This window comes from Megalops cyprinoides, chromosome 13 (genome assembly GCF_013368585.1).
Source record: "Megalops cyprinoides isolate fMegCyp1 chromosome 13, fMegCyp1.pri, whole genome shotgun sequence".
NCBI classification, from domain to species: domain Eukaryota; kingdom Metazoa; phylum Chordata; class Actinopteri; order Elopiformes; family Megalopidae; genus Megalops; species Megalops cyprinoides.
The window spans coordinates 19,228,774-19,372,952 of record NC_050595.1 but is presented as its reverse complement, the minus strand read 5'-3'; the positions used below and the strand labels follow the sequence as shown (position 1 = coordinate 19,372,952).

The following is a 144,179-nucleotide window of genomic DNA, read 5'->3' as shown; positions in this document are numbered from 1 at the left end:
GTAAACAGAAACTGCCTCTGGTTGTTTGTGCTGTCACAGGGCTGCACCATCAAAGCCCATCAAAAACAGGAACACAGAGTTCTCGAGAGGACAAAATGTGTAAAGCAATACAGCCAGATGGCCGTCCCGCGCGCCACATCGCCTCCTTCTCGCTGAATACCAGGAACTTATTCAGAGAGGGCTTTTGTGCCCGGAACTAAAGACTGAACCCGCGCTCCCTTGAGGAGGTCGCATATCATTATATTTGGAGAGGTCCGGCGCAACAATTCAACATATGTCTGACTTTCACGTCTCAAAGAATTCATATGGGTGGCGTAAAACTGAATGGTACTAACAGGTGTGTTTTTGGTCATGCAACGATTCTCTCCCTGAAAGATAAAAACATGACTTTGAGCACTGTAGGCGTCATAAGACAAACAAGGCAAAAAAAAAAAAAAACTGGACAATTCAATCCCTGTTGATATGAGAGCTATTTTCTCTTGGACATTTTTCTTGCCCTTTTCCTTATGGAAGGCATGCCAGGTGTAGATTCACAGGGGTGGGGTCGGGGCAGTACCACGAATTGGCTGTCACTGCCGTGACAAGGGCGTCTTTGTCATTTACACAGGTCTGTGTCAGTGCTGACTTCTTCCTCGGCTCTGGCGTCACTTGGCTCGAGCCGGACTGTACGCCTACTGCCCAGCGCGCACATGGATGGCTGGCACGGGGCCAGCTGGCAGAGGCACCTCCAAAGCCTCAGAGAGAGGAAGGATTTAGAGATGTTCTGTCTGTCCTGTCCAATGCATGAGACTGCATCCTCGTGTCAAGGGTACCACAGCTACAATGCACGTACTCTGCAAGATGCACAGCTTTGCATTCAGTCAGGGGGCGTTGCCGTATATGTTTACCAGCTCAGATCCCCGCATCCAGCTCTAGTTTAGTTTTCCCTCATTATTTTCTTCTACATTGCATTCTACTGTTTCCATCTTATTACACTCACTGACCCAAATTCTTCAGTATCCTATAAAATTATTCTCTCTAAGCCTACTTCAGATGACCAGCTGGTCATAAACAAGTATTTAAGTCATGTTTTCCCCTTGCATCAAAAGTACATTTAATAGTATATTTAGCATCGCAACAAGCATCAGTGAAACATTGCTCTTATGTAAATGTTTTCGAGTTAGTTCATGACAAACTCGACACAGTTGAGCTGCGTATCGGGTTTACTGACACTGTGGCATTTTTGCATCCATCTTTCTTTGTGTACAGATGAACAATTAGGCCACACACGCACGCCGCTTAAGTAATTATGAAAAATGTACATTGGCCTCAAATTATCAAGCCTTAACAGATATTGGACCATTATAAAATTAAATTGATATATATTCAATACGTTTACGTTTGCGCAAGTGACAGACGCGCTTGCGCGAGTAATCAGGTTTTCAGTAGTTTCGCTGTTTTCTTTGCGCATTATATTCCTTGGACGCCCCTCAACTTCCCATCTCAGGTTCTATGAGGGGTAGGTAACTTCAGGACACGGCAGTGTCCAATGAACATGCGGCTCCAATGACGACACCGCGAAGTGCTCCAGACCGACACGCCCCCAGCGTGGATAGAAACGGCACTAATAAGAGAACAGTATACTGTCACAATGCAGGGGAGAGGATAGAAGCAACTATGGGAGTTTTAACTTTAAATCCAGTTAACTTTTTAAGCGTTGCATTATCAAGAGAATTCCGGTAGTGAAGGCGAACGACTCATCCGATGCATTCACGTTTTAACGTTCACGCCTGAACACGTCCCGACCAGGATGTTAATTTCGCCGAAAAGCCGGTTCAGATCTTAGAAAAGTGAGTTTTCTAAAGAGAGACGTAGCTACCTCCTTATCAGCATCATACAAAGGGATCCACCGAGCGCAGACCGTTTTCAAAAGCAGTTACTTTTTGAATGTCACAAAGAAACGTTGGGGGCTTTTTCTCCTAAACGAAATGGATCACTTTGCAGCCGAGTGCCTTGTGTCAATGTCCAGTCGTGCCATTGTCCACGGTCATAAAGGGAACAGGGAGACCAAACCAGAAACCGCGTCTGTCCCGAGGAATGAAGAAACGGTGAAAGACAATTCGTCTCTTTTTGTGGTGGCGAGGATTTTAGCAGATTTCAACCAGCAGACCCCCACCGGTCTTGCCGACCAGGCAAAGATAAAGGAGGAGAACAGACAGCAAAGCCCCCCAAGAGACGACGGAAATGCTGCCACACCTACCGCCATCAACAGCGACCCCGGTTACAAACAAAGAGGCAAACGAATGAGAGGTCGAATCGAACACGAATCTCCCCAGAAAAAGCACAAATGCCACTATTCAGGTTGTGAAAAAGTTTATGGCAAATCGTCCCATCTCAAAGCCCACTTACGGACACATACAGGTCAGTTCCGTTTCGAGCAAGTGTTTGCTGTTCCAGTGCATAAAGTGCATTTGAAATTGATTTTCGAGGGTAAAAATGATTGGAATACATGTTTGGATTATTACTGTGGGTGACAGAAAGACGCGATTAAATCAAAGAAAACACCGCTGTACGCATGTACGTTTTGATACTCGGAGCTCCACCCACATACAGTAGCTTACATACCTTGGTTTCTGATAGTAGTGGAACAAAGACATGGTACGCACCGTTTGCTTTTAAACGAATGAAATTTAGATGGGGATGTTTCTCTAATTCTACATAGTTTGATTTTGCGCAATGTTTTATTATGGCTTTTTTTAACCAGGGAGATAACATCACTGGCGAGTTGCAAGTACTGTAACGCCCACAAGCCTCGGTCGATTCTCTCGCAGTTTTCCCCTTGCGATTCCCCTACACCTCACGAATCATCCCAGCTTTCCGCTGGATTTATGGCCCCGCAGCCAGCTTCCAGAGAAACGCAGTGCAAAATCTATAGACTCGCGTTTGCGCCTAACCTCTCTTAAACAAGCACAAAGTGCGATCCCGAGCGCTGGTGCGAAATTAGCGCATGCTATTACCGGATACAACGAACGAATCCACTAGAGCGCATAAAACTAACAGGAAACTACGCAGAGATGTGAAAACTTCTCGGAACTAGCTAGCTTACTAGAAATGTTGCCCCTGACGAAAAACGGCGACTTTAGAATTCTTGACTGAATCCGCCAGTATCGATCGAAAAAGTGTGTACAATTTAATCTTCTTGCATCGTAAAAATAGCGGTTAAAGATGTCTAAAATGTATCAAGAGGAGGAAAAAAGAAGTAAAGAGGGGGTTGGTGAGAGTTCTGCAGTTGCATGTCTGTCTCGTAAGGTCTTTGTTGCGATGCACCACACCCCCACCAGACAGAGTGCCAGCTGATCTGGCCAGCAACAGACGCAGCTAGCAGAACTCAGAGAGGGAGAGAGTGGAAAGGGGCGGGGAGGAGGAGGAGTGAGAGCGTGCGTGGGGGTGAAAATCTTTATACCACTTTAAAAAAGCCCCCTTTCAACCGTTATAACCAGGTTTCAAAAGACACCATTGTGCGTTCTGAATGAAATGAATGCAGCAGCGGCGCTATGTGAAAATGCCTTCGGTGTCACCTCCCACTTGCACGCACGCATCCCCCATAGAGGGCAGTTTGCCAGTTTGCACTCACGCGCACCCCCCCCCCCCCCCCCCCCAAATGTGCTATAGGATGCACGATTGTCTGTTTGATTTCCATATCTTCACAACTTTTGCTGAACCATATATTTTTTTCTGTAATATGATATTGTGCAGTGGTATCATGCCATAGATCGGATGCAGGTGATTTATCAAAATGGAGGCCAGTCAGGTCCAAACACGAGAAACTACCGTTCAGATAAGTCACGTTCGACAGATGGCACCAGTAATATGCACAGTATATATGACGGCACGCTTAATGAAACTGTAACTGCCCGTGAACATATTATGAAACCTCTTAATCATGCACGTGTGAAGAGTTCCCTATACAAATGGTGCTTTACCAGAGGTGACACATCCAGTCTACTTAAAGCAAGAGCAAGATGTCACTCCTGAAGGTTTTGAATCATGTTGCAAATTCTAGTATCGTTGATATAAAGAGCAGATATATAATTTGGGAAACTGAATGAACCAGGGACCCCCCCCCCCCCCCCCCAGTGTCTAGTTTCAAGCATACTGATCCCATTAATTGGCTGGAGTCGTGGAATTGCATGTCTGCATTGGTCTGGATGCACTGAAACAGGGAGAGGTGGGTATGTTGAAGCTGCACTGTTCGGCAATAAAAGCAGCAGGGGGTTATTTACAGCATGAAGTTTCAGGCCTGACTTTTGCTGATTGCAGTTCCCTTTGTTTTGCATATGAAAGCACCTGCCTGCCTGTCTTTCTGGAGGCTCTCCCTAAAGTGCTGGAGGGAATTCAAATTCAATAATTCAGACAGTTAAAAGACCAAAAGCCGGTGAATTCTATGTGGTCTTCTTTTTTGTGTTCACACCTTGAGCTGTAAATGTATGAGATCTTACTGTGTTTCAAAGGTGGGATCACAGAATGACAGCATTAAACATCAGGCATGCAAGTATCCATTACTAGAATCACAGCATGGATATGGCAGCCTCTCTTTTGTCTCTGAGGGGTTTTGTTCTTCCAAATGTTCCAACAAGGGTTTTTTTATGTATGTGACTGAAAAGATTACACCCACTTAGGGCAACTTACCGTAACAAGTGCCGGCGGCCAGCAGGAATGCATATGTTATTCTTAGATTTGTCACGGTCAAAATTGCATTGCTTCAGATTTTATCCTGTGCAGTTTCTGCCAGCAGAAAAATGTGACTTCTTTTCTGAGTAGTGAGGCTTTTCCTGCCAGCTCTAAGAGAAACATCCTGTTCCCTTTAATCCATTAACTGTAAAGACAACAAAGACTGTATCATTTATCAACGTCAGTGACAATAAATAACACATTATTAGCTGAGAATGCATTCAGAAGTGATTTGAGGCAGCTGAAGCAGTGATCCTGGGCTTTGATTCAAGTGGCCTGCGTCTCAGGCTGGAATTCCCATCGACTACAAAAATATCCTCGGCAGACAAGAAATAAGATTATATAATGTAGTCTGACTGCTCTTTTGTCAATAAAAAGATTTTTTTTAAAAATCTTTGGTGTGTGATGTGTCTTCTACACTGACCATGTGGCTTATAGGACATTGGACTCTGTTACCAGGTGATGACTGGAGGAAGAAGCTCTAGAAACAGTAGAGTCCCTCACTCACTGACTGTCTTGGCAACTGAGTGAGCGGCTCATACAGTAACAACATTTTGCCACTAGACGGCAAACAGCTAGCAAAGTCACATCCATCGAACAGTGCCTGTTTGGTTTTTGAGTGATAGTCCACATTTAGGGACCCCTTCATTTAATTACATCCACTGTGTTTCAGTGAACCGCTTTTATTGTGTCTTTGTTAATTAATGGGTTCAGCCATTCCCTCTCCTAAGCAATTCTCAGGATGGCTACAGAAGTAGGTATTTGTGTGTATAAATACATTAACTTATGCCATTGGTGTCAGTTTGTGTACTCCCCTTTCTAGCAAATACCATATAAGGAGATTATGCAGACATTTTGTCTAGACTCCAATAATTTTTTTTTTCAATTGTGGAGGGGACACTTTGTAACTACTAGATTTTGGTTACCCAAAATTTGTTGCTTGTTTCAAAATAATGCTAAACATCTTTTGAGAGTTCTGTTATAGTTTGATCTATTATTGGATACAGCTGGCTTTTCAGTGCTGCAGATATATTAGCTGTAAAGAAACAGCACTGTGACCCATGGCAAAGCTGGATTTGTTATTTGTGGCAGGTTCAGGGCATTGGTATGTGAGTATGCCCTTTCGGGGTTAAACCTGGATCCATGTGCTGAGCATAATAAATATTGTGAAAGTTATATTTCCCTGACAGAACAGATGGTTACCAAACCCCCTTCAATTATTAATGTATTTGTGTGGATGATTTTATCCCGTTGTAAGCCCTGCTGCTACATTTTTCTGTTTGCTTGTACAGCGTATCCCACTGCAGTGTATGTCCTGACAGGCATTCACAAACCTCTCAATGTGTGAGCGAGACCTTTTTCCCCATAGAGCAGGTGTGTGATGGCTTTAATACCACGCTGTCAGTTCCAAAATGAGCTTGATCTGTACCGTGCCTTCTCTGAAAGATTTTGAAGAATGAACGCTTAGATCTGTTCTGCGGCATCCTCTGCATAGCGATACTGATGCAGTGCACATTGGAGTATCGTGGTTTGGCTTTCAAACAGCGACTGTTAGTAGTAGGAGAGCACCTGAGGAGCTGTCTCTCGACAAGGTGAAAAACGGCGGGAGTCCTGTGCTTTGCCTGTGTCTCGTTCTCCCTCCCTGTGCAATCCCGGTTCGTGATTGGACCACGCTCCCACTGAATAATGAGCCTTTCCGTCTCGTTTTGTTTGGGTAATCAGAGAGTGGGGGGTCATTTGAGTTCAGCGCTGGCCCAGCCAAACTGCACCGCCCCTAGACTCGCTCCCCTGGGCGCGCGGCAGATTCACTCCCAGTCTCTACCAATAGAGCGAAGAGAAGAGCAGCAGTGCAGCATTGTGGTGGGGGGAAACGGGCTTGCAATCAGAGGCAAGGGGTTTTTTCCCAGGTAGAGAAATGCTGCTGTTCGCTTCAGTGAGGAACTTAACCTGAAATGCTTCAGTGAATATATCCAGCTGTATAAATGGATAATATGCAAAAATGTAAGCTGACTAATTCACCCTGAATAAGGGCGTCTGCTGAGTGTATAAATTATAATAATAATAACTGGGATTCTTATCCCCGCTGAATGGCACTGCCCGAAGTGGAGGGGGAGCGGAGCGTCTTAAAAACAATCTCTAGATCCAACGGAGGCGGTGTCCTTACTCGACCCCCACAACACCCACCCACGCCCCCCTCCCCAAACACTCAAGTCTCTCTCTTTTCAGCTGCTCCTACTGAGCGTGATTTGTCTGTGCACAGCGCCATGTGCTGAATCACAGTCAGTTTAGCGTTGGTGTAGCCTAAGCACACAGCATCCGACCTAATTCTCATGCAGTGCTTCTGGACAGAGCAATTTCACCTTAATCCAGAAAAAAAAAAGAATAGCATTCAGGGCAGTGTGTAATAACCTGTTTTGACTCTAGGAGTGTTTCGGAGAGCATCGTGCTGATAAACTGTAATCTCTTTCTCATGCTGCAGGGCTCGGTGGTGCCGTAACTAGGAGCACGCATGCTATAAATTTGACGGGCTGTTCAGAATTTTATCTGGGGTTAGAACAGAGCTGTAAATTTGAATACCGTAGAAAAGGACTGCCCTCAAAATTCATAACCGCCTTCTCAACAGGCTCAGCAGGCTTGGTTGTTGCAGTATCAGTCTGGTCGTAGTTCATTTTTTCCAAGGTAACATGCAGCTGGTGCTGTATTGCTTGCAGATTCTATGAATTTACTAAAAAGCTGCCTGTGCTGTTGTAGAAGAGGTCAGACTCCCCTTTGACTGGGTCAGAAGGGGAATAAGTAACATTTTTCCAAATAAGAAAAATAAGCACGTCTTTCAATTTTTCTGGTGTGTTTAATGTCAAAATAGGTTACAGGGCAGCTGTAATCAGGTCTAGCATTTCTGAAATCACAAGCACACTGGAGCCCACAGGGAGAAATTAGAAGCTGTAAAAATAAACGTACTTCATTTTCAAACCTCTCATTCTAACCACTACAGCCATTGAAACGAAAGTTGAAAAATCTTAGAAAATGGTCAGGAAGAGTTTTGGAAGTCCTCCTAAAAATGTCTCTTCACACATAAGATGAACTGGACCTTCATAAGGGATCAATTAAAGACACATAATGCATTTGTGAAAATGATATTGCTGTTTTTTAAGAACCTATGAAGGCTTTATAAAGGCTTCAGTAAGGTGTAATGTCATGCTTATGAAGCCTTATGTGTGCTTCATGAATGTCAAAGCTTCACTGCTGCTTAACTCACAAGAGAGCCTGTGTAGGTTTCATTGAGGGGGAACAAAGGCAGAATCACACCAGCTTTTCATAACCAGTCAGCGACTTCTCTGGGATTTATTTGTTCTGATCAGTAAAGTGGAAAACGGAAAGGAAACCTCCAGCTCAATTCCTGAAGCTCGAGCTAGAGGTTTTTCACACCCCGGCGTGCTGCTCTACCCTCTTGGTAATTCACTATGGTGATTCACTCAAGACCCACAAGGGCGGGAGAGCTCCTGGAGGCTCAGGCGTGTCGTGTAATAGGTTGCAAATGTTTCTTTTGTTTCTTGGCATAAAGCCCCCTTGCCGAGGTGGTACCAGTTAATCACGAGCCTGGATTATTATTTTTGGATATTGTAGGTAATGGCATCGTTCATTTTGAAGCGTCTCTTTCTTTCTTTCCGCTTAGGTTCTCTTTCTTTGTTCTTCTTTCTTTTTCCCCTTTTCTGTGTTTTTCATATGGAGAAAGCCAAGCTTGCTATAAATGATATAGTAACAGTTAAAAACAGATGGTTGTTTCATAAATTGACCTTTTTGTCCTGTGTTTTTTATGGTGGACTAATTCTTTCATAGTTTGCTGGTAAAAGAGTTAACTTCAATGTCCTGTTAACAGTGTTAAGGTTTTCCAGGACTTTGAAAGGAACATTCCCCTCAAATGTCCTTTAATTATGACTGTGAGGCAGTACAGACACACAGTCAACCAAGAACCAAGCGGTTCACTGTTGAATTTAGTGGTTGTTTGTAGTTCTGATTGATGAGCCATGCTTGTTAAAGTCGGCTCTTAGTAAACTCATCAGGTTCATAAATAAGGGTTGATTGGCTGCTTGTGGTGCCACCTTGCGTTTTTTATTTCAGCATTATTTCTGCGGTAACCCTGTGGTTGGGATAGAGCTGCCTCTGTAATCTAATCTCTTTCTGTCTCTGAACAGCTTCATTATATGATCTGTGTTGAATTATCCAACAGATGCATGACATCTTCAGAGCTATCCTCCGTCTATGCCCCATGTCCCTTTTTCTACAAGTTCCTCTTTTAGAGGATTAGAGTTACATAAAGTTACACAATAGTTATCTCGTCTGTTGTTTGGTTGGTGTGTGCGACGGAGGCAGAAAGCTAGAGGATGGGGAGGAGAGTTAGCACCCGACAGCCATGAGACCTTCGTTCCTGCTGAATACAAATTGCTCATTATGCTGAGTTCGGTTTCAGCGCTGTGAGACTGCAGCAGGTTTGGGTCTAAGGTTACCAGACAGCTTTGTCTGATCTCCAGGAATGAGGAGGGGTTTGGGGGGTGGGGTGAGATCCCCTAGACCCAAATCGTTTGCCCTAAGCCACGGAAAATGGGATTCTAGTGCCGCAAATTGATGTGAGGTACTGGATAAGCAGATTGTAGTCAATTGGAACAAGGAAGTGTGTCAGACGACTGGACAAGCTTTTTGCAAACTAGATATTTGAAAATTCAAGCAGAAGACAACCATTTAAAAGACATGTGGACTAGCTGTTTTGATTTTCTTCAGCAAGATCTGGGTGGCTGTTTTAAAGAATTACCTGGGCACATATTTTGTTGATGCCCTATTGTTGTAGGTTTTTATTTGAAGCAGAGCTTATGCAACTACTCTCATGCATTTGTCTGGACAGGTCAGGACAGCTGAACAAAGTATGATTTAGATGATGAGTGCTGGGATCATTGTCTTTGAGACAAGAAAGAAATGATTCAGTTGTAAGGCGTGAACATATTATAAGAGGTATTTCAAAACAGGCAGTCTAATCTGATGAGAGAAGGATGGGTCCTTTCATTTCAGACAGGCGTTTAACAAGGCCACCTAACAAGGGGTTTTATGTCTGTAACAAGGTAACTGTTACGGGTGGTGGAAGTATGTACTTCATCAAGTGACAGTCTTTTTTTTTTAATCACTGTAAATTCCCCCACTGAGTAATGTAAACAGACTGTCTCCTTCCACAACGGTTTTGCATTTTTTTTTTCTTGTTGAAGATTGAAATAAGCAGTGTAGTAGAGAGCTGCAGCTGATGAGTGGCTCGTAGCAGACCGCGGCCCCGATAATGTAAACTGGCACCTCACACCGTGAGAGTGCCCTTAACAGTCTCATTAAGTCATTTTTTTCCACAGAGAACACTAAGACCCCTCACAGCTTCTCAGTGCTGCTTCGACACAAAGGGGAGCTCTGCACCACCCCCCCCCCCCCCACACACACACACACATACACACACCCACCCCTCCACCCCCCACACCCCAAAAAAAAAACCTAGGGATAGAACCCTTCCTCTAATCACTACCAGGACCTGCTACAGGGCTACACAAAGACAAAGGCCGTAATAACATATTTTACAGTCTGTTTGCTTTTTTGTCAGAGCTGGCACCCTTTGTGCTCCATATCGTATGATGGATTCCCATGACCCTCCCCTCAGCTGCGGCGCCCCTCTGCACTTTGGAACAGAGCAGGGTCCAGATATGTGCCCCTCCGCACGTTCACGCCCATCATAGCATGACAAGTACTGCACAGATTCACCAAATTCACATTCGCTAATGGTGTCCATTTTCTTTTGTTCAGCGTGTTTCTGTATTTACTGTAATTTCCCGGAATGGATTTGGGGGGGGCGGGGTAGTTGCCAGACGTTATTTATTAATACCTGGTGTCTGCTTCCTGCTGCACTGCCCTGCGTGTATGTGTCTTCCACTCCTGTTTCGACTTCCTGACCCGTGCCTGGTAGAGAGGGAGGGAGGTGCTGTGTAACTTTCCTTCTGGACTGGCTTCTCATTGACCCCACCGTTACAGAACAGCCGAGCAGCGAGGGTCAGCCCATCCAGTTCCCATTTGGCAGGACACGCAGTCCTCTGAGTGAAATCCACTTTGTTCCCGGGATGGAAATAAAACCGAACGGATCCTCCTTTTTTCCCCCCTCGTCCACGTGACTGCAACCGCCGGGGCCAGATTGTTACGCTCCGCGAGCTCCTGGCTCACAGGGTCAGCCCTCCAAGCCCTCTTCCTGCACACACGACCCCCCAACCCTGGCCCCCTATGTGCGGTGCAGCTTTAGCCGAGATTCCAACCCAAATCCGTCGGTTTCAGCTCAATGCCCTGCTCGTGGGTTTTATAACGCTCACAGGTGCTTTGTTTTTAATGCACAGCACTGTCCCTGTGCTGGAAGATATAGCCAGTAGCTCGTATAGACATAAATGTAATGGATACACTTCACAGGAGAAATGGTAGTGTGGAAGGGTCCCACCCTGCAGATATACAGCACTGAAGAATTAGCCTGGAACCAAATTCATGCGTTGCTGAGTTCTGCACACATGAGACTTGGATTTGAACGTCTGCCTTTCAGCGAGGCGCAATGAAAGCAGCTCTTATGTCCTTCCCTGCATCTAATGGCTTGCTTCCACTCGCTTGTGTCTGTGTGCGCTTCAACATGGCTACACTTAGAAGGCTGTTTCCCCTTATGGCCGGCTCTAGGGGATGTGAGGGCGAACGCTCCGGCGGCTGGCTGCCTCGTACTCACTGCGACCAGGGCGTGGTCACATTATATTTGGCAGAAGCAGGCATGCTAATGGAAGCTTGGAAGGAAAAAGTAGCCTGGCAAAAGGCCACATTAATGGTGATTATCAAACTGATCCGTCACAATAATGAAAAGGGCAGAAGACAAGGATTAAATGTTCGCCTTGGTCAGGAAACAGACAAGTTGTGCGAGTGTGGTCTGCGTGTGAGTGTTGTGAGTATAGTCTGTGGCTGTTTGTGTGTGAGGTCTGTACGTGTGTGTGCTCTCAAGCGTGTTTATTTGTGTGCACCGTGTGTTTTTGTGTGTGCGTGTGTGGTACATCTGCGTGTTTGCGTGTATGGTACGTGCGTGGTGTCTGCGTTTTGTGTATTTATATGTGTGTGTGGTATCTGTGTTTATGTGTGTGGTATCTGTGTGTTTGTTTGTATGTGTGTTTTCTACTCATGAACTGAGTCAGACAGTCTGGTTCCTAAGTCACAATTCACTGGAACATAAGGTTAGGGGTGGGGGGTGTGGGGGGTTCTTGCAAGCTAGAAACTTGTAGCAGAACAGGGGAGAGGGGGTAGGGAGGAGCGGGGAGGCACCAGTGTTTCACAATAACACATTAAAAAGCTCCATCACAGAATTTGGCCTTTCACTCAGCCACCTTTCAGGTGTGTTTGTGTTTCCTTGATGTGTTTAGAGACAGACATTTGCATGAAATTTTTATTATCACATATCATTATGTAACAGTACTTGTTTCAACAGCTTAAGTATTTAGCCTGCCAAGTGGCTGCCTAGTTGTGTTTAGCTGCATGTCTGTGTTTTGCCTGTAAACTGCACTTGCCGCAGCCTGTGCCTAATTACATCAGTTATGGTCCTATTTTTAAGAGCATAGAAGACCTGTGCTACCATTTGCAAAACCAGCATTCTTGATCCACTGCTATCAGCTGAGCATGTTGTGATACCTGAATCAATATGCTTTTGCCTTCAGGCTTGGACTAAGAGGGGAATCAATTGATCCAGTCTCTGTTGTTTTGCAGGACCGAAAACCCCCTATCAGCGCTAATGTTTGCAGGAGGTTTCCATTACCTTAGTTAGCTAACCTAGGTCAATTAATAAAATGACCCACCTACCCTACAGCAAAATGGAACTTGGGCTGTGTTGGCTGATTGCTAAGGCCATGGAAACGACCTGCCTAAGTCATCTTAATGACACCTTTTCTTCCATGAGGAGGCAGAAGACAGAAGTACAGAAGTGCTGGGTGTTTTCAGCATGAGTGCTGCCACCCTGGTGTAGCGTGTGGCTAAGGCTGTGCAGTGGAGCACGGAGGTCAGCTGCTGGTGTGACTGAACCGTTTTTATTGGCTCTCTGAATGAGGACGGCAACATTTTGGAGCACAAGGAAGCTAAGATCACGCCCTCTTGTTCGAAGGCCCGGAGGTTCTGCCACCGTAGTATAAAGATGCGAGCAAAGTGTGACACCCAGTAGAGTGGCAAACCTCGAGAAGTCACATCCCTGTCTGGGTGAGCAATCGTGACCCCTGTGGTGTACCCAGCCAGAGCCCGGAGGAAGGCTTGTTTGTGAAGAAGATGTGCTCACACTCTTTCGCGAAACGCCGCCCACGCGCAGATGAAAGGACGCTCTGCGCTTGGGGCTCGTGTTGACGCTCTGGCCCTCTCTCTCTCTCTCTCTCTCTCTCTCTCTCTCTCTCCGCAGTGCCATCCATCTCCGGCGCAGTCCCTCACTGTGCACACAAATAACACCGCACGCCCAGGGGCCCTTTGTCCGTAACCTTTAGGAACTCGTTTGAGCGAGGGTTAGGTTTTTTACCTTACACAGCACACTTTATTCATCTCAGTGATCTGCAGACCCAAAAGTGTCCCATAGGGATCTAGCCTGGAGTCCAGAGGTTTGCTTTGAGAAGTAAATCACTGAGGCACCTTTTAACTTTTAAACTTTAACCCCTGACCTTTGGTTTGAGCATTGTGCATTTAGCAAGTTTGTATGGGTGTTGAGACTGCTGAAATCCATGGGATTGCACAATTTGCAATTTGGAGTCTAGTCCTTCTGGATAATACATTTACATTTCACACACACACACATACACACACACACACACACACACACACACACACACACACATCCCTGTGTGAAGCTACAAGACTAGGGGCATGGATGTGCTCAATCTGTTTAAAAATGTCTGATCTTGTTGCTAGGAAGAATCTTAGCTGGGATTCTGTCCTTAACTTTCAATTAAACGCAAGTGATATTTTATGTCACATTTTTTAGTGATTCATTTTGGTGATTGCTTTACTGAGATTTCTGAACAAACATGTATTTGCGAATGAAAGTTCAGGTGAAACACTAACTGATTCCATGTTATTGTTACTGCTGTGTCTGTGGATACAGTCAGCCAATCTTCCTGACCAAATGCATAACCAAATGCATCCACATGCCTGGAAAAACAGAAGGAACTTCTATAAAGGGGTGGTTTTCCCTTTTTGAGGAAAATTTTTATGATCGAGTTTTGGGCTCTTTCCAATCGGGGCTCCCCTGTGATCCACGATCAGTTTCCTGAGTGTACAGTCTGGACATGCCTGCTGATCTGTTGCCACTGGCAAGAGGAAATACATATCTGTGTATGTTAGTTATGCAGTATTATCACAACACAGTAATATTAGATCCTCTTCAGCCGCCCACCTCCCTGACCTGCCAAACGATGAGTGCGTTCTGTCTGAAGTGAAGCCAGCTCAGTACAGTGCCTTTCTGTAGAGCAGCGCATGAGGGAAAGTTTTATTGTGACAGGTCATGTAGGAGTGCAGCGATGGCTATCGGCCTTGTCAACTCTTACAGCCACTTCAAAGTCACATAGCGTTTGTCAGGAAGATTAGTCATGCCCTATAAATTGCACTGCCTTTTTCACAGATGAACTCTTAAACATGCATTCTTTAATACAATGCATGTATGCATATATACAATGCACGCATTTTTAGTATTTTGTGACATTTATTGGAAGTTCCTTCATTTGGAATTTTATATTTTAAAGTATGTTCCTTTCCCCCTCTCCCTCTCCTTTTATCCTCTTTCAGCTTTGCTCTGTGCTGCCTTTCCAGGAAGCAGAGTCCTGGTTTCTGAGAAAACAGAGTAAACACCACTGAAATATCTCAAGGACTGCCAACGTAGAGACCCTCACAACCAGAGCCATACTACTTAGCCATAAGATGTCAGTTAAAGCCCTCTGCTGAATCACCAGCCCCACCCCCCCACCTCAATCTCCCAACATATCCATGGTGCCATTTTCATCTCATATTTCCAGCGTCTGTCGCTGATGTACAGATGGCCATAAATTAAGTGGAGTCCCGCGTATGCTGAGTTGCACCTTCTGGTTATGAGAGCCTCCATTCCAAAAGACAAAACTTACATTTCAATCTTCAGAACTGATAAATTAAGGCTGCATGCATGATACGCTGTTGTTGCACGCCTCCATTTTGAGGGAATCAGCAACGCTATCTGAATATGGGAGAAACGCAGTGGCAAAAAAGTCTTTTTTTTCCCCCCTTTTTTACCAAAGTTGGAATGCCCATCTGAGCATTAACCCTACTTCTGGTCCTATAGTGCACTGCAGGAGAGTGAACTCTGACATCCCATAGTGCACTAGGGTAGACTGAACACTCATATCCTGTAATGGACTACAGGAGAGCGAATGCTGACTGGAGGATCGGGGAATCTCTCACTGACAACAACCTGTAGGCATCGGTAGGAGTCACTAGGAGGCGCTGATGACGCTGTGAGACAAGGAACCCTGGCTGATGTAAACCCAGCAGCGCTATCGTGCCCTGCTGTTTTGACGTCTGGGTGTCATCAGCTGATGATATAGCCCAGCTGCCAACTGGGACTGGGCTGTAGGGCTCGTCCATTTTGGAGAGCGGTTTTAAAGGATGACTGGAGGAAGGTGCTCTTTAACTGCTCCGGCCCTTTGGTCCTGCAGCATGAGCTGGGGAGTCTCCCTCTCTTCTGAGTTTAAGGAGACATTGTTCCGAATGCCTGTTCTTTTTGAGCCCCGCAGGGTCCTGTTGTGGTATATGCATGTGATCGGCTTGCAGAGTGATTGTTTCTCCTGGCTGGACTCACGGGAGGAGTGCTGTCTGACATGAAGTGGATGCAGGGGAATCGAATTGACTATGTGATGGAAACATCCTTGTGGCAAACTTGGGACAAACACTCAAATGCTAAAAATATTCAGAAATATGTAGAGGAGATGAGTCCTCAGAGATATTCAAAGGTTTAGAAAAAAAAAGATGAAAGACCTGCTCTGAGTTGGCAGTTTGAGAGGATGCAAACAAAGTGAAGACAGAGAAAATGTCACTGTGGAATGCGTCCTTTATTGCATTTTCTAGACTTTGGTGTGACTGACACCTGACCGGCCTAAAGACTCAGATATAGGGCATCAAGGCAAGCCGTACTCCAAAAGCTGCCTCTGTCATTGCGTGGCATGTCAGGTGAATTCAGGTGCAGTTATCTCTGTTATCTCAAACTAACTGTATCTAACTGTGCAATTTGACATTTTGAAGGCAACGCTTTTTTTTTCATGTATTTACTGACCCACTGGCACTGAGTGGGAACATTTATATAACTCTGCTACCTGTGACATAATCGTGTCGCCTCAGAGGGGGAGATGCTGGCGTTGGGCTGGCAGGCAGGCGAAGAACTGAGGACACGCCTGATGTAACTGGCTCTCAGGGTAACTAGGTCACTGTGTTCGCTGGAAGAAAAGCAGCCAGCCAAAGCTTCCCTAATTACTCCTCCCATTCTAGGAAAGGCAGGTCGAACAGCGTGCCTCTGGCCGTGTTCCAGAAAGCCGCTCGCTCATCAGCAGGTTGTGACATCACAGTGAACGCTGTGACCTGACAGGGGGGGGGGGGGGGTGGAGGGGTGGTCTGGGGCAGGCTCAAAGCAGCTCGGGTTCTGCTGTGTGACACAAATACCCCTCTCGACCAGGACTTCCCCATTGTTCTCTCACCGGAACAAAGCGAGCTATTCTCAGAGCTTCTCCAAAGTTCTGTTTGTACCATCCTCGTCGAGAGAAAAACGCAGCCCCCTACACCCCCCCCCCACCACCACCACCACCGCCAGATCTCCGATGTTATGAAACGCAACCAATTCAGGGCGCATGAAAAGTGCTTATGTAATTGTATTCCTGGCCTGTGATTACAACAGGAAGGCAGAAATGTGGATCTTGTGCGATTGTTTGATCTCTGTGATTTGCGTCTGTTGGTGGGAGCAGGAGAGACGTCGGGGTGCATGGCCACATGCGCGCATGGCCCTGCCACAGCCCTTAGGGCGCGCTTTTCAGCGGCCACTCTCCTGTGTGTTCTCCCCCTGTTTAATGATGTGCTCTTTGTGTGGGTGTGTCTGGCGCCTGAACACATGAACAGAGCGGCCCCACCACCCACCCACCCGTTCCTGGCTTTATGAAGCCGCTCGATAATCACATTGTGCGGTGCGGAGAACAGGATCATGGGAGGTGGTGGTGTGGGGGTCTATCTGAGAACAGGCCAGCGGGGGGTGGCATTAGCTCCACACCCACCCAGCTGTTCATGCTCTCTCTTGGAGACAGGAAAGTAGAACCTGGCCCCTCTGGCGCTGCCAGCTCAGCACTTCTAATTTAGGAACTTTTCAGACCCCATCATTGCCTCTAATTCTGCGTGTGCCTAGCAGCAAATTTAATGCTTTGTGAGATCAATTTGTGGACTACATAAACTGACTTCACTGTGGTTTGCGCTGCTTGCCAAACCAAGCGTCATTACACGCTCCTCTGGGGCCAGATGCTGCCCCCACTGATTACATCAGATGGGAGACTGAAAAGTGCGGAGACTGGCAATGGCGTGTACGTCATTCATGATGTCATGATGCCCCTTTAATGACGTCATGGAGTACGTCTGGCATTTTCTGTAGCGAGATCTATTGGGAAAATGACTGGCCTCTTCCTTGTAGTCATCGTTGCTTTTGGCCTGCCAGGCTCAGGCCTCACGCCTTACCAGGAGGCTCTTCTCTCTGCCGGCCACCTCTGGCTGTTTTCATATACCTGTGCTGCCGTTGTGTTTCAGACAGGCTTCCACACCCCTGCCGTGTTGATATCCAGTGAAATATTGATGCGGCTGCATCTGATGCCACGGTTGCCATGATGCTTGCAGTTGTCCTTAATCTCTGTCCATATCTGTCAGAGAACGACCTCACCACGGCAGGTACTGTAGCTCACACTGAAAATAGATTCATTCAAATGGATCCAAAACATCCCAGACTGAAGTCTCTATCCTTCCTCAAAATAATCCCACGCTGTCCAGGTTTCATGCTCATGTTCTGAGGCGATTAAGGGATTAAGTTCCATGTTTCAGAAGTATCTGATTTTTTTCCATAGTTTGTGAATATGCAGTGTTGTGGATATGTGTCTGAGCGTTCTTCTGTATGTGTACTTGTGTGTCTGTGTGTATATACTTTTTTGTGTGTATGTGTGTGTGTGTGTGTGTGTGTGTGTGTGTGTGTGTGTATGCATGCCTGCACCTGTGCATGTGCATGTGTGTTTCTCCTTGCCACCCACTGAGATGAGGCACGGTGCTGTGTTTGGTTGGGGGTGCAGGCTGTGGGAGTCTGGATCTGCAGTTTACTGGGTTGTGCAGGTGTATGTGTGTGCATGTCTCTGTGAGTGTTTACACATCTCTACCAAGCTGCCAACACACAGAGGTGTTCTAGGGGAAGGAGAGTTCAAGTGTTGTAGAAATGGTAATATCCTGTGTTGTGTTCACAAGAAAGAATTTGCGTACTCTAAACACATAAGAACTGAAAAATGTTTTGTAATTACTTTATGTTTTTGTAATTCATACTCAGAACATTTTTGTTGTGGTGAATGAATGTAATATGAAACTTTAAAAATTCCCAAGATGCAATATTTAAATCGTAAAATATCATTGAATAACATTTTAACTGTATGTGCATGAACTGTACTGTGCATGAATGGGTAAAAACTGGGGGACATACTTAATCTGATAAGCACATAAGGCAGCGTCACTCTGTCGTCAGGCAGAATATCTCTGACAGTGGGGGAAAAAAAAACAGGGCCATTTGAAGTTTTCGCCCCGGCGCACAAAACGTTTGGCGGATTTAGACCTTTCCCACACTTTCCACATGAGAGGGAACATTGAGAAAGCCACACCAAGATGCACTGTAACATCTGGCCCTGCTGGATTTGTGTTCAAGCCCATTTTTATGGCCAGCGTGGTGGGTGGGTATAATGCCTCCCAAGCCGTGTCATTGATGATTACATGTTGGAACAGGGGGTTGCATGCTATTTTAAAGATCATTATCCTCTGGAAAGCAGCTAATTAAACTGCCTGTCTCTGTGGTGAGGGTGTGGGGGTGTGTGTTAGAGTGGACTTATTTTTGCAAACTTTACATTTTTTGTGAATGTTAAATGAATTACTGTTTGTTCCTATTGTCTGTAGGTATGTTGTTAACTCAGACTTCTAGCCAAGCCTCAGAGCCTTTAATATGTTTGTTTCAGTCACTGAAGTACAGATTTTCTATACATTTGTGCAGGAGCTGAATATCTAGCCAAAATACAGACAGTGGGTGAAAATCGTGCCTGACCTCTGATTTCCTTGTCCCACCCCGTCCTCCAGGAGAGCGCCCCTTCCCGTGCACCTGGCCCGACTGCAGCAAGAAGTTCGCCCGCTCGGACGAGCTGGCCCGCCACTACCGCACCCACACCGGGGAGAAGAAGTTCGGCTGCCCGCTGTGCGACAAGCGCTTCATGCGCAGCGACCACCTGACCAAGCACGCCCGCCGCCACTCCGACTTCCAGCCCGGCATGCTGAAGAGGGCCCACGGCGCCGGCGCGCGCACCGGCTCGCTCAGCGACTACAGCCGCTCCGACGCCTCCAGCCCTGCCCTCAGCCCCGCCAGCTCGCCTTAAACTCCCCCCTCCCCCCCGCACCGTCCGCCGAAAAGCCAGAACGACACACACCCCGACCCGTGAATCTCCAGTCTTTTTTTAACCCCCTCCTTCGACACCTGTGTTGCACAGTCGTTGGCGTCCCTGTGCTAACTCTCCGCTTGCTGTACTGTGTTGTACTGTGCATAACTGCCTATTGTAGTGCAATCTCTCGTGCAACTCAAAAAAAAAAAAGACAAGAAAAAAAAAACGCCTTTCCCAGATGGCAATATTTACATAGTATATGATATGTATGTACTGTTTTTTAGCCTCTGGCGAGCGCCAGTTTATCCCTAGTGTTTTTAATTTAAATTTATATTTCTTTCATTTAAACAGCTCAGTTTCAAAACAACAACAGCAACACCAACAAAACAGCAAATTGATGGATATATTAAATATTCTTCACGTTTATTTAACATGGGGAGGGAAGGGGAACTCATCAGCACCTCAGGATTTAAAACAGTTGTTTTTCTTAACTACTTAACTTGACTGCACAATACAAGCATCACTTTACTCTGAAATTCAACGCGCTTGACATTTGCGCCGCGCTCAGGGATGGCCTCCTTAGCTTGAAAGAATGAACGCGATGAAGAGAAAAACACACGTTAAAAAACAGCCTTACACTCAATGGGATTTGCACTCTTTTTTTCATTCGTGTTTTTTTTCTGATTTTTATTTGTTAGTTTTCACACTGGGTGGGGGGAATAGCACTGGATTAACAGTCATTTAAACGCAAGGTTTTTTTTGTTGGTTTGGTTTTTTTTTTTTTTTCCTCAGTCTGTACCAGGATTTAACTCAGACTCTGTAGTGGGGAGGGAGGGGGCCTCCAGTGAAAGACCACTCATTGGTTCGTTTTTTGAGCCCGGGAATAACATACAGAAACTTTGCTTTCGTTCATTTTACTTGTGTTCGAACAACAAACCCATCTCTGACCTCAGTTTGTACCACAGTCTGTTGCTGACCACAACCGCAGAGACATGGCCGTTTTTTTTTTTCCGCTTAAATGGGACCCTTCTCACTGCTGTCTGAGAGCGTAGATGAGCACACAGCAGTTCATGCCGTGTCCCGTCATCACTGATCTTTGACCTGCCAGGTGGGAGTAACAAACTGAATAGAACATAGAAATGCAGACACAGAGGAGATAGACACAAAACACTGTTTTTTTTTTTCTTTTTTTGGCGGGAACTACACAGCCATCCATCAATAACACAGGGTACCTTGCAGTAGGAGGAAAAGACAGATATGCATTGCAATGGTTTATCTCTCTCTCAAAGGAAGGAAAGCACAGACCAGGCTACCTATGACTATTTGGCTGTAGAATCAGTGAGGCACAAGGTAGACCATACTGCTTCAAAGGGGACGTCTCAGAAAAGTGTCACATGACGTGGGTTGGACAAGTAGTGTGCTTGCAGACTTACTCCACAAATTCCATAGATGGACTTCATCTCCCATGAGCACTGCTGAGCATGGTGCTTTGTCTCTGAATATGTGGTGCTTTGAACTCACTACTAGTGAGCAGAGAACAGCTAAAGACCCAGGTCCTTGGCTAAGGGAACCAGTTGTCCTTTTGTTCTGCCTCTAGTGGATGTAATGTCACCTTCTGTAGTGGGCGCACATGGTTGTCTTAACTCCACTGCAATTGCACAACAGAGACCAGGGCATTACAGAACAGAGAGGCCAGGTGCTTGAAGAAAAGAGACCAGGTTGCTGCCGAAAGTGGGTTAAGAAATTGACTGCTGGCTAACTGCACATGGATCAGACCATGAACGTGGCAGTCTTAGCAAACAATGAATCTGATATGCAGAGACCCACACAAAGAGCTAAGGTCTGCTCTCAACTGGAAAACTATATCCAGTCAGCTCACACCGCATTGCAGTTCACACCCATTTTTTGTAACAGAAAAAAACGTGGCATCTCTGAGTTTCAAATCCACAACCTTAGTTGTCACTGGAAACCAAGTAACCACTGATAGATTAATACTCTCGCTCGTGAACTTCTTGGAAGCTGAGTCGTACTTCACAGGATATAAGGAGAAAAAAGATGGAAAAAATAGAAAAGCCATGAGCCTGACATTACTACATTGAGAGAGTCATGCCCAAAATGTATGTGCTCCAATTGGCTGAATGGAAAAAATATAATCAATATTCCATTTTGAGACACACTCTGTAATGTACTGTTGCTCCTGGTGACATGAAATGAGCTTTATTGCTTTGCTGGGAACAGCATCTTGCATGGGTAGTGAATTGTCTGGAAAATGATTCACTGTTGACAGGAATGATGTGAAGGATTGTTTTGGAACCAGGCGTTAGACGTTATTGAAAAACCTGTCTGGGCAACTTCAGAAAGTGCCGTTATCCTCTGATTGTGTATGGAGATGGGGTTAGTTGCTTTCAGTAATATTACAGTGTAAGTTTCAGACCAGATCACTCACCCCAGAATGAAGAGACTAGAGAGTGGCTTTGGGCAAAAACAGTTGACACCCACAGAGCAGCTGAAGGACTTCAGGGGATAGCCGAACACTTAACCCCCCTGTGCCATCAAACAGCAGGTTTCAGACCCTTCCTCACTTCAAAGAGCCTGTATACCCTTCTAAAAACATTTGCCACCAAATTAAGTTAAGCATATCAGCTGGCGAAAAAGGGAAAGCATGCTGAATTTCCTCTTGTGTATCCTGTGAGCATGCAGTGTCCTCTCTGTGAAAGAAATCTGATTATTGTTTGCACAGATGTACCATATTCACACAGGGCAGAGACCCAGCATACCTTTCAGGAAAAAAAGTGTGGTATGGATTTTAGGCATGGATTTCAATGTATTATAGTATTTGCGTCCATCGTTATTTCAGACACAAATAGATATATTCAGTATACATCATTAATAATCTGGAAATGTCTTCAAATGCTTCTGTCCTCAAATCTAGCTGGCTTTTAAGAAGACCGGAGCCTGCCATATGATAGATTACTAGCAGTTATCATAACTTGTATGTCTGCTTGGAGCATGAAATGAATTTGAAATTTTGTGAAAAAAGTAAAAACAAAAATTGAAAAAAAAAAAAAAATACTAAACAAAAGTTATTTCAAAAGGAGCCTCTTGAGCACACACCAAGGCAAACAGCCCTTGCGAGGCTGATAGGAAGGCTTGGAACGTCCAACCACACACTTTTCCTTGAGTTTCCTTTGGACGTAGAACCACTCCAGGTGCTCCCAGGGTGTCACAGGATGGGTTTGCCGGACTCTTGGCCCGGGACGTGTGTTCCCTGCTCCGCTGCCTGGTCAGACGTCCCCACACCCTCTCCCCCCACCCCTTGCCCCCTGATTCTAGGAAAGGAGAGCTCCAGGCCAGCTGGAGAGGGAGGAAGGAGCAGGTGTAGGCTCATGAATGGTTGGCCTTGTCCCCCTCAAGCCCCCAGCCCTCCCCCTACACACACACACACACATTCCCGCAGGCTTCTTTTCCTGGCCACCAAAAAAGGCCCATAATCAGCCCACCCCCCATAAAGAAAACACCCATTATAAAAATATTCTGCATCCCTGCAGCAGCATTCCTGGAATAGAGCGCGCATGAGGCAGCCCCACTGTTAGATCACCCCTCTGCTGCTAAAGAGATTCCAGACTGCAACATGATGCTTGAAAACCCCTCTGTGTTATTCGCCAGGGCTCGAATAAGATGGTAAAAAAAGAGGAACCCACAATGGTGCTTTCTCTCCTTCTTTTGAGCCTCATTCTGAAAGCCATTGGACATGAATGGATGGCACCCGCCCATAAAGCCCAGCTTGTGTGAGCTCCCCCGACTGTTCAGACCAGCTCGTCAGCTTCCTTGAACCCTGGGCTTGTCTGTAGTCCCTGCAGCGCTTTCGCTTTTGCAGAACAAGGTGTGATTACACTGTTTTCGCTGGCGTTTTATTGATCATTACGGAAGTGGTGCGTGGGGTAGTTTGCTTTAAAGATGAAATACTTGAAAGATGATAGAATTAAAGAGGGCAGTTCACATTGGCTTTTTTTGGAGTGTGTGTGCGTGTGTGTGTGTGTGTGTGTGTGTGCGTACGTACGGTCATCGTGCTACTCGTGCCGCCTCATCTCTGTTCAGGGTCATTGCTTCTTAAATCCATAAACGACACGTTACCTCAGGGCTGACAGCAGCAGAATTCGTCTGGACTGTTACACCACTCTTTGCTTTTTTTGTTCTGATCTCTACATACAGTTCTACAAGGTTCTACACAGGCTTCTTACAGTTCATTCGCTGTCTTCAGGACACTGCCGGACAGTGCGGACAGCCACACACAGGGAACTCTTCTCCACATAACCTCGCCAAAAACCTCCTCCCTCACCCAGCTCCCTCTCCCTGCAGTATCGCACCCCTGTTTCAGTGACGCAGCACGTGACAGCCGCTCAAAACGCTCGCCGCAATGTTTCTCCTGATAAACCCACGGTCCTGTTGTTTGGGTGGATGCAAAATGGATAACAGGCAGCCACTTCAGTGGTGGTTTAGATCGTCCTCAAAAGGCTTTATAGTTACAGCCATGCTTAGGATCGGCAATAGTAAATGGTTGTTAATGTGCCGGTTAGACAGTCAGTGATACTGCATAGTTACTTCACACTTTCTCAGAATATTCAAATATTTCTCAGAATCATTTAGGTTTATCTGGAGTATGTTGATTTTATTTTATTTTTCATTTTTATTTACACAGGTTATCTTTTTATCACAGTACCAAATCTACCTGAATCGTGAAACATGAGAAAAACCATTAATAACTGTCAGAGAGATGTTCAGTTCAGCAGTATTTATTCTCCGCTTGGCAAACAAATTAACATTGTTCATTAACATGAACTTTATGGAATCATGGGTAAATTATTATTTTTTCATTTGTAATGTATATTCCTGTATTTGGCTGATTTTCAGATACTTTTGCTATTTTCAGGTCACATGTAATTATCATCATCATTTCTATTATTATGATTATGTTATTTGTTATGTCTTTATTTTCAATAACTTTTGCAGCATCTAGTGCCAAGCTAGTGGCACCATTATACTGAGTTCTTACTTTAGACGTAGATTATCTTGTATATACTCTACTGAGTGTATACTGTGCTGAGAAATGGACACCCAGACATTTTCTTTCTCCATTTATAGACACCAAATGATGTTTATTCTTTCCAGAATCTAAAAATACCGTCTCTGTTTCCCTGCTACTCTGGGATATGCAATGGTGAACGTACAGAACAACGTGTAATTACAAAGGGAATCTGACCTCGTAACTTACAAACATGTAATCAACAGCTTTGCAATGTTTTCTTCACTCGCTGAATGTCTCATATAGAGGCCATCGCATTGTGATGTTATTGAGTTTTCTTTTCAGTTTATGTATTTTTGCTAGACAGCCCATATGTATGATCTCTTTTTCCCTCCAAAACTTCAGGTGTTTTCTTTGTCATATCCATTTACCGATAACAGAAGGTTTCAGTGAAGGGGGGTGTCATAACTCATATTTTCATGGTGAATTTGAGTAATTTGCAGACACATTACATAATTATTCCTGAAGGTTGTTCTAAACAGACAATCAAAAGAAATAACATTTAATGGTTCAAGGTGCTCACCCGCTAGGTCTCCCTCTTCTTCACAGCCACAGTGAGAGTGTATACAAGAGTAAGAGACTTCATATAAAAAGGACTCATTTTTTTAAAAGCATGTTTGTATGACTGTGTATAAAGATGAATTCTCTTTTTTTGAAAACTCTTTTTAGCCCCAGATTTTAGCCTCATCTACTGAATGATTTTTTTTTCTTGTATTGTTTTATATTATTAACCTTGTTGACAAAGTCTTATGAATGACTGTTTTAATAAGATTATAATTTGGGATTTAATTCAGAGGATGTACATGTGATCACAAGAATGAGTCGAATGAAATGATAATTTGAATTTGTGTGCCAAAGGCCTAAAAAATAATCATTCCATTATCATTAAAGTTAATAAAAAAGACAAACGACAAATTCCACAATTCATATTCAGACATTGCCCAACATACTTGTACAGTTTTGTATGTGTGACATATTGGTTTGTATGTGTATGTACAGGATAGAATGAAGATGTGTGTGTATTAAATACACAGGTATTTTTTATGCTTATAATCTGCTATTGGCTAGGTGTTGATTTACTTTCATTTACTTTACTATGAGTAACAAAAGAAGAGTTGGTTTCTCTTTCTAAACCTTTCTGAAGCTATGTATGACTTTTGTTAATTTTTCATTTTGAAATATCTTCATTGTACAGTACAAATGTGATGCAGTCAGTTGTAGCAAATCTCTGACATACAGTAAATATGCTTTTCAGTACCAGTGAATATCTACTCATTCCAAAGGACTGCAGTTGCATTTAGTCTCCATATGCTGCTTTGCATCAAGCCAATGTATCTGACTTGCATTTTGAGTTTTATGTATTTATTTTTTACTTGTACCTGTCCTTTGACTGTGATTCATTTATAATAAGACTATGTGAGTTGTAGATTTGGTACCTTTTTCTTCAGAGTTTGCTTTTTTTCTTTAGTTGTATTGCTTGGCTTTATTCTTAATTTGTCTTGTGTTTTTCCTTAAGAAGATTCCCCTTCCTGTTTAGTAGGCTGGGCCTTTGATTAAACAAAAAAACCAAAAAAAGAGAAAAATGTCACATGTCACATTCTGACAAATCTCACCCTAACACTGCCATAAAAGGGAATTAGGCATAATGCTTCCTGCTTTGATGGTTAGATGGTTAAACATTTTAGCTCTTCTTTCTAGTTCAGAAGTTTACCGCAATAGTTGCTTAACGTGAAAGTGACGTATGCTAAAGCTGGCAAATGTGCTCGTTGTAAAAACAGGACTTGACCTGTAAAGCGTGTTTGGTTGTTTTGTTTGTTTTTTTTTGAAGAGCTGCATGTGGTTTTACAGTGTGATGTAACAATGGCCACCAAGGCGCCACATACGAGTAGTGGACTTAAACTGTGAGTTAGACCACATTAGTCTAATTAAAGGGGACAGTGCTGGCTCACAGGACCTCTGCCCGGTATTTTTCGTGCAGACAGCGTTCAGAAAGGATTACCAAAGGCTTCAGGAATGGATGAATGTTCATGCATGGTTTGCTGCAACTGTCCCCTAAACACTGGCAGTAAAGTTTGCACAGTAGTAAGCTGGTGTTCCCCCCCACCTCTTTGTTCCCCAAACTGAGGCTTATACCCTGATCCAACTCTGGTCCACAGCGCTCCATACTGCCCCCTACAGTCTCAGGCTGTGATGCGCACCTCACTTCAGAGATTTAGGAAGAATGCATGACGGTCCAGTATTACCACAGATACTGTTTCTGACCAGATATTTAGCTGTTCTCTCTGAAAATCCCTCCTCAGAAATGAAGATTGGGATGTTTGTCTCATTGTGAGCAGTCATGAAGGGGTATGACTGAAGACAGAATATACATAGTTAACATGGCAAAGTGGACAGCACTGGAAACTTAGACACAGAAATATGGAAGATAGAAGGCATGCAGCGCTGAATATCTGGTCAGTCAATACAATATCTGTGCTATTGCTTGAAACTGGGTAGATTTCACGTTTGGGAAACGGCACTTTTCTTGCGGCATTACATTTTCTTCCAAAGGCCTAAGAGTAGAAATGTAAAAGCGTTCTTGTGATTGTCTTATTGTAACGGTATCCTCCAGCATTTTAACTTATTCACAACCACAGCAGCACAGTGTCTGTGACTTGTACTGTGAACACAGACTTGTTCGCAGTGTACGTTTCAGATTGCGTACGCCAAATTATTGCTGTCTGAGAAAGTCAGAACAAACAAACAGAGGCATGGGCCACAAATTAAGTCCGCTGTTGTGAGGTCCAGTGTTCACAATGAAGGCACAGATCATTATAGGTCACTGTTTGCATTCTTACATTTATAAAGGAAAATATTTGGAGATGTGTGGTCTTCTGTCTCTGTGCTCAGAGCGATCGCGCTCGTGCACACATACGCAGATGTATAAATACTCACAGGAGCCAGAAAAAACAGCAGGCCTGCAGTCTGCCTCAGCAGAAATGAAACATCTCTTTGACTTTCGGAACGCCAGGCTGCATCGCTAACTAAGGCCTCGCAGCTGCAGCTCGGAAACCCGCTGCAGCCCGGGACTCCGTGTCCTCATTCATCTTTTAAAACTGCAAACGTCCAGGTTCCCTCTCCCCACACCGAGGGCGCGTATCTTGTTAATACTGTGCGAGCGATAACCTGCTGTCGTCATGTAGAATTAAGTGTTGCAAAGAGAATTTAGCTTGGCTGTAGAGCTTTCTCCCGTGTCCGTCCTTTTAGAGTTCCTTCTCATGGACGAAACTTTGCCTTCATAATGCATTTGTCGTTATGCTATTCCCTGCCCCACGCTGCCTGTCTCAGTGATGCATTGGTGCTACTCTTCTTTATACGGCACCTGTGTTACTTGCTTCATAGGAGAAAAAAAAAAACAAAATGTTTTCTAAACTTTGGCCAGTTCCTTTTTATCATGACGACATCTTAAAGCTGCCGTGTATCATACTTCTGTCTCAATCAACCAGATCACTACATACGATTGAAGTATTACAGTTGTACAGTTCCATAAATTGTACAGATATTAATGTGCTGGTCCTATTGTTGCTCTGCTGTATCTTTTGATGACATTATTTTTTACTCATTTAGACAATATATTGTGACCATGTCCTATGCAAATACAAAAATTAACAGAATTGTAAAATATTGTATGTTGTCTTAACCTGTATGCATGAATTAGTGAAGTTTACATTTGGAAATAAATTCATAAATAAGCAGTTAATTCTTTCTTCTGTGTTTTTTTCTTGACTGCTTTGACTGTTTTACTTCCTGTATTTCCATCACCATTTATTTTAAGGAGAGATAATGCCATGTACCATGTACTTTATTGCTTCCATAGTAATTATGTACCCTATATCCTCCATAGTAATTACACACAATACGTACAAGAATTACTACAGTTTTAGTTCAGGGGAGTTTCCACAGGCTGTATGGATCAGATGGCAGCCAACAGAAAAAGACTTGCCTCCATATCCAAACTTATGTCTTTACTGCCTGCGCCTCTCCATAGTAAATTTAGAAATTACTATCACTGCTGCAAATCCAGCAGCTTTTGAAGTATGATCTTATCTTAGGTAGCTCTTAGCTCTGCTAGGTGATGCAGTTTGTGTAAGGATTTCTTGCTTGATTTGCCGCTGCAATTCAGAGTAGACTATACCAGGTGAACTGTACTGTTTGTCATTGGTAAGATAATAAATCTCAGTTTACACACAAATATAAACTACCATTGCATCTTAAACAGGGATACATATTTAGTCAGTAATTACAACTTGCATTAATACATCTCCAGAATGAATATTCAAGAAGAAAACAGCTGGGCAGATTGCCACGTGTTAACACCACAATAGTGTGTAAAAGTGTAAAATTCATGCAGTGGGACTAGTGCAGTTTCATTGGGGGATGCAAGTTACCTAATGGCTACACTTTTTTAACACCCAGATGAGACAGAATACATGATTTCAGGCGAATGTTTGAGATTGTGTGATTTCCTCCTCTCTAATAATTTGTTTCTTTGTCTTACTTGTTGCCGTGGAAACCCATTGGCTAGCACTGGGGTTGGTTTTCGAGAGGAACAGCAGCATGGAGACACGTTTTCTCTGAACAGAAATGGCAAGCAGGTAGGAAGGGCCTGACACAGACGCCACAACACGATATTCAACAGGTCGACATGTTCTGGGAATCGGCCGCAGGGAAAGCGCATACCTCAGGGTGTCTGAAAGGACAGTGCGTGTCTGGACTGCCTTGTAGTCCTCTCCGGGTGCCGTTACACTACATCATTTATTTGCCTGACACCCATATCCAGGGCAAATTACATTCCTTACATTCTAGAGTTTACCCTGCTGGATATTTACTGAAGCCGTTCAGGTCAACTGCATTTGCTCAAGGGTACGACAGCAAAGCCCTGCCTGGGAATCCAAATCTCTGGTTACAAGCCAAGCTCTGAGCAAGGATATGGATACTCAGAGATTCCTCTTGGACACATCCTCTGTTCCAGATGAGCGCCTACCCTGGCTGCAGTCTGTCCATCAGAGCAGGAATCCTCAGAATCTCCTGCTGGGTCCAGACGGGGAAAGCTCCCCTCTCTTTGCTCTGCCCTTTACAACAAACACACAGTGGGTTTCCCTATTGGCCTACCTCCTGCTGCCAGCACCACCAACAGCCTTGGATGAGGTGAATCACACCAGTGCCATAACAGATGACATACTTCCCCTGCTACCCAGAAAAAGGTAATGTATTTTAAAATACAGGTTTAGTGAAGACAAGTCACATTAGTTTAGCTATCCCACAAGGTGTTACTGACTAACACGTTTTATGATAGTATCACTCAGGTAGTCCACATGTTTCATCTCATGCAAACACCTCTAGGGGGGGCTGGACTGTGTCAAATCAAGGGATGACACTTCTGTGGCCAGCCAAAGAGTTTGCAACCTGGAGGGTGCTATAAGAAAGCAACTGACCAATCAGAGCCTACCATCCATTTACATGGGATCCAACCAGTAGACTTGTGTGTGGAGGAAGATTGTTACATGAAAAAAAACATTCTTTAAATGCTAATGTTAACAGGTGCCGCATGTCTCTCTGGTCCATTTCTTTCCACATAAATAGAGGAAGTGTTCTGAATGATCACAGCTAATTGTACCTTTGTCCTTCCCTACAGGAAATCAGGTACAGATGTCTCTAGAAGTTTCTATTTTTTCCATGTGGTTTGTGACCCGTTGCATCATAACGACAGTGACACCTGTTTACTAGCAGTTCGGCAGCATGTGTGCATGATGATGCTCGGCTGCCTTTTCTGACAGCGAAGGTTTGTTTGGGAATGACAGCATGTGGGCCTTAAACACTGAATGCTCATGAAGGTGTTCCTTCATTACGTGTCCCCCTCTTTGCATATTCTATTTAGTGCTATGTATCCACTCAGCATTGTAAAGACAAACGATTATGGTTTGCATTTTGTCAGTGTGACATTTGAAGGTTTAAATCTGCAGTCAGACCTAAAGCAGCACTGAGATAAAGCTCTCTTATATTGATGTACTTCTTCGATTTAACTTGTGTATGAAGGAAGCAGAAAATCCTTCTACCTTTAATATTTTGAATAGGTTTGGCCTTGTCAGGAAGGACACGGGTGGATAACCAGCTGAGTTCTTGTTTCTGTCAAGACATTTTGGGCTGGTAACTTCTCTGGATTCTTTCTTTTTTCCTTCTTTTTGCAAATTGTTTTGGAATTGCCAATTGTATATTAGGCTCATCTCACCATGACAACCTTTCCACTTGCTCAGCAGTGCTGACACAAGATGAATACAATCCTCCGATACACTTGCACGTAGCCAATGGCTATTTTTCAGACTACAAGTCAGACAGCGAGTGACAGCGGAGTGGGAACCCGTCGGAGGATGGGTGCTACTCCACTGACGTCATCCGATTAACTTGCAGGCGCCTGACAAATTGCAGGGTGTGTCAAGGGGGACGCCGGACACCCTACCCACCTCTATCCCCGGAGGAACGAAACCAATTTGTTCCGCCACTGTGGGCTCCACAGTCACTGAACCTGGGCTGGAATGGTAACTCTAAACACATTTACAATAAGAGGTACTCCCTCGCTGGGTGTGGCATCATGCAGGATTAGTAGACACACAAAAGTGCTGTCTGTAACCGACCTGGTTCTGTCATTATATGATACAATAAGAAAAGGGATTTAAAATAAATACTGAGACGCTAACATTGCAGCAGGAAATCCAGTTCAGGTAAATCCATAGTATATATTAGAGGCAAAATTCTTGAGCTGGAATTAAAGGCTCAAAGTAAATCCATTTCCCTACACAGAGGTAAACGACAACAAAACATTTAATATTACATAACACTACATGTGTTTACAGTATACTGAACTTATCCATTCTCTCGTGACCTTGTGATGTTTCTGGGAATCATACGCTGAGGAGGTGTGTGCATAAAAATAAAAAAAGGCTTGTCTCGAAAGGAAGGACCAAAATATATTTGAGGTACCTGCTTTTTGAAAAAACACATCCCTTTCCCCTATAATTAGCAATAAATGGTCCTCTGTGTTCACTCACTATATACAGGTTTGTCCTCCTTGAATTTGAATCATTCACTCCTGAGTGAACAGGAAGGAACAAAGTACTAAAAATAATCGCTGAGAAGCACGACTCTGTACTCTGCCCACCAGCTCTCTCCCTGTCTCTGTGCCAGTCCAAGCCTCCCACACGCTGGACAACCGTGTCAGCCAGACGCCCAGTACAAGCACTGCCAAGGGCACGTGGCACCACTGGTGCACTCACTGCGACCTCCCTGGTCCTGCATCACCTCCACGATTGGCTCACTGTAACCTCCTAGCCCTGCATCGTCTTCACGATTGGCTTACTGTGACTCCTTGGTCCTTGCATCTCCTCTACAACTGGCTAACTGTGACCACTTAGTCCTGCATGTCCTCCACAATTGGCTCATTGTGACTCCCTGGTCCCGTGTCTGCTCCAGGATTGGAACTGTTCAAGGGAAAGCCTGCGGATTAACCAAACCTCAGGGCTATTCCTGTTTGCCTAATCATAAACAGGGATGGAATCAGCACTTCCAATGTATGTACATATACCCCAAAATGGAGATTTTTCCATGAGAACTTTGTAAGACTGTGGCTACATAATTTTCTTTACCATATCCCTCTTCCCCTGCTGTTGTCTAAGCCCCTGTGGTTTGCTCTGTTGAGCCACACCCTTTAAACTTGTGTACTACACTGGCCCCTTGCTACCCTAAAAGCGACAATAAAACAGCAATAAAGAGACCAAAGAAAAAAGTGGAAAAAGGACAAATAAATGTTCCATAGATAGAGAGACATTGAAATGACATAGAGAAATGGCTGAACAGATGAAATGTAGATTTGAGTTTAGTTGCAAACAGCGGTGAACTAGCTTTGAGATGTATATATCATAGTCTCTTGCTACATTAGACTAGCTTTAACCTGTAGGACTCTGTGTGTCAGCAGGAGCTGTTCCACGGTCTCTTTCTCACCTTTTTAAATCTCTGCATCTTGTAAAAACATGTTATTTTGACTCAGTACAGCTGGCCTTTGATGTTTAATTTGTCCACTGGTAACAATGCCAGCTGGTACTAGTGCCTGTTCCTTTCAACTCTGGGCCTTCTAGTTGGGGTGAGTGAGTGTGTGTGGGTGTGTGTCTGAGTATGAAATGTTTTTGAATGTGTGTATGAATGTGTTTGTGTAAGATGGATACAAACAGCGTGGGTGTATGTCCTAGAGAGTATTACAAGTGTGTGTGAGTGTGTTAGAGACAGAGAGAGATAGACTGTGTATGAGTGAAAGTGTGTATTAATGTTTATTTGTTAAAGTGAGAGAGCGTGTGCCTCCATTAGTCTATGTGTCAGAGTGTGTAACTGCAATGGACAGCGACATGTATCTTTGTATGCCTATTGTGTGCAATATTCTTTTTTCTTTCTTTGTAGGCATCTAAAGTGTGAAGAGTGTGAGATGAACTAGAAGGACTTCTCACATACCTAATGCATTCTGGGTAGTCAAAGTGCAGTTCAGCGAAATGGTCCTCCTTCATCCTACATTAGAATTTATAATAGTTCATCTTGTTTTGACTGGAATGTTTTAATGAGCTGGTTTTTTTTCTCCAACACTGAACATCAATATTTATCAAAGGCATTAACATTTTGCTTCCACTCCAAATAAAGGTCGACCACGCAGGAGCAGTGACAGCTGTTGCTTAAAATGACATGAAAGTGAAGGTTTTAATTAGCGTTCCTGATAAGGCCTCGTGTTTGGGGAAACCACTCATATGGGCGTGGAAACGTGGACGCCAGAGGACACCTCATTCGGGGCAATGCCAACACAAAACACGTGCCACAAACACCACTGTGTGTGTCAGTGTGTCCGTTTGTGTGTATGCTTGGCTGTTTGTGTTTCTGTATGTGTCTGTATGCGATTGTCTGTGAATGTGTCTCTGTATGTGTGTATATGCTTGTCCGTGTGTTGTCTGTATATACTTATCTTTGTACATGACTCTGTATCTATGTGTATATAGCTTGTCTACAAGTGTATCTCTGTATCTATTTTTGTGCATGACCGATGGGGTGGGATGGAGTCCTTCCTGTTTCACTTAGCGAATGCTGTTGCAGTTCAGAAGTGCTAGTATAGAGTTCTCTTGTGTTTGTCTGCACTGTGAGAGAAATTTACAAAATTCACAGGAACGAACAACAATTATATCATTTTATTTTAAAGGCTAGTGGATATGTTCAATATTCCTCCATATGAAGGTCTGAAGGATGACGTTTTGGCCAAATGCCTGTTTCCCCACCCCTGGCCTATAGCCTTGTAAATCTTGCTGTATACAGGCCTCTACGTGGAAGGTGCGGATGGTCAGGAAACACAAAATATCTTAATTACTGTACTTCCTCAAGCTTAGACCACATCTTCTGTGCTATATACCACAAACCACATCAAGGGAGAGTCAAGAACTTGCCATTGCATTGTTTGATAGGCAGTTCTATTGTGTGTTGCCATCTGAATATAAGCAGTAATTACCATTGTGGTTGACAGCTTTGCAGAATGCCTTCAATTAAAGGTCTTAAATCAACTTTCGTTGAAGCGCCCACTAAGAGCCGCTTCAGCGGAGTCGATTTTGGTGCATTCCTTCTCGTTTCATTTTCTACAAAAGATGCATGGAACATAATATCTGCTGTAGTTTATTTAAGCGAACAGATGACAGAGAATTTCCAATTGACCGGTCATCAGTAGCTATTTAGCCAATTAACCGTCATAGACAAAGACTCTTTTAACACTATTTTAACACATTTTCGGCTGCATACACATTTTCCTTTGTCTCCATGCGATCACAAGAGCCACGTGACTATCTTCAGCACAATAAGTGTGTGTCCTTAAATGAACCGCGGAAGGCAAACCGCCGAAACGTTTTCTCATTTTTTCCCGTCAATAAACTGTTACGAAGAGATAAAGAGAGTTTCGAGCCAAATCTCTCAATCTCAAAGCAGACCCAACCACCCAGCCGCGGGTTTATTCTTCAGACCTGAGGTAATTTTAGGACAGAGACGCTTTCTTCCTGTACTTTGGAAAACGTCCAAACTCCTGTGGAGCCGCGAGCTTAGACCAGCTCATTCGGTCCCCGGGGAGCTGCGGGGCGGAAGGAGCGGCGGGGGGATCCAAGGGATTCTGGGTCAGTACCTCAAATAGAAACTCACCTAAGAGACACAGCAAACCTGCTCATTCACAACATTTCATTTATATTTGACAAAATGTTTTCATTTTACATTTTATTTACGCTTATCTTCGCTGTCCTCGCGACTTCATTTGGTAATTGTTGCACGAGCATAGGTGGACACTCAGTTCTTGGCCAATTATTATTATTATTATTATATTTTACCAGGAACAACAAGGGAAAGATTGCTGTAGATAGTTTTACTCTTTTAAATGCAATAAAACTACACACCAATCTCTATATCAGAACAGCTACATAAGTCTTAATTCGGGTAAATAAAGTGAAATTTTTTGATGGAGTAATGTGAAAACATAGCATAGCTTTAATAACTGGGCCTCTTCCTCACTCACTGTTGAGATATGCAGGATGAATCGTAAGTGGCATTTAGCAATCTTAAACAAACCAACCCTTGGTGATTTTTTATATCCGAATAATGTCCTAGTTATTGGATAGACTATGTAATCACTGTGCCAGAATCATCTTAAATCACTGTGCTTGTACACACAAAGAGAACGGAAAAGCCCTTCTTATCATCTTGTACAGTTTTCTGCTCAATTTATTTTTCTCGTTATAAAGGAGAAAGGGGTGCATGATAGTCTTTGTGTAAATGTTCTTCTTTCAAGAGATGAGCACAAAAAACTCCTGCCTTCTGTACGATACATGCTGTACCATGCACCACCTCCCACAAGCGGAGAGGGAAATTCGCTCATTCAGGTCACGCGCTCGCCGACTGGCTCCGCAGCGGTGGTGTCGAGACTGTCTGCACAACGGTTATTTCTGGGACTGAAACCTGAAATATTCAAGCGTTTCTTAAGAAACCGTGCTGCGGAACAGCGTAGGACATGTAAAAAAGCTCCATGCGTCTTCTTTGAAGGAACAAGCCCTTGAGACCCCCCTCCCCCAGGCTAGAGTTATATCAGACGGTATATGGTATTATCAGACGATGTATGGTAGTCCGCAGCCACATACATTACGCAGGAATTCTTTTTTACTGCAAATTAAAGACCGAAAGGTTAATGTAAAACCCTGGAAGATGGCTTAAAGAGACAGCCATGAGGTGTTTCTTTGTTAAACCCAGGGGTTCACATCAGGATGAAATTCTCTGTGCTGACTGGGCCTGTTTCTAACAGACAGGTTTAACTGTGTCACTGCATACACAGCAGGGTAGGAAAGACCTCCACCCTCCAGTCCGGCCCTCTACTGATGTGTTCAAGTCTTGTCTGAAAACTCACCTCCTTCAGTTAGCCTTTGAATAATCACCATGCTGAAGCCTCCTGTTCTGCATTGCCTGTTTCTTACTGTCTCCTGTTGTCCTGTTAGTCTGTGCTGTACTTGTCTATGCTATACTCCTTTTTCTTGGTTGTTCGGCAAAGCATTATGAAAAGCACTTTAGGAGTATGTACAATGTGTGCACAATGCAAAATATGTGCTGTACTCTTGTTTGAAGATTTTTTTATGGATTGATTCTGGACAGTTTTACAGCTGAACTCTCTCTTTCTCTCTCTCTCTCTCTGTGACTATTTAGTGATGCATTGTGAACACTTATTGTCATGGAAATGTATGTCGTACATGGAATGGGGGAAATTAAAGTAGATCCTCTTCTTGATACACCTCCATGTATGTGTGTACAGGGGGCCTGTGAATTTGTCACACATCGCAGTGTAAATATTTGTGCTCAAATGTTTGGCAGCACTAGGCAATTTCAGCAAAGTATTGCACCTTGCTACAACTCTGTATGCTTAATGACATTAGAAAAGTTACGTAATGGTGTGTACTTGATGAACTACAGCATAATAACGCAGGTACATGGCCTGTTCCGTAACATGTAACCATGTGTATTCACCTGAATTTCCCCTTTACAAAGAAACTTTTTCTGTAATCAAACTAACCATCCAAAGTGACAAGGGTGTCTAGAAGAAAAAAGGGGCATAATATTGTTCCATGGAACTTTGTGAAAAAATAATATAAAAATACGTTCTGTTTTACAGTTTAACCTCGGTGAAAAGTCTCCTAGATAACCCAAATAATCAGATTCTCTACTCCACAAACAAAAACCACACAAACACCTCTCTTTTTTAAACAATAGACTATTCTTTTTTTGTTCTTATTTTTGGATATTTACATCTGTACCTATGTGCAAATCAATAATTTAAAGAAGTGTAAAACTTTCAAATGAATACAAAATAATATTTTACATTTCTAAAGGTGAGAGTCCATGAACTTGGTACCGAAGATAGAAAGAAGGAAGCAGAGTAGACACCTGAGAGTCGACTGAAATAACAGCAGACACCTTTGGCCAGGAGACAGTATACGGCATGAAGGAATATTATAGTAACATCACAGCATCTCAAAAACGAAGACCGTCACACCACAGTACATTAAGTCTGATGGATAAAATGCACTTTGAAAAAGGCCCAACTTCATGATCAGGCATGGTTTTTAGTGATTGGTTGCTCCGTGGATCCCTGTGTACATACTGCTCCATTCCCTATATTGATGAATTTGGAAAATTGAAAGTAGAGTAGTGGTGTTTTTTAATCATTGGCTTTAACATATGAGGTTGTCTCTGCCTGGTGATGTTTTCTGAGTTTAGTCTTTAGAGTGGATGCACACACTGGTGAAAAAGTGTCCTGGCATCATTCAGAAATTTGGCAACCACTGACCAATGGGGGAACGTCTGTGTCTCTGAGTATGTGAATGCCTCCACACCCTTGAGGCTATCTTCAAACAAAAGGGAAAAGAACATCTAACATCACTAGACATTGAATTGTTTGTTCTACCTGTCCCTGTTTCCTGACTGTCTTCACCCAGTGCAGAGCAAACTAAGCTTTTGAATTTTTTTTAATGAATGCTCCTGCTTGGTTAATGTAGATATGGGCCTAGCTGAAATTTTCTATGGTACCTTTTTTCTCTTATTTGGACATTTCTGTGTCCCAGCCTCTAAGCCTGCAGGCCATACTGTACAACTGAACTGGTGAGATGAAAGGTGTGAACGATACGCCTTTGCTGGGACAAGCAGGCAGGGGTCGTGATAATGAACTGCAGTGCTAGCAATAAACACATTAGCACAAAGCCATAGTCTGCTACTGAGACAGAGTTTAAAAACACAGAAGTTGGCTTGGCTTGCAGCGTGGCTTGATTTTCATTATATATCTGTGCACACCATCCTGTGATGCTTGGATGTGTTGCTTGGTTATTCAGCGGTGGTGGTTTTAATCCCTTTTTCATAAACAGAAACACTGTTGTTGATGTCATGGATGCATAGACTTAAGAAAGGTTCCATATAAAAGTTGTTGACATTGGAAACTTATTGCTTTTCAAAAGTCAATATTTAACCAGTGCATTGCCCCACTATGTAATATTTTTCAAAAATAAAATAAATTATATTACAAATATAAATAATGTGAATACATTGTAAAATGATGGTAGAGGATCCTGTACTGTGCTATGGAGTATTGCATTTGTTAAGTTCATTGTATGCTAAATAAAACTTCACTTGCACTTCCCTTTGAACCATGAGGAGCTATGTGTACGCTTTAGGCATGGCAGCTATCAGTGCATCTTTGAAAACAGTGTTTCTCATTGAATTAAAATAGACACAAAACAATGGCAAAGTCTCCGGCCAAAGCTGTGAACTGATTTCAGTTGGACCTCCTTTATTGTCAAGCAACTGTGTCCCTTGATATCGAGAGAGAGAGGTAACAGGGATGAAAGGAAAACAGTACTTTGATGATATAGGAAGTCTTCCTCTTCTCTCTGGTGTGATCTTGTATAAATCTTAAAGCACAAAGGGATACTTCTGCTCCCAGCATTCTCGTAGAAGCACCTACGGTCGTTGCTTGGGCCACCTGTTCACCCTGTAACTGGAGGGCATGTCTGCACGGTCTGCGCTGTGATTGGATTGTGGGCTATCCAGGTCTGTGCACCTTGCCCTCCCTCTCTCTGCGTTTCAGCTCCTCCTTATAGCAGTAGGAGCAGTAGTTCTCAGTTTCCGGCCGACCGTAAAAAGAGCAGTTCTCCTTCTTGCACTTTTCCTGTGGGGGGCAGTAGAGAGCACACCCGGTGCTGCGGCCTTTGGTTTTGTCGTGGCCCGGCCAGGCCCGTGGGGGGTCCTCGTCAGCAAACTCCAGGCAGTCCCGCACATCGGTGGCGCCGAAGCCGTTGGTGTAGGTGTGCGACTTGTAGCCGCCAGGGGTGCCGTAGGCGTCCACGGCGACGCCCCGGACCCCCACCATGCGGGCGGGGCTGTAGCTGTGGGAGGAGAGGGTGCGGTTCTGCTGCGGGTAGGTGGCGCAGGTCTTTAGCGTGCCCACCAGGGGGCGGTACGGCTCCTCCCGCAAGCTGGAGGGCTGCGGGTTCACGTCTCGCAGGTGGATGACGCTGTGCCTCTGCACTGGCGGGGTATGGCTATAGTGGGCAGAAACGGGGATGGGTCTAGATTTCTTAGCACCATTACTGGGGGAGGAGAAGGGGGCAGGTGTCGGGCTGTGTCTCTCCTGCATCTTCAGGACCATCTGGGAGCTACGGCTCTGGTGGAGCACTGGGGACGAGCCTTCATTGGGGGAGCTGTCTGACCGCTCCTTCTGGAAGGCGCTCTCCTGCTCCGGCTTCTTCAAGGCTGTCCCGTTAGCCGGCGGCTTCTTCTCCACCTCTTTCCTCTTCTGCTCCTGCTCGGCGCTGAAGCGCTCCTGGGCGCTGGTCAGGTAGAAGCTGATCATCTCCTCGTGGAATTGGTGCCGGTGGCTGGTGAGGAGGAGGCCAGCGAAGATGAACTTCCTCTCGCCCTGCATGGCCGCCCGGAGGATGTTCACGCTCAGCTTGACGTCTGTGCTGTACTTCCACTGGTCCCTGTCGCCCGGAAGCTTCCCCAGGATGCCTGGCTTCTCCACGGGCGAGGATCCCGACACCCTCTCAGTGGGAGAGGGGCTGGTGGCCTTCTCCGAGGACGACGTGCTGGCAGACTGTCCCGACTCCTCCTTGCTCTCTTTGCGGGTCTTGGAGTCTTTCTTCTTGGCCTTGTCGCCGCTGTCGCCGTTGCGGCCGTTTCCGGAGTTGGACTTAATTTTGCCGTGGACCAGCCCCCCCAGGCCCCCCATGTTCTTCTTCAGCTTGATCCCCAGCGTCTTGCTGAAGCTGCCCAGCTTGTTGGCCACCGTGTCTGCGCGGATCCTGTCCTTGTCCTTGTCCTTGCGCTGCTTATCCTTGTCCTTCTCCTTGCTGGGTTTGCCCACGTTCACGTTGGAGTTGCTGCAGACGGACTCGCGGTCCGAGTCCATGGAGTCGGCCAGAGACTGAACGTCCTCGCCTGCGGACGCGGTGGGAGACTCAGGCTGAGCCAGAGGGGCCTGAGACAAGGAGAGAGGAAAAGAAAGGGAGGGAGACAGAGAGAGAGAGAGAGCCAGAGCAAAGAAAAGCAGAGATAAAGAGAGAGAGAGGAAGAGACAGACAAAGAAAGAGAGAGAAAGGAGAGAAGGAGACAAAGAGAGGAAGAGCAGAAAACAGACAAAAAGAAAGGCAGAGAGAAAGTGAGAGAGGAGACACAGAGAGAGGGGGGAGAGAGGCACAAACAGTTAGCTCTGTGAATGGAAGAATCTCATCCCTCAACAGTGCAGTTCACCAAAGCTGTCGTCATTACTTTTACGCTGCAGCTTTATGTATGTTCTTATTCTTTATGCCTATCATGTATGTGAATGTTTGCTTTGCCTTGGCACAACTGATGTATATTTTTCAAGTCAATAAAGCTCACTGAAATGAATTGAATAGAACTGAGACAGAGAGGTAGAGAAAGGCTGGATGATGTTGACTGTTCGTATAGGGGAGGGATGCACAGCAACACTGACTGCACAGTTTGTGTCAGCATCCTATAGCAACTCAGGTTGACCACACCAGTCTCCATACTAAATGTCATGGTCACTGTATTTTTATGTTGTTTTTCATATGTGTGTTTGTTTGTTGGATTTATCTCTTTTTATCTCATTCATTATTGATGTGTTTATACATATTGTTTGCCTGATTGTAAGACTGCAATGGAAGGCTATTCCTTTGGCGATATTTTGATTATTGAAAGAGTCATGCTAAAAAAGATTCTGAATTTGAAAGGTAGAGTGAGTGAAAAGGAGGAAGAGAGAATATGACAGGGAGTGAAAGAGAGAGCGAGAAAGAGAATGAGAGAGAGAGAAAGAGAGTGTGTGTGCGCGTGTGTGTGTGTGTGTGTTTGTGCAGGGGGACTGTGAGAAGGACCCTCAGTCGCAGGGCCAAAGTGAGACACGTGTGCAGTGCTTATGCTTATGCTTGCAGCGTGGCTGCATTATAACCAAACCGTTATAGGTCTCTCTGTGATGTACTGTAAGTGAGAGTGTATGTTCCGAAGACTTTGTGAGACTGTTTTCTCCCCAAGCACAGCTTCAGCTGTCTGTCTTTCGGTGATCCTTCCCCCTGCTGCAGCTCAGCTTTCCCTGCAAAGAAGCCCTTGGCGAAGGATCGTAAAAGATGACTGACTGCCTCTACAGCTCTGCCATTAGAGTCAGGATGTGCCTACTCATTACTAAACACCACAGGCCAAAAACTATTTTTTTTTTTTTTTTATTTTTGAGGGTTTTTTGAGATTACTGTAGTGCCAGCTAATACAAAACAAAATTAAAAAGTCTTTACCAGTGTGGCTCAACTCCATATAAATACTGAATGTAACCAACAAACTACAAACAAACTGTAAAGGGCCATATTGATTAATTAAATTAAGGCAAAACCACAGTAAATCAGTATTTTCCAGCAGGACAGAGGACGGTGGTACCCTGGATTCTGATGAGATTCGTATCCAGGTTACATTCATGTAGCTATGCAGGATGTTCAGCTTGGCTTCCAAGGACAGGATCAGACTGGAAGGAATGAAACAATTTCCTCATTAAAACACTTTGTAGGTTACTGTATGACATGATTATGACATGGGTTATTTAGCTGTGCTGCATACGCAAACAGTAATGCAATACTTCAGTGACACTGCGCCTCCCTGGAGGAACAGATCGCTTGTTTGACTCTAACCAGTGCAAATTATAGATCGCGATTTTTGCATGCAGCCCAACACAAAAGAAGGCTCTTCCCACAAAGCGATTCATCTTCATCTCGCGCCCCTTATTTTCAGGTCCTCTTTTAGTTCTTTTTAAAAAAGACTTTGAAGGGTACAACAGGCTTGCTTATTATGCTTTTTGTGTGTATCATGTGTGAAGCCCACAGAATATGTCATCACCAAAACTAGCACTAAATAGGGTCATTACAGTGGAGATTAAGGCAGACGCAGGCTCAAAGTCCGGATTTAAAAGATGGGATTTAGGAGAACGTACTTCGCACGCCAGTTTTAGCTCAACTCCTTCAGGCTAAATGGTGTGCCTTTCTTGTACAGTGCACCTAGAACTATCTGTCCCTCATGTTGAAAAGTGAGCTAATCTTTAAATTGCCTTAAGTCAGAATTTTAAACATTTTTTCTTTGGCCTAAGAATGCCAATTAGCAAAGATCTAGCACGCAGACTGTCTATCTTCTTTGCGAGGCGAATATTTAGTTTTGTCAATTTGTTGAGTTAGTTTAAGCTGCCCAGAAGCCTCCGAAATTACACCTTGAGTTTACCTTTCAATCACCTTTTAAGACCACAAAATTAATGTGAAGTTCTCTAGAAAGAGCCAGGAATGTCAGTATGTAAGAACAAACCCCCAGGAAATGAGTGTACCAAGCAAACACAATGATAGATGTTTTCACAAGGCAGGGAAAGTTATATGCCTATCCAACCAAACAGTTTTCCTGAGTTTCATTAACTTATAGATTCCCCTCAGGTGCCTCTTAGGATCACATCTTCCTCTGTCTGTCTGTCTGTCCGTCCACTGAAGAGCCAAAGTGTGGAACTCAGATATAACTCCACCTCCCTTCCCCCTCTCATCAGTGTCAGGGCGTGTCCCAGGGGGCGAGGCTTACTTGGCCAGCTTGCCGTTGTCGTTGTCATCCTGCCCCCAGTCCCAGTCTCGCCCAGGATCCACAGCGAAATGGAGAGACAGCAGCCGGTGCTCTGAGTCCGTGAGTGGGATGATGGCTGGAATGGAGAAGAGGGCCGGGCAGGCGTTCAGCATGAGGGGTCACCAGTGTCCATCACTGGGAGTGGCACGCCTCCCACATACTCACACACACACACACACACACACACACACACACACACACACACTCAAAGAGTCAGGCCAGATAGGGTTGTCCATGTTGAGAGGGATCTTCAATGTATTTTCCAGTCAGTGCTGTTACAGAATAAGCAGAAATATTTTGCTGTATTGTGTGGCAGTAATGCTGGGACAAGACAAAAGTGTGTGTGTGTGTGTTTTCATGTTTGTCAAGCATCATCAGATAAATGACTGTTTTATCCCCTTGCGTTTCACTCCTTGAAAAACTCAACATTGCCATTTTCTTGGCCACAGTTGGCTCCAACTCTCTATTAAAGCTTGTTGATGTGTGACTGAAGTGATGTTCTGCTATGCCATTTGACACGCAGTAGGGCTCAGGTATCAGAACAATAATCGTAAACAACATCACGCCCTAGGTGGGATTTTTATTCCCTGGCTTATTATGCTGTCTGCACTCTTCTGGAAAGAGATGGAAGAGAATTTTTTTGTTAATAACCGAAACACACCCCAGACATGGGCGCTTGTTTCCTCTGCACTTTGGCTGTCTCTGTGTTTCCAAAACATGAGTGAACCAGTAAGGGTGTATTTTTTTCGTCTGCGTTCACCTGCCGTCTCTTTGATGCTGCGCAGAGAAACGGCACAGATTTCCCCTGCTCAGCCAGGACTCGATGCCTGTTCAGACTGAAGACATTCCAGCTTCTCCTAGCAGCTTAGGCTCACATTTCACTCACTACACGAGATGTGAACACATTTCACCCTGAGTCACCATAATAGTACAGCAGGGATAAACCAGTGCTCTGTGTGTGTGTGTGTGTGTGTGTGTGTGTGTGTTTGCGTGTGTGCGTGTGCAGCTGTACGTGCAAGTCTGCATGTATGTGTGGACATGTATGTGCATGTGTCTGCAGGTATGTGTCTTGTCTGTATTTGTGTGTGTGTGTGTGTGTGTTTATGAGCATGTTTCCTTGTGTGTGTACATGTAATTGATAGTGTGTGAGTCAACACACACTGTTTGGGGCAGACACCTCCCACAGCTGAGAAAAGGAACAGACACACGCAGACACCCGGCGTCAATGCTGCCGATTACACACATGCACACTGTTCAATTAGCAGGAGACTTGACGTCTTACCCAGCCTCTGTAATTGAGATCTAAGATCTAAATGAAACACAGGCACTCCTACACCACTCGAGGACCAGAGATGTCAGCTTCTGATTCACTCCCCCATCATTTGGGACTGCCTGTCACATAAATAAACCAGCCTCCACACTTTCCTGCCTGTTCTTCCCACTGGACAGCCTTTAGACCTCCAAAGCACGTATCGCCATGGAAGGCGAACATCCAATGAAAAGGGAAGGTATGGGCACTGGCTGTTGGCAGCTCCCTGCAGAACTCTGCCTGTGGCTGGGGAAGGACAGGTGAGCCCATCTCCGCCTGCTCACTCACCCAAACAAAGTCAGAAAGTGAGGGAGAAGCAAAAAAATTGCATTAGGGGCCCCCTGCCATGTTGCTCTGCAGTTCATCACCGCAGATGAGGAGGTATACAGCAGCCACCGAGGGGCGCACTTATGCGCTACCTGACAGTTTTGTTCCCCGCTGTGTTTGATTACTTCAGTTCTCCATACTCTCTCACTGACAGGGTATGTGTGTGTGTCTGTGTATGTGTGTGGTGTGTGTGTGTGTGTCTGCATGCGTGTGTGCGATGATTATCCCCTGCCTTAAGACACTATTGAGACATGTGACCTGTCTGCCATAGGTGTACCTTGAATGTCTAATAAACAAAAGTGATTTGACATTTACGACAGTTTCCAGACTGAAATGCAGTTTTTCATAAAATCAAATTTACCGGCTCGCTGATGCTGGGAGTGAACATGTCAAAACTCGCAGCGAGCCACGGGCTGAGGGTTACAGTTTCGCCGCGCCGTGGCTCCCCCCCCCCCCCGACTAACACGCTGTGCACCTGTGCGCTTGGTTAATAATGTGATTACAATGAGGCTGAGTCAAGGATCCAGAGAAAAGGGGGCTAAAGCCGCAGCAATTAGAGGCCTGAGTCATGTCTGCGTGCGGGGCTCAGCGTGAGGGGCGGAGCCAGAACGCAAGCCCAAACAAAGGTGTGGAGAGAGTGTCGCATAGTGTGGGTGAACAAAAGGCTTCAGGGAGGAGGGGGAGAGCGAGAGCTGCCCCTGAGCCTCAGCTCAGAAGAGACTGCTGAAAAGGCTTGGTTCTGCCAGGGCGCAGCCAGACCCCCCGTGTGAGATTCTGGGGCCAGATCAGGGGCTCCCGCTCTGCACCTGTGCCACGTTCTTTGCCCGCGGCTCCACTCCCCGAGCTCGCGTCGCACGCCGCTCCCTCTCTGTCCCGCCGCCCGCGCCAGACTCCGGCCGCCCATTCAGCCGCACACTCTGTTTACTATTCTCGCTCCCTGGCAACCGCCGGGGCTTGTCCCCGTGCGACCTTCCCCGGGCCGCATTTGCATAGATGACATCACGGCCCGCCCAGAACGGCGAACAGCGTGCCAGTTGTTGCCTTTTGGAAGCGGGGAGTGGGGAGTGGGCCTGGGGAGTGGGCGGGGGGTCGGCGGTGCGAGGCCGCGGGATTGGAGGGATAAAGGAGTGAATGAGACAGGACCGGCTGCAGCGGGGTTTCTCACATTTATCAGGCTCTTAGAGAAGGAGAGCCGTGGCAGCAGCGCGGCGCAGTGGTTTCAGATCTCGGCCTGTGCCCCCGTGGTTGCATGTTTGATACCCGGGAAGGGCACCACTTTTGAACAGATAAAAAACAAGCAGGATTTAACCTGAATTGCTTCAGGAAATAGTCAGCTGGACACATGGATAATGTGTAAAAATCCAGCTATCTAAGTCACACTGGACAAAGGAGCAAAGCTAATTAACATTAACAACATGCCAAAGCATGACCATCAGAACACATTCTCTTTCCCCACTGAAAGCAAGAATGTGTTGCAGAGCAAGGGGTTGGCAAAAGCGTCGTCACCAGAATGTGATTTTTGGATGAAACTCCAAAGGAGACCGACTCCGCAGAGCGAGGACTATGGAGAGCTGCACACACACACACACACACACACACAAATCAGTCCCTGTGCACCAGGCATACTTTCTGACTCATTGGTTTAATGTACACTATATACACCCATATGAAAAAATATATGTAAATACTCAATCCAGAATATATGGAGTATGCTCCATATTATCATATTATATAATTATAATTTATGGCATATATTATGTAAAATATATTCCATAAATTACAAAAGAAAGAAATTATTGCTGCGTTCAGAGATACAGATTTATGCATATACAATATATTAATATCAATGTACTTACCTTAAAATCTTGTATGTGCAGTATGAGTGTTAACTGTAACATTAGATCTGACATGGCAATTTTCAATCAAAATTTCGCTACTGGTTGTGTATGGCACATGTGTATTTCTGATTAGTTAACACAGGGCCGCCCTCTAGTGGACTAAACCAAATATTTCCTGAATGTTAAAAAGTCTTGTATGTTGCTTGTCATGTTTCCCAACTGAAGGTAAAATGGTAGCATGGTAGCATTCATAACTGAAGTGTTAAATGATAGCATATATAAGGCATCCTGTCATGAAAAGTAAGAAATATTCCATGAAAAGATAGGCATCCTCGACAGTAAAAATGGTTGGCTTGTTTTCTTGACCCAGTCCCTCCTGTCAAAATAAATATGGCCATATGTCCTAATTTTTGCAACAGAAAATGACTAAGAAATTTTACATGGATCAATTCTGAAACATTTTTTCTGGCTTGCACATGGCATGCATGTCTATACTTGACTGATGGGCAAAGGCATGATTAAATGTTTTGCTATGATATAGCATGTAAGAAGGCTACTGTTTCCACTGAGAACAAAATAAGGTCACTATCACTTTTCTATGTAAGAGACTGTCTGGCAGCTTGCTTCATTCACACAAGACTTTGCTCAGTAACAGTTTTAAGCTATTACACGTGTTATGTCACCCAGTGTTTTTCACTACCATATTACACATGGCAAATTGTTCTGCTTTTATGACAGTGATGTTTGGAAATTGTGTGTGTTGAGGATATGGCCATTAAAAGATAATATCACATAAACGGCCTCTCAGATGATGTTCGCTCTAATCCTCCTTCAAACCCGATGCATTGGAAATCAAAGTCCTCACGCCACATGGACACCACATTCTCATTAAACACAGGATATAGAAAACATTCCTGCAAACAGAACGCTTTCTGTACAATTATTTTGATTGCGTTCGAAGTAGCTGGATTTAATAGGTGTTACGGTGTAGCTTTGGAATGAGCCGGGCTGAACGGGGCGGTGTAGAGACGGTGGTCTTGGTGTAAAAAATGCCCATTTTATGGGAGGAATAGTTGGAGCGAGCATTATGCCAAGGAAAACCTGGAGTTCTCTTTTATGCTGGAGGTAAATCTTAAAATAAACCAAGAGGGTTTGCTTGGGCAAACTCCACATGTATCAGCAAAACCACAGCTTCAAAAACAAGCGCATAAAAACCTACACTGCTGGCGTGCCTGCACAAATCCAGGTCATTCAGGTGCTGCGCACACATGTGTGTGTGTGTGTGTGTGTGTGTGTGTGTGTGTGTGTGTGTGTGTGTGTGTGTGTGTGCATGTGTGTGTGCATGTGTGTAAGAGAGAGAGCGAATGTAAAATTCTTAAAAAGAAAACTAACAACTACAAAGCACGACCACAGACAACCAAGCAAATAAAGGCAAACCTGCAATTCCAACCAGATGGTCTCTTTGATTTTATCTGATTCATTTTCATGAAGAGTTTCATGTACTGAAAACCTGTCAGCATCAAAAATGTACAATCGGATCAGAGCATATGCAATTATTTTTCTCATAAAATCATTTGAACCCCCCCTCCCCCCCACCTTTTTTTTTTTTAAACAGATTTTTTTTTCTCTGCTCAGCAAGAGCTTTTTCAGCCCCAAGGCCCAAATCCTCCCTGGGACCCCTCCTCCACAGCCACGAGACGGAGCTCAGCTCCCACTCACACAGCGCAGATGGGCGTTTCTCTCCCGCAGAACACTGCTGGACGACTCACCACATATTTACTGCCCATTCCTTTCAGATTCCTGCTGCCGTTTTACCTCACTGCTTCCTCTGTCTGTCGCTCTGTCGCCCTACATTTATCCTCTCTGTTTCACATCACTGTACCGACGTCCACATGACAACATACATTGTACAGTGTCGACACATTGGTATCTACTAGCTTCTTGTATGTATTCATCAGTAATTGAATTAGAACGGCATCTGATGTAATGAAATCCCTTTTCTGCCGTTCTGCTGTGCAAAATGCTGCGATAATGCTACTTACAAGGTTGCTACACAAATTAAGATGTTATTTATTGACTAGTTTGAAAAAAAAACCTGTTTACATGTTAAATACAAAGACATCCACTGCAATCATCTATCTGTCTTTCATTAATGTAACCCACCTATCTCTTGATGCAAGTTTGTCTAATTAAATGGCAGATAACGCTACAAAACTATACAGCTCATTATGTAAATAAAATTGAATTAGGATTGATAACGCAGTACTGACATTAGTGTTTGGAAAGTGTCCAACAGTAAAGTGCTGTTAGGGTAGGACTCCTTGTTAATGTTGAGTGGAGCTGCATAAGCAAATGTGCTCTCTGATCTGTGAGCACTATACTGCCTTAAGACCACAGCAGCACAGAAGCCTACTTTATCTTTGAGCATCTCGAGTGGAGAGATCGCCGCCTTATGGCCAGAGAAGTCATTTCCCATGCAGCTCAACATCAAGTGCAAGTCCTCCATATGCAATGTGCCTGGCCACACGTTGGCTTTACTGCCGGCCCATGCCATGTGCGTGGATTCTATCACGTGTCCGGAAGGAAGCCATTTGCAAGACTCATGCTCTTCAGGTTGTCCAGAACAATGCAATTTGTGTAAAATTTTATCAAAACTAATTTTGCTAGGATATATTTAACTCTTTATTTATATAATTTATACATTTAACTCTTTATTTTCCTCTAAAATCAGCATGTATTTATTTTAAGTGCTTTGGTAGTAAATGAGACTGTATTAACTATTTTACTTTAACAACATAAGCACTCCTTTAAAATAAATTATGTTGGTGCCTTACCCCAGTGGCTGGTCTGTTCATATTGGCTCTGGGCTACAGTATAATTAGTGAGTCACCTTGATCTCTGCTGTCCTGTCAGGCTATACCTCTTTATACTCTTTATTGTTCTTGTTCATTGTATCTCTTATTCTGTTCTGTATTTGATCAGACTGTACCATGGTTTGTACTGTCATTGGGCAATCTATATCTTGCTCTGTGCTGTAGCTGGACAGCTGTGATGAATCTTGTATCGTACTCTGTCCTGTGATTGGCCAATGTTCATCTTAATCTGTCCTATGATTGGTGAGGATGTACCTTACTTTGTCATGTGATTGGTCAGAGTGTACCTTGTTCTCGCTGCTGGTCCTTCTGCTCCATGGACACCAGGGCAGAGAAGTGGGCCTGGTCGTAGGCCAGGACCAGCGGGGAGCAGTGGCAGCGGTTTGGAGGAACCTCCAGAGGCAGGTAGAGTCCTCCAAATGGGATAGGAGCAAACGCTGAAACGGAAAGTATAAAATGTACTACTGCCTGTAAATGACAAAAAAACCACATTCATTCTCCTTAAATTTATTTCAGATTAGCACCTAGAAGTAAAATTCAATGTACTTAATTTAGAAAACACGGTGCAAAGAGTATCCAAAGATTCTGTACCAAAACACTACCAGCCACCAAGGAAATTTATGTATAAATGCATTTCTATTAGCATATTAAATTATTTGTATATAACTGTACTGTGTATGCATTTTTTCCTCTAGTGGGCAGAAGACTGATTAATCCATTAAGATGAGTAACATCTCAAAGGATGTCTATATGACATATAGTAGCAAGCCATAACGCACCTTATTGCACTCCAATTTGGCACATGCATAACTTCAGCTTGATTAGAGTCATGTGAACAACAGATCATGAACAGGAAACATTTTGCGCTTCCAAGTATAATTACATTGATTATAACCTGTGACCTCTTCTTGCGGTAAAATGCAAACCTAGCTTATTCTTCGCTTGGATTATGGTTTTAAAGGAATACTAAGTGGACATTCCTTGTGTGCCCTTGGGCCGGACGAGTACATTGCAGACTAGGCATTTATGTATGCACGTGTATGGTGTTCATGTCCTCTATGGTTCAACTCTAAATATGTTATACACGTTATCATTTTGGTAACTTTTTGCATAAGGGTTTGTTGTCTGTGCAGACATAATACCTTTTTAAATGCTACTTACTGCCCGACAGCATTCAGTGCACTTAAGAATTAATAGCTGCTTCACGCAACTGATAGATATTTTTGAGTTTTAATAAGTCGTTCATTTGTCATTACTCATGAATTCTCTCTGCTCTCCCCTAAACAGTGCGCTCCATGACATCGCCGGTTGTCGTGTCTTTCGTTCGCACCTTCTCCGCCCGAGTCCCGGAGCACGGTGTCTGCCACCACCACGATGGGCCTGCGGAGGACATGGGCCAGCACGAACACGTGGAACTCCTCCAGGCTCTCGTACACGGGGTCCTCCGCGTTATCCACCCTGCGGGACACAGCAAAGATCAACGGATGTCCCATCTGCATCCAAACGGTCTGGGTGCGCCGCCCTCCCCCCTCAAACGTATTCATACAGCACAATCCCCTGTGGGTCTACCCACCATGACTTACTTTTAATTTCTACCTTACATTAAGTAATGGGGAGAAATAAACTGATAAATGGATAATTTAAATTATTATTATTTATTATTATTTAAAGTAAATGTGACACAAAATATGTACACAAAATGTTAATTTTAATAAATGTATTTCTTTAAAGATAGATATTTTTGGGACCATATTTAATTTAGCTTACCTCTTTCTGCAGTTTGCCCCCAGGGGGCAGTATGGAGTAATGGTCAGGGGGGACTTGTGGAAATTGCATGTTTGTTTCCGTGGTGCACTCTTGCTCAAGGTACTTACTCACCCATACTACAGCATATTAACGGCTACTCACTTACATTTTACGCTTAGTCATTTGGCAAACGGCATTATCCAGAGTGTCTTAGCCAAAATGTTACACAGTGCTACAATAAACGATGACATCACTTGCATAACGTGTGCATTAAAGTGCTTCTCGTTTTACACATTTCAAACCGCTTTATACAGCTGGGAATATGCTGAAAGAATTGATGTTAATGACCTCCTCAGGGGACCAAAAGCTGTGTTTACCTCAGGGGCACTGAGAGTTACATTTACCCCAGAAGAGTCAGCCTATTTGCCACTATGTGACACATTGTGACCGCGACTGCTGACGTAACCTGGGGCTCAAGAAAGGGAGCTCTGACGTACTGTGGTCCAGTTTGTGGCAGGAAGGGAATATCTCAGACGGGCCTGAAAGCCACAGTGATTGAGAAAGGTTTCGCCCAGATATCAAGCTGTAACCAATGAGTGTCTTTCCTGTTCCTGTTATTCATTGTGGCAGGAACAGGTGGTTAGCACACCATAGTAACACTGTGACAATGACAGAACTCAACATTTTCATAACGGCAATGTTTCGTAATAATAACGATTAGTATCTGAGCTTTTCCTCAGAGAAATCTGTATGTTTTTTCTGGTCGATCGTTAAATGGTGTGTCCAGTGAATACATTCTTGAGCACAAGAATACGCATCCCTGGAATTAGCGTAAAGATCAGCTCCTCTCCACTGATGGTGTGGTTCTTTGTGTACTGCTCAAACGAAACCCAACCTGCTATTTCACACCTCTACCCTGCTACTGTGTTGAGTCATTTGCCACCCCTGCGTTTCAAAGCTGTAACAGGGCTGTTCAGGGCTATATGCCTGACTGCATTTTTAAACAAAGAACAGAAAAACACCTAGTACATCTAGACGGGCTCAATAAGAATTTGAAATTGAATGTGGTTTTACCTTTTTTGTGGTGGGTACCTGTATGGACAGACTCTGTTTGTTTTAATAACTAAGAATACCAGTTAATTTGAAAACCTTCTTTGGTTTCTTAATCAGTTTCATACCATCTAGCCCTCATAAAATGCCCAGAGTTGCTCCACTTCCCTCCCTCAGTGCAAATTACATCTGCAGAGCCTGCTGTTATTCGTTCTGTGAAAACCATTCTTGATCATATAAACGCATTAACGCAGACTACAAATGCTTTGATAAGCTGTAGATGTGGTATGCTCTTTATGCCGTGCACTAAGCTGGCTGGTGTCTATGTGGAATCTGAATTTATATCCATTTTAGCGGATTGCTAGCTGCGCGCTAAGAGCTGTTAATCCTCATTGTGTGTTATTGTGTGGTAATAGATCCACTTGAGGGAGAATGAAGCAGGTCAGTGATGGTGGAGACAGAGCGCAGTCTTGCTCTGTCACGATAATCTGGCTTAGAGGCCGGTGACCATGGTCGCAGTATAAAAAAGCCACTGCCTTTGAATACATACTCAGCAGGGCTACAGGACTCAGTGCAAAAATGGAGCAGTTTTTAGGCATTACAAATCACACCACTGTTCTTTGGTGACATTCATCTGACTACATTAGCCAGAATCATATGACTACATTTCCCAAAATCCCATCGCTACATCACTCAGAATCACATGAGTCCACTTCTATAAATGACCTAATTCTATTACATTGCGTTCAGGTAGAATGTGTTTGTGAGGTTTCAAGATATGTCTTGGCAGAATGCATGAGTGCAGTTTTAGGATATGTTTGCGTAAAAGGCGACAGGGTGTGGTAGGTCACTCACCCCCCACTGGTGTTTGTGTTCTTGCTGAAGTGTGTCCGTGGCTCACTGGAGGCCAGCTTCAGCAGCTCGTTCCACTCCCTCTCCCACTCCTCCTCTGTGTAGACCAAGCCCGACTGCGCAGACAGAGAGAGTCATTATATGCTGACACCAAGCCAGACTGCGCAGACAGAGAGAGTCATTATATGCTGACACCAGGCCCGACTGCGCAAGAGAAAGTCATTATATGGTTATAACAGGCCCCACTGCACAGACAGAGAGAGTCATTATATGCTGACACCAGGCCTGACTGCGCAGAGAGAAACAGTCATAATGCACAGACACACACGTGCACAGACAGAAATACACATGAACACCCCCCACCTCTCCCAGTTTCCACAGGACACACAGTGATGGTAATAACATGTCTGCGAATCTGGCTTTGGGCAGCTGTCATCTTGACCTCTGCCATGTCTGTCATTAATGGCTTACTGTTCAGTTTATGGCACAGATTCAGAATAGTTAATCCTGCTTGGATCAGGTGTTATGCGCGTGAGCGCCCCCTGGTGAGAGAGCCGACGCAGGGACACTGGCGAGGACGCGCCACTGTGAACAGGGTGGGTTTGAGGACGCCGGTGCTGCCGCTGACGTTAGAGATGGAGTCTCTCCCCCCCGGGCAGCTCGTTTCCTGGCAGCAGCAGCAGCGCTGTAGACGGGGCCGCTCAATTTAATTTGGCGTCTGCAAGGGTGCGTGTCCTAGAGGAGCTGCTGCCCTTCCGAATAAATCTGTCAGACAGTGCATCGGGGCCCTTGTTGCAGGTCAGGAAAACGGGGCACCTAAGAGAGAGGAATCGGCACTACCCCTCCATGTGATCGGTCCCAGGGAGTCTTACACACTGCCGTGTCTCCTCAATATCACCGTGTACAGTCTCTCTCGCACATGTAACGCCAGTGTTATTGCCCAGTAACAACACTGTCTGACTCACAGGCGGCAGATAACGGCAGTGCTGTGGAGATAACAGCACCCAAGACAGGTCTCACTGTATTATTAAATGTGTATTTGAAAGGAAAGGAATGCGTGTGCATTACTTTATTCATGGGCCTGTGTGTGTGTGTGTGTGTGTGTGTGTTGGGGAAGGGGCTTTGCTGGTTTGGGTAGAAGGTGGGGTTGGTGATGGTGGAAGGACAGGTTTGAGGCACCTGGTAGTTCGGGTATTGTTGAGGGACATTGTTGATGAGGTACTGTAGAAGGGGTGCTGTTGCTGGTGAGAGGGGTGAGGAGGTGGCACTGACCTCCTTGTTCTGCTGTGTCTGCTGCCATCTCCACCTTCTCTTCAGAGCCTCTCTCTCTGCGCCACTCTTCATCATTGCATACAGAGACTTCCTCAGCACCAGGTCCCTGTCATGGAAACCCCACATCCCTGGCGCACACGCACGCACACACACACACACACACACACACACACACACACACACACACACACACACACACACACACACACACGCGCACAAACACACACACAGACATGCACAAACACACACACACACACACACACACACACACACACACACACGCGCACAAACACACACACAGACATGCACAAACACACACACACACACACACACACGCGCACAAACACACACACAGACATGCACAAACACACACACACACACACACACACACACACACACACACACACACACACACACAAACACACACATGCACAAACACATACACACACACACACACACACAGACATGCACAAACACACACACACACACACACACACACACGCGCACAAACACACACACAGACATGCACAAACACACACACACACACACACACACACACAAACACACACACACACACACACAATCGATTTTCATTCCATTTCATTATTATGTGTTGTGATGCTCATGTCATGATATGCATGATGTCATGACAATGGCAAAGACACAGAGCCCTGCGCACTGTGTACTCTGCACACAGACCCTGACCCTGGCTTTAAAACCTGGGCTGATGCTCACAACAGCTGCTTTACATGTAGTACCACTATGTTTAGACAGGGGGCACCCAAGATCTACTACCTAGCATCTCTAGAGAAAACCAATCAACTTCACTGTGGGAGACAGTTCCAGCTATGACATCTGATGTCCCTCCTGCCAAACCCTGCTACAATCTACAGCACATCAACCCTACTCCAGCCCCTGAGGACAATCCTCCACAATCTTCCAGGTTTTCCATTGTTTCCAGTGAAAACCTGAAGATACAGTGACCTTCCAGGACTAGGGTTGAGTATCAAACGTCTACAGTCAGAGGGTGTTATCCATGTCAATTATTGTGTATGTAGAAGTTCCTTCATATTTGCCTTGAATAAGTTGTCAAAAGAACATGGCAATAACTTGTGAGGATCACAAGCAAGTTCCCTCCAAAGTTTCCTCATTACAAACAGTATTTTCAGATTCTCCTGGGACAAAATTAAAAGGCTTAATACAAAAACTTGTCTTGACTTGAATTTCAGTTTATTTGATTTTGCGTCCCTGCAGAGCTTTAGTCATTGTCTACCCTTAAGGCTTTGCTCTGGCAACTTCTTTACTTCCGACTAAACTTATGAAACTGAAAACAACCAGTAACAATCAGTCTTGTTCCTCATTTCCACTAACCCTGTAGAATCTCTCAGTGTTCTGCCACTACAGACTCCCAATCAATGTCAGCAAATGACATAGGTCAGAGTCGAACCTGGGTCTGAGCTATAGGACTCAGCCTGCATGTCACAAGCACTTGAACTGGCTGAGCCATTCAGAAGCCCCCCAGGGGGGGTTCTCTTTTTCAAAGGTTTAAGGTGGTTTGATAAACTAGAACCCAGGGAAGGTGCATGGTTGGACATGCTAGACATTTATAAATGAGCCTATCAATGGCTGTTTACCTGCTGTGTGCTCAGTGCCTCCAACTACTCAGGGGTTCATTTCTCAAGTGCCCATTTTCTTTTCCCCAGTAAATATAGCATGACAGATGATAACTATGAAGTCATTCTCCAGACAACAGCTGTAGGTGGCCCTTAAAGGCCTCTTCAGAAACACTGGGAGATTCTGATCTGCCGGGGTTTAACTGGCAGTAGTAACACCTCCCTGGGTTCGAACCTGACTCACCAAGAGAGGCCGCGTGTAAGAGACAGTTGCCGTCCCCCGTGGTGGCCAGAGGGAGGAGCCGTTTGCAGCTAGTGCACATGGTGGACCACCAGTTCAGACGACCTGCAGACACATAAACCCACAGACACATTCAGCAGCTATGTAGCAACAAAACCTCCATCTGAGAACCACTTAGGGCATGATTAGCCAATCAGAGGCTATCAAATGTGAACACTGGTCTGTTACAATAAGTTATAATAACATTTGAACCGGTTTCACTTTGGATCTACTAACATTCTACCATTAGATGAGGAACTGCACTTAGTCTGAATTACCACAGTAAATACCTATTCATGGAAATTCCAAGCATTATGTGTTAAATGTGAGTAAAATGGAAGCTATGGATGTCCCCCTGGGTGAAGACATGTGCCCTGGCAAATGAACAGTGTAACATTGTAAGTAATCGGTGTGAATGGAGCAATAAGAATCATTGCATATGACCATGCCTGTTAGAGGTGCTGATGCTTCCAAACATGTGACAGGCCCAAGAGAGCATACAGCATGAGGAGGACTTCACTGTGATCCTGGGCATGTCGGAGAACAGCTCAAACACGAACGTTATGTTTTTCTCTCCCTAAGTCCCTCACTAATTTGCCGAATGTTCAGCCTCTTTTAAACTGTAACCGGTTAATTCTTCGGAACCGTATTGGTAGATATATCAGAGTATGAAATGTATAAAAAGTTCTCTTTTTATTTTAAGTTATGTATCGTACAATGGCATCTCTTTATTTACAAATTATTATTGCGGCTCAGATGTGCTTTTTACATCACTGTTTTAAACACTGCCACTCCAGGCAATGTGTTTGCCATTTTCACATTGCCTCTCCTCTTCAATGCCATTTCTTGTCATATCTGCTATCATTCTGCATGGCTTCTCCCGTAATGCACTCTGTGATCATTTCTTTGTTGGGAGCGCTTTATTAAGTCTAACTTGATTAAATTTGATATTCTAATATGTGGACACGAGCGTCCGGGGAAAACCCTGAAGAGTGTGTGAAATTAGGTTAGGATGTACCTGCCTGACGGAGGCGGCTGCACTCCCTGTCTCATTACAGTAAAAAGCGATTCTGTGAATGGCTGGCCGCGTGGAGGAAGAAGCACTATCTTTTATTAAGGCTGATGTGGGCTCTGCTTCCCGGCGGAATCGGTGAGGCCGTTCATCATTCAGAGGTGTCCTTGGGGAGAAGCGTGTGCGAAGGCTGGACTGGGAACAGTGTTGCGTTGCAGGAGCTTGTTACAGCCTATTGTGTCATCTGAGTTTCTGCAGTGAGAGGGCTGTTCTGGGGCCACCGGGTGCCTGAACTGGCCCATGTCCCACGAGTAACCCATGACTGAAAAAGGGCTGCAGTTGGCCCATTCTCAGCTCCTGCTATGGGCTGCTACGATTGGCCTGATGCTTGCTCATCCTCCCACTCGAGCCCGAGGGCCTGTTAAGGAGCTGACCCTGGCCCACCCTCTGGCTCTGCCCTGGGGGCCCAATGACCAGCCCACCCTCCCACTCAGATCACAGACCCACCGGAGGTCCACACTGACAGCTCCACCCCCATGCTGCCATGCTGCTGAGTCCAGGGAGAGTGTCCCAACTACAGCTGAAAGCAGCCAGAGACAGCAGCTCTCTGCGCTAAGTGAGATTCAACCGTATTATCCGTACCCCCCCCCCCTCTCTCTCTCTCTCCCTCTCTCTCTCGCTCTCTCTCTCTCTCTCACACACACACACACACACACACGCACTTACCGGCCTGCTCCAGGGCCGTCATGGTGGACTGCTCGATGAGGTCTCTCTCGATGAAGCTGCGGAAGTCCTCGCTGTAGACACTGAGGTCGGGCAGCTGGAAGGTGTAGATGGGCATCTCCAGGGGCAGCTGCTCGCTGCTGCACTCGCTGGCCACGTGCGAGCGCGCCAGGGACACGATGGCGGAGCTGGCGTGGGAGATGCCCCGAGAGAGGCGCTTCTCTGGGGAGGAGGGTGGCCGCAGGTCACATACACGGATAACAAAGAATGGGAAACAAGCAGGCTGTGTTTAACAAACCCGAGTCTTGGAAAAAACACACCTTTTCCTGCAAAAGAAAAATATTTATGAGGGAAGATTTTTTTCTGAGATTGACAGTTGTCTTTTAAAAACACACGGTCACTATTCAGCCAAGTGTGCCCTCATAACACCTTCACAATGCTTAACACCTTCACCTTCTCGCTGATATAGAGTAATAAAATAAATCATATTGTCAAATAAAACCATGTGTCTCCATATTTAAGCAGGGTAAGATACTCTGGCAAGGAGGTCTGTAACAGTCTGCACCATGCAGAGTAAAACACTTGGGAAATATTCATGACCTTATTGCGTTATTCCAAAACAACAGTGAAGTCAACCTGGCTCCAAGTGGCACAATTACAGGTATGTAAGAGTCCCCCAGGGCCTCCTTAAGGATCTACAAAAACATACACTGAATCTCCCTACAAGGGACTTGGGTGAGCTGTAATATCACCTTACAACACTGAATCTCAATACTATAACTCCAGCAAAATGGCACCAATCCAGTCATCACCAAGTAACTCCAACCACACAGTTATAGGTATGGCCAAATTGGTACAAATTATGACTGGCAGAACACCCCCCCCCAACACACACACACATACACAGGCACACACGCGCACTTGCACATGCACACACACCTTGACCGTTGTCCTCCTGCCTCTGTTGGCATGGCCGTTCGATCTTCCTCAGGTGCTGGGGCGTTGTGTCCCTCTCCGGCTGCCTGAAGTAGCGGCCCTCGTTGAAGACCCGCGGCAAGTTGGCCGTGTGCACCTGCCGCAGCTGCTCAAAGTCGCTCAGAGCGGCGCTCAGGTCCCAGTTCTTACCTGCGCGCACAATGCAGACACAGCACTGTCCCCTTTCTGACAGACAGACTTGTACTCGCTCACATGTAAAACCTGGCCCTCCCCTCTTTTTCCCCTGCGGATCCAGTTACCAACATGGCCGCTACCTGCCCTTGTATAATTACTACAGAGGAAGTGGAAAGGCTTTTTACAGGACAATGTAAACTGTCCTCTCAGTAAAATGGGATGGGGCAGTAAATCTGAGATTCAGTGCACATCCAGGGAGGGAGGAAGCTTGACTGCCTCACATAGGACCTGAGCTTCGTACATTAAAAATAAAATACGCTAATAATGAAATATTGAACTAGCGTCACAGGTATGACAGAACCTGTCTCGGCAATGTGCTGTCTAACATGGAGAATTAATGGAGGAGAGCACCTGATCTTGATCTAGAATGAGGAAGAGGAAGTAATAGAGGAGGAAGATGGAGAAGATGAAGATGTGGAGAAAGACGACAATGATGAAGAAGAAGAGGCGGAGGCGGAGGAGGAGGAGGGAGAGGAGCAGACGCAGGGGGACTGAGCGTCAGCTGCAGAGACAGGAGGCGATGGCTGGGTATGCTCCAGCTGTTTTCTCCCTGACAGATTCACAGTCCCCCAGGCTGCAAACACACAGCCAGACTCTCTCCTCTTCCTCGCCCCCCCCCCCCCCCCCCCCCCCCCCGGCCCCCCGAGCTTCCCCACTGTCCTTAAAACACCCTCCACCCTCTATCCCGCAGTCTCTCAGCTCTGTCCTCAAAACAGTCCTCACCTCCTCAAGGCCCAATCCCTGCGCCCTCCGAGTCTCACCTGTCAAACTAAACTCAGCCCCCCCCTCCTCCCCTGCAGTCTCTCACCCCTGTCTTAAAATATCGCCCCCCTTACCCAAACCCCTCAAACCCCTCCACCCAAGCCTGCAGACACACTACTGAGAATTCAAGCTTATCTACAACAATCATTCTGGCAAATTCACTGACTCCAATAGGTGTTGACGCTGCCCTAGAAACTGCACAGCAGTCACTGGCATCTGGAGAAATGAAATTTCTGCAGTGATGCATCCCGCGCCTGTTTCATAACGTTTCATCACAGGGTGCCAACGGCTCCTTGCAGGCTGAGTAAAGCTGTGGGCCTGTTGTGCACTGTCTGCCCTAGCCGCACTGTGTCTGGGAGGGTTACCACACTTCCACTCCGGCCACTGACAGATTGTACACACAGCAACAGTTTCCTGCGTGCTTCTGGGAATCACTTAAACGCCTAAAACCTCGAGATTCATCCAAGACCCTACAGCTGCAATAGATTTACAGTGCAAAGAAAAATCGCTTCCAAAATTCTGCAGATGAAGATTTTTTTTTTTTTGACTCTTGGGAAAATCTGGTTTCTCAATGGCTGTATTGGTACTCTGAACACAGAACCTTTCAACACAAATAATCCAAACTCAAATACTTTGAATGCAAATCGCCTACTATGTGGATTTCTCTGTCATTCAATCAGCAAATTTCAAGTTTAAAACAAATTAAGATTTAATTTGTGATGTGTGATGGATGCCATATTCTAAATATGTTGGAAGCTGAGCTTGAGTTTTAGTTCTGTTTTTATTTGTTCATCCATTAAATATAAACATACTGTAAGCAATGATTAAAACTGATGATGACAGTAGAAAATTGCTTTTCAAATGGTATATGGAGGAAAATTACATAGAAATTAAACAAAAGGCTGTGTAATAAAAATGAAAGCCTCGTTGTCTCAGCGTGTGGTTATGTCATTTTTATTACAACAGGCTTTCAGTGTGTTCACCGAGGTGCTCATCCTGAGAGTCTAAGTGCACTCTCCAAGGACACTTTGAGTCGTGCTTGGCTAGTCGGGCTTGAAACTCATTAAATGATTTAATCTAAATTAAATTATTTTGTTTAATTTACAAAATAAACTAAATTAAAGATTAGGAAAAAGAAAGTGATGCTCTGTGTTTAATTCCACTCCCTGGTCCTGATGTTAGCATGGCCACAGTTGCCATGGGCACCATGGAACATGTCCGTGACATGTCTATGGTAAGTGTCCTAACCCAACCATGCCCCCAACCCCCTGATGGTAGGGCTTTTTGGGCCTATCCAAAACCCACCTGAATACAGTGCTACAGTGTGAACATTTCTAGTGCAAATGCAAGTTCATTACTTCTTTTTGATGCATCAACCTCTGCCTTTGATCTGAAAGCTGTAGTAGGACTGCTTAAATGCCTTCCTAAAGCTGTTCTAAAGAGACTCCAGGTGCATCCTGATCGAAAAAACAACCCAAGATCAGTTTACACATTGATGATCCCTAAACCCACCATCTTCCAAGGAAAAGATAGTACTGACTGAGGATCATTGCTTGGAGGTAGGATGTATTTGCAGACACTTCACAGCAACTAAGCACTGTCAGAATCCCTCCTTTACCACAGTACTTGTCAGGGCTTGCTTGTGTTCTGTGGTGCCACTACCATTGGCCAGGCCATATGCAACACACATGCCAGCTAGTCAAGGAGCAAAAGTGGCAGTCCCCTTGGGACAGGAAAATCTTGACTTCTGAGCACGATGCTCAGAGGTGAAGTCTCAGCTCAGTCAGTTTGGCCCAGGGACAGTACAGTGAAAGGGGACTAGAGGATGGATCGAACACAGGAATGTTCTAATGAATTTCTAATGAATTCTGCTGATGCTAAGATGCTCTGACACATCCTCACAACCCCACGCAATCAATCAAGGAATCCCTGCCAGCAGCTTTCCTCAGAAACAACCAAGAAACAACCCAAATCATCACCACCCCCCCACCACCACCACCCCCGCCTGACATCTTCTCCCCACCCCACCAAGGCAGTTGCCTGTCCCAGGGCCAAATGTTCTTGAGATTCCCTGTGACATTTCATCCCGGAACACCAAGCTCTGGGACAGGAGGGGACAAATAAGCTGGAAGGTGGCACAGGAGTCATGAACTGGAGTTGGGCCAGCGTGTTGTCGGCCTGCATTCCGAACGACATCACCGAGAAACAACCAAGCTAATTCACGCCCTCCCTGCATGCAGTGCAGGGAATCACAGTAACGAACTTTCAGTTCCACAAACAGTGCTGTATGCATGAATGGCAAGGGTTTTGAAATGCATAGCAGGCCCAAATACCAACAGGACAACAAAAGGCCTATTTCACCCCATTACATTGTACCATTTTTGAGGCCTGCAGACACCAGCAGGTGGCAGAGTGGTTGGATGAAAACCCTTCTACAGGGCCATTTTGATTATTTTATTATAGCAGCATTGGGAGGCCTAGACACGAAGACCATGAAGTATCACATATGTCAGTCTATTCATGTGAAAATGTTCAATTTTCTGATTTTCTTACGTATATACTTATGGTTTCACAATGTGATTGAATCCTTGTTCATTTGGACTGAAATCATGGGATTTGTGTTTTTTACATCTAGGTCTGTTAACACCCGACCAACACTTTGTTGCTTATGCTACCAGATATGTTTGGCTGGAGGGTAGAGCTTGAGCTCTTGTCATAGGCATCTCAGACTACACAACTTCTTAAGGTCCTCACTGCATTCAGGCCAGATCCATTTCCGTTTCAGGGTAAGGACTTAGGGGATGTTATCTGGTCTGAACTCTATAATGATGTTTAGTTGATAACATAAGTTCACTCAGTCGCCTGTGGCTTGGGGTACACAGCTCGATCTCAAGCTCCACCTTGCAGTCAGACCCTCACAAACTCTCAACCTCACGCTTCCGTAAGTTTCTACTGTTTCTGTGTGCATCCATGGTGACTGAGCAATGTACAAAATGTCATACAGTTACATGGCCTGGACCAAAGGCTATCATATTTTAATTTGAACCCACCTCCCACAGATTGTGAGACATGTGTTTGATTATGAACATGATCACCATTCTGTTGCCCGACTGAGGACTGGAGAAAGCCTGCTTTTACCGCTTTCATCCTCATCGGCCCTGCTCGCTCCTGCTTATTACATAACCCTGCTGCTGAAATGCTGTTTGTTACATAACTGTACAGCCAAAAAAGGTTCAGAACTTCAAATGGATTTTACATCGCTATTCCTAGACCGTGTACTGCATGCGTGTGTTTTTGTATTATTTCAGAGAGGGGCTTTGCCGCACATGTACTAACAGCACTACTTCTTTCCTGAATGAGCTCCAGAGGATGGGCACAGGGCTCTGTAAGGGCAGCATATCCGTAATGCAGTCACGCAGGCGCCCAAACCACCAGCCAAGACTGGCACAGTGGAGGCGCTGCAAGGCCCTCCCACCGACACTCAGCCAACAGAGCTGACCTGCCCATCACTCTCTCTGACAATCACACACATCTCCTCTGTCCATCTTCCTCAAATTCTGCAGAGAACTGACTACAACAGCACTTATTTAAACACTTTTTGAAGAACATGCTTTTTTATAAAAAGCATAACACTGATTATTTTTTTTAAATGTTAGCTTTTTGCAATTACGTTTTGATGAGCTTGGTGACAGAGTAGTAAGGAGAAAGTAAACACATAATTTATTTACTGCATTTTTTTTTACAAAGGCTAAAAATTCACCAATGGGTTTACTGTGGATCAAAGAGAAATCTTTTTACTGTGGAAGCTGGATGAGAAGAGGCTTGTTTTTGACAGATTTATGCATTTTTCTCATAACATTGGACTCTAAAGTCTGCTCATTGGGCTAATGCTCTGAAATTAGAGTCTGCCTGTACTCTGATACGTTTGTCTGCTACATTCCTCCATCATATACACTCTTCAGTGGACAGTATAGACACTGTATTATGTAAATATGAAGACCACTGAAGAGCTCAAATGCAAGCTCTCAAAAAGGCCGCAGAGGTCACAGATGGCGGTCAGACTGTGTTTGCCTAACAGTAATCCATATCCTTTCCGGCCTGCCTCCCTGGCCAATCATCTCATCAGATGCAAATCAAGAGATCATATGAGCTAAAGTAGCAAGAGCCACAGGAGTGAGAAAAAATCACAGACAAACAGAAAATAGGGTGGATTACATCTGAGGACTGATGGTAAGATTTAGACAACAAAGCCCCTCCACCCACTCGTGCCCAAAACTGAGGAGGAGGCACCTTGAGAGTCACACTGATGGTGGAGACTGGTCTGTCAGAGTCTAACCCCAATCCCCTGATCCCTTGCACCTTGCCATGCAGGCAGCAGGGCGGCGCCATCCCACGGTGGCTCTTACCTTCCAGCAGGTCTCGTGCCAGACCCGGTTCAGCCCCTGTGGACCGAACAAAGTCGGACAGGACCGCGTCCATGTCCAGAGTCATGGGGTCGCGTGGGTGCGCTGCCCAGCCTGCAGCGTAGGGCTCCGTGGTCGCCAGCCTTCACGCTGCCATCTGCAGGAAGGGCAGAGAGACAGGAAGTCAGCGCCGCCGCTTCCTCCAGCGTAAACAGATTCATTAAACATGCCATTGTCCAACTGCTCATTTCTTCTTATGTCTTACATCATAGATGCAGCAGCCAGTCACACAGTACAACTCAACCAAAAATAGAAAAATATAACTGGTACACACTGTGCCATTTCAATCCATATATCTGGAAGCTGTTGTAATGAATGTTACTGATCCTCGCCATTCCTCTGATGAAAGAATTGAACATTATTTTGTCTACATATGGAGTGATAATGTAGGGTTGACCATGCTTAAAACATTTTTCATATCTGACTTTTTGTAAATGTCTTGGTATGTCTTTTTTTATCAGCAATGACAAAATGTACATCACAAACTTTTGCGGGCAACAAAGAAGAAGGCTTGTTTCACACTAAGCAGTGGCTTCTGACCATAGCACAACTGTGACTTCACAAGATCAGGACTAGCAGATGCATGTGATATGTATATATGTACTATATGTAGTCATAAAATAAAAATTTGTGCATTTCCTGTATTTATGCATCCTTTCCATGTATGATATAATGTGTGGTATCTTCTATGATGTTGCAGGTGAGCGAGGCTTTCTGACCACTAGCGTACACTACTGCAGGTTGATAAACAGACTCCTTGTTATCCTCACTCTGAAAGCTTTAATTCCTGCCTTATTTGCATGCCTCCTGGGGCACTTAGTGGTTTAGCACAGTGGACATCAGTGCTTTATGAAGCTGAGGGATGTTTTGCTCTTAAAGCCAATGACTGCTCAGCCACAGTCCTGTGGCAGTGTCCCAGCCTTTCTGTATGCCTGTTCTCTGATTACAGACCACATTCCCACCGCTTATTAACCTCGACCGGAGCATTAGAGAGAGTGCTCTTTCCTGCCCGAGTCACTTAGATATTTTAACGATTCCGTGCAAAGCGCGGTTTTTAATGATTATGGTGTGTTAGAGTCATTCTTGCTGTTAAAGCGTGGGCTGCTTTCATGCCAGCAGCACAAAAGGCCATGCACTGGGTTGGGCTGAGGCAGTACTACACCATATATATACACTACATATTGGTCTTTCATGGCTGAAATTTAATTATTAATGTATCTGTTTCAAAGCTGTCTGACAAACTAATTTCTAATTAATCCCCCTTGATGATTCATAATGTTTCTGTTGTATTCCAACCTGTTGAAATGTTTTAAACAGACTAGGTTGCCATGGGAGACGTGCCAATGAAAAAATCTACACAAATTGTTCATGAACAATTCTTTTCATTCCATAAGCACACTTATGAAACCAAACCTACAGGATCATTACAAGAAAGGAGGTAAAATATACATCTCCCGACCCCCATTTTTGCATGTAAACATGAGTATTTGTCATTTTTTACCCCTGGAGAAGAGGACCATGATCATGGCATCATGCCAACAGTATAGGGCTTGTTTTATCTCTTTTTATCTCTACCTCAAGAGGAAAACATACAGTGCAGAGCCAGGCAACGTTCTGAACCAATCAGAGGTCCCGGTGGAATATTACAACTGACAGAACTCTCTGCTGGGCAGAACTCCTGTCCTGAAACGCCTCCTCCAGATGGAAGTCGCTCCCACAGAGGTCAGCTAGGGGGAACGCGGCGGCGTACTCGATCCTTCATCTCATTGCCTGCCCTGAATCCACCCAACATGGACAGAGAAAGTGCTACTTTATGTTGACAGGAGGCAGCTCTGTCCCAAGGACCGCTGACTGTGGGCGAAACCTCTCGTACGAAAATTCATGGGTGCATTAGTCTGAATCACGGCTCACGGCAACCCTAAAGCAGGCGGAAGGGCTTCATATACAGGCTCCATTCTCAGCAGTGTATGCAGTAGTGGAATGTTGTATTCGTAGGTATCAGGCCTGTGCTTTAGTTCACATCTCAAATTCAGTAAAACATATACTGTAGACAAAAAACTCTCCCATCTACAGGCTAACATCAGTTCTGTACAAACTCTGTGTTGGTCCAGAAGAAATATTTTGCTTTATAGGCAAAAAGTTCTTTATTGTCTGCATAATTCATTAGAAGTTCTGCAGTTGTAAATATCAGCCCAATTTTGTTGACCTACATACTGCACATCTTTTGCATATCTGACAATAAAAAATGGAAGCACTCTGGCCACTATTGGCAGGGCCTACACTATATTTTACTTAAAGCCCTTTGGTGACTGTAGGATTACAATGGGCTTGAAGCTTTTTAAACTTTTCGACCAGATTCAGTATAATCTTTTTCTTGAAAATTGAGACATACATTTTTCCCGAACTTTTCAGATCCAGTTAAATGAAAAACTTCTATTGTGTAATTTTGACTTACCAAGACCATTCATTCCATTGTCCCCCCCCCCCACCTCCCTCCACAATCTCAGTGTCATATTAAAGCTCATTATAGGCAATGGCATGTCTAGGGTCTTTGACCTTTGTTTGAATCTGAAATACCTGCGTGGTGGAGTGGGAGGCAGTAGGGCCTGCCATCCCCTTGTTTACCAGTTCAATTCCCAGGTAGGCTACTGCGGTTACATCCTTGAGCAAGGAACTTAACCAAGATTGCCTCAGTAAATATCCAGCTGTATAAATGGATGACCTGTGAAACTTGGAAACTATGTAAGTTGCTCTGGATAAGAGCTTATGCTAAGTGAACATAATGTAGTCAGACAGCACCCCGATATCTGCTATGCAGATCACTCTGGCTTAATGTTTTTCAGCATGAAACCTCCATCGCTTTAGAACACCACAGAGAGGGAAAATCTAATCCCATGATGGCTGTTTACGTAAAAAAGCCCTTTAAGGACACGAGAATTACAAAAAGACTTCAAACTCCAAAAGAGCAGGCACTTGTAGGACCTAGAAAAAGGGTGAGGTTTTTAAATCAGACTTGTAATCATCACTGTAATTTCAGAGGTATGCTCCACAGCATTTTACTATGGGCATTGACTGTGTTTTAATCATCCAGATGAGAAACTTCATTCCAGGTGGTCTTCCTCAGGCAGTAGGAACACACTTCTGAGAAAAAGTAATAACACTAGGCCAAGTCTGACTAGTATGCCACTTGTATGTGCTGTTTGGGTGCCTGTTTTAACAAGCTGAGGGAAGAATGAGAGAGGTAAAGGGAGTGTATCCTGTCTGTATTTCCTCAGCATACAGGATTCAAGGATGCAAAGCAGCTCTGTCATTCTGTGAAGCCACTGAACACAGCGATGAGAGAGAACTGAAAAAGTGGTGGAACCATCGTGTATTCAGTGACTCACATATTTGAATAAATCATAGTGGTTTGCTACAATAAGCAAAGTCTTGATTGGTTCCTGCAAGTCAGTGCATGGCATCTCCACAAATTATTTGGTTCTTGAAGCCTTACTCTCCCATCGCTAATAAAAACCTGAGTGGTAGGTTATTTGAGGGGGGACAAACTTGACCCTCAAGAATAATGAGTCAACAGCTGACCTACTGAACATGGTCATGCCAAGATATCACTCCACTGTGAAGTTGTACTTCCAGCATGCATGCTGATGTAACGTAGTAAAACAGATGACTGACACAAAACACAAGAGCGAGCAATCACTGAAAATATTAAAAAGTGGGAAATTAAAACCTGACAATTATTACTCTTAATTTGCTTGGCAATTGGAATCATCAAGAGCTACTTGCCCATCTTAAATGCTACATATTTTGAATTTATACAGCAGGGCATTTACTAAAATAACTGAGGTTATGTATATTTCTCAATGATTCATAAACAATCCCACACCAAGGTATGGAACCTGCAACCCTCTGGTTACTCCTCCTGCATTGTGCTGCACGAAGAGTTGGTAGGCTGTTCGTTTTTATTCAGTCTAGTGGCCAAAAGAGAGGCATTATGCAATGTGTTACAGCATAGCACAGAGAATCACCGCAGTGTAGAAATGATCAATAATTACACATCCTGCTCTCCTCATTCACCACACAAAGGCGTTACTGATGTTAATGTGGCCTTCATCACAGCTTCTAGCACATATTGACCAGTCAGGTCCCCCTTAAAATGCACACACACACACACACACACATACGCACCCACAGGCATGGGCAATGAGGAGAGATGCCTCATTTTCCCAGCCCCTTCCCTTCAGACTGCACCTGTCCAAAAGAACCTCTGCAATCATTGGCTAAAGACTTTTTCAAATGGTTCCAAAATTTTAAAAAAAGCCCATTTGTCAATTTTAAAACAGATTAAGGGGCTTTAATTGTTTTAGTTATGGCACTGGAGACTTCTGAACTCCTAAGGAACAACATTAAGCATTTTATCACAGAATGAGGCCTTTATGGTTGAATATAAAATAAATAGCACTATTAAATTTCTCATTACTGTTCAGGGACTCTGCTGAACGTGTTCTGCAATACAGATCTGACTCTGAGGGCTTATTACTCCCTGTAACACAAAGAGGGTGCCACAGGTTAGATGGATTAACCATACAAATTAAATATCCTTCATCTCAGCCATCACACAACATACATCAGCCATTCTATGCAGCAAAGACATAGCTTACAAGCACAAGATGAGTTTTTCTTTCTTAGCAAGCACATATCTTTCTCCCTGATCATCCTTCCTCCTCTCCCATGAAAGGAGAAGCTTGTGCAACAGTGGTAAAGGAGCTGAGCTCATAGCTCAGAGACTGCAGGTTCAATTCCCCTGTTGTACCCTTGAGCAAGCCACTTTAAAAAAAAGGTTCAGTAAATAACCAGATGGACACTCTTCACTGCATTCAACAATTGCCCATAACTCACAATTCAATTACATGGGTTACTTTTTTCTTCATAAATATATATTTGCAAAGTTCATATACATATCTATGTATATGACAATTATATTACACTTGTATTTATGTCTTGGTGAAAGGCACAGGTTCGTAAAAATCTAAGATAGACAATTTGCCCTGGTGTCTGCAGAAATGCAGCACAGAAATGGTGTGCTATGTTAAAATCAGGGCCAATGGGTGAGAGGATGATATTCTTACTGTCCGTATTCTTCACTGTGGGTTCTGCGCCAGCCTTCGTGTGTGCATGCTGGGGTTAGATGCTGCGCTGGTCACTTTAGTCCATAGCCTCGCAGGTGAGAGAGGGACGATCAGGAAGACACTGGCTAAGAGGCCTGGAAAATCAAGAACAAGAAAAGAGCCTAGACCATATACCTCTTTCACAATATACCTCTTCCACAGCTAAGACATGCACCATCAGAAATCTCTCGCAGTTCTTTCTGAGGACGACCTACTGGAGAACCCCTCCCTTACAAATTGAGTCCGAGAACTGCAGGGAGACCTTGCAGCCTTTACTTGCATGAAGAACTGCAGAAAATCAAATGAACATCATGTGAGAGTGAGGATGTAAAAGCAGCATCGACATTCAGGCTTCTTTTGCTGCTGGATACCCGACCATGCACTCACACAAAAACGCACACGTACACACACGGAAAGGTGGAGGAAGCTCCAGAGCCAAGCCGAAAGGCACATGGCTCTCAGAGCAACGGGGAAAGGGGAGCATCTGAACCACACTAACCAGCCTTACAAGGCCTGGCTCATTACTGTACTGTACATCCAACCTCTCCCATCTTCCCCATGCCTCACGTTTCTCATATAACTGCCCTCGCTGCCTTTTAACATTTTAAGAGATTTACCCCCTGCAATGATAGCATTTAAATGGTATTTAACAGAGGAGCTGTGCCCATTACTGCAGCTACAATCGAGGCAAAAATAAACAGAGGAAAAGTGTGTCATGGCAACCTAGGCCTATTATAGTCACGCGGACAGAATATTTTTTGTGGATGGCCTCCACAGTATGCTGGTGATGTGTAGGTGCTGTGGGAGAGTGCTGTGTCTCTAGGCTGTCGTTTTGAGGTTAGAGGTTACAGAGCAATTTGCTCTCCGATGATCTCTCTCCAAAACAGGGCAAAAAGCCACACACATACACACACACACACACACGCGTGCGCATACAGTACAATCCACACATGCAAACAGACACAAAGGCAAACACACAGACACAGTCATGCTCCACATGGACACACACATAGGTACATACAGACCCATACATGCGCACACACTCACACAAAACAACACACACTCACACACAGTGTTGTTTACTGCCCACGCTCCATTGACCTCTGCTCTCTCTCCTTGCAGTTCTACAGTATTTATGAGCTCACATTCACCGGCAGTAAAAGACAGGCAGATATAAGCACTGCCACTTCATTGCCAGCTCCTTCACAAAAAATAAGCAGCACCGTAACACTTCACTGTTAAATATAGCGTGCATTTCTGTGTACATATACCCCATCTTCTGTAATTTTGCACATACAATACAGTTTAATCAAATCATTTGCAAGAATGGTGATGCTACATACAGCACGCAAGTAAAGTGAGTGAGCTATACATGTTAGCAGAACATCACAATGTCATCTAACTGGATATGTTCGTGACAATGGTGCCACGATCGGCTGTGTCACTTTAGTGCTCTCTCACAGTTTGTTTTGGTTTGTGTGTCCCATGCTGAGTGGAAATTTATTTGTTGTTGTCACTTTGATTCTGATATGTTCACTAGTATCTTCTCTAAGTGGCTGCTGACAAAATGAAGTGCATTTTTTTTAAATACTGAAATTTTGTCCAAATTCATATACAATAAGCTTTGCTTCTGTATTTCCTGCCACATAAAAGGATGCTGTGTTTTATTTTTACTTGAGAGGCAATGGAAAAAGGCCAGACTGCAAGTTTTATCACTCTGAAGAAAAAGGTTCCAGGCGCCTGGGAAAGGCAGCGGCAATCACAGCAAACACACAACACCGCTCTCGCTCTAGCTGGGCAAGAACTGTCTGTGGAGAGGAAAACAGGGCGCAATCCTGACACACACTAAAGGAAACAATGCTTTAACAAAAGCTGAAAAGGCTTTACTTTAATGAGGGCTTTTTGTATTCAGAGGAACTCAGATCAACTCTACAGCTTGTCACAGTTTACGGACTCAAAGGAGCCAGTGACGATCAGAAAGATTTTGGTGATGAAATGGACCTCTGTAAATTGATGGATAGAAAATAAAAATGAAAGATTTTGTGCATTAAATTAGTTTCATCTTTCACAAAAACTTGCAATAATCCACCATCTTTTCTAAAGAATGTGGATCTGTCATTTGGAAACATTTTCTGTTAAATTTCTTTTTCATCCATCCGAGTAAAAAACAAGATTCAGTCTAACAATCCTGATTTAATCCCCATGGACACACAACCAACTTTGAGTTGAAACTTCTGCACAAATTTTTTGTCAAAGTTGTTTTCCAGGTTTTCCAGCTGGCTGACTCCCATCTCAGCATTCAGAGAGCATAGCTACACCACAAACAAGGCCTGGGGCAAACAGCACCCTCTCTTAATTGAAGTCCAGGGGCTTCTGGGGTTCTGCTGTGTTGCTCTCTTAAATAATGACACACATGCTGACACTCTTCTGGTTGAGCGCCTCGTTGAGGTGAGTGGGCCGAGCTGGAGCCTGACAGTGGCTGAATGTTATTGACCACAGTCCATTAGTGTAACTTCCCATTCGTGTCGCGGTGAGCAAAGTGAGACGTATCTGAACTGCAGACCTACTTGCAGGTATTTGGGTCCATGTGCTCTGTGGTCACTGGGAGTGTCTAATAGTGGTAAACAGTCAAGGGGCACTTTGAAGTACTGGCAACAGGAAATAAAAAACAATGACAAAAGGATATGGAGTAAGATACAGCAGTTAAGTCTCACAGTGATTTTTGGCACTCAATCAGTGCATTCTGTGTTTCAAGACCTAACAAGTCTGGGAGCCAGACAGGAAACCCCAAAGTTAAGAGTGCAAAAAGACTTGATTCTGGTGTTTTTAATCCTAAGGTTTTGGCTACAGCACCAAATGTGCAAGCATGTAGCAAATTCAGTGTGAAAACCAGTGGTTACATAGCTGTCAAAAATTGTTCCTCAGAAACTCAGGTCAAAGGCAAAAACAACATAGGTGACAAAAAAAGACTCAAGTGACCTATTATTGTGGACATCTCAAATGACCGCAGGCAAAAACCTGGTTGAATCTAAGAGGTCTGAAAGAGTGACTGCTTTAGGACAATGACAACGCTTGGACCATCCCAGCTGCAGCACTGTACAGGGATCAAGGAGCTCACCTGCAAAGGGACATTCAGTCCCTTTTCACTTCGTATTCAAAATATATACGTAAACACACAGCTTGGCCAGGTGAGACACTTTTCCCAGCGTCAAAGGAGTCTCCTCTTGCTGACTCAGAGTGAACCTGTCCAACTCAGCAGAATCCACCTCGCTGCACTGGTTAAACCACCATCTGCCCTCCTACCTCTGCTGTCTCTAGAGAGACAGAGACTGCAGACAACAGGGCAAATAGCACCTGGTGCCTAGGATCCAGTCTCAGGCCATCAATGCTCTTTTCGAGTGGTACACCTTGAATTTAGCGAGAAGGATTTTACCTAGATGCCTAATCCCATGCAGACAGCTTCTTTGGAAGGTACAGTCAACAGCCCGCCAGTCAATGATAACCATTAAGTGGGAAAAGTAGCAGAGAGGTCCCCCAAAAAAGCCAGTTTAATCTAGGACACATTTGGTTAGCAATGAAAAAGCTCCACACTCAGGGAGAAGAGAAGCCTGATGATCCTGACATGGCCAGAGCTGCACATCCAGTCTCTCTGTGGGAGAGGGCACTGGAGGGGAGCTTCAGGACACTGAGTTTCTTCTGGAAAGATTCCTCAAGTGTTAGAGAGGAGGGGATTTGGGGAACTGAGGCATGACCGAGTGGTGCTTTAAACTTTAATGTGAGACCATGCTGTGCAAAATTTTTCATGTGAAGCGTGTGATAGCCCTTCTGATGACAGGACTACCTGAGAGAACACAGGTTTATATCCTAACGGTTCATTTCATGTTTCATGTTCATGTTTTTTCATCAACGGTCATTTATTTCATCTACTGCCTTGATGATATGTTCTCTTTTATATGTGGAATAAAGTGCCCTTTGGTAATACAGCATGTGTAAATAAAGAGAGCTTGTTTGGAAACCATGAGGCCATATGACTGTAACTCGATGAAGCACATGAACAATGCCAGCTTTCCAGTGTTTGCTGTGGCTTCTCAGATAATTAGGATGAGTGTCTTCCAAAATACTCTCTGCCAAAGGTCCAGCCAAAAGCCTCCTCTGTAGCAAAGAAACAAAATCCTGACCAGATCCCTGCTAAACCCTCTACAGCAGGCCCTGCTTCAACCACTATCAAAATGGCAACTTTTGAAAAACAACCCTGAAACCAACAGCAGGGATTAAAGGAGAACTTTCAGGCACCCGGTTTCTCAGCAAAAAACGCACCGTAATCGTCTGTGCTAATGACGCTGCTGGTTATCTTAATGCAATAATAATTAGTACTTTCTGCATTTGTGGATGTTGTTTTCACCTCTAATTAGCATGGCAGTTTTCTCACCAATCCCTTTTTAATCTGCACCTCAGAACACGCTCCATTAACCATCCCAAAGCTTGTTTAATTCCAGCACCCCTGTTCCATTTTTAGCAGTAACACAACTTGGGCTTTATACTTGTTACTGATTTCACTCTTTTAAGTGTGGGACAGTTGTCCATTAACTCACTGTAGATGGTGAGAATAACTGTGTTGGGTTCTCTTCAAAACTGGAATAATAGCTGATATTCTGCAGTGGCTGACAAAATATCTGCCGTATTCACTGACAATTGTTGCCGTGCTCTCTATTATCAATAACTGTGGCTTCGGATTTGGCGGAACTCCACATTCACTAGCGCTATTTTTCATTTTAAGCAGTGTTTAAGGTCAAACAGGGTTTTTTGGCAAAAATAATAGAGCCGTTTTAAGGAAAACTCCTGCTTCCCATCAATGGGAGTGCCTTCATCTCCAGATAAGCAAGGCCCTTTTCTTCATGATAACACTTTCATTTTGAACAGCTGAGGATGTTTTTTTTCCTGAGTTCTTTCCTTTCCAATATATTTATTTCCCAGCTCATACCCTTTGTTCAGAGAGCCACTTGTGTTTTTTTTGTGTTTTTTTGCTTTTTCAGCTCTCTGGAGGCACCTGCGCTGTTCTTTCTTCAGCAGACTCTCTCTCCCCTGCATCCACAGCAGGGCAGGAGGGGAACAGGAAGTGGAAACTGAGAGCCCACTCAATGAAGTCATTCATAAGAAGTGAGCCAGAATGGCCACTGTTTGCACGCAGGAGCCAGGGGATCTGCAGGCCACTAATAAGCCCCCTGCTTGGGAAAAGCATCAGTGGGAGAGCTCTCACATTTAACACTTGCCTAGACTGGCAAGGTTCACTTAGCTCACTGAGGCATATGTACACTATGAGTTTTCAAAAACATGGCATGAAAAAGTAGCATTGGAATAAAGATACTACGAAAGCTACTTGCTACTTAGACACACTTTTTACTAGCTCTTAGAGTCTTGAATGAGAACGTCTGCTAAATGACAAAATATAACTGTTAACAGTACTTACAAAGGAGATGTGGGCAGAGTTAGAAAACTGCTACCTTGGTACCACTGTGTTTGAAAGGAAGTGCATGTGGCCTTCATAACACACTCTGCGTTATAGCCGACATAGGCATTCATTTGGCATTCATGAACATTCTTGCACTAGTCATCATCACAGAGGTCAGTATGTTACTCACCGTGTCAAAGTGACATAATTTCACATTAAGTATCATGCTGTCATACAGTTTCCTGTCAAACTGACATACCCCTTTAGTTACTCCATTTAGGTTCATCATTTGCCACATCAAACAGTGAAACCTCATGTCTCTCACAGTGTTTTTAGTGATTTCTGGCATTGAAGAACAAAGGATATCACCATGGAAGGAAGAGAGGACCACAGCTTCACACTTTTGCTGATCACAGCAAAGTAGCAAATACACTGAGATAATATGGAGCTGAGTTTTCTGGGGGGAAACCTCAGCCTTGGGAAACAAATGAGGCCAGGACAGTCATCCCGATCTGGGTAGACAGTATAGCACAGGACTGGTTAAGGGTAATGCAATCAAAAGGGCAGTGGTGCTACACCCAGCATCAGCCAGCTTTGGGTCCAACTCTTGAGTGGAAAAGAGGGTGTAAGCCTTGCTGGAAGGGCTGGGTGTCCACAGAGACAGCTCCCACGATTCACTGGGGCACTGAGGATCCAAGATAGTCGCCTTGGCAACCAGTGAGAGAAATCCCTCCCCTTTGCAGAGGAGTTGATGATTTGCAGCCTGAAAAGGCATGGGAGAAAAAGCACAGCGCCTATGTACTGTCACAAATGTGAGAACGAGAGCACATCTGCGCCAGATCACCCTTCTCGCATTTATGAAAGAGACCATCTTTAAAACCACTGCGGGGTCACTGCAAGTCCAGTTACCTGGCCCAAAATCCACACTCCAACACAAACAGGACAGCAATGTCTCAAACTGTGTGCATTTATCAAGTCTGTCTGTCTAGGCAAATCAAGTGTAAACAATTTTAGAATACATATCACCATTAATATGAAATATTGTATTCTGGTAAACCAGTGAAATTGTTATCCACTGACTAACAGATTAAGAAGGTGCTGTACAAAATCAGCGTGCTTTGGTTCAGGACAAGAATAATTTCATTGTTTTTTTTTTTTTTTTTCAGAAACACTCAACTTATCTCTGATTTAGCCTGAGAAGATACGTTTTTGCAAAGCACTCAGATTAAAAGAACTGCTGTGTTCCTCGGAAAAATAAAAAAAAAAAAGGTTTCTCTCTTGGCTTCAGATATAGACTTGGTCTCTGCCAGGTTACAATGATGTTGACTTTCTAGCCAGCAGTGAGGGGCCAGTTGTCTGTGACCTGCAAAATCTGCTCATCTCTGAGAACAAGGGAGTCAGAGACAGGGAGAGAGAGTGAAAAAACAGACAACAAAGATAGAGACAGACAGTGGGAATCAGAGCCAGAGAGAGTCAGAGAGAGTTCAGAGTCAGAACGAGCAGAAGGGTAAGTCACATGAATCCCAATCCAAAGCTTGTCTGCAACAATTAATTCATGACTTGCAGCCATTTTCACATTGTGTGTCCACACCTGTGATTTCACAACAGGTTCATAGTTTGGTCCCTGAGCCCTTATGGATTTCTACCTGAGTAAGATAGACATTGCCAAGTGATGCGACAGAAATCAAGCTTGTCTGCGCAGAGAGAAAGTCACGTGGAGACAGCAGGGGATCACTGCCTGCACAGGAATACTTTTAGTTTCACACCCAGCAAAACACTCCTGTCGGTGTAGAAGCTCTGCCATTCCTGAGTGATTAGAATCTCCTATCATTACTCAATCATTCTGTCTGTAGCCTGCCACAGTGTTAGTCCAGAAGATGTCGTGTGTCTCACCTAGCCCTGAACACCAACAAGACAAAAGAAATTTTGATTGATTTTAGGCCTAATGCAACCTCTCCACCAATCAGTGAAAGGGGAGAAAATTCAAGCAGTGGAGGAGTATACGTTTGCAGCGGGTCATGCTGGACAATACGCTAAAATGGGGAAAATGCACAGAGCAGAGCTATAAGAAAAGACAGCTTTTTTCATCTGATTTTGAACATATTCCCGATGCTTTAGACTTTAATACCAGCGGGCACAGGTGGCCCTAGGACCGCAGCTCATAGCAATGCTTCTTATACTTTTTCAGCTATGTGTTGTGTGTTGTATATGGTGCTTAATGTTGTATAGTAGCCTAAAACAGTGTTATGGTGTCATTGATGACAAGTACAGAAAGCCCTTTGTTTCTTCATCTGAAACAAATGAAACAAGCATCATATAATCCAGCACAAAGACTAATTGATTTTGTGAAACCTTGAAGAACAGAGTGAATCATCAAGATTTCATTAAAAATGTGATAAATGCAGAAGGTTAAAAAGTTTCAGATACTACTTTAATTTTTTGTGCTTTATGCAGATTTTTTTTTCTATCAAGCTTTTCTCAACAAAGGAGTGAATGACCATATACTCACTTATTACTTACCTTCATATTGACCTAAGTATTTAAAAACCTGGAAACAAGTGTAATGCTACTGTCATGTATGGGAACATCATCGTATGCCTTTCCTATGTCTCTGTGTCTCTTCCTATGTGAGCTGTGAGGGGCACGGTGTACCGCGCGTGATCCGCGAAAGCCGTGTTAACGCTCCATCATCACCGCAAAATCAATTCCCGTTTTAGCCCGCCGCGGCGCGAGAGTCTGTCTGTGGCACGCGCCTGCTTTTTAAAGATCTCGCGCCGTGGGGAGGTGCTGCGAGACCTGCCATTGACAAACCATCTGCTGCTTCCTTTTCTACCCGACGGCTCCAAGAGGCCCAATCTTGTGATCTGCCCTGCGTCACTCTCAAAAAAAGTCTGCAATAACAATCACTGGGCCATGCCAACACCCTACCGTGATGACATCGTTATTTTTTTTTTCTTCTCTGAAGCACTTTGTTTCACAGTTTTAAATTAACCTCGACAGTGATTAAGCATAAAGTGTTTTCTAGAACAGTGGCTACAGTGCTAACACCTAATTCAAAATTTGGCATGAGATTCTAAAATGCAACATAACAGCAAATTTCAAATTTAATATGGTGTCACTTATTTTATGATAACAGGTTTCCTTATAACTGTTTCTAATGTTTAAATAGTGCTTTGTGCTATCTGCTTTCTTCAGGTTAACTATGCCAGATCAACACTAGTTTGTTGCCTATAAGCTTTAAATAGGTTGATATGTTGAAAAAGGGATAGGATATTTAAATTACCTAATATCATTTTTAATTGATTTGTGTGGTTTCTGTTTAATTAGTCAGCTATAGGTGTGTTTCAAAGACGTAGCCCATATTATATTTAGTCTGTTGTGACTAATATAGTTTATCATTACATTACATTATTGCCATTTAGCAGATACTCATCTTACACAGGTTATCATTTTTATCCATTTGGATATTTACTGTGGCAGTTCTCGGTTAAATACCTTGCCAAAGGCTACAACAGCAGTCCTCCAGTGGGGAATCAAACCAGCAAATATTCAGTTATCAGATATGCTCCTTACCACTATATCACACTGCTGCCCACACACCACACTGTAGATCTGTACATCTATATATTTTTGATATACTTAATCAGTACAATATTACAAAAACACTTGGCAACTGGCAAACCCAGTTGAGGCTGAATGTCTCAATAAATTAAATATGTGGTTCAGCATATTGATCATTTTTCTCAACAATACAACTGGGTGCCTGACAATACCAGTTTAATTATTCCCCTGGGGGCTGTGTTCGAGGTCTCTGAGTGAACAGTCATGGTCATGAAAGAGTGATCTCTACCTGTAGCCAAACACACTGGAGGGCTGCTCTGAAACACAACATTCTTAAAGTAAAAAAAAGATTCTTTTCATTTCACACTACACCTGATGACGTTGCTGATGCTTCATCATCACTGTCAAGTGTGGTCACTGACAGTGACTGAATGTAACAACACCTATTAAAATAGACTCAAAAATGGCCTCAAAAGAAAAAGGATATGATTTGTGAAAACATATTGCCCTGGTCAATTAGAAAGGCTGATACAAGTTCATTTTGTATTACTCTCTGATGGGGTGGATGAATCAATGAATGAAAACAACACTTTGTGCTCTCGAGAACTAAAATCTCGTTCTATTGATTGTTGTAAACACTTTCTATTAAAGCTGTTTTTGCTACTACAGTGACAGCCCACACATCACTCCACAGCTAAGGTGGTCACCTCGTGTTTCAATGTGCCCTGACTGAGCAGGCTGATTGAGTGGCAATTTACAGATTGTGGACATGGCCGCATATCGTACCGTCTGTTTTTTTTTTGTTTTTTTTTTCAAGAAAAGTTGTGAGAGATTAAGCTTTCATGGCAACCAGTTTTCCATATTCAGTATTTCCTCCTATGTCTTGACATAAGGGACGAAACAATGCACAGCCAATATAGGATAGGTGAAATATTTGGTGAGACAATTAATTTGAAAGTTTTGTCAAACTGTGACTTTCCGTGAAAAAAGATTGTTAATAATGTATACAAATCTTTAAAACAAACAGATAAAATTCAGAAATAAAGGACAATGTAACATTCAGTTAGTAAGTAACTATTAAAAGCACATACATATGTCCTTATAATTTGTTATTAAGGTGTAAGTGCTCTTACCATGAGTTGCTAGTCTTGGGGACAGATTCTTTTACTTCAGAAAAACATCACACTGTTCCTTGGAGTCCACATGATCTTATCCCCAGCTTCAGACAGGAAAGACTTCTGAATCCCTGCCTACAAGGATGAGGAAACAGAGACAAACTAAGGAGAAAGGCACAAACTGGGACAAACCCTTTGACTACGTGAGATACACAAGAGTGTCATTTCAAGCGTTTGCACAGTGCAAACCCATGCCGTGATCTGCACTGCATCGATTTCACTCCTTATATGCAGAGATGGAAATGCAAGGCTGCAGACTGCAACAAGACTTCAATATGACTCACCCTGTTTCATATGAAGATAAACAACTCTGTTCAGCCTTCCTTTTTTAAAAATAAAACACACTTACCTTTCAAAATAGGGACTGCATTTCCCATTTCCAAAACATTGATGACGTTAACATGCATGCTGGATATCAGCTCATGGTGAATCTGACAAGTGATTGAATCTGCTAGCTAGCTGGTTACACTGTGTTTACTTATTAGCAGAACAGAGTTATATAAACAGCGTGTTGACTACACTCCTACTTATCGTCTTTTAACATTATGGTGTTGTTTGTTACACAATAAGTGTGTGTGTGTGTTTGTGTGTGCTGCCAGACTGGTATTCAGTCCACAATACACTGAGAAATATATTGCCACAACAACACAGCTATGTGCAGGCGAGACGTAAACTGGTGCTACCAGTAAGTATGAGGGCGTGAAGGTCAGGCCCAAACTGAGTTATGAGTGAGGTGAAGAGGATTTTCACCATGAAAATCTGAATGTGCCAGGAGGGCGAGGAATTCACTTGCTGTTACTCCCAGGGCGTGCTGGGAATATGATTCAGAGTGCTGGGCTGAGCCAGCAGTCTCTGCGTCCTCGTGGGCTTCCATAACACAGCGTGAATCACCACCACTGGCCGAGAACATCTCCATCTCACAAACCAGTGACTGAAACACGCCACCCCTCTCTGTCCATCACAGCACTCAAATGAAGGCCAGGTGCAGATCTTTCCTCACACCGTAATAACCAGGCAGGACAGCAGGACAGCAGAGCCACTTTTAGACCAACATGGTCTAAAAAAAAACGTGGTGTTGTGGATGGCCTCTGTACTACAGAAGAGCCACCAAACACAGTCCTCAGTTTTTGTTGACCCTTTACCCACCAATACAAAATCTCACAGCTCTGATGATGAGGTCTCATTTACTACACTAAAACACTGTTCATCATATTACTCTTATTATTATATTGATACATTTCATACATGCTCTTATCCAGAATGACTGAAAAGGCCACCATGATAAGACAATGCATTAAACACTAAACACAGCGCTGGGGATAAGATCATGTGGACAGTCACTGTGCCTCTAGGTGAAAAATGCTTAAATATCAGCATGCACTATTTTATTGTGGAACTAGTGTCCAACAATTATCCTTAAGAGCACTATGCCTACATCTTATTATAGTGCACATAGAGCCTAATAAAAGTCAAAACAAAAGTAAATATTTGTTTGAATTATCCTTTGATGGTACTGAGCCTTTGTTCCTATGTATTCTTTTGTGAAATTTAAAAATGAAAATAGAGACAATTGCCATGTATGTTGAAACAAGAAAAAGTACTGCAGTCGTGCTGGATTATACACCAGATTCGCTCTTCAGATGATGTAAACAACACTCAGCAAAAATCTGGTTCCACTCAAAGAAGGGCTGAAAACAGTATGTAATCGGAAGTGACAGAGCGGGCCCGTTGTGGTCATAAATTCCCATCTGACGGTCGCTTCGGGTTATCCTTGGTCAGCCCGCTCTGAACATGGACCCCATGCGGCAGCGGGAAGCGATAACAGCAGCACGTTGAAATAAACGGCTGTACTTCCGATGCGGCTAACACACCCCAGCCTCAGAGCGGGGGAATGTCACACGAGGAGCAGACAACTCTGGTCGGAACGGCTTGTTTTGGAGAGAGCGCGGTGACACACAGGCGTGACACAGTGCTTCCGGGCTGACGTGTCTGCGCCCTGTCTAAGCGTCCTGCCATGGTCTCTGCTGAGGTCTTCTGGAGCAGAAGCACAGGCAGAGTAAAAGATGGCCTTCCTCAACACTGAGATTTTAGTCTGTAATCAAGAGGTTGCAGGTTTGATGCATAGGTAGGGCCCTGCCATACAATACACAAGCTGAATGCCTTCAGAAAATATCTGGTTGCATAAATGGATCCCTCTTTAGTCATCCTGGATAAAGGTATTTGTAAGCAGCTTCTTGAAAATGTTCCACATTCCAATCATGGCACCAATTTCCTCAATACATGGTTGCAATTTAAAAAAGTTCCCCCTTATTTAACCTAATGTATGGAATTGGCAATTTGGGCACCTACTCATCTGAGACACTAAAATCTACTAAATAAGAAACGACAGTCATTTCTCCGTAGATCCTGGCTATGCCCATAGACCAGGCTCCATGGCTCTGAGACAATGTTCACACTGACACATTTGATGGTGATAGATTTTGAAGAACAGCATGTCAAAACTCAAGCAGCAATGTGGAGTGGCAGCTTGCGTGCCCACACTGAAACCTATACCATGAGGAGGCAGAGACAGAGAGGGGAAATGTCCTATTTGTCCTTTACGTCCACAAATGGAAAACTGTCTGTCTAAATTCCCATTTATAGGTAACCTTTTTTCACAAAATATTTTCCGGAAAAGACCTGTATGAAAAACTGAAAAGGATGACTCACAGGTATTATAACTGCTCTTTAACGAATGTCAAAGATTGTAAAATATAATTTATACAGTCAAGACACACACACAAAAAAACCATGCAATTAGCATAACAGTGTTACAAATTAATAGGTTTTCAGAGGATACAATCACAAAGCAAAGTGCACATTTCAAAAACAGGTTAAAACGCAAAAGAGGTAGGAGGTATGCCTTCAGGAGCACACAAAACGCAAGAGGAGAATATGCATTTCTAACTTTGGAAGCCAGTTCACTCCAGCAGAGAGGAGAAAGAACAAAATTTAGCAACGGCAGAATGGAGGAGATGGAAGAGAGTCTAAAACAATGTGCTGGCCTGTCTAATCCATCCATTGCTCAAATCAGCGTTAGACCACATATAAAGAGGAGCAGAACGGCGCACGCGGCAGCAAGCAGGAACAAAGGGTTTTTAAGTGAAGTCAAGCAGCAGAACGTGTGCGGTCCTGGGCAGGATGTGAGAGGTGATCAGCATGTTACAGCAACAAGAGAAGAGTTAATGGGAGCTCATGCGAAAAAACAGAACGCAATCACGGATCACAAAGCTGCCGCCGTGTCTGAAGGCAAGCCTTGCTCATCTGCCGTTTAAAGCAATTGGAGTGCGCATGACTCAATGTCTGAGTGTCTATTCAGAGTGAAGATCCACGCCTGTGTTCAGCCTTGAGATCAATGGCTTGGAATCAATTTGAGGCTCTGTGTTCTTCCCAAACCTGTGATGCAACAATTCGAGTGTTTGTTGCAACTTATACGTTTGAAGTTTATTGTGTTGATAACATCTATTGCTACAACTAGAAAATAATATTTGATTATAAGCAATCAACATTGGTGATCAACGTTCACTTGTATTTCAGTATATGACTTCCCATACCATCCAGGTTGCGTTTCATATGGCTATAGTGGCGCTTTCTGGCTTGAAGTCCTGAGAAAGGATCATTACCTGGCCATGGGCCAATGTTGTTGACCTCCCGTGTGGTCATCGTAAACAAGGAAAAAGACTCAAGAATATGGGGTGAAGGAAGCATGCTGTGAGCAGCTGGTGTGGAAAGGAAATGCTAAGTGTGATTTTTTTCTAGTCGCAGTCAGGACTGGTATCTAGGTTTGATTTATTGCATAAGGACTGTCTGTAAATTCTCCTCCCGAATCTTAATTTTAAATTTCAGCTAAACACAAGTACTACGCATTGTAATTAGCACATTTTATTATGAAAATTTTTATTGAATCCTGAGAGAGGAGACAGGACACAAACAATAAAATCTCTGGGCATCTAGCAAAGAAATGACCATGGAACACACAGAGAAGGCTTTGGAACAATTTCCCCAATTTAACATATTACTCCTCATTTTTGAAGACTGTTCAAAATGCATCCATACATTTTTATGCTAAACACTAACCTTGGCCCTAATGTGACTTACAATGTAGCATAACATTGAAAGCCAGCGATGTACTTTCTCTTAACACTGAAAGGCCTATTTGTAAGCCACCAAAAATATATTAGAGGAAAATATTAGAAATAGAAAGCCTTTCTAGTTTTTGAAATAAGACTTTGTTAATGCTGCAGAAACCCACACAGCTCTCAGAAGAGGAATCCCAAGGCCTGTCAGGGGAAATGTCAGGTGTTTGCAACAGGTTTTAGGGCTTTTTTTTCACTCCCCGGGTGACAACAGCTCCAGGACTTGATCAGCTCCAGGACTTGATCATGTCTCCATCACGTCTCCATCATGGCATAGTCAGAACCCCCCCCAGACACCCTCTGTTTGTAGGAGGACCGAGCCCTGCCCAGACTCATGACATCATCATTCAAACACAGCCCTCTCCTGGGCAGGACCTCTTTCTGTTTCAGATCGCTCCTGGTCCTGGAAGCTGGATTTCTTTTGTTATGAGCTCTCTGCACCACCTTCTATTTAGCAGCTCTGCTGATTTGAGCAACAAATTTAAGCACACTGCATTTTTTCAATGCTTGTACAACATCTTCCTTTCAATTCAATGACCTTGAACTGGGGATATAATGAAAAGTTACATTTTGGAAACAAATAATATTACTGCTGCTCAAATTTGTCAGTGTTAGTGAAGGATAAAATGTCATTGTGATTAGACTGAACAGAGGTCAAAATACTACACCTGCAGCAGGGACTACACTTGATGACATCACTGCCTAATGACACTGAGAACAAGTGCTTAAATATGCCAGTGGCACATTGGTAAAAAGTCCAGCATAAAAAAATAAAGAAAAGAAAAAAGAAAACAGAAGCACAAGGCTAACGCATAGAAACAAGCAGAAATTGATGTATTATTAAGTTCTCAGTCGCCATGACACCAATCACTCCTGACACTGTAATTCCTGTAACGATTCTGAACCAAAGGGGCTTTCCCAGGGCTGGCAGCGGAACAAACGATCCAGAATTTCCTCCACTTCAAAGACAGCGGTAGGGCAGGCAGGCAGACCGTGCAGGCACACGGCCTCGCGGTTCTGTCCTACTTTTCAGCAACAAGCGTCCTGGGAGACACACACACACACACACACAGCCTTCACCGGGTAATAAGAGCAAGGCGTCAACCGGAAGAACAGGCAAAATGTATTAAATGTGCCATACTGCCGAAATTGTAGAACCACGCTACGCGCTATAACAGTATGCAAAATACGATTTAAAAAGGTTAAAAATGCTGTGCGATCAGCACCCCATTGTGCAACGTGTTGTTTAATTCTTTTGTATTTGAGAAGGCTGCTGTCACGCTGCAGTCTTTCACAGCGGGGAAAATTTGCGAGGCGAAAAGCACAGTTCCGACAGCGTTGACGATCAGTATATCTAATGGACATTTTTTATGTGATTAATCATTCTTATTTTGTTCAGTACAAAGGCGACTGAAAGAGTTGAAGCATATAACAGATACCTGACCCCACCCAACCATCACTGTAACAAATCAGTATATACAACAATAAATGACATCGAAAGAGTAACACATAGAAAGGATGTGACATGTAATAATTAGACTATCCTATGATCATCTCAGATACTTCTGCATGGGCCCCCTTCCATATCTTGAGCACAGTAGCAGATGCATGATTCACTCCCTAAATGCCATTTTAAAACCCATTCTCATCTGATTGATATACAATAGATTTTCATATGCAGGGTTTCATTTTTACATAATGTGTTATACCAGTCAGCAGTCATAAAGTGCTGGTGCTAGGGGTGCTATGTATACTTTATTAAAGCTTATAAAAATAAACATTTTAATTATCTTTTCTGAGGACAGTATAATACACTGGATAAATATGAAAGACTGTCTAGCTTGGCATGGTGCTGAATGGCAGTTTGAAATCTAATTGGATTTTAAAGACAGAATTAATAGGGGTGTCGTTTGAGTGTTAAAATGCCCATCTGTCAAATGACTTCCTCTCCTGCGCATTCCTGAATGGGAAGCATTCTTAATTTCCTGCTGTTCGTCATTTCGCAGGGGACTGGCCACGCCTGAATGCACGTTCCATTTTTGTTTAGTTCTGCCATGGTGGATGCTGTTTTCCTCAAGCAGGATCAGCCTGTATAGAAACTACCCATAATTCAACTGTTACAGTTATTTGGTGTGTGTTTGGTCACACCAACCCAAGCAAACATAAGCCTTAATTAGATTTATATCTCAATTAGATTTATAAAACAGTCTATCACTTAGAACCTGCCCCACAGGCAGACCAGTTTACAATAGGATCTTATAAATTAATGAGCACACCCTTTTAAAGGGAGTGACACAGAAAAAAATATATATTAATATGACAATCATGACTGTATAACTAGTGGAGAAAATGTTTTAAATTTTTCATCAGTGCGAAATCAGTGGTATTACACAAAAAATGGAAAAATAATACCCTTTAAATTTCTCTGCAGACCTACTTGCTAACAAGACAAATGAGCTCTAATTGTTCAGAAAATGTTTTATATCCCTGCAGCTGCTGTTACGTTATGCGATCAATTAAGTGAGAGCGCTGCATTCAGGTTGCATGTTACGGTGAGCCACCTGCTGGAAGGCAGTGAAAAGCTGGGGAATGCCGGTGAGTCAGCTCTTATTCTTCTGGGGGGAAAAGACGGACTGGATTCGCCACAGTAGAAAGTATCAATTAAAACAGACATAACAAAGGGACAAACCAATGCAAGGGATAAATATGCTTGGATGGAGTCAGCTTTTCTTTTTTCATGAACTCACTGCACAGAATCACGGAGCTGACCTTTGGGAATGGAGTTGGGCATTTGGAACAATGCGATTTCTCAGGACACACAATTTCGTAGCTATTCAAATGACTTATCAATGTGACCAGCAATTGATAAGCTTTTGTCTTTTTTCTTACCTGATTAGTTTAACTATATGTGCTGTTGAATTCCTTCAAAGGGGGAGGGTTTGATTGACACCCATTTACACCATTCAGAATTCACAGTTCATTTACTAATAAACTGCACTGTCAACACAGAAGATACATGTTAACATATGGGAATAAAGGGGTTAAAAATAACTTGATGGGGGTAAGAAATAAAAATATTAAATAAAAGAAATAAAGAGCTTAGGGAAAATATGAAAACCATGGCAATTTAGAAAAATGGAACCTGCCTTTTTAAAAAAAAAATGGAAACGCAGTGCCCTACATTTGACGCCATACCGTACAGGAGCATACTCTACCGGTGTGTAACCTTCCAGTGTGTATTCTTCCAGAGTGTACTCTTCTGGCACATACTCTTCCAGAGCGTACGCTTTCAGCCTGTACCCAGTGTGAGCTCTTCCCTGTGGTGAGCGCTGTTCCTCCTGGCACATCCCAGACTTGCAGTCAGACAGGGGAAAACACACAGCTGCTGCCAGGCGGCTCTGTGCTCCCAGCTGATCTGCTCTTTATTCGGGACTCTGGTGATGAATGGAGACATTACGGCTCATTTCTAGCAAAGGTAAATTAGCCAGCCGCTGTCCTTGGGGAAACAGAGACAAGCCACAGCTGTATCAGAGACAGCATATTCTAGTGTACTTCAGATACAAAAAAAAAAAAAAACCCACACAGATCACCCGGTCAGAAATCGGATGAGAGAGGAAGCAGAGGCCGTTGAGATACCGGGACTGTGATCACAGCCTCCGGTCCAGCAAATTGAAAGCGTTCACTGAGGAGACAGCAGCAGATCATTAATACACTGTTCAAGCCTCACAGAGTCTCCTTCCAGTGCGGAGGGGTGTGAACACGCTGTCCGCTGTGTTTCCTCCTGATCTGATTAATGGGGTTTGTCTTGATATGTTAAGAGAAGTCCTAACACTTTGAACAGAGCCTGCACTAGTGACACAGGCACACAAACGCTGGTGCTGAGAGAGCCCAGTCGGGACAGTAGAGGCTCTGCTAATTCTACACAGCCTTTTTGGAGAAACTGTGACCCTGCACGAACAGCATCAGTGTTAAGCATCACCACTGTCACTCCCAGGAACACTCCCAGACACTGACCTAATAGGGCTTTTACATGAAGGTACACAGAGGCCCTTCTGAGACAGGAACACAAACAGAGGCCAAGAGAGAATCTGAAAGAAATCAGAGGGCAACTGCGGGAAGTCTAAAAGTTTATGAATGCTTCACAGGCCTCCATAAGATCTGTTAGAGACATCAGAGGCACTTTGTCCCCACAAGGAAGGGGCGCCCCCCAGCCACTAAACCATACAGTTAAACTTTACAAAAACAACTGTGATTTCAAGTAAATTTAAAAAGAGAGAAAAACAACAGCAACACGGGGAGAGAACAGGGCTGGGTAATTTCACAAGCGAGGAAAAGACGCAGCTATGCACACGTTCTCTCTTCTGTCAAAAGCTTTACTTTACGTGACATACTCTTGCACTCAGGTTTGACCTAAATCTATTATGTATAAAGGGATACTTGGTGAGGCTTCCGTGACATGCTTCTGCCTCCAGTTAATCTCTCACCACAGTGCTAGGCCAGGTTGGAAAAATACGCAGTAGTGTTGAATTCTGGTAAATACAGCACAAATGTCTGACCTAGTATTTCATTGTACAATCTGTGCTGGTAGGCATAGAGCTGAGGTTGTTACCTCTAGAGTGGTAGCCGTGTGTCTGACAGATCTCACTGTAAAAACAGACAGAGGGAGGGAGGGAAAACACTGCTGACCTTTCCCTCTCCTCAGCCAGGGATCCCGCTGTACAAATCTGGACCAATAAGAACCCCGGGGATATCCAGGTACCCATCACTCGTGTATCCACCATACACTGGTGCAGTGGAACCTTCGGCGCTGCACGGTGCATTTTTTGTACCTTGGATGCTGTAACCCGTGGGGCTTTGTGCCTGTGCAGAGTGTATGTGTGTGTGTGTGTGTGTTCATGTGTGTTTGAGACTTTGATGAATGGGAGTTTCTGGATTCTCCCCTCCCCAGAGAGGGACTCCTCCAATAAATCAGACCACGCTAACAATCTCCCATCTCTGCCATGCTGTGCAGCGTTCCCCAGGCCTGTTATGCCTGCCTGTGTTTTACTAGGATTCAGCAGAAAGGTTTACTTAGACACATATGCACAAGGCCGGTCCACGGGTAACGGAGCACCTCTTCTGTCCTGTCTTAATGGCCCCCGGAACTGACCCGCCCTGTCTCATGCCCTGCCCTGTGTCTCAAAAAAGGATGTGTGGAGAATGAAGACTAACAACACTGTTGTGGGTCACCTTCTCTTTTGTCCTGGCAGTACAGAATCCAAATAGTCTTCAGCTCCTCAGTGCTGTGTTTATATGTAAGATTCAGAGCCAGATGCAGAGCTGGGACAGCAGGGCCATGCTGTCACGCTCAGCGTAAAAAGGATGATTTTGTGTGATGAGGGTGAGAGGGAGTGGTACTAAACCTCAGACCAGACCCAATCCCACACACCCCACCCAGCTCACAGCCGCATCAGCCAGAGCAAGCTGTCCCAGACCCCGTGTTTGGCACTCTGCCTGTGTCCCTGCAGCTCAGAGCGTGCGTGTCACGTTGAACTTGCACCACAGCAATCCTCTTTAAGGAGACATGACATAGTTTTGCCCATCTCGAGTAACAATTACTTTGGGTTTAAAGAACTTTCTCAGTTACCTGCTAACTCAACGCATGCCCCTCCCCACCCCTCGGCACTCCTTCTCACTGCTTGATCATGGACCTAATGTCCCCCCAGAACTAATTTCTCCTGTTTGTGGGAAAAAAAATGTTTGTGACAATAAAATCGAAAGGCGATTATATTTGCAGATTTATGAAAAGGGCTTGAGTGTTCCTTGGCCGCAGTAATCCCGTGCACAGAGACGGCTCACAGATTCTTTGGACGGAAGTCAAAAAGCACTTTTCTCTGCTCAAAACATTCCTTTTTATTTTGCAAAACCCCTACCTTTTTACTGTATTTGAAAAAGGTATACAGTCTGGTGAATGGGAGGATTTCTGTAAAAGACTGCTCTATCTGAGGCTAGACTGCAGTGGAGAGGGCAAGGGACTCCACTCTTGAGAACATGTGAAGGTCATGACCTTCAGAAGTCAGAGTAAGGATTTTAAGCCACACAACCTAGTTTTGCCAATAATATTGCTCCAAAAAACCCTCATTACAGAGTTCAAAAGCTGAAACAATACTTTCCTCAAGACAGAATTGTTCCTCAGCAAAAACTGCTTTTTTGCAGACAATTTTATCACTCTGAACAAAGTCGTGTGATACGAGATTTTTCTGTGTTCTGTCTCATTTGCCATGTTGGGTTGAGTCGAGCCTTGAAAAGCTGTGAGAAATGTGATGAAATTTTTAGAGCGGTGCTTGACCTCGACAGTGAAGCATGAAAAGGTTTAATGTAACACCTGGGCTTTTGTAGACAGTATGACAGAGAGGAACAACGACAATCTACCTCCCTTCAAGAGGAAATGACAAATGGGAGGTAAAACACATTAAATTTGCAATATTTTTCTCCTGTGTGTTGTTTCAGGTATTCAGAATTCAATTATCAAATTAGCACATCAGTGGCAACAATACAAATCGAAAATATCATTCAATACTATTATGTAAATGCTACATTATAATGAATGTGTTATGCGTTTTTTTGTTTTTTACAAATCTCTCAGGATGTACTATGTGCTGTACTGACGAATCACCTTTTCACATGGTTGGTTTCATTTCTTACCCACAGAAATACATTTTCAGTGCTTTTCGGGCTCTTTTCATGCAGACCCCTTGCACAGTGCACTGGGCGAAAACCGCGGGGTGGGAATGCAGAGCCAGTGTCACGGCTGGCGCTGTCAGGAAGCCAGCAGCAATGTCAGACATCACCAGCGGGTGGTCTGCTCCTAGATTCAGCAGGGCGATGCGTGATGTGGGGGGGACGTGACTGGGGGAAGGTGGCACGTCTCTCAGAGAGGGCAGAAGCTGGCGTTCAAGGCCTGCCACTCCGGGCCAAACCACCACCTCACGTAACCTTACACAGACACTGTGGAGGGATTAGGGGAAGCAAAGCAGAGGAATCCCACCACTGAATTCATAACCTGCTAGCACCCCCAAGCTAAGGCGTGGCATAGGGAGGCTGTAACTCCAGCCTAAAGCCCCCAAGAGAAATTTTATCAGGGCTGGGGTCATAAAAAATACTGAACACATTGGCCACTGGGCTCTCTGTCAGACTGTTCTCTGACTGCAGAAGGTTTACTAGCAGCTATGCTACAGTATTTATGTCTTAAAAAGTGGTCATCTTTTAAAATATTCTTAATGAAAAAATTCTTAATGAATGAAAAGAAAGATTCACACCAATGCAAACAAAAAAGTCTATGTATTTATGAAATATAATACCCCACACAATAGAAAATAGCAGACTATGGACTTCTGTACTTTTAGATAAAGTGACAGAAATTCAAACCATAGAGGGACATTGCTCTAGACAGACTGAGTGTCACACTCGGGGACAAGTCTCTTATCTTATGGTTTTAAGATGGGGGGGGTTTAGCAACACAAATGAGTCAGGCTCTTGTGTGTATCTGCAGTGACAGTTTGAAATCACAGATCCAACAACAAACGTCAAGTCTGTGATCGGAGACCATCACTTCACTTGTTTGTTGTGCCAGTTCTGTCTCCAACGGCAGCATTCAGGAGCCAGTCCTAGAATCCTGGTCTCTCTCTTTCCTCGCACAGTTCCCTAGCACGCATTCTGGGTCATCCTTCACACCTGTCATGGAGATTTTGAGTACCTTCATCCTTTCTCTCTCGCTGACACAGACTTGCGACCCCCCCTTCTATTCTGAAATTGGACCAATGACATTCATCTCATTGTAGCGACAACTGACATATCCATGAATGCTGATGGTTTTCAACTTCTGTTTTTTAAAAGATACTGTAATACTGTAATAACTTTTTTCTACAGAAAATGCACTTTCCATGATGTGTATGAAAAACCCCTTGCAAAAAGCTGAGAACGAACTTTCAAACAAATAGAGACAGAAACAGTAGAATCAACATGATCAACATTTGTAAATCAGTGCAATGGGACATTAGGTGAAACACTATGCTTGTGCCAGTTGATTCAACATAAGGCTAACATTTAGCAAAAAGCACATTTAGCAAAAAACATGTCCCATTTTTCAGTTTCCATGATATGTGACAAGCATCAGTCTATTCCCCACTGATTTGGCAACAAAGCAGCGTTACTGACAGCAAAGATCAGTCCAGTCAGGACATTGCAATTAGTCACGTTCCTCTTTCTTCTTAACAGGGACCACTTTTGGAAAACACAGACCTGACTATTGCCTCTGGTTTCCAGAAGGCAATTCTGACTCAGGAATGTGATTTGTGGAAAAGGAATAAGCAGTGAATTATATGAGGTCATTATTATTGTTAATTTGATTAAAATGACATACGCCTGTGAAAACACACACACACACACACATACAAACACAAAAAAAATCTATGCTACATATTTAATCACACATAGTACCCCTTTTTAACATCATTGCAATGAACTAGCACACGTAATTACATTAGGTTTTATTTATCTGAACACAGCCAGACATTACTGTGACCGATTTCAAATGAACTGTCCCTCCGGAAACTTAAATAATGTGACCCACTTAAGCATAAGCAGTTGTGTAAAGGGATTTTAAAAATGGCTCATGTGGATTTCACTAAGGGGAAAGTCTAATAGCACAAGCTATCTGACTGTCAGATGGAGTGGAAAAGAATATATAACTCCAGAATTCAGTCAAGCAGGAAGCATCATCTGAAACACACTCAGGGAAAGAACAACCTTTCAGGTACCACAGGTAACACAGTGGATATGAACAGGGGGTTCATGGAGCCCCAGGAGGTACAGGAAGTCTCATCAGGGAGCACATGAGACACATAAGAAGTTTTTGGAACTGACTTTTTTTGGGTTCTCCATAAAGGTTTTGTTGTTGTTGTATGCTGATGTTGCAATGAGCAATGATCACAGCACTGCTGACCTTTGACCTCCTTCCACTTCCACCTGGTCACTTCCTGTGAGGGAAAAGCACAATCTAAAAGCCATTAGTTCCCACTGACGGATGAAATATGATCACTTTGCTGTGACAGCCACCTGATTCAGCACATTCTGAGCCTGTTTTTTTTTTTTTTTTTCCAAAGCCATCACCTTTAAGTGCTCTGAGTTCAGCAGGAGACATCCTGCATGGTCCTCTCATCTCGCTCATCTCGTTTATCTCATCAGCTTTTAGATGTTTTTTTTCTCATCATCATGCCGATTCTTTTCAGCAGTTTGTCCGCTACCAACGGTGACCGATGCTTTCATGGACTCATGCTGAAAGCAGGCTTTGGGAATCATAGCTTTTATCCGCTTGCTCACTGCGCCTCGTTACAAGAGGTCGTTCAACTGCTGATATACATTACGTCAATGAAGATGTGAAAGTTTTGCAAGCCATTTCAAACTGCTAATTCTGTACCCACAGTGGCAGTTAAAGCAGGTCCCCTGGGCTCCTGACTAGACTTTAGTGGGAAATGTGTTTTCCAGTGTTTCTCTCGACCACCTTTTCCTGAGGTCAGGAAATCATTTACCAGACGTTTCCCAATTTGCTTTCTGGTTTTTCGATTCCCACTAGACAACATAATATGTCCACTGCTTTGCCACAGTGCAGTATGTGTGTCTTGTGTGTGTGTGTACATATACATATATGTGCTATAACAGCTACATATTTATTGATTGAATAACTGGGCTCGTACTGAATATGCTCTTGCAGCATTTCCCAGAAGGATGAATGTGGGATTATAGTCGCTGAAGAAGCCTTCAGCCAACTCCCTCTCAGCATACCTCACACAAATCCACCTGCAATCCCAGACGGACAACATTAATCCAAAACATCTTCATTGCTTCCTGTTTTGTGATGGACCTCAGACAGCACTGCCAGCACTCCCACTGTGCTGATGGCTGATGGCGCCAGGCTCATCAACATTATTCCATTATTTATTTGGTTTGTATACTCCCCTATTCCTTGGAACTTATACGGCTTACACAACAATTTATACTGATATTTACCGGAGCAATTTAGGGTAAGCACCTCCATTAAGAGGTATCAGGGCAGCACCCCAGCCCAAGATTTGAACCTGCAATCTTCCAATTAAAAGTCCATTTCCTTTCACTGCTGTGCCACTCTGCTGCATTCCAGCTTCACTTTGCACTCACTCACTTGACACACGCTGCCATTTGCTGTTAGTCGCATCTGAGCTCCGACAGCTGTGCGTTCAGAAGAAATCTGCTTCCGGACTTGCCGCGAAAATACGCTTGTTGCAAAATGCAACACAGCACTTTCATTGCCTCCATCCACCTTGTTTGTTTGTGTTGTGCTTTTATTCTACTGTGCTGTAAAAAATCACTAAATCTAGTAACGTTAATGTTTTTCTTATCCAACCTTGGCTCTAAAGTTCGTAGTCATTAGTATGTCTGCTTGGTGTCTCCTATGACCTTGCCATTGACAGGCCTCTTACAGAATAACAATGTGGATGCTGACCATGATAGCCCTCGTTTATAAACTATTTTAGTGTTAGATTTTAGCATGCCATAAATCCTCCAAAGCTATAGAGGGCGTATTCCTGAATTTGAAATGTTTTGGGTTGTCTTCCTCTTCCTCGACTGCTGCACACAGTGGGGAGAAGCTGCAAGTGTAAGGCGACAGGTGTGAAAACTCCAGTCTGATCACTGACTTCAGAAAGTTCCAAGCTCAGCCTGTACTTTTTTGGGAGAGCGTCTGAGGATAAAAAAACCCTCCAGAGGGGAGGAATGAAAACAAGCAACACCGTGGCTCCTCTTACTTTGAGGCACACAGGAAGCCTCATCTTTTGGATATGAACATCACCAAAGAATAAAGCTGAACATTGGACTTCCATTTGCAGGAAATTTCACCAAGTAATAAAGCTGCATTTGAGTTTAGTTTGACAGATTTGTGGAATTGTGATGAAAAGGAATCCTGACGTTCTATGCACACATCCTCTCTACATCTAATGTGAATGTATCTGTAACCCAGATCATCTTAACTCAGACCAATAATTTCTCTGTCCCACATAATATTGTGAATACTGATTTAAGATTAAATTGGCCATGCTTTTATCTGTAACTTTGGTGTAAAAAAATGAAACTGAAGCAAGCATACATTTTTGCAACTGACATAATTTTGGTGCTTTTTCCAAAATAAAAAAGTACGGTAAAGAATGTATGAAAAGTATACCGCCATGAACATGTTTGTTTTTGTCCACATGAAAAGCTGAAAAGCTTTATAGTAGATTGAATCTCCTCTTTCTCACCTGCAGTTGTTTACTGTGTGTAACATCAATCACTGTGGAATCCCTTTCATGCTTGACTTCTGTCATTTCTCAGCACAGGAGGAGAAACACTATCTCCTTGAGAAAACGGGGATAGCCAAGAGTTTCTCCATGAAACAGGATGACAAATCAAACAAATATGTCTCAATCTCCATGTGTGAAATTGTTCACACCCAGCCATAAAAGAACAACATCCATCAAGTGTCAACTCATTTACAAAAATCACTGTTTAAAAAAAGGTTCTTGGTGGGTCAGCATAAAAACATCAATTTAAATGTTTGCCTAAGGTATTTTGCATAACATAGACGCATACCATTCAAAACATCTGCTAAATTAAAATAATGTAATGTCACACTATGAACATTAATGATTGAAAAACATTGATAAAAATGTGTAAACCAGTTGAATTTGAATGATTGGAACTAGTTACACCAAACTTATGACCATAGAAATGTCCCTGAAATGTACATAAATACACTAGAATGACTTTCAGAGTAGCATTTTATACAGTGTTCCAGTAATAAAATACGTCTAACCAATATAACTATGCCATATCAAACATATGATGGAAAGATGGTGACAGGAGTACTTGAAAGGAATTGACTGATATGTCAACTGAAGGAAAATGTCTTCTCTCGTATGATTGCTCTTAAACAATACATTGTTATAATTATGGATTACAATTACTGTTTTCAGTGTGACCAGACCATTCAATTTCTTCAATTCCTCTGCGAACCAAAATACCATGCTGTACCTGTAACACTGGCCAAGTGTTGCCCTGTTAGTGTAGCTGTTCAGTAATGCGAAAGGGCACATGAACCTCCACTACAGCAGCTGGCACTGCCCCCCTAAGCCAATACAAGAGCACAATTGGATGCCATTGCTGAGGACCTTGGTGTTTAGCCTGGTGAGCTGATAACATCTGCTGTTGTGCCGTGTGGTTGGCGAGGCCTGCGGTTCCAAACCTCCTGTAGACCAACCCCTGTTACACAGGCCACATAAACACCGCAGTCTCCAATCACACAAGAATAAGCAACAACAGCAATCTTCCCCTGGGTTTCAAGTAAAGCTAGCAGCACTGCGGACAGAATTTGCCATCATCATTGATCGGAAGCTACACTCGGCCCCCGGTGCCCCGGCAGCCACCGTCGGTCAGCTCAGATTCAGATTCGGACCTCAGTGCCGGTCCCTGACAACACTGCTCCCAGGCCCTCCCTCTTCCATCTGTCTCCCAACTGGCCCGCTGTCCCCAGCGCCTGACTCCAGACAAAAAGCCAGCTGCTGAATACAGACGGGGACAGGGATCGACGCTGACGGCCCCGGAGCACGGCGCTGCACGGGTCAGCCCAGGGTCAAACAGCTTTTTCAAAGAAACTAATGTGCCACAATGGGAGCATTCAAAGACCAAAAAATAGATTGCTTTTCATTTTTTCATTAGAAGAGGCTGTGCAACAGGATTTTCTAACAGTTAATTTTCATTTTATAATCTCATGATGGCATCATTTTATATTTCATTTCGGATTGTAGTGAATCTTCCTCCTGCCCTAGAACATACACACAGTCAACTGACTAGACTGGATGCACACAGAACTGAAATAAACACAATGAATGGTTTCAGCATCAACAACATTTTATCCCCGTCTAAAAATGGAGGTATCTGAAACCGAAAGGCTATGGATTGAGGGACTAAGACAGGAACATAAAGAAACATTTAAATACTGATTTTTGAAATAATTGTTCAATGCATTTCTCTATTCAAATTCTGTAATATGCCGCTGTGGTTTTGTTTTTGTTTTGACCTGTTTTAAGCAAACACATTATCAACTACAGTATTTATTCCCTGTAAAAATATATCTTGAATAATGATGCAGAGTGCAGCATGTTTAAATATGGAAATAACGAGACAAACATGAAAATAATTGCACATAGACTGTTTCCACAGACATTGTAAAAAAATTATGCAAATATTACAGCTCTCACGTTACCTTGGAACAGAAATATAATGATGACATACCATTATGGGAGGCAAAACGATTAGAAAGCAATGGGAAATTCAAAATTGCCCACGCAGTCAGGCATAAACCTACGCTTGCATTCTCTAACAATCTAATGTTCTGAGAAGCTCACGTAGATATCATTTACATACATTATTGTGTAAAATGAGTATGTTGTGAAAGTTCCTTGAACACCATAATACAGACACAGCATAAGATTTCTCTGCAGCAGCCATAACAGGAGAGACTACAAGACCTCTCTGGTATCTGCCATAGTGAGGCAGGTTGTGTTCACAGATTACAGTCTATCACTCAGGGGCCATTTTCTTGAAATAACTGCAACTTTATTTTAAAAAGAATGGTACCTATCTGAGGTCTTCTCATTGCCTTCTCTAAAGGGTTTAGGGGTTAAACAGGTCCACCATAGCTTTCTTTATGATCCAAGTGAATATGCACACTCTTGAACAGCCTGTGTTCCATGCATATAAAAGTGCTCACTGTCTTTTTCGTGCCAAGCTAATGGACACAAGCTGCCCCACTGACATGACGTGTCAAGCCACCTATGTCTGGAAAGGGTCATGCTGTTACATTTCAGTCTTCCACCCTCTGTGCATGTATTCAACCTGATGTGTCTGATTGGGTACTGTCTAGCCAGTCACATACCCTTCTGGGCAAGGGCAGAGAAAGACACAAGTAGAAGGAAATATCAGCATTACGATGGCTGAGAAAGGTCATCCCATCACAAGTATGGAACGCTCCAAGGCTGAACCATTATGACATAGCATCCAGAACTGAGAGGTGATTGTCTTATACTACATGCCTGTTTGCTGGGCAAGCTGCAATTATACATCCCAAACTGGGAACTTTATGTTTATGTGCTTTCAAAGGATCAGTCTGAGTGCAGAAGAGTAAGAAGGGACCAGAACAGCATTTGGTCATGGTCACATGGAGGGACATGACATTATTATAGTACTGGCCTCTCGTGACCACGTATCATAGCTTGTATAAACACAACTTAATCAAGGCCAGGATTGTGACCAACCGTGGAGAAAACACTACTGCTTGCTCAAGTAAACTAAGGCTGTGCCAACAAAACCAATTGCCACAATGAGGACAAAATGTACAGAGAAGAGAAAAAAAACATCTTATTGATTTTCTTAGATTTAACTACCAGTTCACTCTCCATCATATCACACTGCTTCACGATGGTTATGTTTTGAATGATGGGAGGACCTTGAGGTCAAATTATTGTCATGTTCAAATAGAAGCCAAATAATCTTGTCTGGCATTCATATAACATGTGGTCCTGGCTCACACTTTCCGCAATTTATTGTCTTTCGTGCAGTCATATTTAAGACACGGACAGCAGTGTGGATCTGTATACTCAGACCGGGGGAAAACAACAGGTTGTAAGTCTGTTGAAATAAATTATTCTTATTTCACTGAATGATCTCTTTCATTTTTTGAATCATTTTCTTGTGGGCCTTTAATTAACTACATGAAATCACTTTCATTAATATTAATACTATTCATTAAAATGGCCCCATTCAGTTCAGATATTTTCTTTTATTATATCTGGCAAGAAACAGATCATCATATACACAAATATTACTTAATTTATTTACTTTATTTACTAATTTACTTATCTTATTTTTAGCTGTGGTATCCTGAAGGAAAAATAAAAGGACACTGGCATCCAATAGAGTGATTTTAATATTGTTAATATTGAAAGGAAAAACAAAGCCAAAAATTCACACAGAACTATCTGTCCAATATTGAAGTACCAAATCTACCAATATACCAATTACACTAATTACACTAATCAGAGGCCACCCTATAAATGTCGATTCCAGACAATCATTTGTGTAAATAAAATGCCAAACATTTTAGAGATATAAAATGCGGTAATATCAAGCTCTAACAGGCAAAGTTACGCAAAAGGATGTTGTTACCAATTTCATCAAAACACTCATTTAAATGCAAATGACACATTCACGGCTGTGTAAAGAAATCACACACACATCCTACCCCGAAATCTAATAAAAGGTTTAAATTGTGTTCCAAATAGCTGTGTGGACAATAAATTAGACCTACCGGTGTATTTGGACAAGGGACTAAACTTTACTCACACAATTGACGTCATGTATGAATCCTGAAATTTTGGTTTGACATTCAGTGCAGTTCGCAGACAAATCAAAACTGAACAATTGCTTTCTTCCAAGCGGGCTGATGCTTGTGTCATCAAGGGATGTAGCTATCTGAGGCACATGAGGTTTTAATCCGTCGACCGGTACAACCGGTACGACGACTAACGGGAAACAATGAAACAAAACGCTTAGATGCGGATCAAATATAAAACGATTTACCGAATCATATCTGTCCGTGCATTATAATACGAGATTATACTAACTGAACCAAATAATAATTGTGATTATAAGATTACTTATAATGCAACCAGATCACAAAATTGTAAAATAACGGCAAATAATGAGGAAACAACGCCAGACAGACACATACTGTAGCAGTCGCCTATGAATGCACGTCTTAGTGCATGATGTGTGTCCGTCCCAAAGCCAAATTCTACACCAAAATGGCTTTGCGCCAGACAAAAAGCAATAATGTACAGTGAAAACGTTTGTTATGCCTTCATAGTACGTTTAAGAACATGATCAATTACCTGTAGAAGAACAACAGCACTGCAATACACTGCTGTAGCATCTCGTTATTGCGGCTACACATATAGGCTATTCATTTATTTCAATCCAACACCTTGGCATTTGCTGTTCGGGTAAATGTCTCCCCGTTCCTAGATGTCAATACACGTCCTCAAAATACTGTTAACTCCAAATACTCCACCCCCACATTCGCGTGCTCGTCGCATACTTTTACAAAGACGTACCCCTAACCTGCAAGATGCTAGCAGACACAGGCACGTAGGCTGCTGCCTAGGATGCACCTGCTCCAAGTCTGCCGTCATTTAAACAGTGAACTACATTAAATAATTACTGTCCGCCGGACTCCCGTGGTTTAAATGAAACACAGCATGTTCTTACCGTCGTTAATGCTGTCATGGCTCCCCATCTTTTATTTTGTTAAATTCCCACGTCCTTAAATGAATGCCGTATTTATTCCCTAATAACAGCCAAGCCTCTCTGTCTGGCTGTCTGTATCTCTCGCATCCTCTTGTCATTCTCCGTTGCAGCAGAAGCGTAGAGTCACTCCCCCTACCGCTTCCACGGGCTGACGTCAGGCTCTCGCAGCATCCGCCCTCCTCCGCCTTGCCATTGGCGCTTTCCTCACCTGGCTTCCCGGTTCAGGAATGCAGCGTGTTCGGTGGTTCGTCTGGTTTAGCGTCAATTAAAGCTAGGTGGAGTTCTCTTTTTTTCCGAAATAGGAAGGAGGGAGCTACGAAAATGGCGTAGGGATGCGATGTACTCGAATTTGCTTCCAGGATCGCGGGGCACGCCAGCGGCGGCCGGATGATGCTTTTCTGGAGAGTCACGCATTAGCCGGAGGTATTGATTGGCATGGGTCACATTGGTGTTTGAAGAAATCACTCTCATTTTGTGTGCGCAGACATGCGCGGTGGTACCTGTCTGCCATCTGTGGGGAGTTCAGGTGGTGTTAAAATGTCACCCTGACAAGAAAATTGATTAGATGAAATCTACAGTTTTGTCTGTGGTTCTGACATACTCGTCATTGATGGTGTAACCGTAGTATACCGACAGCACGGCTTAAGAGGTAAAACTCTAGTCTCCGCTGACAATGTAGCCTATTTCATTTAGAGATAGCCCACAGAGATAGACCACAGGGTCTTGGACAGTCTATTAAAAATAAGAGAATTAAGTAGTTACATCTTATTTTATGGATTCACATTATTGCTACTAAAGCAGGTATGAACGTAATGAGGAAGACATAAACTGCAGGTATGTTCATGACAACATGTGTCTTTATCAAATAGGGATAATCTGCAAATAACCAATACATCCAGTCCAATCCAAAGTCTTAAGGCCAGAGCAATTATCAGTGTTTCAACAGTAATACATTAAAGAGAACAGTGTTAATAACACAATACTACATAATCATACAGTCTGAGAGCAGCATAGACAGGCTGTGGAAATGAAACACAAAATTTCAGAATGAAAGAATGATTAAAGGAAAAAGTAATAAGTGTTTCAAAATTAACCATCAGTAAGCCTACCCTACGTTTAATTTAATTCACTGTTGGTCAATGTGAACACAATTGTTTTACTGTTGCTAACAAGAACATCCCACTACAGTGTATTTGTTTACATTTTGCAAGTTACTGGTCATCATTAGTTTTACTTATTGCTTATGTGTGAACTAATGACACTACCTGATGCTGCATTTCCTCAGCAGAGAAAAGCCTGACTTGCTCTGTGATCCTGTTTTTGACTGAGCGTGTGGGAAGGCCTGTTTCACTAAAATGGGACATTCAAGCGTAGAATGGAGGCCTGTGCTCACGGTTCAGCTGTCTCCAGCAGTCAGTGTTTCAGCGCTTTCAATGATGTGATTTCACCTCTGTGATTGTGATTTAAGGAGCTTTATTTAGATGGAAATTGCAGTACATGTAAAAAGGAAGGACCGACTGGCTTTGGAGCCTTCACTGGGTCTTGGATCTGTGTGCATGGCTGCGTCTGAGGGTGGATTGCTGACCAGTCAGGTTATTGGGCGACCAACCCTAGACATGGTGACCAATCCTAGATACACACACACATTTTCTTGACTGTAGGAAGGCATCCAATTGGACAGGATGGACAGGATGTGAGGGACACCTTGGAAGCTAGACAGAGGTTGGACGAATGGGAGACCAGTAGAAAAGGAGAGATGGGGGGGGGGCGGGGGGGGCGGGGGGCATAAAGGATCAGTGAAAGCCAGTGTGCTGAAATGCTGAAATGTCACCTTCCTGAACCTCAGTTATTCTCCATTCAAGTGACAATGATTTAAACCAGATCCGCATCACTTTAAAGGGTGGGAATCTTACATCATGGCTCCCACATAGTGCTTTAAGGATGGAAGTTTGTGATGCACGTATTCACGCATCACCTCCCCCAGAGGCACGGTAGAGACAGGGGAGCAGATATTAAAAGAGAACGGTTGTTCCTGACCCTTTGGGCGACAGCAGTATCTTTTCACCACTGACGCATTCAACAGAATCCCTCAGGAAGAGATGTCACAACCCAGTCAGAGACAGTCTATATTTTTTTCACCTCAGTTCCTTGTTGTAGGCCAAAGGCTATCTCAAACAGTTTTATCGTATTGTGCAGTAGATGCACCCTATGATAAATTGATGGCCAATATTTTCATCTGGACATAACCTATGCGGTGAATTCATCCTTACAAAAGCTCTACATATGGCTGATACAGTATAGGCCCAAATAATAATAAATAGGTCATAGTCAAATTATAATGAATACAATGAATTAAGTCACTTGCAGTTACCTGACACATTAACAGTAAAGCATGCATACTATTGATATTGATATTGATACATATTGATAAACAGATGGAATGAATCTGTATTAAATGGCATACGTCTCACTAAAGGCTGATGCAGGATTTTCTGAGAGGAATTATTAATACTCATAAAATTATTGAACATTGAAATTATTGAATAATGTTGAATTATTCTGTTTGCACAGTGTATGTGAAATAAAGATGCAGTTCTCTTTCAGGGAAGTGATAACTGGGACTTGACATGAGTTATTCATCAGTGTGGGATTTATTATACACAACAGGCCCCGATATTTTCATATAAACAATCAGTAAATTGGGTAGGTTCTCTTTTCCAGAGGTGTACAATGGTATGTTGACAAGTTCACCTATATTCTGAGGGTAGTGGAGATTACTGTAGCTCCTTTGAATTTTATGGCATATGTGGACATTAAACCCATGTCTTATGCTAACTGTGCCCATGATCCTCCTCCTGTCATCATCAGTGACGTTTGGTACTAATGACGTACATCGAAATGCATCACATTGACTGCGTTTGGAATGCAATGCCACGTGTATTTGTACTCATGAACAGCAGTTTTCGAATTTAAACAAATGCAGCAATGCCTGGGAAGATGCAGAACGGTTCAAAGAAGCTGCCAAAAGGGTGTTTCCTCCAGAATTAGTACAGGCTCTTCTGGGAAAACGCAGAGCGCATTTCTACTGCAATAAACAATGTCTGACACTTGGGCCTGCAGTTATAATTGGATGCTCATTGTTAGACATTGCTGGCTTTAGCCAATAAGGAGATGCACCCATTATGTGTGGCAGAGCCATTCGTTTCAGAGGAGTGTGGAGGACAGTTACATCCACACTGTCCCATTGTGTGTCCCACATTAATAGAAACTCCCAGATAAAATCTGGGTCGAAGGGAACACAAGTTCAAAGCCCTGTTCCCTACAAAGCTAGCAAAAACCACAACCCTTCCTTGTATTATGAAGCGAAGTTCTTTCAATAGCATATCCTAAAGCAAGAAAATTCAACCAGCCTTTGTCTTAACCTGAAAAAGGAAAAACATACACATTTGTACTGGATGTATTGTTAGATAAGCCGTCATGACAGGTTCGCTGCTGTGTCCTTTAAGGATTCCCTTAAAGGACATATACTATGTGTTGTGTCCCTGTCCCTGTGTCCCTACAGCAAATAGTATATCCCTCAATGCTCCACTTTTATCAATTCGTTACATTACTTTCATTTAACAGGTCTTCTTATCCAGAGTGTCTTGCATAGGGTACAATTTCTACATGTTATCCCTGTATACAGCTGATATTTACAGGTATTTACTCAGGCAATTGTGGGTTAAGTACCTTGCCCAAGGGCACAGCAGCAGTGCCCCAGCCAGGAATCGAACCAGCAACCTTTCAGTTGCAAGCCCTGCTCCTCACCACTATGCTACACTGCCATGTGATAAAGCCATTCACAACCTTTCATGAGAATAAATACAATCCTAGCCCCTTCAACAGAACTATGGAAAACATAATAACGCCCATCTATAACAGAACAGCAAACGTCTGACTGAAATGTTTTCCTTTGCTATTTCTGTGTGGAGTGACTCCAAAATGTCAACATAATATGGATTTATATCAACAATTTTGTTATTTAACAATCGTGTTATTACACATAGTATATTTACATTTGTGCAGTAAATGTTTCAGTAAAATTCATCACTTGTATAAATATATGAGAAAAATGTAGGAAACATGGTTTTTATACCAGCCCCAATTGGTTTTGAGAAGAATTAACTGGAAAATGTGCCATCTTCCTGTGAAGAGTTTGTTGAGGTAAATCATGTGCCTTTTGTAATCAGTTGAGGCAATCTGGTATCACTAATTACCAGAAATAACTCTTACAGAAATAACACTCTTGATAGTGAAGTATTTGTTGGCCACTAGGGGGCAGTCTTTCCTCTGGTCTGATCAGAAAAACTGAGGCCTCGTACAGTGAGGTGGCGCCATGCTGTAGGAGACACCGTCTGTGCGCAATCTGCGAGCTGGAGTCAGGAGCAGAGTGGCATCACCACCGCGATGGCTCTAAGCTCCTGTCATCTGTTGCCCCAAATGACGAGCCTCTTCCATCAGCGGCTGACTGGAAGTGACAGCAGAGTCACAGAACAGCCCGCAGTTTTTCTCCGCTCCGCCAGCAGCAGGTGGCTGTGTCGTCAATCAGTGCCTGGGCACTGTGGTGCTTCCCCAAAGCTCTGATTTTTCAGTTTTTTTTTGTTTTGTTTTTGCTCTTGTTTGACCTTGTTTACATGTCTGTGAACCACTGTGAGATCTGCCAGACAGTGTCCCTTGTCTGGTTTTAGTTGGTATTTATGGAATATTGCATGAAAGGCACAGAGACGCAGCGAATTCATCCGAAGGTAGCGGAATCGCTCGTAATAATTTTGACCAATCCACCGTTATGACTGTCCTTATTCCTGAACACTAGAAGAGTGATGTACATACAGACCCACAGGCACAGGCACACACACAGACACGCACACATACACAACCACGCGCACATACATACACACATTATACCACCAATGTCAAGAGCTTAAAGCAACAGAGCATCCTCACAGAGGAATTCTCGTATAAATTGTTTTCCAATACAATGACTTCCTGTCCCTGAAAGCAAATTAGAAACATAGAAAGAATTTATTTGAAACTAATTGATGGGAATGTGCACTGCGGCTCCACATGTACAGCTCTGTGTGTAATTAGCGTTAATCAAAAGGACATCTTAAGAGTGTGCTTTTGTTCTGGGCAGTGAGTAAGCTGGGGCAAACGGCTGCGTGCCTGGGCTTCCTGTGCAGTCTGGTGGAAGCTGCTGCTGCACTCAGACTTGTTATTGATGAAGGGTGTGTGTGGGGGGGGTATATGTTGCCATTCCCAGAGGGACCACAATTCCACAATTGGAAAAGACATTTCCTGTCCAGCACAAAGCCCCCCCCCCCTCCTCACTAATGGATTCTGCATCAGCAGAAAGGAAGAGCTACTGTCACATGTCTTTGGCTCATGGTTATTCAGGAGGCTTCTGAGCTTTTAGGTGGTTGAAATTTTATTGGGGAACCCTCCAACACACACACACACACACACACACACACACAAACAGACACACTCACTGGCTGGTCCATAGCAGAAAACTGCATTATTGTGTTTTATTAGTGAGAAACTGCAAAGGTAAACATGCTGTAAATATTATGAATATAATTCAGACCCTTACCTATTAAAATCGTTGTCAATTTAAATGAAGTTACTTATTGTTAGCTGTAGTAATACAAGTCACAATGGTGAAAGTGGTGGTACAGTGGTAAGGAGCAGGGCTTGTAACCAAATGGTTGCAGGTTCAGTTCCCTGCTGGGGTATTGCTGTTGTACCCTTGGGAATCAGTGAATGTCCAGCTGTGTAAAACAGATAACATATAAAAATGTGAACCTATGCAAGTTCCCGTGGATAAGAGCATCTGCTAAATGACAACAGTTTAATTGCAGACCTGACTTATTTCAAAAAATAATCTCACAATCCCACATAACCTTTTCATATGAAGAGCCCTGGAAGGTGAAGAAAAGTGGAAAAATGGTTGAGACTGCTCCAGGGTCAGTGCTGGGAAATGGAGTTGTGGAGCCCCAGCTGCAGTGGAGGGACAGAGCGTGATGCGTACGTGCCGAGGATGAGTGGCGGCTGGGTTTCCCAGCTCCGTGAGTCAATAGAGAGGGAGGGAGAAAGGAAACGCTCCGTTTTCTGGGCAGACGAAAGACCTGCGGGTTTTGCTATTCTTGTGCTGATGGACAGGGACATTGTGTCCTTTAATCTCAACTCTCTCCATTCTCCTACGATGCACCTCGGTGAGTGAGGACACTTACTCAGTTATAAAGAACCTTCGTATTATGGAGACTACTATGCAGAGAGGAGTTTAAGATCACAGAATCACAATGTGAGGGCCTTTCTTTTTGAAAAACTGACAGGGATCTCAGAATAGCATGACTTCACCTCCAAGGGGTGATGCTCTCTGGCTTTGTAAAAAGCAAAGTTCCTTTATGTTGTAGTCAATAGTGTCTTCCACACCACTTCCCCCGTGCAACATTCTTCTGTGTGATTGCCCAGATTGATTTGATTTCCATTGCTTTGCTTTGCAGATTCTACCCCATCACTGTAGGAATCCATCAGTAGATTCACAGACCCTCCCCAAAATCACCTGCATCATTGATGCTGGTATAGATACACCACATGATACATCACAGCTATCTTTAAAAAATTTGTTTGGGAGATGCACTAGGGCACCCTGATGAACTCACGTCCATTTGCTGTCCCTGAGAGTGATCTACGCATAGCCAATTAGATTATTATAAGAGAAATGTCTGTCTGAGGTTCCCAGTTACAGTGGGGTGATAAGAGCCTGAAAAGATGGTTTATTGACTGAGCAAAAGACATCTGCCCACAGGCTGCTGCTACAACAGTGCTGGTTAATTTGTCCATTGTGGGAAATCAGGAGTTATAAACACTGCAGTAAACAAAATTACCCACAGAAATTAATTGAGCAGACATGCAAAAAAGCGGGGGGTTTATTTATACTAACCAGGCTCTGCCTCTCTAATCGAGTCAACCTTCGGATGAGGGGGTAGTGCAGGCAAGACAAAAACAGCGGAGCAGAGGTAAGTTCCATTTCAATTCAGTCAATTCAACTCATTCACTGAAAAATCTTCATATAAAATGATGGGCACTTTCCAGTTCATTAAACGAATTTCAGCTCATTCCCTGAATCGACTGAATTAAAACGGAATTTTGACCCCCATTCTAAGAAATTGGCGTCCAGGAGGAGGCCTCTGCAGATCCCGGAGAGCACCAGGCTCTGCTCGCTCCCCTTGCATTCTGCGGTGGCACAGGGCATGCTGGGAGTGTTTGTTGTCAGCAGTTCTCTCGCTACCCCCTCCCCAAACCCCCCTTTGTAACTGGGAGTTGGAGGATGAGCATCTGCAGCTGCTAGGGCTCTCTGTACCCTGTAAAACTCAGAGAGACTGTGAATCATAGAATCACAATTCCTATGAACACATATTTCACCATAACACACATATCCTAACAAATGTGTCCCACATATCTCTCCCTGCACAGCTATTCTGTGGCTTCTTCATTTTTTCCTCCTTGCTGGCTTTAAGCTTTTTGTTTTTCACTTTCCTCTGGAAAATGGTCTCTGTCTACCATCTGCTTTTGATTTGAATACAAACATGTAAACTCTTAACTGCTGACTCTAATGTAACTTCTTAACTAGCATTTCTCAGCGGCCTGCTCATAGACTTCTGCCTGGGACCATGAATGACCTCAGCTCTTTACAGTGACTCCATGTCCAGGAGCATGGCAGTGTCATTTCTCTCACTGCTAATCTACGTTGCTAGCTAACTATAGCTTGGCCAACTCTTCCAAGGCAGGGAACAGAATTGCCAGTCAAGTGAATTGCAAAGTATTCTGGGTATAGACAATGCAGTGTAATTCTTCTGGGGAAGGAGGGGAGATGGCTTTATGTGACTGGTTCTGAATCAAGACAAGATGACATCACAGGACCTGGATTGATCAGCAGGGGCTGCCACTGAGACTAGATAACTTGGTGGCCTTTTCACTCATTCTTTAAATTCAGAAAGGTTATTTCGTTTTTGATTCCATGAGTGTGGAGAGTTGTTGCTGTGCTCAACCACCACAATCAATGGAAAGCTTTGGCTGGGAGTTGGTGAAATGAATGGTGGCCAGCCAGGAATGTCTGAAAAAAGAAAAAAGCAAATATTCTTGTTTTTCACTGCATTAGACACTTCTCAATGGCAGATTATAACAGTTGTTTAAAGAAGGCTTTAACACGAGGTCCCCTATATTTTAAACACCCAGCGTACATTCTTTCATGTCCTACACCCATTCCCCAAACCCCAAACTGAACTGAATCATGACCAGGTTTCTACAGTGCTCTGTGATTGGAGAAATAGAGCTTCGGCCCAATCTGATGTGAGGATGATGAGAAGGTCTTGTGGATGCTCTAACGCTTAAACAATCTAGGCTATAACCATTTATAGCAATTTATCCTGAATATAAACAGGGACAGTCTGCCCACCATAATATTTTCAGTGTTACATTATTCTTGTTTGTTTAAGGGCATTAAAGTTTTCCTTTCTTCTGGTCTCCCATGAGAATGGAGCTGCTCGTGATTGTGAAAGTGTGTAAAAAAATGTAGCGATGGGCCATTTAAATGCCACATTTCTGAATCATTTGCTCTGCAACTTAACTGCCGCAGAGCACGCCACAGAAAAAAAGCTGCGAAGCATCAGAGAGTGAAAGGAAGCATGTTAGTGCCGGGGAGGTGCCATGTCTGATTCTCAGAGCACGCTCACTGTGGGTGTATCAGACAGCTGAGTCCGGCTCTCTCTCTTTTTCTCTCTCAATATATTTTCTTCTTTCTCTCTCCATCTGCACACATACCTTTTCCTCTCTCTCCCTCCTCTCTTACTGAATCTTACTTTCTGTTTATCTTTTGCTCACTCTTATCTTTTTGCTCACTGTCTCCATTTTGATATCTTTCCCTCTCCACTCCATCTCTCTCTTGCTTTCTCTCTTTCTCCCTCCCTTTCCCTTTCCATCTGTATCTTTCCCCTTCCCTCTGTTTTTCTCTGTATCTGTATCTTGTCCTGTGTACCTTGCTGTCTCTGTTCTGCCTGCTGAAGCTCGGTCTCGTTTGATTTGCTGTTCTGTCGGATTTGGGTCACAGTTACGTGGCCGTGCTGTCAGGGGAAAAGCTGGGACAGAGGCAGTGTAGGTGCTCTGCCTGGGACCCAGAGGTCAGAAATGAGGCACAGAACCCGCAGAACCGCGCCCAAACCGGGCCCCAGCTGGGCCCCATCGCCTAGCCTCCCCATCCCAGCAATCCCTCCTCACCAAATGATCCAAAAATCCAATCACACCGCAGCATGCTTCACAAAACGCAACCAGGACCGTCACTCATATATGAGCGCACTTGTATTTTAGGCTTATCAGGAAGAAGAATGTTTTTTTCACCTTCTCCAGGACTGATGACAGTGGTGAAATCAATGACATTGAGGTCAATAACACTGTCAAGTTGACATTATGTTGCTATTAATGCAAGTGGGGTTAATGGATGATTGCCAACTATCTTTGAGACTGATTCTCAGTTGAGTTGATAATCACTGATAACTCCTGAGACAGCTGACCGGCAAAAGGTTTAAAAATGCCCTCTAAAGTTTGAAAATTATTCTACATATCATTGTAACTAGGCAAACAACCTAAAAATCTCTTTCAGTAAAAACACACAGTTCAGAGAGCGCAGTGGTCTGGCATACCTGATGTTTTCTTGTTGCAAAAAATAGCAACGAAAAGAACAATGAGCCAGTGGGTTTATTCCCAGTGCATCCATCACAGTGTCTCATCAAATTAGTTCTTGGTGTTGTGCGCCCCCTGCTGGCCCGATGATGTGATACTGGAGTGCTCATTCAGAGGTGTTTTTCTGTTTTTTTTTTCCCCTTGGTGTGACAGAAGGTGTTTCTGGCAGCCGTAGATCGGTTTCCTCTCCAGATGGAATCAGTATGAAACCGTGCCCTGGCAGCAGCTATGGGATCAGTGGTTGTGACTGCCAGTTGTGCCTCATCTCCCGCCAGTCCCACCATGGAACAAAATCGAAATATGCGCTGTTGGGATACCCCTATCTTCTATTGAATTCTACTTAAATGCAGAGTAGCAAATCTTAATTTAGTCCGATGCCTAATATCAACATAAATACATATAACATAGGTGAGAGCATAATGCATTAAGAGAAGGTTAATAAATGTGTGTGGGTTTTTTTTTTTATTTTAGTAGTTTGTTACTCAGTGGAAATTATCATCTACAATGCACACTTTTACCATCTATTGTAAGCACTCTCGGTGGGTAATGACTATATATTATTTGATTGACAATACAGGTGAACTACTTTCTACCCAACAGATTTTCACTGACATCAATTGCTCAGAAATTTAGATTATCAGAGTCCATAATTTGTATGAGTCTGCCCTCTGCTGGATATATGTGGATATTACTACTGGACATTTAAAGTGAAAAATCAAATGCTACCACAGACTGGAGGTAGACCTTAGGTGGAGGACATGCTGCATCACCTCCTGGTTAAACTGAGGAGTGCTGACTCACTGAGGAGTTAGGGCGGCTGGTGGCAGTATGTTGGAATGAAGTTGACAGCCTTTTCAGCATGGAGTATGGCATATATGGTTGATTGGTATATCTTTTGCTACTGATGACTGTAGTGTAGAGCAGGGGTAGCCAACCTGGCACAAAATGGCAGCCAGAAACTACCAGTGTCATATACTCATATAAAGTGTAACAGAGAAATGTTGTCAGGATTGTGACATTCAATTTGTTTACTTGACTGGGACCTCTTAAATATTTTTATTACACTTCCATGTATTAATTTTGGTGAAATCTGTTAAGATTTTACACTTGACATGAGGGGGAGTTGAGAAAGTACTCATCTTGCCAAACACATGTTGCAGTGCCGTTCATTTTACGGTTCTGGTGAGAAGACGGGGATAACACCTCCTCAAGATCCTTCTCTCACATTTGTCTGTAATAGAAATGTAATACAAGTTTACATATTTACAAGGGCAAAACAATAATGACCCCAGAGCTGTAATTTGGCCACCCAGGTACACAGCATTTTTGGTATTACTATTTTTTCCTCTATAACGTGCCTGTGACATGAATGTGACATGGAAGGGAACAGGATGGTTGCTAGCTTCCCACTATGAAAAGGTCACATGCACTGTACACCCACACAGCAAGATCCATCCATCACTTGAGGTGACGAGATTAAAGATGCATGAAAGCGCGCTTGCCCCAGCCACTCAATGCCCCTGCATATTGGGATGCGTCAGCAAATCATGTATTCTGCGCATTGCTTAAGTTACTTAGCATTTCATCAAAGACTGGTGCTCCACGAATTATTGATGAATGCTTCTGGTCAACTATGCAGTGGCGTTCTGAAACGACAGGGTCAGTGAATCCATGCCTCAGACAGAAAGGCAAAGCACCAATCCTTTGGACAGACAAGGTCACATGCTGGACATGAGCACTTGGCGCAAAGGAGAGCCATTTTTTGGAGAACTGTTATTAAGAAACACTGCCTGTGGTCGACTCACAAAGATGAAACTGGCATCTTAATGCAAGCATACCGCTGTGCTCTCAGTTGGAAAAAATTCGATGTAGAGAAAGTCGTTCATTTGATTTGTTAGCCCAATAAAATTTTTAATATAAGAATAAAAAGCATGTACTCAGAAGAAATGCATTTTCCCTTTTATATTATTTATAGCTTATTTTCTTGCTAAGGTAAAGCACCTATGACAAAGTATGAGAGAACACACATATCCTACCCATGTGCCTAAGTGAATAAACACAGCTAAACATTTTATTTCCAATCATGTCTTCCAAGCGTAAGCTCATTATTCTTATCTGAGCAAAGGTGAATGGGAAAACAAGGTATGAATTTTATTCATTGTGGTTTCAAGTGAAAGGAAAATAATCTGGCTCCACTGTGAAACTCATTACTGTCGTTCTGCTTCATTACCAGAACAAATCAAATGCCACAATCACCAAGTTTTACGCAGCATAATCCAAAAATTGCATCATTTTAAGGAAAATGTCCTAATAATGATCTTCTTGTTGGTCATAATTAAAGTCACACATTATAGTTTGACTTTACATCACAAAGCTGCATGACAAATGTAGTTTTTTAAATAAAAGTTTATTAAAGAATTCTCAAGCTGAGTAACAGAAATGAACTGGAAAAAAGCTGGGCAATGAAACTCATTTAAAAAAAAGACATGATCCACTCATCTGTCCGTTGCTACCACCAATTCACTTATTTACAGGCTCAAACAATCAGGTCTTTACAGAAATCACTGTAATAAATTATAAATATATACAGTCCTGTCTGTGTGGCTTCTCTAACACACTTGGGCCTCTCCTTCCTCATCATCAGTAACAGTTGGGCTTCACTCTTCCTCCCGGCTCACTCGGTGGCATTGGAACCAGTATCTGAAAGAGACACAACAGGCATGTTCAGTATGCACACGCTACCCTGCTGTTTCCTTCATTTCATTTATTTTAAGGCCTAGCTATTAGCTAATTACATTCCAATTGTGAGACTCCTAAATGATTCATGTTCTTATTTACCGTGTTCATTTGACACTGCTTGAACTTGATTTCATTACGGTTTTCTGTTTTATTCATTTATTCTTGAATTCTATACTTGACACTGCCCTATGAATCACTTTCGGCTGGAATTTCACTGTATTAAATGTGCTATATGAATAAAGATTATTATTATTACTACTATGGTACACAAAAGGTCTTCTTAATAATTAAATAATTCTCTCAATGTCATTAAACAATTGCTCAATTCTACTGTCTCACATTACATGTGTTATGTCACACATAAATCAAAACAGTCAAGGGTCTACTTCGTGTAACTAACAAAACTACTACCATTTTCAGCTGGAACTGAGCAATATGCAGCCACAGTCATCCCCGTGAAGACATAAGGACACCTGCTCTATGACTGATTGAAATCTTGTTTAGGTCTTGTTATGGTCAGAGACACTGACCATCTTCCCTTTTCAGTCTACACCTCAGCCCCCCTACCCAAGTGTGATCTTTTGTTCCTCTTATGTGTAATTATATATGTGGAAGTGTACTTCAGCGTCATCTATTATATACGTGGGGGTTTACTTAAGGGTATGTGCATCACATCTGGAATGCTATAGTCTGTCTGTGCAACTTTTCATGCCACTTTATAAGATGAAATATATAAGTTGACAAGAGCATCTACTAAGTGACAATAATGTAATTATCTAAAAACTCTTTCAGTTTTATCAGTTGTAAAGTATTTCACCTTTATGAACATGATACTGTTTAGATATTTTCTACATTTGTCATGCCTATTTTGCATTAAATATAATTTTAAAAATAATACTTTCGGACTTTAATTAGTAGACAGTTATAACCTGAACTTTCTAACCACGTAAATGACATACTTCAGAATGAACAATGTGAGCATACAGTATATGTAAGCATACTTTATGTTATGTCAATGGGAGCATTATAAAACTGATTCCTGATTCCTCACTTCCTGCTTCCTGTTTCTGGTGTTAGCAAGCTGGAAAAAGATCTGTCTCACAAGATATTCCATAATTTCCATCACAAACTGTGCACCACTGCAAGCAATCACAAGATCTCAACACTCTCAGATGCTGTCACGGCTGTGAAATACCAATCGTGACATTATTTTGAAAAGAAAAATGAACTAAATGGCTGTAAAGCCTCGGATATTCCTTACTTTTGCCATCGCAGGCCACAATCTTCACTTTGTCCACCTTCACCAAGTCAGTGACCTCTCGGAACTCAACATCGTTCAGAACAAATGTCCAGACGTTGTCACAGAACCTGTATGTGTTAAGCGACCCCTAAAATTGAAAGGAAACAAAAATAACTCATGAACACATAAAAAAAATGCATGAAACCATGATTATTTACTGACCTTTGGTTTCTCTCAGTCTTGGGAATGCACACAATATGTTTTATTAGCCTCCTCCTTGAGATTAGGTTAGGGAGGCTAAATGTGATAATAGCCTACAAATTTACATTAACATCCACTCATAAAAATGGTTTGAGAAAATGTATTCTGGTCTGTATGTCACCTCTTGAACAAGTCTACACAAAGGGCCAAAACATGTTATTATTTGTAGACAGTGACGATAACTGAAGCAATGGTTCTTATGACATCATACACAGAGCATGACAGCTACCTTGTAATGCACAAAGCTAGCACTGCCAGCTAGCCTATAAGAATTCTTTGGTAATACTAAATCAAATGTGCACATCTAGCCTCCTTTCCACTTTGTCAGGCAGCACTTTGCTAGTAACCACTAGTATAATCCCTAATTGGAGAGTTTGTTTAAGAAGAATAAGAAATACTTTATCAATCCCGATGGAAACTACAAGTGTCAGCTCCAGTACTTTACTAGCTATGATAGCCTCACTACCATAACAAGCATGCTACCATGTCTGATTTTAGATTACAGCAAATTCATGGCGACTGCCCTCAGAAAATCATTCATGTTTACTAGCACTCTGATTCTGGTCATTAGCGTGGCTCTGACTTATGCCGGCCTTACACCAAACGACTTTCAAGAAATTTCACTGTCGCAGACAAATTTCCAACGTCGGAATAAAATCATGAGAGTTTTGCTAGAGTTGTGGCGCACTCCCGTGATCTCAATTGTTTGTTGTAAGGTGGTAATCCGAGCTGTTTTAAGTCAGTCTTTTTCTCGTCTTGATGTTCCGATAAAATCAACTGTGTTTAATATTATCATAAGTTTTTAGTCTTGGGTGATGCAAATAGTGACGTGGACATTGTCAACAACTAATAGGTGAGCTCTCTCAGCACCAAACAGGAAACAGCAAAGCAGATACAGGGATAGACAGACCGAGACAGACATGGAGGAGACTCCGGGGAGGCCTCAGAAGCCGCGGTTCTATTATCCACCAGGAGCATGATGGGAAATAATCTCAAAAGGAATCTAGTTGCAGTCTTACAAATAGTGACCCTGCAAGATCCCCAGTCTTTGCAAAATCATAGCTTGTGACTAAAAACTCTGTGACTAATGACACATTGTCTTCAGATGTGAGAGGGTGTCAGACTTTAGTCTTTTGAAAGTCTTTTCAGAGTCTTGTCAAAGTCTTCTAGTGTATGGTTAACATTAGACGTACGTAATGCCACACGCTGGATTGGACTTCACTCGGCAAGTGATGTCACCCCTGGCTGTCCCGAATTAAATTGGTGTACTTGCTACGTCTGACGACAGATCGAATATCAGCTTTCTCACCCCAAGTCTTTCCAGACCACGTACTACAAAATTCTGATTCTGAACCCCGATTGGTTGCGAATAACAAAACACCTACACCTTCAACTGTGGATTCCAACAGCAGGTACAGTACTTACCCGGAAGTTGACCCTGTTGCGCACCCGATTGGCCAATGCGGTGTTGATGGCTTTATCAAACTGAAGCAGAACTTGGAGCGCAAGCTGAGGAGTGATCTGTTGGCTCTGTAAGAGGAGAAAATAGATCCTCACCATACAATCACTGTATTAGCTCCCTACCTACTGCCTGCATACCACTCTTGCACTTGTACAATGCAGTGATTTCCGCTCCGTTACATGAAAATCAATCAGTGAAATCCATACTCCACTCTGCACTTGAACTAAGGAATTTACTGCTAGAAAAGTTCTGATTTAAGGCACACAACTGGCTAATTGGCAAGGTAGATATTACACAAACAACCACCAACCAGTAGGCCAGCAAGAAAGCTAACTAGCTATGATGGATTAGGAGGGAAAATTGCTAAACAACAAGAAACCTGGCTAGCCAATGAGATGAAAACACGGTATGTCAGTATGCAAAACAAAACAAAAAAATTGTATTTGAGCAACGATATATCAAGGTTTACTAACGACGAAGATGACAACGACACAGCAAAATAAAATAAAATAAAACTACACAATCAGTTTATACAAATGAATCATTGCATTAGCAAAGAGCTAGTCCAATAAAAGTTTGCTAGCTGGCTATCTAGATTACTATTTTGAACGGCAAAGTTGCCTTCTCCCAACTGTTGCTTACAGCTAACTAACCCCTAACTCCCTAAACCTAGCAAGCTAGCTACAACTAGCTAGGCAGCTACATCAACAACGTGTAGCAAACTAACGTTATGTAGTTAACAACCGACTAATATCACCAATAAGCAACCCAGCGAACAGGCTAATATACTAAATGACGCTAACTCAGTGAACTAGTTAGCTTGCTAACATGTTAATATTATCAAATATTAACGAGGTAATTGCCTGCCAATGAGCTATGACAGCTCAATATATGCTATCCAGCCAGTTACGACATTAGTTCGCTTACTAATGTTCGTTCGCTAAACAGCTAGCCGTGCTATCTAGGAAAAACGCCACACAATAGTCTAGCTGTGATGCTAGCTAGCTAGCTAGGTAGGTACAGCCAAACCTGAATGAGCTCGTCCAGACTTTCTTGCAGACTGTTTCCCAGCGTCGTGTTTCTGTAAAGTTGGTAAGCCATTGCGGTCACCCCAAAAATGAATTTAAATTCTGTTAAAAGCCGTTCTCTTCGTCTCCTTAGTAGCGGGGTAACAATCTACAGTCCCTCTGTTCACTAGCCTCATTCACAGGAAACGCAAAGGAGACTACGGAACATAACGAAGGACAAACAATACAAAGCAGAAATGGGCTGTGTTCGTCTTGTGCTGTTTTCATTTCTGTAAATGGTGATTACTGTCGGATCTAAAACTTTGAACGAAATCATTTGAACACCTATAGTATATACCCTACGTTTTTAGATTCATATGGGAACTAATTATATAATTATATAGTTTTGACAATACACACGTTCAGCCCTACACGTACATACAGATTCTGGTATTTACATTGACATATTAACAACGACCCAGACAACCTAAATGTCCCAATCTATTCTCAACAGGATTTCTAGCAGTGTAGTTGGTAACTGTTAAAATGTTATAATGTAACACTAAAATTGCAACTCGACTAACAGTGGACAGATGACCAGAGACAATACAAATTTCTAGCCTGATTTTGCCTGGCAGGAGGCAACTTTTGTTTCTCAAATTTATAATATTAGATCCCATTTAATTTAGATGAAAAGGTCTGAGTTTACACTTCTTGCTATTGTGCTTATATATATATTTTTGTGAATGGCAAAGTCAGTAGATGCGGGAACACACAAATTATTGCAGTTGGAAGTTTACCTGTAACATGTACAACACCAGTGTTGCCGACTGAGTGAATTTCTGAAGTTCTAAGTTAAGAGAAACTTTGGCTCAAGGCTGTTAGTTTTACTAAAGATAAACTGTAGAAGAATCAACATCAACTGTGTTGCCAATGGAGTGAATCTGTCACCAGCTCAAATAGCATGTTACAGATCTGAAGGTTGATCTGAACATTATTTTTATGGGAATCAACAGGAAGTTTTGCACAGTATTAACTTACTGCTTATTAACCAGAAACTTTATAGTTGCACAAAATGCATTTAATAGAAGCAACATTTCCATGAAATATAAAACCAGGCTTTGTGACTTTTGTTGAAAACATCTTAGCATTCAGTAACAGACTATGGACTTAAAATCTCCTTGCTTCGTTTCTTTTTCCACAGACAGTAGGGAGTAGAAAATACACAATGTGAAGTTCCTCATGCAAGGCCACTGGTTTACATCAGCCATTAACAGTCACACGAAGTGATCTGATAAGCAACTACCACACGTTTGGTGGGTCTGCATACCTAAAACAAGGCTCAAAATCGTTGAACATAAAAATATATTAATCTCTGTCCTTTATCACTTTTTTTTGAATATAAATATACATTTAAATGCAATAACAATCATGCATCACCCATTTGAAACAGAGTGGAGTGCCTTAAATATATGCACAGTACATCAGTAACTATGACAAAAACAAAAACAAAAAAATCTATGTTTGGCTTGGTAAAGACTTCTTAAAATGCTTGACACGCAGCACTGTGATACCGACCATACATCAAGTGTTTGGCATATTAGGACAGCAGTGAAGGGTTTCCACCATGTAACACATTACCATAACATATCATGAAAGGCACTTTTCTTATTTTTTTCAGCATTAAGAGCTAAAGGCCACAGGCTGTGAGACAAACACGCTGTAACAGTAATGAAAACTGCAGTGGTTCTACACATTCTTCAGTCTTCCTCTTTCTCGGGGGGAGTGGAGCGGGGACCTTCCTCTTAGGTCGATGTGGCCGAAGAGGCCGTCTCCCCTTTCCCATGCATGTCCTGGTCAATCCTGCAAGGAACAAACCATTTTCACTCTGTAGGCAGGAGAATGTCAGCACTCAGAAAGATCAAATCATTTCCCAGCAGGATGATTTCTTGTCAGCAAAAATGGCTTTGAAAATGAGAACAGAACAGCCATTTTTTTCAGAGGCAGTGACTACTTCAATGAATCCCCTTTTTAGTACCTTTTTCCATGCTGTGGAGGTGCCAAGGCAGGCTACTATTGTTACCTTGTGGGAATGGTCACTCAGTGAATGAGTGAATGAGGGACACCAGGACTGCTTAATTGTGGTGAAAATCAGGAGCAAATGTTTAGTGTCTTTTTTTACTACCTAGTGGTAACACAAATGTACTGTCCTTACCTTGGTGGAGCAGCGTATTCAATTGGTCAATCATTGAATGAGAACAACTGCACCTTTATATCAATAGATAGGTAGGTATATGAATAGGTGACAAAGGTTCTTGTCTCTGTATTCCTGATTACTGGTATCAATTGAGAAAATAAAGGGACAACATGATATTTTCAGCTTTGGGTTAAGCTCATGTAAGCTCTTGCTTGATTGGTTTATTTGCAGGTTAGTGAGATTCAAATGGTAAAAGCGTTTTTTGATTACTTCTTGCAGCAGTACAATGTTAAGTGGGTCATGGAGACTTTAATGGAATTGCTTCTGTAAATGTCACAGCTGTATAAATGTATAAAATGCATACATGTAAGCCATGTAACTCATTCTCGACAAGGGCTTATTGCTGAGAAAATAAATCGATAAAAGGTTGGGCTTCTGAATCAGTGTGATGGTAAAATAAACCATTGATAATACCAGTCAGTTGACATTCTTCCTGCTTCATTTCACAGTTACGTAAATGACATTTGTTTAAACCCTGGCAAACCGGCAGCTGTCCACAACATTGGCCACGCTCTTAATTCCTCTTCACGATGCTGAAATTGTTGTCTCTGCTGCACCTCAACAGGCACAAATAACATTTTCAAAATCTGTTAAAGATCGATCCCAAAATCACCAGTTTGTTGCACTTCCAGGCTGAAACAAGTGGACTTTTCATTGCAAAAGCCCATCCACAGACTAGGAAGTACACAGAGGCTGCTGGTGATTTGCATTTGCCCTTTCAGTTGCCTATAACCATGTCGCCGAATGTTCTTTCACACTAAGCTCACTGTGGTAAAGCAGACCCCTTTTAGTGGGCCATGGTGAGAGGTGTCATGCAGGCATGCAGTGATGAAGATAAGCAAAAGCCAGATGTGCACTAAAGATTCCAATCCAACAACCAAAAACCAGGTGACATGTTAAAAAAATACATAAAGTTACCAAGTACCCGTGTGTAAAATCTCCTTGATTCATGATGACAGTAGAACAAACAGTCAAACAGAATATTCAATACCAACCAACCCACAGAGGCTTGCATAGACTGGACTTCAGTCTGTCAACCTTCCACCACCCTTTACAAACACAGAGCATATTTTTAAGGGTGCTATGCTGTAATTGACTAGACTGCTTGTGACAATATTTCTCTGAGGTCATCTACACCAGAGGAATTTCATTCACTGACAGAACGTTTCAATGACTTGACTTAAGATCTACCACTCGGAAAAGTCAGAAAGTCAACATGCCAGCTGTCTGTGTGTGAAACATAGAAACGATACACCACCCACTTTCTAATTAAATTACCTTACATTACATGCATTTAGCAGACACTCTTATCTAGAGCGACTTCCAGCACAATAGAACATAAGTGTATCCATTCAAGTTAAATGAGCAACAACCAGTGTAAACTCTGATGTAAACATGATTAAGACAAGTGCATAACATTCTGGATCCATTTAGATGTAAGAAGGAGTTGTGAAGGAACATATCTGGCAAAGTGCATTTCATTAACAAAGTACTTATCACAGCCACTGTCGAAGTACAGCTCAACCTAGTTCACCCAGACTAACAATTTCCAAACCTGCGGAATTCATCTTCCTTAACCGCTAAGTTCATGGACATGGGTGCAATGTATTTGTCTATTATACTGGGTCAACCAAACACACTGCAAAAAGTAAAGTCTAGAATGTAACATGAAACTGTGGTTCTTGGACAAACAGAAAGCAAGTTTTGATTTCAGTGATAGCCGTAGATTTTGCAGTAGTGCAATTTGCTGCGGAGATTTGGCAAGCACAAGGTGATGCACACAGCCTTTAATATCCTTTTCTCTAAATCTTTCACTATCTTATACAATCTGCTTGGTGTGGTAATCATCCCATTGGTCAGCTCTGAGTCAGATGCACCACTGTTGAACCAGGAGCTCTCTTATGACTAATGTCTGTACTGGAACGGTATGTTGTATGAGTGTTCAATCACCCTCCGTCTTCACTCTCCGTCAGCTTCAGTGAGGGACATTTCTCTCAAAGGACTATTTTTAAACCATTACATCAAAGCCATGAAAAGCATCATGTGGTCTGTCATGGGAGAGTGCTGGATATCTGTCATTTACTGACATGCAAATGGACTGTATGTTAACTCCTAAAAGAACATCCTAATATGATAAAAATGATGAGCAACACAGCAGCTACTATGTGCTTTTTTTCTCTTATACAATTGACTTGAACAGCGCTGCTCTGCCCTTATTGAAGTCAAGCACTTCAGCGCTTCCATGTGGCAAACTGACAGCTCATGAACTGACATAGGAAGTCCTCGTTTAATGCATGTTCACTTAACATAGCTTTGTTCAACGCAAAATATTTCACTATGACCAACTATTTATTTAGCAGAAGCTTTAAATTAAAAAAGAAAAACACTGCATGCGAATAGTACCTGAGGCAGCCATTTGATTTTCAGAGCATGAACATGGTTAGTGGGAGGGGCTGGGATGTGTCATTCACCAGCTGCCAATGTCACCACAGCCAATGTTAATGCAGACTTTATTTAAAATCGTTATCCGATTTTTTAAAATTGTTTTGATATTTAATAGTTTTACAATAACACTAAATGGTCTAATGTTCTGTAACAATACTAAATATTCTGTAGTGTTCTGGAATGTTTGGCAGTGTGTGATATGAATATAGGCATGTTCAATAGCTCAAATCAAACAGAAAAGTGTACTCAACCCAAAATCAGAATATATATTTTCACATTTTCATTCATCATATTGTTTTGCTGGAATACAACCCTTGTGCTGAGTGAGGACTGCCTATAGGCTCTCTCTGGCTGTGGGATACAAGAGGGAAAGATTCAAAGATTCAGCCCTTCTGTGAACATGTGCACATGGTGATCTGCACAGACATGACGGTTCAGATCTGACGGTCCTGTGGTGCTCCTCAAAGCCAACCAATTGATTAATCGTTAGTTTCGTGCAATGCAAAAAAAAAAAAAATCCACAGGCTCAGTCCCTGAGATACAAGTGCAAATACCTTTTACGCTTTTTCCTATTTTTTTCTTCGTCATACCTTTGAAGGCAAGGAGAAGAGGTTAGGGAGTCAAAGGAAACCTGTCGGTTTGACAGCCAACAGCTGAGGAGGACACTGGTGAGAAATGTACTGAGAAAAAGAAACCGTGTGCTACAGCCGAGAGAAAGGCCTACTCTCCTGCTATGTCAAGACACCTTAAATGGCACAAAACAGTCTCAGCCGAGACAGTTTAAAACTACCTCTGGAGAACCAGTGCGCAATGGTTACATTTGAAAGGTTGGTCTTTACGGATATTTGAATCATGCTGCCTATAGCAAAAGATATGCGCATTGTAACTGAATAAGTTGTAACACTTACAAACTGAAGCAAACAGCTGAAATGAGCCTGTGTGTGTTAAAGTAGAGAGCATTAGCCCTGGCAGGCAGAGGCACACTCACTGTTTAATGCACTCCGGTATGGACACATACTCCATCGGGATCAGCTCAGCCAAGTCCGACAGGCTGAACACATACTTGATTTTTTGGCTAAACTTTGAGCTGGAAAAAAAGAAAAAAAGCTGGGATCAGACTGCTCTTGTACAGCTCACACTGATCCTAGTATTAAAAACTCACCGAAAACAAATAAAACCGTAATAACAGTCATTATGTGCTGTAACTAATCAGTGCAAGTAAACACATGATAAGTGTTACATTTCATAAATAAAGTGCTGCTGTGTAGCAAATTAAACTGGATCATACTTTGTGGAAACTACTCAAAAAGTGGTAACAGACTGTGGGTACTATAAATGAGTAAGATCACTTTAATTACATGCAATCCCCAAACACGATCGTCAGCTCTTACTGATTGGTTTGTGCATTCTGTATGGTGATGCGCTTACCTTATGAAAGGCTTTGTAATGGCAAGAACTGTGCGGATGAACCAGGAGGGGTGGACGATAATCAGGGACTTGAGATTTTTCCTTAACCTATCAGAGAGATTAATAAGGGAGACTGAGAGCTCACTTTTCAGCTACACATTTTATGCGTGCTAACTAAAAAAATTTTTTTTTTTTTTTTAAACTACAATTTTACCCATGTTTTGTCATGATCAAATACATCAGATTTTAATGTATGCATTCTTTACTCTATGTGATGTGTTACACGCTAGTGGAGTAAAGTGGACAGAGACTGTGCTTGCAAGAGAATTCTGTTAAAAAGCAATACACTTCTTTTCTGTTCTGTTCTATTCTATTACCATTCTACTGTCCAGGGTGAGTGAAGTGAAGTTGACCTGCTGTGAATACAACCCACAACCAAGTTATGTTCTATTTCAATCCATAATTCAGCTGTTAGTGAAGTGAGGCTAACCTCGTGTGAACCCAGCTCAGTGTAAAGCCACTTGTGCTCACCTCCTGTCGATCTGCTGGTAGCACTTCCTGAGCCAGCCCACGCTGGGCATCCTCCGACGCGAAGTCGCCCCGTTCAGGTACACAATCATGTAGTTCTCTGCAACCAGGAGCTCCAGCGTGCCAATGACATACCTGCAAGGGGGAAGGGACGACGCTAACATTCTAACAATCTGCCTGGTCTGCGTGCGAGGCCAAGGAAAAGCAATCTGCCCTGGTTGGGGGCTGCGACTACTTTTGTGGATTAACTTTTCAATGCTTTATAGTGCTGCCATTACTCTGTGGTCTCCTCTGTGAGTGCAGTACTTCTCTAGGTTTGAGACTACGCAGCTAAAAATGCTCAGCGCTCTCTTACTTGAAGAGATTGTCCATGATGTATCGGTAGTTTGGTTGATTGCTTTCAGGCATGAAGCAGACAGCAAACACAATGAGGGCATTCAATCCATCTCCATAGTAACCTTAGAAAACAACAACAACAAAAGGAAAAAAAACACAATAGTTAATTTTGCATACTGTACAACTTGTATCCTGAGGGAAAGCTTAGGTGTACGACAAAAAAAAAAAAAAAAAAATCAATCAGCCTATGATCTTTAAAACAAAGATAGCAAAATATAATCATGAAGCACATTTTATACGGATCATTATCTCTGTTGAAAAGGCAACAAAACAAACAGCTGTCTGTATGTGACGTGCCACACAGTGGAAGTGACTGCCTCTACCCAGGACAATTAGACGTAAAAGCACACATTTTGCTAGCAGCCAATTGCGTCCGGAGTCAGCGTGGCTGGTAATCATATGCAGGGTGCCAAGCGGGGCTCGGAAGGCAGCTGTCAGACAGAGAGAACACCCCTCTCTGAGTGAGAGAAACAGATGGCAGGTCCAGTCGCACTGAAGAATGCCCGGGGCAGCCATTAACCATCCTCTCCATTAATCAAGCCATGTCTTCTGTGCGCCGCGGCGCACGGCAGACTGCGGAGCTCCGAAGCAGCACAGCCGCACATCCCTCCCCCCAACACAACCCCCTCCCGACACCTCACGGAACATGCGCTCAGCACTCTCACTCGCCACGGGAACCATGGGAGTTTTGGAGTGCGGGAAGTGTGATTCTGGAATGGAGTGGCTGGTGATAAAAGCCTCTCGTCTGTTCCGTGCTGGATGCGATACAGCATTCCACAGCGCTTCACACTGCGTCTTACACGGCCTCCTCAAAAAGAAGCTTCTCTCTGACAGTTTGTTTGTGACGGCTGCCATTGTTGTGTTGTGTATCCCTGTAGCATCACCACAAGTCATTTCAGGGCAGACCTATGGGGTGGTCCACCAGACCACGGCTAAATTTAGACACAGGTAAGGTAGAAATCACCATACCATTGCAAAAGAAAGCATCAATCTTAACAGTGAGAAAGTCAAATAGTGACCTACAGTGGAAGATACCATGGAACACATTATTTCTTTGACCACAGATTGATGTGGAGAGCATATTAGATCATAAATGTGAGAGACCTTTTAACACAGATATCTATGATAAGCAAGACTTTCTCCTAAACACTACCCGATCACATGGCATATATTAGCGGAGACACAGCCCTCTCCCTCTCACACACGAAATATTCAGGCCAAAGTGGTCACCCTTCTCAGGCGGTTATAATTCAGTTACCACGGGCACTCAGTCCATAACAGCTCGCATGAATGACTAAACGATCATCCCAACAGCTGCAGCAGAACACGTTCAGAGGGGGGATATGCGCCTTTTTCTGAACGGGCCAATGAGCAGACGCAGCGAAAGCTAACCTCCGTGGCTGATGACCCTCTTGTAGGGCTCGATGGCCTTCATGTCCACCCTGTGCTCCTGATCTCCGATTCGGAACACCCTCCAGCGCCGGCCCTCCTCCCTCTCCTCCGCAGCAGAGTACTCCTGCACGGACTCCACCCCCTTCTGCAGCAGCTCTGTGGCTTTGGGCTTGGGGAGGTCGTCTGAGGGGGCAAAGACAGGTACATTTACTGCACGGCTCTGCGCAGGTAGGGACACCTGCTTATTTTGCCTGTGGTACAACATAATGCAGCCAGCCTTACAATCAACCAACAGCCTCTTTTAATCCTGCCAGAATTCTGGTCACAGTCTGAGGATTCTGAGAGCTCATGGTAAACCGGAGGGCAGAGTTTATTCATAACCTGTAATCATTCTGTGAAGAATTTTAACAATTTTTCTCCTGGGGAAGTGACAGAGGCCCTCGGAGAAAGCAGTGATGGGACAGTGAAGCTTCATGAACACAAAAATGGGTGGAGCTACATTGCGATACACTGTCAATGACTGACTCACAGGAACCAACCGGACAGACTTTTCCTCCCAAAGGAAAACACTTTGATACATTCAAATCAGTGACTGATAACACAATGTAGGTCCACCCATTTTCGGATTCACAAAGCCTGCGTTTCCCAGCACAGCTTTAAAGGACCCAATTGGGGGAACCAGCACGGGCAAAATACCCTAAGGGCTAAAAACTGGAACTAACTTGCACTATTGTCCACGTCACTCAACAAATTTCCTGTCCATCGAATCACCAGTGCAATGAACTGGCCGCATTGCAAAACAAATAAATTTGTTGCCCCTCTACATGTGCAAAGCAGGGGCAGGCCACTCTCATTAATATCACATTGAATTGTCCAATCAGCCACCTGTTCCTGTAATCACATGGATGATTGTTTGTGGCACACCAAGCATGCGAGGGATCTCATTAAATCACGCTGAAGAGATTCAAACAGAGACTGGCACAGGCCATCTCCATACTTCTCCTAAGGTGTGTGATACATGCGATATTTACCTGTGTTCACCTGGTTTATACTCCGCATTCCCCTGTATTTAAAGCATCATAAACAGCTTCCTAGACCCTGGTCATCATCTTTTATCTCATTAGGACTGTACACGATGCTGTTTCTGTTACTACTGTTTCTATAGGGAAAAGGGGGAGGGCATTATGATAGAAGATGACAGGTTGGATCGTGTTTATTCAAAAATATCTGTATGTCTAATGTAACACCATGTCACAGTAGACATAATGTCCTTCATTACAGTTATGCATGGCCACATTAAAATATCTTTCTATATTATCACCTACCATACTGTACAGCCATAACATCTGTAAAAATGATGAACACAGAATTTACATACAATAGCTGTAAATAGCTGCAATAGCTGCATCAAAGGAAGCTGAATAGCAGAACCTCAATTTAAAAAAAAATGAAAAGAGGGAACATGCAAAAACAATCATCTTAAAAAAACAGGGAACAAAAGATGAAATGACCAAATAATACACGCAACAGGATTCATTTCGGATCACTCATGTATGCAGGAGAATAAGGAAAAACAACATAAAAATAAATCAGCTTTTTGGATTTGATTGGCTTTGGTTGCGAGAATAAGAATTCTCTCTCGGAGACCTTACCACAGAGAGGGAGGAAATATGCCGCCAAATAGGGGACTGTTTCCAAGCAATGCAAAGAAACAATCCTTCCAGGAGAGAGTGGATAGCAGCAATGGAAATACAAAAACAAGACACCTTTTTAAACAGGCTGCCATTACACTAAATTTACAACCCATACGTCCATCAGTTCTAACGCACACAGCTTCAAGATGAATTTCCAATCTGGCTCCCTCACTGTGAATTCTAATCTAAATCTAGTGCAACTGGCCAAAAATAAATCCTTGTCTCCCACCATCAGCTGAGGTGTTGTGAGAGTTTCAAAACAAAATGGCCACCACGTATCACCCTGGTAGTTACTGAGCCAAGTTAATCCACCCATTTTTCTGAAGCGTTTCGAGATCCTTAACAGAGTTGAAGTGTGCTACATAAACGCAATTCATTACAACTCAGCAGCGAGTTAGCAGCAAGACCAGAAAGGAGGAAGTACGCCGAGAACAGGAAACTCTAGACAGGAAACAGCTTTGGCTGTACGCTGCAGGCCACTGAAGCATTTTCTTTACTGTTGTCAACATTTCAGGAGAAGTCTGTTATGGAACCTAACCCTGACAGTTACGCAAGTTAACGTGTACAAGAGAGTCAAAACCAAGCAACCAGCTACAGTTAAAAACAGACCAACATGTGGGGCTTTGTCTGTACCTTCCCAATCAAACTCGTTGCTGTTGTCGGATGGGGTGTCCACATCGTCCAAGTCCAGTTCCGTGCTCTCCTCTAGCTCGTTGGACAGAACTGAGCTTCCAGTGCGGTCCAAAGTCAGACTAATGTCTGGGGCCTCCAGCTTCTTCCTAGCTTTCTTGTCACTTTTTAATCCATAAGCCAGTGGGTCTGGAAGCAAACAAAAACGTCTCTAATCACGAAATAACCACCCTTGACACTTGATCTCTTTTAGAATTCAGATAAAATGCACTTACATTCAAGTGCTTTTATATCTAATGTCATGTTGTCAATGAGTGTGAATCCCATAAACAGGAATGTTCAATCTGAACAATCTAGAATATACTTCTGCTACAGACATTCATAAATATGTAGTGAGGATAATCACACAGAAAAGGAATTCCCAAGCTCACTGCCTGATACACCATGCGTTTCAAAGATGTTTACGGTTTAGCAAAAGCAGCCACTGTTGTTCCCCTGGCTGAGATTATTGTAATTACAGGTTTCTCGTTCTAATATTCTAATCAGATTTATATTTTCCATGACTTTTCACTGACATTTTAAGCGTAAATGTAAGCTTATCAAGGATTATCTTCATTGCTGCAATAGTCAAATTCCCATCAATTTGAGCTAATTTGAAGACAGAGTTGTGGGGTGGATACTATTTTTGTAAAACCCAGCAGGTTAGCCAATTTGTTAATATGAGCACACTAATGTTTCTAGACTTGATTAAAAAATGACACCAAACTAGTGACTTAGAAAGACAGATGTATGTATTCCACTTGCTGCAAAAAAAGGCAATGACATGGACAGCGGGGAGTTGACAGCTGTCCATGACTTTTCCATGAAATTCCAGAATGAAAATATTTCAAAGTATTTTAAGGACAGCAAACACCCTGCATTATAATGCAGTTGTGACAGAGCTGAGTCTTTGTCCACATCCATGCCTGTATTTGAGGCTTTGTGATGATTTACCTGGCTCCCCCTCAGCAGGGGTACTGCTGAAGAGCTCCTCTTCCAGCTGCAGGTCCTCCTCCTCTTCCTCTGGAAGCGGTCTACAAACAAGCAACACCGTTCAAATCCTGCACGGAGCAGTGCACGTGTATCCTTGGGCACAATCCTTGACCTGACTTGCTAAAGGAAAAAGCTAGCTGTATACATGCATGTCGTAACGTGTGAGCTCTGTATGTTACTCTGGATAAGGGCAACTACTACCATATTTGTTTTTGAATAGTAGGTACATTCTATCTCTTAATGGGTTGCTGCAGTTGTACATTTGGGCAAGGTACGTGTGTTGTTTCAGTTTCAGCTAGATGAACAGACAGCACGCCAAATGCATGATGTGTGCGTTGTCCCATATAGGCTAAATATCTGTTCAGTCACAGAATGTCTATCTGACTCTGCTGCCTACATCATATTGTCACAGTAATTTGAGAATTTGTGATCTGTTATCTGTTCCTACAATATGGTATCAACACACTGCTACTTACGGTTATGACAAAGTGCTCCTCCCCTAAAAGGGGTAGATCTCTGTCACAGATAGGCAGTGTGTTCCCGCTAGTTACAAAGAGCACTTTCACATTGCTCAGCTTCATTCCACACACACACACACACACACACACACACACACACACACCCACCCCAATATAAAAAGTAGATCCTATATTACGATACCTGGGGAAGTCCTCATCTTGCCACTCCTCCTTAAGCTCCACCCCCTCCATTCTCAGTCGTGCCTCAGTAGTGGCCACAGACTCCTGTCGCTCCAAACTGCAAAGAAGCAAAAGACCGTGGATCCCTTCATCTCTCCAGAGCCTAAAGCAGACACCGTATGGCCTCACAGTGGCTAGGGTTCTGTGCTCAGGGGCAAGCAGAGTGGATCTGGAGAGGAAAAACGCCACCAGGCTGCAGCTTTCTCTAACTGTGTGCTTCACTTGCTTCCTCCCATTGAAGTTTACTTCTTTTGTGAAGTGTTTGTTTCTTTTCTTCTTAAATAAAGAAAAGAGCCAGCCCCCCTCCCCACCCGACCCTCAGCCGAGACTGCACTCAAAACAGTTATCAATACCCAACCCTTCATTAGCAATCCGCTGCTGAAGCTCAGCCTGCAGCCTGCCATAGAAGTGGCCCTTTGCCTTTAAATGAAAGACTCGCAGGCTAAAAGAAGCAGGGTGTTGGGGCTTAAGTTGTGGTTCATTACTACAACGGATAAAGACAGGGGGGTAAAATCCATTTCTCATATACACACTGCCACAGCCTGGCCCTTTAATCTCTATAGTACACAGAGTCCTCTGAAGCACTAATCTGAAAAATGCAGGTACAAGCGCTCTCAGACATACAGTACATACTTTCACGACTACACACTACAGCTATATAAAGTACAGCAATAATGAATTTCAGCTTTCATTTGGTTCTGTTTTTAAGAAATGATTTGGTTTTAAACAATTCTCAATATTACGACAGCAGTGTCAAATCTTGGATTTGAACCTGTGACCTAGTGATTAGATCTGTGGGGGTTTAACCTCTATACCACTACTTCCCCTGTGCTTTGTAAGAGCACAATCAAAACATTCAGGCCTGTTTTTGAGAAATCAAGTTAGCAACAGACCACAGAGTATTTCTTATCTGAATGGCTACTATATTTTAGTGTACAAAGATTTTTTTTCTTTCTTGTGGAAAAAGCAGTCTAGCAGTGCTCATCTCCGTGCAGTTCTCCACCCGGAATGCTCTATGAACAGACAGCACTGAGCAGTAGGTGATTTGGATATGTAACGAGGTGTGTATGAGGGTGCTCCACCCAAGAGTAAATCGGCAGGGAAATCCCCTCCAAGCCAAGCTGAAACCACACATGTGCTAAAAACGATAACACTTTACACCGTTCCTCATACAAAAGCCTCATCAGCATAGGTGACACTAGCCTATATCACCTTTGATTGCTTCCCCCAGGGCCCCTGAAAGAAGGCAATAGCTGAGAAAGCCATACAGTTCTGATCGCATTCTGTCTCCTCATAAGGAGGAGGGACATTCCACATTACTGTCAATGTCCATGTCCTTGTACTTTTGTCTGCAGCATGCTGAAACACCAAGTCTGAACTGTGCCACCCACTGAGAAAGTGTGACAACAAACACGGCACAGGTGGCATTTCAGTCAATACCACGGGGAGTCCAGCCACAAAAAATGACAGCCTATTATGTCACAGTCCTCTGCTGGAGGATGGTATGGTGAGACTGGATTGCTGTGAGGATTGCAGAGATTTCTGGGTTGCCTTAACATTCTTTCAGTGGCAGATATGAGTTGTAATACAGAAAAGAAATATAAAAGGCAGCCAGAGGAGAAAGTTAAGTTGCAAGGCCCTGGCTAAAAACTGTCGGGTGGAATCGATTCAAAACTAGATGCTCAGCTACGGCCTTTCTTCAAATTGGAGGGGATGGGGGGCAATCCGTGCAAGAAGTTTAAGTTGAAACGGTATTACCCCCCGTCAGAAGCTTACATGGAAGAGACCAGGCTCAGGTGAGCACGCAACTAAAGGACTGTCAATCCATGGTAGAGCCCCACCCCCCTACGCCACAGACGAAATACCCGCAGCCAACAGGCTCCGAGGCTTGCCAAGGCCTAAACAAACTCATCTGTGAGGAAAATAGGCAGTCTCAAAGCCACTCTGAAAGGACAGAACAGCAGGTGGGTGAAACAGACTGGACACTAATTTGTTTTACACGTTGGTGACTTGAGGGGGGAAAAATAAAAATGGAGTCTTTTCATGCCATATGAATCACCGACTATCTACTCCGTTGTAAAGAAAAAACGAAGAACGTTCATTTAAAAGTAATTTTTTAAGGGAGATACTGTGCTGATTTCCCAAAATATAACCAAGTTAAGAAGGACACCTACTATGTAGGGCAACTACCCGGCATTTAGTGTCAAAAAACAAGGCTGCACAACAAAAAACATATAAAACACTGAACATCTTAACAAAACAATAACAGGATGGTGTCTTTAGGATGACATACTCAGACACAAAGGGGTACAAGTGTAGCCAGCTACGTAGCGAACCACTTATACTCCATTAAAACAACTAAACTCTCCTTCAAGCATCAGCTCTAATAGCCTATTTTCCTACGGGCTCTTAAACTTTGTGTTCCTAAAACGCAGCATGGATTGAACTAGTAAAGGGCTGCTGTTTGCGCTCATTTTGAAAGCCATGTGATGGAAAGTGTGTAAGAACAGAGATGCCACGCTCACCTCCCATTGTGTTCAAGCGGTGGGGACGGCAGGGAAAGACCGACTGGACTCGAGGTTTGCACCCCAGCCGGCGCTTGTTTTTCTCCTTTGTCTGGAGTCGCGGTTTCCTGAGGCGGATCTCCTGTTTTGGCTGGACTCTGTAATGTTAATGTATCCTCGGCACTCTCCGACAAAGGCTCCGTCCTGTTTTGCAAGGTGTCAGATTCCCCTTCCTCCGAAGTCAAAGTTGCAGTGGGCCCGTTTTCCAGATTCTCAGATATCCTGGGTGTGTCTGGTTCGGGATCGCTTTTGTTTAAGTCCATATCATCCGTAATTTTCAACTCCCCTTCGCCTTCAATCACTTCTGTTGCCATGGCTGAGGGCGTCTTTTAAATTCGATTAGCTGGAGTAGCTAGTTATAATGGCGAGCCAGACAAACTAGCTAGCCAACCAGTGAAAAAAAAGTTTCAAAGTATTGCTTCCACACCAGAAATGAACAAATTTGATGGATTACCTTCTGCTTTCGCAACCAGCTAGCTAGTTAGCAAACTAGCAAGCTACCTTACAATACCTCCTTACATAACACGGAGTGATACTCTATTTAAAAGACGTTTTTTAAGTTCCCGTTAGCACGCAAACAAGCCAATCTGACGACAGACAGCTAGTTAGTAAGAAACAATGTATTTGCTATTTACTTAGTTAACTATATAGCTGAACGTGTCCCTTTTCAGTTGTTTGATATAAACTTCGTATGCACGAAGATATATTTGAATCTATTTCTGCTTGCTTGTTCGTTACCTTTATATCTAAAGTTAGCTAGCCTGGTATAAGGTTTGCTTCATGGCTGAGCAGTACTGAGTAAGCGAAGTGAGCAATCCGGTCTGCGTGCCCCTTCCTTCCTGTACACAGAGCTAGCTACTACTTCAAAGCTAATCTAATGGTAACTATTGTTAGCAAACTCCAGGTTCTTGCCAATACAAGCCATGAACGTTTGATAAAACCAGCTAATGCCACGTGCTCCAGAACGACCTCAGCCAGCTATATTGGTTTCAAAATCTGCCCGTCCATGGTGATCTTGGTCGCTCCTGGATGTGGCCTGCCGTCCCCCCGTTCTTTTGGAGAGCTCCGGTCAAATGGTCTGCTCTGTCAATGCAGCCCCGTTATTCGGATAGCACGTCACCTCTCTCCCCTCTCCTCCTGCAAACATCCACAGCAATTAGTATCGCCATCTACTGTTTAAGCGAAAAGAGGGAAAAGTATTTAACGTTTCCAAAAAAACCCTCTCTAGAAATCTGTCGCTATTTTGCAGCACAGATAAGATAAAGACCTGTAACAAAAGTATAGGGTAGGTTACCAGATTCTCATCTTTAAAATTTGGCTGAAATCGTCCTGTCCTTATGACGACTGTGCACTATAACTTATTAGCGGTTTACAAACCACTTATTAGTGGTTTGTAAAGGTTGAGCTCCAACGGATGGCACGGGAAATTTAAAGCCAAAAAATGCACTTCATTTACACCAGACACTGACTCCGTTCGTGCGCGATTAAGACAAAGCGTAAGTAGTTACCTGTCATACGTACTTACTGGTCTTACTGGTCTAAGGGTGTTCGCCCTGAAAAAAATGCAAGACACTGTATAATAATGTCCTTTAGGTGGCGGCAGATGACAGCAAGTGGTCTATTTCAGTGTTTGGCAGAGCCGAAAAAGCTATGACTATGATTTGCATATGCTCATGTATTGTGTAATATGATATATTTAATACATATATTATATATATTACATATAACGTGTTAAACCAAAATGTAAGAATTTGTTAGCGTGAGTAAGGTTTGTAGTTTACTGTGGTATTTATTTTGGAAGCCTAATAGTTTAGGAAATCACGCAACAGCAATGATGAATGTGTTGTCTTGAAACCTTCCACTTTTATTGCAATTTATTCACTCCAAAGTCGGTGATGAAATGATAATCCCTTGTATTAATGTGTGAATCCACGCGTAAAAAAAATTCCCCTGCATTATTTCCGAAGACAAGGCTGAGCGTGCAGTACGAAATTCCTTCTGTATGTTGAAAAACGATGTCAACATTTGCTTGAAAAAAAATCAAAAACATTTTCTTTAGAAAAAAGGTTTATAAATCATAGTTTAACGGGAATTTTGTAAACCAAGAAATACTTCTGTGTAATGTGTTTTTGTCTGATAATGAATGAAACTGTTAGGAAATAGTTGTGAGGTGACAAGCTGTAGTGTCTTTTTATGTTTAAACGAGAATGCACATAACACAGTAAAATAAATTAAACAGTGCAGTAAAATAAACACTGCAGTGTTAAAATTGATCTATGGATTAAAATTCCCACCGTAAAAAGTAATTGCATTCGTTTAATGTATTTATCTCTCTTTACCGTTTTATGCTTTAATGGTAAAGGATGCTGAGAAGTAAATTATGATTAATCGAGAAACCGGAAGGAAATGGAGGCTGCTTCCCTCATTTAGTTGTAGTGTCAAGCTGAATTACTTTAGATATTGCCTATAAATAATAATAGAAACCTGCACCGACCTGCGAAAGTGCTTTATGTTGGAAAGTATTGTTTAACATCACAGGAAGAGACATGACTTTTTCCACTTTAATTCCCCCTGTACTAGACATTATTGCTTTTACGTATTGGAGTAATTTTGGAATAATTTGCTGGGTTAAATCGTGTCACTTCCACAGATGGGAAGAAATGTTGTATTCCAGATTCCATAAATACTTTCTACATCTGTAACCTATAAAACACCGCGTCGGTCTTAAACATTCCATTCAAATCGTTGAAGTGAAATTATAGACACATGAAACCGAAGGCTCGATCATTCACACTTTTATTAATCATCTAATTAATTAATATCAAGATAATTGGAAGTCAAAAACGAGACGAATTCAGTTCCAGATAGTCAAGTGTGCTGCCTTTAAGTGTGCTGTTTATTACGATGTAGGCCTACTTAAGGATACATTCTGCTATATTTATTCTGTACCAGCAGCTGACAGACAATCGATTTAATACAGAAATGCGAAAGAAATCAAAGAAAACATTTACCCATTATTTCTGTATTCTGTATTCATTCTGAATAAATTTTTCCGAGTAAACTATTCGAATGTGTGGGGAAATTACAAAGTTTAAGACCTTTCCCTAAAATATGCAATGCTGGTCTCATGTTCGTAGATAATGGCTGACTTGACCCTAAGACACCTGATGTACTGCATTTCATTTATAGAATTTCATTCAACCATAAGCGCGGGTGTCGAGCAGAAGTGTCATAATTAGTCAGGGGGAGGACAGAGGCAGAAGCAAGAATACCTAATGGTTAAAACAATAGGATAGCTTTACATACCAAGAAGCAGTATTGTATGATCTCACTAGTAGGCCTACATAGACCACACTCAGAGGTTTAAAGTTCTTAACTGAGCTCAGTTGAGCTGATCTTGCATCATCTTTGGCAATGGAGAAAATGCTGATGGCTAATTTACATTTTGTTCCAAGTCTTGCCTTAGGTAGCGATGATTAAAGGGTGTTGTAGGAAATGACTTTTAAACCTCAGTCGACTAATAGCCATGCACTGGTTTGCAATGTAGCAAGGAAAAAGTATAAAATCATCTAAGTATGTATTTATGCCACAACATAATTAGGCTATTTAAAACAGCGTTGTTATACTTTTAAGTCCCTTAAAAACTTTTAAGTGGCCGATAATTATTAGCCGTCATTATTTCTTGGCCCAATAAAGGCTTGTGACGCTCAGTAGGGCCAGACAAAACAGCATTTCTGTCTGTTGCAAACTCTCAGTCGGTCAACACTACCTTGGATACCATATGAGTTTTGTCCCCACATTGAAACTAGACACAGAGAGAGCGACCTCTACGGGCTTGCAATGTAATTGCGTGGTAGAAGGAAATTCAAACGGTTAGATTCATTGTCGTGATAACAGTACTTACATTAATCACATATCAGTGGTAGAGCATTACCAATACAGTACAATGACTTATTTGGCAAATAAAAAAATATATATTGAGGACCGACAGCTCTAGTGACACTCCATAGTTCTCCATTAATTTCAGAAGAGAAATTATTCAAGGATTAGCAGTATGCACCCAACTTTCAGCATCCTGCGGGGCATTAAAAATAACAAATCCAGAAACTCACGTGGTCCCATTGCTAAAAGGTAGGCCTACAGATGATCTGGGCATGCCCTGCTGTGTCTGAGCAATTGAACTAGTAAATGCTGTGATTCATTTTTTTTTGTCTTATTCAGTAAAAATAACAGGGCCACATACTGGATAATGAGCACTAGCAATTAATATATGCAAATGAGAGAGGACTGAAATGAGTGTTGTGGAATTGTTGACAGGTATTGTGCAGTTTTCTATGGTGTAGTTTGGGCTCGTCAGTTTTTTTTCATATTTCATATCATATTTTTTCAGAGCACACTGTAACCTACTACGTACCAAGACTGTTCTACAGTGACAATTTTTGATGCAGAGTTGTTTGGAATATAATACCACATGAGACATTATTAAATGCACAGAACATTATGCCTTATTTAGCATGCATCTGTAGCACAGTGTCCCTGAGACTATCACGGGCAATGATGTCACTCCCTGCTGTGAAGATAAAAGCTTGCCTTGTTCCCCGTTTTAGGGACCTGAGGCTTTGCGTAGTCAGCCAGAGTTCAGAGTTTTTAGTGGTTATGAATGTCATGAGTTCAATCCCCACTCAGGTCTCATCAGTTATACTTTTACACATAAATAAATACTCATAATTATAATGGATTTTAATAAGATGAGCAGGGCTCCACAGGGTAATATTAAGCAGGTTTCTCTGTGATATTAAACATGGTTTTGAGTATTCACTAAGGGTTTTTATAATTATTTTTCTTAATGAGACAATACTAAAATAGCAATCTGCATGCTTCTGGTTTCTGAAATCACAGAAATGATCATTAATGATCATTTAGCTCAAAAGCACTTCAGTGGGGAGACACCGAAAATATACTGTTTAAAAATTTAAAAGGCAAGTTAAATGAATATTTAAGAGGAGATGAAACATTTATGGGAAACTACAGAGGGAAACATTAAGAACAACAGGACAAATAAGCAGTTTGCCTTCTGCATGGCAGCCGTTTGAAGGAGGACCCGAGGTCTGTCATTCAGAGTGCACAGACTGGTTATTCGTTTTTATCTGAAGAACATGTATCTTTTTGGTTTTACATAGTTTGGATTGAAACCACAGCGCAGTAATGAGTAGTATTACGGCTGGAATAAGACAAATTTGGGGTGGCGATCCGGCATTAGTATGACCAAAATATCAAGTGTTGGGCTAGAAGAACGAATAAAATAGCACTGGGTCATCCATCTCATCCACTGAGACATTCCGCTCAGGCTCTACAACCTGGCTGTAGAACACATCAGTGATGTCTCATATGTATATATATATATATATATATATATATATATATATATATATATATATATATATATATATACATATAGGCCTTTGTTAAATAAAGCATAATCATATTAAATAAAACATATATTTCTAGTGTAACCTTAGTTATATAAATATGTACTGAGTTAAATATATTAAAGTTAATCTTAATTTGGTGCATATTTGTATAACTGACACAAATATTATTTGTGACCAATACTGTATACTTTACCTGGAAAAAAGTGTTTACAATTATAGCAGATTTTACAGTCTGCACACTGTTTACACAAAGGTGTGATTAACAAGATTGATCCATTTGGGCATAAGATACACACCAGCGCCCCAGTATTGGCCCATAACAAAGTGCTCCTCGGGGACTCAAGTTAGAATTCCTCACTATTAAAATTCAGTATTCCCGCAGAAGGATGTGAAATTAATATCACTAGTCTATAAGCTCCATAGATCAGATCTGGTCCCTCTGATAACAATGAGTCAAGGGTGGATGTCTTTGGCAGAGACTGCCTGAGAGAGGAATATTTGCTGACATGTAACCCAGCCCAAGTCAAAGATCATTACCCCAGTGAGTGATGGGAAGGCCACCGCTACTGAACAGTTTTATTTCCGTCCCACAGCTGAGCTCCTTGCCTCACGCCAGCTCAGCGCATGCAACCTCTCAGGTCCTGTCACCAGCTCTAATGTAAAAATGGGGCCCTTCGTTGCGCCTCTCCATCTTGATCGTTGCTGATGGGCTATCAATAATTTCAGGCTGGTTGAGCAGTTGGCTGAAGGTTAAATAAATTCTGTGTGCATTGTTTGCATGATCGTATCCAAGCGGAAGAATTCCAATTTGCCACATTTTTTTTTCTGCCAGCAAGCTGAGGATACAATCCTGCTTGTGGGACTGACCTGAGAGCAGAGGACATGTCTGTGAGCTGTGCTGGTTAATGCCATAGCAATGAACTGCCACCAGACAAGCACTACAGACAAACAGCCAGTGGCTTAGAGGAAAGGTCTAAGAGGACACCCTTTTAAGGAAAACATGAGATGTTTTTATAGTGTGGAGAAATATACAGAAAAAAATACTGGCCAAAGTTTTTGAGTTGTAACTTTGGATATTTACTATCATATGTTTTAGAACTGTGTTAGTGACACCTTTGGTCATTGTATTTGATTTTAGGCTAACAAGAAAATATCTGGTCTTCTGAATTAACCTGACCACTTACACATGTCTGATATATTTGTCTAACAGTCTAACAGCCATTTTCCAGCTGTTTACAAAAACACTGTTCTCACTAATTAACACTAATAGGAGAAATTATGTGTGTTCACAGAACCTCACTAAACCTGTTGCCATAATGCTTGTGCTTTGCTATGAGGAGGACTTGAATACATGAGTCACATTTAGTACAGAAACAATATTTTTTTGTCAAAGTAATTAATTAGAAAGGTTTCAACAATAATTGTAGACAATATAATTCCAACTTGTGAAATGGAAGTAGTACTTTCATGTAGTAAAATTTTATAGTAAGACTAATGCTTCTCACCCTGCTTCCTGTTTAGCAGATTTAAAAAAAAGACATGAAAACATGCCTTTGTTAACCATTTTTCACTCAGTTGTATTTTTTTGTTTATTTCACTATATCCTCAAACAAACCTGTGCTGAAAATAAGCTTTTCCCTCTCAAATCCAAGGCTGTATGAGACTACCTCATACACCAGATACACAGCTCATGAAGCTGTAATAGGCAATAAAACTGAGCCCTCCCTACCCCTGAGACATATTATATAAGACATAATTGTTAACATACCTTTACATGCATTTTACTCTTAAAAAGTCATGTAAATGTCCTCAGTAGTGGTGTCATGTAACTTTGTTTCTCTTGGATTGACTGAAATTGAAATACATTGGACAAAAATGATTATTTCAGTATTTAAGTATGATTTTTTTGATAGCACAGTAATAGACAGGTTACATTCTTATATCTGTATTAAACAGGCCTATATATGAACCTTATCTTAAAATGGCAAATTATAGGATATTTAATGGCAAATACTTCATTAAACATTACAAGCTTTCAAAGTGCTAGATGGTAGACTAAATATGGTCTGGAAAATCACATTTGCTCAGCAACCGAAAGACGTTACGCAGTAAAGAGCAAATGCCAAGCACCCGTTAACGACAACCTCTGAAGCTAATTAGCAATGCCCAGCTCCACCGAGGACTGGTCCAGTGGGCTACGATGGTCTCTCTGGGCCATTGCGCAAAGCGCCCTCGTTCGTCTGTCTCGTTTTGACAACTTAAGTAAGGGGTGAATGTTATTTCAATTTACAGGTCAGAGCGGGTGTAAACCTCAAATCATATTATACAGCAAAGGAGAACAGCAGGTAGGCATGCATATACTATACATTAAAAATGAGACCGTATTGTGTTTTTAAAAGCGCTCATAAACAAGAATAACGATACTGTTTACAGCTAAAAGACAGCTGTCAGCCACAGTGGGTCTGATGGATGTCTGGAGAGAGGGAAGAGGAAAACGAAAAGCCTCCTCCGGGAGCACTGTCCAAAAATATTAATTATGCCGATTCAGCTTTTCTAAATGTGTCACTTAATATACCGCCACCGTAATTAAATTTCTAGCCTCGTGACCTTGAGACCATTTACCGGGATAATAAATGAGATCACTAGATAATCAACGTAGACACAACTCCGAGCTTGTACGGAAGCCACTATAGCCCTGTCAAGGTCATGACTAGAGAGGATGTCGTTATTCAGAGAATGTAGCTAAAGCGATAAAACGTTTCTGTACTGTAAATCCTAAAGTTTGATGTCATGGAAGTAGGCAAAATGCCTTTATAAACAGCTTTGTGCTTAAAAAAAGAAAATGAAACCTTTCAATGCATTGCCATAGAAATAAATTATGATTATCAATGACTTCTGAATTGCCACAAGTAATAAACATCCAACTCCATCAAATAAGTATTTATCATGATTCACTGACTGTACGGCTGGGAAATTACTAAAAATTGTCAATAAATCACAGATACAGCATTGATAGAAAATAGCACATGGAGTTATCAGGTAAGATTAAACTGTATTGTACCATCCATGGAATGTTTATGATGTCATCACTTTTGGTATGTCATCATTTGATATACTGAGAGCTACACATGAAACAGAACATTTAGTATGACAGCATCTGAAAGAGAAATTTTGCTGTTTGTATTATTTTTCCATTTGAATCTTTATAAATACACGAAGGGCAGCTTATAGTGGTTTGACAAGAGCTGTTTGATGCCATGTTTTACAGTGTCTCTGCAATGAACTGCAAGCCACATAAACACACATCTGTGTGGAATGTCTGTAAATTAGTTGGAAAACATTGATCTTAACTAAAAGAAGGAAAATGAGGAAGGAAAGTAGCAGATTTAGTAGCAGAATGTATGTAGCAGAACTTGAAATCTTTCTTACTGCCTTTTTTAAATTATGAATGTATAGCCAATCATCTGTCAAAACTTTTGCCTAAGCAAAATTTGCTATATTTATTGTCCATGGTTTTGCCAGTACCTTAAGGTACTGGCACAAACTGTGTTAATTCACTAATTATTCTGATATATATGATTTCTGACATGCGTTTCTTAACTGTAACTGATATCAACATAAAAGATTGATCAAAGCCTCTTAGTTCTGTAGAGCCTGCAGTAAGCTCTCAATTGGACCAGTCCATGGTTTACTCTGACAAGCTCATGCCTTCTTGTTAACAACTCAATTAGCAGGAGACAAATGGCAAGTGTTTTTTATGAAGTTAAATATGTTTTTCTATGTTTCTTTATTTACATGTACCCCATCAGCCAGTTGGATGTGTGCTACGTATGTGTGTGTGTGTGTGTGCGTGTGTGTGTGTGTGAGAGAGAGAGCGAGAGAGAGAGAGAGATAAAGAGAAAGAGAAAGAGAACGAGAAAGAGAGAGAAAGAATAAGCACACGTGACACAGATCTTGGAGAGCCTGCACTCTGTGTTGTAATCCTTAAAGGTTGTTCTTCATAGTTGAAATGGCTTGTAGCATATGTTTTTCTTTTGCAGTGTGTCTTAGTGAAAGAAAGAGAGAGGTTTTCCAGCAATTTATGCTTGGTCTTTGCAAAAGGTTTGTCAGTACGCTGAAAAAATGTGTGTAGGACTTAGCCTTCAATCAGGCTGAAATCCATGGGCGTCAGTTTGTTTTGAAAATTGCTGGGAACATTGACGGGTTTGATGTGTTCACAACTAACTAAAGGCTTTCAAAAAGTGGTAGGGATGAAATGGGCTACGGCAAAAAGTGGTGGGGACATGTCCCCAGCGTCCCCAGCGTAGATGACACCTATGCTGAAATCTAACCAAATGTATTTCTTTTTAAATAAAACATCATAATCTTTTTGTCATACATGACATGGCCAACCTCCACAGGACACATAGTATTAAGGTAATTTGTCATATCAATCATGTTAACCCAACAGTTTCTGCTTTAATACTTTTCTTCCCCAGGAATGCAGTTAAGTAGCACAAAGATGAATAGAGTTCCCTGTTAATACTGCTTTTTACTCACTGTCTGATTTTGAACCATGGCCAAATCAGAGAAGCCAACAAGCATTTAGATCAAAGAACTAATCAGTGGTTCCAGAGCAGGATTCTAATTATTTCTCTTGACACATTTCCTGTCAAGGAACATTTCACGGGAGTGTGAGTTTCTTTTGAGAGGGCCACTGCTGCAGAATCTTACACTTAACCCTGAACTCTAAGCGCTAAGAACACTGTCCAAACAACTAGAATTGAGTCCAATGCTGAAGAATGTGATTCAGCACGGTGGAAATGCTTCATTTGTTGCCATTCCATTTGTATGAACTAATTGCAGGACCTTGTGTAAGCACTGATACAGATACTGTGCCAAAGCAATTCTCTAATTCTCTCAATTCTCAATACTTTCTAATTGTGTATATATAGCAGATAATGAGTATCGGAAGCTCTGTCATAGAACACTGTATATAAAAAATAATTTCTGACAATCAATTTACAAAATTTGTCTGTCCAACTCCTTCCTTCAAAAATGAAAAAAAAAAAAAAACTGCTCCAGAATTGCATGAGAGGTTTTATTTATAAGTTTATTCTTGTGCATCTTAAGTGGAATCTGAAAGAACAATGAACAAATATCACGGCCCGTCCAGAAATAATGATGTGCCCCAACTTCAATAATAGATGTCATGTTGAAAGAATGCTTTCATTGAACTTTAGCTCCGAAAAAAATTTCATCAGCATTGACATGTCAGACTCTTTGTCTTTATTTAACATATCTGAATCGGGTCCTGTCATTTTTCACGCCCAGCCGGTAGCGCGGGCGAAATAGCGGATCAGAACCATCATTAATATAACCTGAACTCCCAGCGTCTGTGGAAGACCGTGAAAGATTAACCTTTGGGAGGCAGGTCTGCTCACGCAAGAACCCAGACAGTTAACTGCAAGCAATTCTCGTGGTTTTCAAGCGTCATTGACCACACAGGCAAATGACGGGACTTTGGGTTTAGACAAAACCGGCTTTTGATTTCAGAGACATGACAAAATATATCCGGTGCCATTCGAAATCGTTGAGTCTGAAGTAACACAGTGTTTGTGAATGAACTGATGTTGTTTTTGCTTTGTAATGAAATGTTAAGTTACCGAGCCCTGTGTGCTTTGCGCTCCTCCTCGTCAAGGTGAAATTGCATTTTTGCGCATTGGTACAACCGCGGGGATGCACCCGAGAATGAAGTCTGCAATGTTCTGATCATAAATCAAGCTCCTTACATTACAGGCTAGAAGTAAACATCACCTAGATAAAATGCGCTTATGAAGAGGATATTGTGTGACGTAAGATAAAGTGATTCGTTATTGTGAGGTAGATACTCGTTTATTTCAGAACACGCAATGCTTAAAATTTGATGTGCTAGAGCCATAATTTATTTAATCTGATAGCCCAAGCATTTGTGCAGTGCTTTATTTAGAATGTTTATACAGCTCCGTTTCCTCTTAATGTAAGCATCTGGCATCACCAATGCGGTCCACAATAAGGAAGAGAAAATTGTCTTAATACATAAACTTTATTTAAATGGTAGCAGCTGCTGCTATCTGCCCAGTCTACCAGTGTTATTGCTACTTTTCTCATTTGTATTAGCTATTACTGGTAAACGCATAATAAAAAATGTACAGATGTGCAGCTTTAACTATTGGAATGGCTTCAGGGTGGTGTGTGTTTTTATTGAGTTCATTACAAGTAATTAGATATTCGCAGATATTGAGATAACAGGAACAGTGAAAACATTTGACACATGACCACGTTGTTTGTTTAAATTCTACCACTGCTAAAATGCTTGACAGATTACTTTTTAAACTCTATTCCTCAAAGCTTCTGACAGAACAGAGTTACTAACATTGCATAAGTAATTACATCGCTATATTATGCACTTGTGCCAAATATTTCAATTAAGGCAGCATTGAAAATGTAGCAGAACCCTTTTTGAAATAATTTAATTAACCAATTTTGTAACGTGGCTGGCAAAATGTTCTTGTGAAAGCTGAGTTATGGAATGAAGCTAGCGTACAGCAAGCAGCATTAGTCCAAGATTAAACCGCGAGTACGGTGGAAGGTCTTTTGAGGGAGATTACAGTAGACAGCCGTGAGTCCGTGTTTGTACTGTTAACTGATTGATGACGGACAGCATAACAAACAATCCATTTACTAACCGGCAGCAACACAGTAATCTGCTCGTTTCTCAGCCTAACTGGAATGCCAATAGTATATCGACCAAATGTCACAGCTTTGGTATGGCCCTACAGGCTTCATTACTAACCTATTGCTCTTTCAGTGGGAGTCTGGGGTAAGGCAGCCGGACAAGCACCTTTAGTGAGTGGCCATACTTTAAGGGCCTGTTTATACAGACAGAAAACATTTAATAAATGTAATACCACCTGTTGACACTTGTTTAAAACTATTCAGGTAATATGAGTACAAAGTGAACAAGTAATAACATTTCCTTTTATTGCTGGTATACAGTATCACTTTGGTCAGACTACGCTTTAACTATCAATTTAATGATACAGTATAATAATAACAATAATAATAATAATAATAATAACAATAACAATAATAAAACCTAATATTTTTTGAAAAGTAAAAATCTGAAAATACATAAAATATATAAAATATGTTATCTCATGCTCTTAAATGGAAAGTTTATTCCTTATTT

At 42.9% G+C, this 144,179-nt stretch overlaps 4 protein-coding genes across 5 annotated transcripts; 1 reads left to right on the top strand and 3 right to left on the bottom strand.

Annotated features, from left to right (window-relative positions):
• Window positions 1–1,801: 1,801 nt before the first annotated feature.
• On the top strand, window positions 1,802–23,619 carry LOC118787641 (Krueppel-like factor 13). Its single transcript, XM_036543174.1, has 2 exons — window positions 1,802–2,400; window positions 19,144–23,619. Exons 1-2 carry the CDS (start codon window positions 1,968–1,970, stop codon window positions 19,434–19,436), a joined length of 726 nt encoding a protein of 241 aa, XP_036399067.1. The 5' UTR covers window positions 1,802–1,967; the 3' UTR covers window positions 19,437–23,619.
• A 14,573-nt stretch (window positions 23,620–38,192) lies between these two features.
• On the bottom strand, window positions 38,193–100,091 carry LOC118788151 (OTU domain-containing protein 7A-like). The gene is made up of 14 exons (XM_036544041.1): window positions 99,970–100,091; window positions 79,379–79,495; window positions 69,197–69,330; window positions 64,014–64,167; window positions 58,615–58,800; window positions 57,679–57,897; window positions 55,905–56,006; window positions 54,048–54,175; window positions 52,779–52,891; window positions 50,458–50,585; window positions 49,415–49,564; window positions 42,742–42,856; window positions 41,572–41,656; window positions 38,193–40,126 (listed from the first exon to the last, which is right to left on the bottom strand). The coding sequence occupies exons 4-14, from the start codon at window positions 64,096–64,098 to the stop codon at window positions 38,690–38,692; spliced, it is 2,748 nt and encodes a 915-aa protein (XP_036399934.1). The 5' UTR covers window positions 64,099–64,167; window positions 69,197–69,330; window positions 79,379–79,495; window positions 99,970–100,091; the 3' UTR covers window positions 38,193–38,689.
• Window positions 100,092–112,245: 12,154 nt separating this feature from the next.
• On the bottom strand, window positions 112,246–116,692 carry gtf2a2 (general transcription factor IIA, 2). The gene is made up of 4 exons (XM_036544386.1): window positions 116,517–116,692; window positions 115,451–115,555; window positions 113,786–113,912; window positions 112,246–112,485 (listed from the first exon to the last, which is right to left on the bottom strand). The coding sequence occupies exons 1-4, from the start codon at window positions 116,586–116,588 to the stop codon at window positions 112,460–112,462; spliced, it is 330 nt and encodes a 109-aa protein (XP_036400279.1). The 5' UTR covers window positions 116,589–116,692; the 3' UTR covers window positions 112,246–112,459.
• Window positions 116,693–117,613: 921 nt separating this feature from the next.
• Window positions 117,614–132,631, bottom strand: bnip2 (BCL2 interacting protein 2). 2 transcript variants are annotated; one of them, XM_036543702.1, is made up of 11 exons: window positions 131,499–132,631; window positions 128,936–129,031; window positions 128,237–128,316; window positions 127,247–127,432; window positions 124,920–125,102; window positions 123,487–123,589; window positions 123,135–123,266; window positions 122,625–122,711; window positions 122,185–122,283; window positions 121,751–121,786; window positions 117,614–118,357 (listed from the first exon to the last, which is right to left on the bottom strand). In XM_036543702.1, exons 1-11 carry the CDS (start codon window positions 131,849–131,851, stop codon window positions 118,300–118,302), a joined length of 1,413 nt encoding a protein of 470 aa, XP_036399595.1. In that variant the 5' UTR covers window positions 131,852–132,631; the 3' UTR covers window positions 117,614–118,299. The 2 variants fall into 2 exon arrangements, with proteins under 2 accessions (XP_036399595.1, XP_036399596.1); XM_036543703.1 differs by lacking the exon at window positions 121,751–121,786.
• Window positions 132,632–144,179: the final 11,548 nt, after the last annotated feature.

What these genes read in the sequence shown, in the direction of transcription:
- LOC118787641 (XM_036543174.1), top strand. Translation starts at nt 1,968, where the DNA reads ATGGATCACTTTGCAGCCGAGTGCCTTGTGTCAATGTCCAGTCGTGCC. An exon ending in CCACTTACGGACACATACAG is followed by an intron (nt 2,401 to 19,143) that starts GTCAGTTCCGTT and finishes CCCGTCCTCCAG; the next exon opens with GAGAGCGCCCCTTCCCGTGC.
- LOC118788151 (XM_036544041.1), bottom strand. Translation starts at nt 64,098, where the DNA reads ATGACTCTGGACATGGACGCGGTCCTGTCCGACTTTGTTCGGTCCACA. An exon ending in GACGGCCCTGGAGCAGGCCG is followed by an intron (nt 56,007 to 57,678) that starts GTAAGTGCGTGT and finishes ATGTGTCTGCAG; the next exon opens with GTCGTCTGAACTGGTGGTCC. An exon ending in AGACACAGCAGAACAAGGAG is followed by an intron (nt 52,892 to 54,047) that starts GTCAGTGCCACC and finishes CTGTCTGCGCAG; the next exon opens with TCGGGCTTGGTCTACACAGA.
- gtf2a2 (XM_036544386.1), bottom strand. Translation starts at nt 116,588, where the DNA reads ATGGCTTACCAACTTTACAGAAACACGACGCTGGGAAACAGTCTGCAA. An exon ending in GTCTGGACGAGCTCATTCAG is followed by an intron (nt 115,556 to 116,516) that starts GTTTGGCTGTAC and finishes CTCCTCTTACAG; the next exon opens with AGCCAACAGATCACTCCTCA. An exon ending in GCAACAGGGTCAACTTCCGG is followed by an intron (nt 113,913 to 115,450) that starts GTAAGTACTGTA and finishes TTTCAATTTTAG; the next exon opens with GGGTCGCTTAACACATACAG.
- bnip2 (XM_036543702.1), bottom strand. Translation starts at nt 131,851, where the DNA reads ATGGCAACAGAAGTGATTGAAGGCGAAGGGGAGTTGAAAATTACGGAT. An exon ending in CCCTGCTGAGGGGGAGCCAG is followed by an intron (nt 127,433 to 128,236) that starts GTAAATCATCAC and finishes GTTTGCTTCCAG; the next exon opens with ACCCACTGGCTTATGGATTA. An exon ending in AATAGGAAAAAGCGTAAAAG is followed by an intron (nt 118,358 to 121,750) that starts GTATTTGCACTT and finishes TGTTCCTTGCAG; the next exon opens with GATTGACCAGGACATGCATG.